Below are 110,342 nucleotides of genomic sequence, written 5' to 3'. Positions count from 1 at the left end.
TTACTTTTGCATTGTCAAAATAGCAGGATGGGTCATAAGGTCAATGACAAGCACCTCTGATATGCAATTGCTACATTTGACGGATGCCTTACCTCGCATCTCCAAAAAATAATCCTTAATTTTTATGTGTTTGTTCAACCGTGGGACATTAATTTTTTAGGGTATCCAAAGGCAAGAAAATGCCATGGCTGTGTGCAAATTGGCCCAGGTGAGTCTCGTCATCTCTTTGTCCTTGATGAGTCGGCATTTTTGATATTGTATCATAATCAATGCCTCATACAACAGTTTTACTACTATCAATTGTTGACTACAATAATCCTCCTACTACCAGATTAAACTGTCACCAATTCACTGTATCACAGGTTCTTAATGGCCTTCATTTCCATACAAATACGCCGTGTTATACTGTCAGTCTCGTCTCCAAGGCATGAGAGTGCACTGTCTATAGATATGAAAGTCCTTTACTAGTGATCTTGTTGATGCCAGTGTTAGATATAGAATCTCTTAAGAACAGCTCAAACCGCTTTTCATGTCCAGAGAATCGCCACTAAGCGGATTCTATCATTCACCTATCTTGATGCTGATTGGCTCAAAATATTTTAGCCTTGACTTTACTCTGATTTTCTACCCAGTCATATTCCGCCATTCAGTTCTCGTTAATTTTTCACGGCTTTCATTATTATATATATAATATTATATAAATTATATATATAATGTAATATACATTATATATGTAATGTAATATACAAGTATGCGACTTGTTCATGGACATGTACATGCTCTTGCCTATCTAGTAATTGCAAAAGGTTAGAGAGGATTTTTAATGCTCTAAAGGTTAAAATTGTGGCCCATAATTTAGAAAAATATTGTTTCTACTTTGCAGATTTTGCTACGGTGTTAATTGGATTTGCTACGGCTTTTGATTGGATTTGTTTTTTCGTGCATTAATTTTTCAGAGTACTTTTTAGAGTGATTTTGAGTTCACTGCTCAGAAATTTCACTCTGTACCGTTCATTGTTATCCACTTTGATATGGCTTTAAGTCGTAGTTGAAAATGGTAGGATGTTTTTATTTAAGTTGCCTGAAAGGTATACCCTTCAAGTTGCTCATATATTTTGTTGTCAAGGCTGACTTAACAAGTCTTTGCAATACAACTGATTGTCTTAACATTCTACTGTGGAGGGGTTTTAATTAAAACAAGAATCTGATGAGGTTTCTACCTACACCCAATTGAAAGGAATAGAGACCCGATGCCGATTGTAGTCATAGCAATAGGATACAAGGTATCTAAAATGGTTGCACTTTGTTTCTCAAAATCTAGCACTTGACCAAATAAAAACTTTCCTGATAGGCATTTCGTAAAACAAATGGAGGTCTTCTATGTTCAGTGTAGGTTTTTATTCATATAGCTGGCTTTGTTAAAAATTAGCAATAAAGACTTCAAATTATTATTATTGCAAACCCAGAAAACAAGGACAAGTTTTGTTGGTATTGCGCCTTTAAAGTATTTGTTTGGGTGTCTCCAATGTTTATATTCTGCACATTTTAGATGTGTACATATCTGGAGGGATAGGGAATGACAACTCCACATGTTTCAGGGACATGTGGAAGTACAATATCCCTACTCGGAGTTGGTCTAAACTCCCCTATTCTCTTTCAGAGAAAACCTACTTTCATGCAATGACCGCATCTCCAGTGAGTCTTCTTTTTTTTAGTTTTGGCTCTCTCTTGGAACTGATTTGAATTTGTGTTTTATTAGATGCTTTTAGTGACTACTTCATTTTTTTCACATTTCTCTGTGTACACATGTATTAAGATCAGTTTTATGTGTTGTTAATAAGTTCAAATCTGTTCACCGTCTAAGGATTTAAAATCCTACAAATAACTCTAAAGTACCACTTGAATCAAATCAACTCACTTTAAAGTATCACTCGAATCAGTCGACTCTCTCTCTTAAGTACCATTCGAATCATATCAACCCACCCTAAAATACCACTCGAATCATATCAACCCACTCTAAAGCACTAATCGATTCATATCATTTCACTATGAAGTACCACTCAAAAGATCAACTCACTCTGAAGTACTAGTCAAACATTGTATATGGTATACTATCACTTAGCATTTGAAAAGCAAATGTATCCTCAATTCATCCTCTGCACGCAGGATAAGTGTAGAGGACCTCGTACTCTATCCATGATGTATTTGGTGGTGAACCCTGCAGGCCAGGCAATAAATGCTTACAATCACCTAAGCAGTAAAATGCATTATTCGGTAGAGGTGGAACGAGACATCTTGAGTCTTGACCTGTCTTGTCTCGTATTTGTCTCGTCTCGACCTAACTATTGCTAAACTCGAGACAGGACATAGAACTAAAGCGCTTGCGCACGGCTGTTAAAACATGGCTTTCGCGGTAACAACAACTCCATATATTGTAATGGATTGCGGACAACTGTCTTTAAACTTATACTAGGTCCATTACTACCTGTTGTTATTGATTATGTTGGCCGCCGAGTCTAATCATGTAGTCCAGAAAACAGCCCTGTTAATATATTGTAGTCCGGTTCTGTGTCCTAAAAACAGATACCGGGTCGAATCCAATTACCCTCCGGATAATCTGATTTAATAAATAAGACTGTTGCGGGTAAAATATCTGTATTTTATCGTATCGTGTCTAAACACCATTTGCCCTTCATAAAATTCGGGCCTCTTTTGTATACTACCAATTGCGGGTAAAACCTGCCCGTACACGAAGAAACGAACTAAAGGCCGTGTCGACCATAGTTCGTGTTCGGGTAACAATGACATTATCATTAGTTCAATATAAGAATATATACAGTAATTCATATAATTTCATGAGTACAATTTAAATATAAATCACATACTGCAGTTAATACACAAACAAACTTAAAACAAATATACATGTACAAAGCAATATGTTTATAATAATTAGTATCAATCAAGCTCAAAATTCTTAGAAATATATAACTTCGCTATTTTAGAACTGTTTGTGTCACTTTTGTTTACAAAAAATACATGCATGTCGCAATTAAAATGTTGTATTTAAATCGTTTACACCAGGAGAAAATTCAATTTATAAAGAGGTTTATCAATTTTATATATTTAGTACGCTAGTCCTTGTGTAGTAAAATCATCACCAAATGCATATTATTTTACTGTCTCGAGTCTCGAATTTTTACAAGACAGTGTCTCGAGTCTCGTCTCGAACTTAAAAAACCTGTCTCGTTCCACCTCTATTATTCGGTGTAGATTGGAGAAGATGTCAGCTGTGGTTGTACTATTACAGGATGGGTCCACAATATACTCCTTTGGAGGAGTCAAGGGTATGGAGGCACGCGGCTCTAGTGAAGAAAGGCTGAGAAATTTGTCACAGGTAGTTTTTTAACATCTTTATAACAGAACTAGTGTTGATATTCAACTGATGTCGATATTTGAGGGTTTGGATTAGGCACTTATTTCATATGTCAAAATAGCGCTTGCCAAGTTTTTCCAAATCATCTAGTAGGATTTGTTTGCTCGTGTTTCTTTTTTCATGCTTCTAGCCATTTGCTGCGCGTGTTTAGTTATCGTCAGCCAATCGTGACATCAACAGAGGCTATCTTTGCGGTGATGTCTTGGTGAGATAGCAAAGATTTTGGGTCATTGTTTTAATGCAAAATTGTAAGAGTAGGATTCCATTAATATTGCTTGCTATTAACCTATGTAGCAATTTACTGATATAGTTGGCTGGAATTTAACAGACAAGTTAAGTAATGCTCCATCTGGAACAATCCGGTTCATTTGTCCATATATCTGGGAGTTGTTTTCTTTCCGTGACAAAATGTGTTTGAAGTTATCTTCTCATTTAGTTATGAATTTCATGTATGTACATGCACATCAGTAATAAACCTAAAAGCAGCCAGATGCCCAGACATAGTTCCTAGTATGCGGTAGACCTGTACAGGAGACAGCAGGTCGATATTTTAAGCGCTGATTTTTGTTCAAAGGTTTTTTATTTTTGTAATCAAATTATTGTGATGTAAAATAATAGGTTAACAACAAGATATGCGGCAGTTTTTTTACGTATAATTCTCAAAACTCAGGTTATCTCAATTATTAGGCTTTTGTTCGATGATTTTGTAGAATATTTTTAAGATATCCAATTATTTGTTGTAGCAATCATACCTGTACTTGTGTATGCATAGTTATTGCCTCTTGAGATATACCATGTGCCGCTGCCAGTCAATATGAGTAATATTGTATCTTTATTGTGATAGTAATATTAGAGATAGCCAAGTTTAGTATTACTTAAATGTTCGTGTGATTTTTTATAAACTTCTTTTTTACTAAGAAATCTCACCTTGTCATTGTATGTCAGTGTATTTTCACATGTTTTGGCCAATTTCATCCGAAATTCTATGCCTTCCACCAGGTCGCTAAAAATATTTGGTTTCGAAGTTCCGTTTGGTTTCCAAGAAACAGCCTCTATCTGATTGATCAGCTATCTGATTGATCAGCTATTTTATTGATCAGCTATCTGATTGATCAGCTATCTGGTTGATCAGCTATCTGATTGATCAGCTATCTGATTGAACATATAAGAAATCTCAGGCATTGCCCAGCTTAATGCTTGGATATTCTGAAGGAGCAGCAGATGCATAGCCTCAAATTTTCATTATGCTAGAAATGTGAAACAACCCGTATTTTCGGTTGTTGCTATAGATGCACAGTTATATGAAGTATTTCTTGTGATTGCATCGGCAGCAATCAATATGTGTAGTCGGCAGCATTTGAACATCGTTTAATGAGTAAAAGGAGGAAGATAAATCTAAAGCCCTTTTGAGAAATAAAATATTAAAAGTTTTTACTGAATAAAGCTTGGCAATTTTTTATGCCACACCTCCTCTAATTTCTCTCAACAGAGGTTGTCATGTATGTATATACTTATGAAATTCTGAGCTTGTAATTAGAATGTAATAGGTATAGGCAGTGGATAAAGTGCTATATAAAACATCGCTTTGCATGGGACTCGATCTCTTGACTTTCAGTTTGTAGCTGCGCTAATCGACGCGTTCTGGCATTGCGGAATAATCTTTACTATAATAGGAGTCGTTTTCCGTGATGTTAAAAAGTTCTCGCACAAGGTAAAAGTTGTAAAAGCAGACTGGCAGAGCTTGATGCGTTACTTCTGGCTTATTTCATGTGAAAAATCAGGGCTGCTCTAAGCAACTTTAGGGCTCAATGGGCAACTTTAGAGCTTTTGTTTGCCATATAACTGCCCTGCGGTCTGATCCATATAACTGCCCTGCGGTCTGATCCATATAACTGCCCTACGATCTGATTAGAAACTAGAATGTTCCGCCTTGTGCAATAAAGACAAATTCTTTCAATGAATAAGTTCATGGATTGTTGTCGTGAAAGCAGTGTAAATATTCGTGTTGAATGTCTACATGCATGCCATGCTATCTGATTGAGAATGAAAGAGATTCCAGGCAATGCCGCGCTTGCTGCTCGTATCATATCAAAATGTTATGACAGTATTTAGTTCATCGGCTCAATGTTTTCCCATCTACATTTATTTCACACATTCAATAGTTTTTTTGTGATTTTATCAGCCGCTTTCTATAGCATTGCTATACCAAACCACCCGCAGTCCTGTGAATACAAAGTGATGTCTGCTACTACCACTTCAGCTCTTGAAGCAGTTTTGTCGAGAACCGTGAGCCGTTGCCATTCATAATCAGGATCAAAAGACTAAATTTTTGGTAGCGCATAGAAACGGTGAAAATATCGAATCCAAGTTGCTATGATAGAAAACTAGCTAAGAGGTATTGAACCGCAATGCTTAGCATTTGTGATCACAGCAGCTCTATTTCCTTCATACGGTCATTTAAATATCTTTATTATAATATGAGTTGTGTCTGTCCATCTGTCTGTCCATCTGTCTGTCCATCTGTTTGCCCATCTGTCTGTCCATCTGTCTGTCCGGAGCCACATTGAGAGCATTAGGAGAAGTATTGCTCTGCACAGGAGTAGAACTTAGATATTCAGATTCCCAGCCAAGCTCCCTACCAACTGCACCACTCAACCATTATTACACATTTAAGAATAATTGTGCACATAGTTATTATACCTGATGATCTCTTACAACTCACAGGACTGCCAGTGTACTAACATACATGTAATATATATATTATATATATATATTATATACATGTATATATATGTATAATGAAAGACTTGTGCCCTGTAGGAATTTTTTAAATAGGGCCTCAGCAAGGACTCTTTTGGTTTGCCCAGCCTTATGAAAACGGTAATTAGTAATTGGAGTACTGTCAGCCAATCACCTAAGAGTAAAAACGAAATGGAGGCATCCAATCCAGCGACTTCTGGACAAATCTTAATGAATGACAGAGCACCGTTCTGTATTTACTCAGCGGTACGATCATACAGGAAGAAGAAACTCTGTTTATCACAACGGCTGGTTTTTGTAACACACCAGCATGTGAGGGCTGTCGATGTAGCCCAGTGCATAAAATTGGCCCACACTAGCCAAATGGTGGCTCGCTCCAGGAATGCTCCTAAAAAACTGTCACATGGCACGCTCGGTGGCTCACACGAATCGGACCACACCCTCATCTAGCTGATCATATAACAACATATGTGTGACCTCATTTTTCATTTAGACATCTAAAGGAATGCTTTTTCATATTTCATAGAATTTTTTATGTCAATTTCAGCTAAGGCTGTCTGTCCGGTCCCTGGCTGATCTCTCTTGGGAAAGGCTGGCTGAAACGAGACCCAAGATTCGGGAATGTTCACGGGACGACTTGGCTAAGCTAGGTGTACCTGCGCCGTACATTGACTCAATTGACCGGTCTCCTGCTGTCGAAACTGAACAGACCCTTCACGCTGCCTCAGCCAGTTAGATTTTATGTGTGCCAGTGTTCCATCATCCATCCATCTTGCTAATGTATATTTATTACTCTCACGTACAGTAGTCAATTTTTCTCGCTATCACCGCTGAAGAATGTTAATCATGGTTTTGTGTTCAATTTTTACAATTGGACAAGTGTCAAGATTCAATCAGTAGGGATCATTTAGTCTCTTAAGTGTTGGAGTTATGCGTCCTTTCACTCGTCTAAGTTTTCACAGGTTGAAGTATAAATAAAAAGTAGTAGTCAAATTAACAGTTTGTTGCAGTGCAGAGTCCAAAGGTTTATAATGAATATCAGCTGAAATCAAGGAATTATGTATATTAATAAAAGTGAATGTAAACTGAATAATGAGACAATTCAAATCTTTTTCGTTTGGAATTGATCATGTTGAGGATAATATGTGGGACATTTGATGTCACATCCTGTAAACCTTGACAAGGGACACTTCTAGAAAGTTTTTTATTATCCTTACTGAATCTGTGTTATAGCAAAAAGATGTATTTAATTTCTATGAAGATCCCTGTGAAGATAACTCTGAATTACCTGACATTGTCACAAGTCTAATCAGCTCAATGTTACAGTCATCACCTCAAGTTACAGTTGTTCCCTAAAATTACTGCTAATTGGTTTTCTGATTATTACAATAAAATAAATACCTACTATGTATTAAATATATTTTGCATTAGTATCTCTTAAGTTTCCATATTAAATGCTTAAAAATACTCATATGTTTGTGTATTAAAATTCATAGAATAAAATACCGATCTGACAAATTTTTTTTTGAATTATTTTTCTTTGCTGCATTTTTTATGATCACTATATGTTTGACTGTATCTAATTTCTCTGTTCATCTATATTTCCGATAAAAATAAATTTCAATGGCAACTCATATCGGTTGTTACTTAATCGAGCCATCATAGTCAGCTTCCTTTAGGGTTATTGACAATGCATAAGACTTATGTCATAATGAATAGTCAATTCTTTTCAGTAGCATCAGTGCAGAGATGTATCGAACTAGTGTTTATGTGCTACTTGAACCAAAACAATTTCACCATGGTTGACCAATAAAATTAAATGGAATGTTTGGAACTGCAATATTTTTATACAAATGTCATTTTTATATTTATTTTAGCCTAACAGAGTTTGATTAGTTACTATAGGTTGAAATCTTTATCGCTCACAAGCGAGCTTTGCTGTACCTTAAGCTATGACTATGATGCACATAGACAAGTGATGACTATTCATTTTTCCAAAAGGTGCTCTGTTGAGATGGTTATTACACATCTGATTTAGGAGCTATGTAGCAAAGGTGCTATTTAGCGAAGGGGCTATTTAGCCAAGGAGCTATGTAGCCAAGGAACTATGCAGCAAAGGAGCTATATAGAAAGTTCGCAACCAAAACCTGTGCAGCTATAACTGCTAACTGTGCACCTTTGAAATCAGTTGTTGAATTTCTATAAATCTCATAACCAATCAACAGCACAGTTTCTGTAGGAAGGAAAATTGATGAAAAAAATTTCAATTCATGTTATAAATTCTACAATATTATACAGTATGTGTTATTACCTCATTGTGGTGCCGATAAAAAAATAAAGAGGCACTTTAAACGTTGAATAGGTAGACATTTAACACAGTCCAGTGTAGAAGTAGAGAGCACAAAATAGATCAGTAGAAGTACTTATATCACCTGTTAAAGCCTCCTCAGGTTGGCTTATTAAGGATATAACACTGGTGTTTCCCAAAGTGGAGCTGTGGACTCTAAATGATGGTTGTACGAGCTGCAAGCAGACAGATATTACGTTTATAGGTTCTTATAAAATTAGTTACAAACTTTACATTAAAAAAATGAGCTGTAGAAATTTTGACTATCTCAGACTTGCTCCGAGACAACCGTTGTTCACATTACTCATCACACATTGTACAAATAACTTTTTTTAGTCTAAAATACTAGATGCTGATAGTTTCTATGTATACTGGTAAACCAAATATAGCCGAGTTTGTCAACAGTTTTTGGTGACAGTCTTTTAGCCTACCCTGCTTCCCCTACTCGCTATGGATTAGTAATTATGACTATCAGCTCTTCTGCGAAACCTTGATTGGCAGAGATGGGCTGGTAAAGAAATATATTCAAACTGTTCATCTTAGTACTACAGTAGACTATTATTTGTCACAGAGCTGTTGAATGTTTAGTATTAAGGCTGTATCAGGCAGCTCTTGAGCTAACTTGTGAAAAAAAGTAATTTGTCAAGCATTTAAACTTCTTCATTTACCTGTTCCCCACACCCAAAAGTTTTTTATTCACATATATGATTGTCGATGACCTTACATGGTGCAAACAATGCCTCAAATATCAACAGTGGTGTCATCTTTAATAAAGCTAACATTTCACTCCAGACTCATTTAATAACGCAAAGAAGATAACTCCTTTCACTTACTGTACTTTTTTAATGGATAGTCATAATGGACTTCTGCCAAGATAATTCTTGGGGAACTAGTTTGCTAACCACTCTGTTGGCTGATCAGTAAGGGTGGAAAAGCCTTTGGCAAATGGCAACCTTCCTATGCAAGTGCGAGCAGGTGCTTGCAGGAGTGTATCCAGTTGCTGCAGGTGCTAGCTTAAGTTCAAAGGTATCATCGCGAGCCAATTTGAGTATAAACAAACAGAAAAAGACGGTTTCTATGTAACAGTTTTTTAAAATAATCTCTGTTTGATTCACAGAGCCAAGCAGGTGTTACGCTCGTCTTTTTTCTGAAACCGCATATTTTGGTTTGAAAAGCCTTGCCAGTGTTTTTAATGGTATAATCAGGCATGAGGACTCCCAGCTATCAAGGCCTTGTTTACAATGATTTCTAGTTGCGTAATTCTTGTTAGTGGTTTGCATAACCTGGTTTTTCATTGCTAAACAGATGCGTAGCATTTTACCATTTTCTCTTGATGCCTCTCCCTAGAATAATATATCAAACTTTTGCTAGATGCACAGTTGCACACTTACTGTTTAGTGAAAGAGGCTAAAAAACATGTAGTTATCTTCTCTATCTAACATTTCCTAAAATCAGTAGCTGTTCATTATTCATGCTTGATGATGCAGTTTTCTAATTTTTACTACTATAAGGAGTTTTGCACATTCTGCTGCTCTTCCACTTTTCTTTTACATTTACCAAAATACAGAGAGGTAACTTCTGTAATAAGTGTAACTTTTTATATTTCTCTTCAATTTTCCTCAGCCGAGCTCTGTTTTCAATTTCCATTTCTTTTCCGATTTCTTCAGGCAAGAGCTGATTGAGTAAATGGCATGAAGTAATGGTAGTGATGTCATGGCTTTTTGATGTACTTGTCAAACATGTCACCAATTCTCCAGAAGTAATATATTTTTGAGATTGAATATTCAAGTCTTTTAAAACAGTTGTGGACTCTGCAACTAGAGAATTTAACTAATAATCATTTACTGCTGTCATATAATGCTTCCAGAGTAAATCCAATTTATATTCACTTTTCTTTAGTTTTTTTACTCAAAATGCACTCGCACAATCGTCAACTCTCTTATTTATGAATGTGACCAACTTCTATTTTAGATTCGTCTGCTGTATAATCAACATTACTACATACCGAGATGCGATAAACACAAGTTAATAGGCATCTTTAATTTCAACACCTTCCCGGCTCATCAAAGCAGCATTGTTCAACTTTCTTTGAACTTAGATTAATTTTTCTGCAATTTGATTCCTGAGGTCGACATCTCCGAGTGATCTTTTGTACTCGGTGCAAAAATTCCATTACCATAAGAAGGCAATCAGTCGGAGAGTCCATCTCTTACTCATCCCGCAACTAAAGCTAACATCTGTTGTATTTCGTTATGTAACATCGTTCGACGTTATGCAAAATAGCCACCATCTCTTCACGCTTGGGAAGACAAAATAATCACTTCCACAGTGACCAGGGTTACTCTTTATGCTGGTTTATTTCAACAATTTCATTCAAAAATAGTCAGTAATATCATTGTGCGGAGGCATTGCAACGGGTTAGTGTGCTTCAACAAACAGCGGCAAGAATGTTCTAGAACAAAACAACCTGTCTACAATCTATGTACAAATATCGGGCAGCAATTCTTTGGTATGAGAAATTATATAAAAAGATTCTTCCCTCACAGGAAGCAGTGATTAGATGCACGACAACACGCAGTTTGCGTCTGACAAAAAATACATTATTTACATTAAAAAAAATTAGCTTATTCTTTTTGCATAGAAAAATAAATATACTCATTATAATATAAAATATTACAATTCTGTAACAAAAAATATGGAATGCTAACCAAGAAGATGTAGTACGTTTACAAGCAATAGATAGTCGAAATAAAGATATCCCTCTAAAATGTGTTTAAACAAATTCCTTGCAGTCTCTACTTTCTATGAGTAAAGAGTTCAAATTCTTCTTGACACGAAGGATAGAGAGACGAGCTGTGGGCGAGTTGCTCCAGCACTCTTTTATCAGCTTGCTTATGGAGCGAAATATCTGTAAACAAATTAGCGTGGCATAAACAACACTGACCTTGAAGCATTACCATAATCCCTAGCAAAATCTTTTTAAAATCTGGATCAAAAAGCAAAGCTGGGTTAGCAAGATCGGCTCAATATGAGGGAGAGCTGGGGAGAATCTGTGAAAATTCTTAAACTCCGAGTAACCCTCTTTGTTTAGTAGTTTCATTTAGGAATACTGACAGCTTTGATAAGGTGCTACTACGACACATGGCTAGTCAATGATTGGCTTATGGTTCAAGCTTGTCATATTTGGCACTAGAATTATTATAATCGTGCTTATTTATATATCTATATACTTCAAGTACTGCGATATGAGCTGTGACACGGAGCCAGAAGGGCTTATCATCATATAGTAAGGTGTGCCAGGCAGACTACACAGCTTGCTTGTAAGGCAACTAACAGCAAGTGCTCTAGTTCTGGGATAGCTCGTGTCCATCCGTAACAATTATACTTATTCCAAACTGGCTGGGTGGTAATTTACCTTGTCATTATTCCAGTGGCATGGTATAGGAGGTCTCTTCTTTTGGGCTACAACCACCTGCCTCATCTCTTCAAAGGTTGGGTCATTAGGAACTACTCCTCCATACGGCATCTGGTACTTTTCTGCTTGGCCTGTTCAAAGAGCAAGCTGTTAAGCTTTTGCAGTTGTATTTGCCACAAAGATGCAAGTGTTCAGTGTTAGGTCACATGACTTTAGACTTTTCAAGTCATTTTCTACTATAAATAATATTCAGAATAGATTTGAACCATTTACACTAATAGTACACGTATTGAGTATATACATCAGCCACAGCAAAAGTTGCCAAAAATCATGATCGCTGAGGTAAGACGATTTCTCACCTAGCTCAAAATAAGAAGGCATGTTGTTTACCAAATTTTGTGCAGTTAAGAACCATATAAAAACATCTTAACTCTGACTGCTCATTGTTTTTTTGATAAAAGAGGGAACTGCTTGTGTATGTAACAAATGGATTAGTAGAAGGGAGCCTCCTATTAGTTACAATAGGAGGCTCCGTGCAATATTTTCTCTCACCAAGTTATGAAAACAACTGAACCACAACGAGTTTTTGGGCTTACACTAATGGAATCCTGTAACAGTTAACTATTGAAAAAACAAAAGCAATATGAAATATTGAACAAAAGAAACCACACATATTTGTTTATCATGGTCCAAAGGAGAGTCGCCACCCATTAAGGCACTTTTTCAGTTTATTCTTGACAATTTGAGTCATACAAACACAACTCCTGCATATACTTCTAGGATATGCAAATAACAGGTCAGAACCATCTTGCTAGCTAGCCTTTTTAATTAATGAATATGCCTGATCGGTCTTAGCACTTTCAAAGAATTTTTCTTTCTTCATCACCTACCATCTACCCATTGGCTTGACAGTAATATGACATGATATGAAAATTAGAGCTTTGCGATATGGTGAGTTAATTGTGTGGTAGTAATTTTTAAGGTAGAAAATATGAAAATCGCTAGAGTCATATGCAATTTGAGTCATCGCTAGAGTTTTAGTTCCAGTCGGACTGGAACTAAAAGTCACGGGCTTTTTAGTCATATAATAGGCTCCTTCCATGGCCTTTTAAACACAAGGGTATTCATGAAATACATGTTTTTAATTCTTATGAACACGAAATAATTTCTTTTTAAGTTGAAATATAAAAAAAATATCAACAAAAATTTACAAGTTTTTTTACATAGTAATAATATCGCGATATATCATGAATCATCTATTTTCAATATCGAATCGTCTGGTGATTTTCGTAGATCGTGAAACTCAAATGAAAATTTCAATGCTTACCATCCTTGATGGCGCACTGTGCGGTCTCCCAAATAACCAGGCTGAAGGAATAAATGTCTGCCCTTTTGTAGGCTTCAAAATCATCATGATTCATAGTCTCGTCGAGGAGCTCAGGGGCCATGTACCTCTTCGTGCCCACCTGAAATCAAATGTCATTTTATATAAGTATCACCGCCATCACTGCATTACACCGCTGCTTTATGTAATGCTAACAATGTGTAGTAGTATTTTCAATGACGTGTTGTGACACGTTCTATTAAAACTATTCCTTTCCTAGACCAGTGCAAAACTTATAAATAGAAGCAATAGTCAGAGCCAAACCACTGATATTATAATATTTAATCAGTCATTGTAAATATTTGTTAGCAAGAGTAAACCTCTTGTGAATCAGATACAGTTAATATGTTCGCTATGACCTTGGAATGACCGTGTCATTATTAAAGGCATGGTTTAATCAGCCAATGAGATCTCTGAATGACTGGGTGTTTGAAGTACAGTGTAGATGGTACTAACCATAGTGTTTGTAGAGCTGGACTGGAGGACATTCTCTTGCGATTTGTGCATCATAGAGAGTCCAAGGTCAGCTATACAGCAGGAACCATCCTCTTTCACCAGAATGTTTTTGCTCTAGAATGTTCCGTAGAATGCTTAGTACAACTACTACATAAAGTTGAACTTGAACATTTTAAATTGTCAACAATAATGCTTAAAACAGCATTGTATTTTTATGTTCTCATAAAATTGGCCTGAAAAGGTTGCATTAAATATATTTTGAGCTACGAAAAATTTAAATACAAGAGGAGATAACTTTGCTCTTTCCATCTTGTTTTAAAGCTAAGTTTACACAAAGTTTTTGCATATTTTATCAGAAAATATCAGTAATTTTCTATCATTTGCAATTGTTTTTGAAAATTGAGGTGATCTGACTGACAGGATGTTTCAAGATTAAAATCGAAAAACTTGATTGCGGTTCAAATGCTCAAAAAAAAAAATGCGCGAAATGGCATCACTAGTTGTTACCATTGCTATAGTTGTTATTGGCTATCGCCTTCAAGTTGCAGCGTTCCGCGTTTCTATTCTGTCGGTCTTTTTGCAACTATAGATGTCATAATCGCACCTTCACATGATCTGAGTGTTTTAATCGCGATGAAGTTTTGCAGACTTTAATCTAAAAACATCCTGGTTGTCAGATTACCTCAAACATCAAAAACAATCTCAAATGATAGAAAAAATACTGATACTTTCTGATAAAATCTACAAAAGTTTTGTGTAAATTCACTTTCAATATTTTAATGTTTGAAGTAAACAAGTGCTTAATAATTCTTCCCATCAGACTCAAGTGGGCTGTGCCACAATTTTTTCTGATTAGATAAGACAGCTGTGATTTCTCTCTAATCCTATCACGACAGACGTGGTCAGTACTAGGAGATTATCAGATGAGAAAAACCACTAAATTTCGTCAACTAATTCAAAGGCAACTTTTGACATTCAAAAAGCAAGTTCCAAACAAAAAACATTCAAAACTGAAATGAACACATATTGATATAAAGAACTTCTAAAAACCAACCTTGATGTCCCTGTGCGCGATAGCTGGCTTAGCTTGAGTTCCAAAGATCTCTGTGTGGAGGTGTACAAGCCCCGATGCGGCTGAATATAGCATAAGTAGACACTGTGAAGGGGTTATTACGTTGTACGGCTCGTTCAAGAAGTCGTAGAGAGAGCCGTCCTTGTGGTAATGGCATATGAGCCTATAAAGTCCAAAAACTCATTAATCATGTGAGATAAGGCGTTCTGTGACCAGAAAGTCCATTGTTATGACCAGTTGACGCCAACTTGTAAAAAGACACATCATTTAAATATTCATGCATGAACATGAGCAAATATTGGCAGCATGGTTTAATACAAAAAACATGGTAATTAAACAATAAATTAACATTACACAAAAAAATTACATGCATGGCCATGTTTGAACCCACAAAAATGTGTTAATCATCGGGTTCATTTCTTTGTAAGTTTACTAAAAACCGAAAATTTATTTGGCAAAACAAGAGTAGAAAGGGTTGTCACCTCTTACAAGATTATAGTTTAACTCTTTGGTGCACAGCTATTAAATTTATGTTTCGTCTTGTGGCGGTAAAACATGCCACTTATAACATAACTTTTCAGAGTTTGATTCAGCCTTGTTTCCATGAACAGCTTTACAAGTATGTATATAGAAGGCTGGTATTTGATAACTTTACTATAGATAATAACACTAGAGCTATAACACACGCGAAGGAAAATGTCAAGGCAATATAAAGAGCATGCGCAACGATCTTACAAACGCCAGTTTGTCAAACGCAGTTTGACAAACTGACGTTTTTTTAAATAACAAAATTAACGAAACAAAATGGTGAGTTTATTCAATAACCACCAAAGTGCTTTGAGTTCTAATTTGAACTCAAGTTGAAAGAATTTATGAACTGCATCTTCTGGTGGTTGACCGCACAGTACCGTGAAGCACTATTAAAATGTGCTGCCATAAAATACTTTTACTTTACATGAAACAGCATATTAAATATTGTTTATCGCTATGGTTACTACACGCGTTCGAGCGTCAGCGTTATAAAAAACAAACCAGCAATTCAGCGAACAGCTTACCAGAACTGTGTGACAGAGTCTGAAGAGATCATATCAGAAGCTATGAATCCCAATATGTTTTCGTGGCGGAGAAGAAGGGTTGTGTAAATTTCGTTCTCCCACGCCCAGCTATTCACGTCTTTTGATAGGAATATTTTGACAGCTACTGGACTGCTCTGGTACAGGCCTTTGTACACCTTACCATATTTCCCTGTGCCTGCAAAATGCCATATTAAAATAATATATTATTTTTGCTGAGCATGAGCAAGTTCACCAAACTGAGGATAACGTCAATGCGAGAGGCTTTGCTTTTTGTAACAGGATTAAAAAGGAGGTATAAGATTGAATGTTTCATCACAACTGGAAGGAAAGAACTGATCAGTGATGGATGGTTTTTCAGTACAGCCACTAAGGAGATTCATTAACATCGGTTGCGTTGCTCCTGGCAGATGTCAGCAGGTGTTATCTAATCAATTGCCTAACTTATGTGACAGTCTAATAGACATTAGTGCATTTTAGAAACAAAACAATACAAATTGTTTTGCATATTCCATAACTCATTGTGTCGTAACAATAATGTTAACCTGACAGGTTGCAGAATCAAACCGATGGCTGTACCAATCACTTGCAAAACCTTTAAGCTTTAAAAACAGTGAAAAAACACAGACAATCATTTGGAAAATGTCAATTTTAATTATGGCACTTTTTTTCATATAAACACACTTTATGAACATATAAACACACTTTATGAACATATAAACACACTTTATGAACATATAAACACACTTTATGAACATATAAACACACTTTATGAACATATAAACACAAAACTTCACATTTCCATTCGCTGGAAAATGTGAAGCTTTTTTTAACAATGTTTCAACGATTCTAAAAATCCTCGAGCATGGCCTTTTTTAAGATTATATGAAACATAAAGCTTGTACGTGTTTATTGATGTGAATACCTTGTCCTGTTCTGACAGAGTATTAAAACTGAGTCTCAGCAGACGACACCTACATGTAAGTTAGTTGTAACTTGGAAGTCTAAGTTACCACTAGAATGAAAAAACACGGAATCAAATCATACCCTGAACACGGGCAACTTTCAGTTTGAAAATGAATAAGAGTTCAGATATTCATGCTGTCAAATTGCTCAACCTTTGCTTAAGGGTATTAAACTGACACGAATTTGTTAGCCAGGGTTCTATGAAGGTCGGTGCCAGTCACAGTGCAACTTAATAAAACCTAGTTTCTAAAGGCTAATCTTTATTTTATTGCTATCACGATGAGAGACGCGATACAACCGTCCCTTTCCTTATATTAAGCTGTAAAATATTGTTATTAATCATACCGGACATGACCACAACTTTCTCTAAAGCGACACGAAAATCCGTGTTCATAAATGACAATAAAGAAAGTAAAATACAATTTATTTGTAATTTGATCTATGCAGAAAGGTTTCAAACTATCATCTTGTTCGCGTCATCATTAATGACAAGTTTTTGGAATGTTTAGAAACTTCCGGAAAGCGAGTAAGAAGCAGCCATGTGTCACGCCGTGAGGTAAATGCTCAGTGAGCTGGCTGACCCAATAATAAGCGTCGGTGCTGCCGCGGGGCCAGTGCATAATGAATGATTGAGACTAATAGAGGCAAAGAACTGGCGACATCGTGACTTAAGCAAACGCGCAGGGAAAAAGAGAACAAAGCGGCGGGTGTAAAATGTGTAATAATCAAATTGCTCGCGCATAGAAGAGAGGTGAGTAGCGATTGGCAAGCCATTCAGTCGAGAGTATAAGCTAATTGTTATCACTAAGTGTTTGTACTGGCTGCCCCTCGAGCATGCTTTATCTCCCCTCTCCGCCTCTTCAGACCAGCCGAATAATGATTCAGCCACTCTTTCCATCTCTAAGTAATTTCTCAAACTTTAATCAAATTAAATCTAAACTAAGACTCGTAAATTTTCAAGAAATTTCTTTAAATGCCCATTTGAACGCACGTGAGGGCCTCAAACCTGTTTTCTTATTTTGCCGCCCAATGCATTAGTTTACATTCAATGTTTCATGTTGACACAGCTTGGGTTAAATGGTTTGTTTTTACAATCTTAAACAAATACATACCAATCTGATCGAGGAGTGTGACACTCTTAGCGATGGTTCTTTGTACTAACATTGGCATACCAGATCCACTTCCACTAGTTGGGTCAGGCAACTAAAAACAACAAACAACATTCATTAAAACAGCAAACACTTAACCTGCCAGTGTTTACTCGCTCTCTTCACTAATAAGGAATGAAAATATGAACAAAATTGTTAAAACAATTTTAGAATTTGAGTAGATCCTCAGACAAAGTTAGACAAAAGAAAACTAATGAATGATGAATCATGAATCATGACTCAGATTCCGATGCATATTTACTGATCCAGACATGGAGCCTATACTTGGCTCTGTGATTCCTTTGAAATAGAATGTGGCAGCCAACCTACAGACTTTTACACCCTGAATACTTCAGTATGGATATATTTCAGTGCTATTTCAATGAATAGATTTGGTACAAGTGAAGAAAGATGGTTGTGACATTAGAGTCAACCAATTATGGCGGTGGAAATGACGTCAGACGAGATTCAGTTCATATTTACACTTATATAAAGATTCATTTTAATGTTTTCAGTGCCAAACTCTGTTTTTTAAACCACAAACTATTAATAAACAATAAATCAAATAATAAGTTTTTGTTTCTACTGGAAGGAGTTTACATGAAATGTATGAATGTGATTCATATCTTTCATAGTTCGCCATAGCTTGAAAACATAAATTGTTATGTACAAATCATGCACTATATCGGGTTTTTCGTAAGACAATGAACAGAAACAATAAGCAGCAATAATTTGATTTTTATTTGATTGTTACAAATTTTTCATTTGTTACAACGAGTTAAATGTCAAACTATCATTTTTCTCCACTTTTCCTTCACTCCTTTTTAAAGGTTAATAAATGTCGTTAATGCTGTGTTTGGGCACAAAATGTTGTAAAACTATTCGATGGAAATGCTTCATGTCAGCATTCATAATGATAATCTAACATCCGCTATGAAACCTTCTTATAGAAACTCGTACGCAGCACCACGATTAACTTTTTAAACATTCCAAATTAAAATGCTCACATTTCTATTGTCACATGTTTGTATATTAAATAAACGTCACAAATATTCTGAGCATATACTTAAAACCAAGCGGAGCACTTGAAATAGCAAAACTTGTCGTTTAAATCCATTACTGAGTGGATTTGTAGAAATTCAAGATGGCAGCTAATGAAGATTATATATGTAAGTGAAATTCAATTTTTAACAACTTTATGTGACAGACTTTCATTGAGAAGTGAGTAGTCTACATACAAACTTTCAAAAGATTCTGTGCAGCTGTTTGAAAATATATGCATGAGGATTGTGCAGACACAAACATACAGACTCACAGACTTCTCATGTTATATCTACTGGTACAGATATCAGGCAGTCCAAATGCTTTGAGAGATCATCACGTGTAATAGCTAAATGGATAATTATTCTGTGATGAAGTAAGGATATCGAGTGGCATTATGCCACTATGATAGTGGTAGTACTCTTGGCTTGAAATCAGATACCTGGGTTCAATTCCCATGCAGTGCAATTGTTTTTTTTACACTCTTAGCGTGGCTTCGGAAAAATGAACGGACACGGCTCTTATTATAGAAAAGAACCATAGATGTGTAAAGTCTAAAGCTACTGCGGTAACCCCCAGAACTTGGCTATAACTCGGGCTAAATCACTCTTGTCTATAGCAGCTCTTTTAAAATAGGTCATAAAGGGTTAAGAAAGGTCTATTGAGCATGTGTTCCTAAGTTTTTATTATGTAAGGCAGCATAAATTACCTCAATGCTACAGTCATCTGTGAGAGGCTGGGCTGAGAGGTTGTCACCAAGATCGTTGCGCACCCTCTTTTTCTCCTTCCGTTTCTCTTGCGAAGATGTGAATCTTTTGTAGATGAAAAGGATGGTGAGGAGAAGGAGGAGAATACAGAGCACGGAGGGGACAACTAGAAATACAGCTGGGTGGATGTAAGAAACTCCTTCTGTTTCTGAAATAGAATACATCGTGATACATCTATTGGATATTGCTTAGATGTAACATTTGTACCTTGCGTCTATGTTATGTCAGTACTTTAAGTATATTTGAGAAAGAGTATCATGGAGCCTTTTTCAATTTGCTTTACAGTGAGGCCTTCATTGTTTGCTCATGGTAAAAGGAAATCCATATTGGGCATTGAGTAGTTACAGAGGAAACTGCACCGCCGTATTGTTGTACTACATGCTACTTGGTGTAGCAAAATGTTAACAAAGGATAACAGGCTTGGCAGCTATTATTACAACATACAGCTTGTATTCTCTCAGTATATCAACTCAATCTAAAATATATATTTTAGATCCCACTGATGTTATTCGGAGCTTACATGAAAATATACGTAAGTTTTTACAAGAGAGTTAGTACGAAAGGGTTACTAAAGTATGCAGTCTAAATATTTATGCTTTGAATTTTGTGACAAGTAGAAGAAGTTTGTGTACATGAATATATGTAGATATGCAGATATAGCCAAAACTATTTTAAATAGAATGTGTACCATAAATATTAATAATAACAATATGAAAACTTGAGTTATAAAATAATTTAAACAGCTGTTTTCTATTAGCAAAATTTAACTAGGAAATAAATGTTGGATGACAGCGGAAACTGAGACTGGCATCGAGAAAGGAAATGTGTTGTTATACTTCTTGTACCAGCTTTTTTAGTTTTCATGTTTGAATTTTGTTTAAATTTTTGCAGATGTCAATTTGGTCAAAACTAGGCAATAACTTTGGTATCAGCTGCCTATAATAGCCCTATTGTTCTACCATATTTGTATATCTACTGACATGATAAACCTTTTGGCTCTCAGCCTCGCATGAATCATTGTTTCAGAGTTGATCTGACTCGATGCTGTTTGTATTTGTCGAAATAAACTATAATGTTCCCCACCTGCGAATTGGGATTATACGAAATTGTAATTAAGAAAATCTGGCAGAAATAAAAATACTTCTAAACATCTGGTTCTGATGGATGATTAATTCTAGAGCAATCTATATATCATTTACCAAGTACGAATTCCTATGAGCATCTTCAGAGCACCTGCACAGGGTGTCTGACCAAGTGTCTTGTAGGAAAACGCGATTCACTTTTAATTGATAGCATCACTATAAAACAGAGCGGAACACTTAGGTTATGATGGATTGTTATGATGGCATGAGGCATGTTATCCTAATTACACTACACTCTACAGTCTCATAAATTTGTGCAAATTACCGTTTTAGGTAGCTACAATTTTGGCAAGACACGACAGTAAGTTGCCTGGTAGAAGTCGCGGGTGAGTGGAAACAGGTTAAAAGGCCAATGCGATCAATACAAGACGTTTCTTTGATTGTCAGTCATTCTATTGTCAGCAATTAGCAAAAGCTATTACAAAGAGCATTCAAATTATAGGGACATCCAACAAATGACCCCAAGTGTCAATATAGAATTAGACTGAGAATCTCGCATTGCTATCGCTATTATTTTTGTTCAGTCAAATTCCCATCCTGGCGACTTTGTGTGGTCCGGTCGAATAATGGGATATATTGAGTGACTATGAGAATGTTTTGATTACCTCCAATGTGATAATAGCTCAAAGCATCTTGACAAATATTTATTATATTACCTAAAGGTATTGTTATATAATACACGCATGTATCTATTTAACGACAGCGCATTCCTCACGACGGCTTAGATTGTTTGCTGACGCTACTCGTATTTGTACAGACGTATAACATTATCATTATTGTGTTTATTATGATATGTATCTGTTTGTACATCGTGTGTGGCAAGGTGCACCGACGTTGTGCCGTGCTTTCATATAAGATCAACAAAACTATACTTCATCAAATTATAAAAAAATTTTTTAATTTTAGGTTTAAAAATTGAACAGCCTTATTGTGATTTACACAGTTCGCAATGTTCACTAGTTTTAGCACAAAACTGGTTTAAAGCTCAATGTTTTGGAAGATTTTGAATACTGCTATGCCGCAAAAGCACAGATCTAATTTTTTCAGTTTATTTTTTGTTTCGAGTAAACTGTTTCGATAAAATTCAGACAGTTTACTGCAAAAATTATAAAAGAAATCAGACTCACGAGATTGTATAATGGTTATGTCTGTGCTTGGAAGTCGTGGTGCCGGAACGTCATTGCACATATCACCGCTGCAGCAGATTGTCCGTATGGTGTTTTGAGTAGACTTTCCTTCCCGGCCACCTTCGCAGTACGCTAACTGCATGAAGTTTTCTGAGTGATTGAGACAGCTGTAGGTAGTGTATTCGCCCGATTCGTCTTTGAATGTCAAGGCCGTGCACTGAAAGTGTAGGAAATAATTTGCAGATAGTAAAATATGTAGAATATTTCGATCACATAGAATGATTTTTTCTTCAAAAAAGCGCATGCAGGGACAACTCCTTTTGGTAGATGAATTTGTAGCATAATCATGGATAAATACGATCAGCTCTACAAATTGGTTTGACATACAAAATAAAACTTGATTCGACATACAAACTAAGTCGAGCATACGATGCCCAAGATTTCTTGAAACATTAAAGTTTTGTAAATAAAGAATGCAAAAATGTTGGTAGACTTTTAAAAATCAAATTTATAAATAATAAGAGAAAATAAATTACATTAATTTATATTATATTTGGTGTAAGTTAGAGTAAGCATATCTCCATCATGCATTCCACCCTTGAACTTATTCATTGCTGAGTCAACACTTACATGTATGTTCGTGTGTCTTGGGATACAGTAATAATAAAACCCTCTTTCTATAGATTATTAAATTATAGATTAGTACTTCAGTTTTAACATATGATTTTAGATTTAGTATTTCACAATCCTGTATAATGTATTTGTATTAATGCTATATGCAGTTACTTGAAATATTTGTTATTGTTTTCTGGAACGAATTAAACAAATTATAATACATGTTTATAAAAATATTTGCTCCAACGTGCAGTGATTTTAACATACAAAGCCAATAATGGAATGGTTTAACTTCACATCGACGGGGCGTGATTATATAGGCCTGTAGTTTTTTATCTGCAGTCGTACAGATTGGCCCAAGATCAATAGCTTCTCATTGCAGCTGCTGACCTTTTTTTCTGAGTATGCGCTGACATCTATTTGCTGAAATTCTTGAAATGGGCTTATTTAGCATTTTTGCATGCAGTTTAAGATTAGCTTTCTCTGTCGTGACTGAGTGGCGGCAGGACACAAAGGTGCATATTACATTAATGGCCTGATCACGCTGCCCATGGTTGCTAAGTTAGAAAATGTCATTCAGGTGACACTACTAAAGAGTTAATCTTGCCAAGGTTTTTTTCACAATCCCGTATTTGAAGTTCATTGTTTGAAAATAGTTCCGACACTCCCTGCATATTGGCAAAACTAACTTGCAACAATTTTTTCATTTCATTCAATAAAAAACAATCATTTCTGGAAACTCTCTCAAATATAGAGTGTGTGTATCATTTGCAGAGTTAGTCGATGAGATGAGAAAGATATGTTGGCACCTTGAACAGAACAAGGTGGGCCTAGAGCTGATGCTGTTGCCTCCCTTTTAACTTACCACATCGGTTTGTATATGTTTTGTGTTTAAAGTTGCGTTTACGCCAGGACGATTTACCGGAGTTGCTTCCACGCCGACAAAGTCTGTTTGGTATAAAACGAAAAACGGTTGGAAAAGCAGCTTTTTCCCAGTTGCCAACACGAGATTAGTAAAATGCTACATACTATTGTTGTCCATTTTTAACAGCCATCTTTGACGGAGTACAATATAGACTTGACCAATAATATCTCGCAATGTTCATAACATTGTAAATACAAGCATATGGAATAGATATCGATGTTGTATTTCATTGGCTAAAAATGACGCATTTTGTACAGTCGAAGTTCAATTGGTTTGTTATAAAGTATTTGCAAAAAACGTTTTTCAAATCTTAAACAGATTGGAAGCTATTCTAATTCTGACTCTCTCAGCGGAAACACCTGACAAATCGTCCTGGTGTAAGAGCACCTTTATAATTAGAAGCTGCGAGTGGGTCTATTTTTAGAGCTAATTTAACTAAAACGGCTACTCTATACGATGCATACGGCATAAGCTAGTTAAAATATTCAATCAGATCCATTTGTGTTTCTTCTGACAATTCAAACAGGTAGGTGCAACCTGCTGGTATATCCGTTAGTACTGGGCTGCCCTGGACTCTGCAAGGGAGGGGCAAAACACACTCAATCTGTCAAGTTTTCAGCTCACCATGTAGTCAGAGGTGCAAGTGCTCGCCTCCCCGGGGCAGTTGGTGCACACGCAGTTGAAGGTTTCTCTAGCAGATGGAGTAATGCTACTACTCGTTGATTGTCGACCTAAAAATCTTCCATCGTCTGAGTTGATATCGTTTGCCCTCAGCTCGGCCAAGTCTACAAAAAGCAAAAAAGTTGAACCATAAACTTAATCGAGAATCATGAAAAAGGTTTGTCATAGTTGATGGGTTCAACAATAAATTGTTTTTGGATTTATGCCCCCTGCTATTAGTGAGAGAGCTACAGCCAGGAATTGCTGTGCTTTTTGTCAAAATGTATTTAATCTTTACAAATTATGTAGACAAAACACATAATTGGTTTTGGCATAAGTCATGCCAAGATCAAAGTGTAGAATCTGTTCCATCACCCTGTTTTTAAAGGAAGTCAAGTTGAACGTGAAAGTAGTGGAACTGCTACACGCGAATCTAAATTTTTTCAAAGCCTGCTTGATAAGTAAAATTGTAGTATGTTTGTCTGTTTATTTTAGCCCTTTCACTTTTGTTTATAAAACTGCCATATCTTATAAAAATTACTTCAGGAGCTAAGCCTAATATTTGTCTAAATTTTACCTCACAGGTAAAACTCGCATGTTAAGGCTACCACAAGCAGAGGTTCTGTTGTACCACGTTCAGTTTATGCTATAACTACCTCCTTGGCTGTAAGTTGAATTCATAAAACTAGTTACCTAATGCAAGAATAAGAATGATTAATGAAACACCAAAGACAATGACGGATGATTAATACAATACCCGGCACCTTTGGATAGGGCTCGCTAGATGCATCCATGTTTGTTTCAATCGTTACTAGAAGATAAAAAATTGAAAAAAATACAGATGGTCCTAGAATGAATAAATAAACCACCAAAAAATGTTTTGAATCGGATTTCGAATTTCGTTGATAAACAAAACAAAATAATTTTCGTTATTTACAAACAAGTTATCTGAGAACAGTTGAAGATGAACTTGCAGAAAATTTTAAGATATTTTATCAGAAAATATCAGTATTTTTAACATTTGCGATTGTTTTTTATGCTTGAGGTGATCTGACTGCCAGTATGTTTCAAGATTAAAATCGATCAAACTTGATCGCGGGTCAAACACTCAGATCAAGCAAAAGTGCGATTGACAAATTATGTGATTATATACATGTATTTGCAAAGAGACCAACAGAATAGAGACGCGTAACGCTCCAACTTGAACACAATAGCCGATATCACCTGTCACAGCGATAACAACTAGTGATGTCATTTCGCACGCATTTCTTGTCTGAGCTTTTTAATCGCGATGAAGTTTTGTTGATTTTAATCTTGAAACATCAAAAACAATCTCAGATGATAGAAAAATATCGATACTTTTTGATGAAGTCTACTAAGAATTTCTGTAGTTGATCTTTAAGAGTCCAAACAGCTAAGTTCCGGAATATTCTTTTATTTAAATACTCTCGCACACCTGGAGGGGGTATTATAAGGCTGTTTCTCGAGTGCCTTCTCCGAGCTCACTCCGCATTTCAGAGCTCATTATAGACGCTTAGTGGCAGACCACACGGCGTTATGTAATTCTTTAGGCTGTTTCCATTCCAACGCTTGCGAACAACTTCAATCAGATCTGAAGAGGTTGCAAGTGTGTACACAATTTATTTTCTTTGCTGTTGTATTATCTAGACGGCGACTAACTAATTTTAGAAATTAAAATTTACCTTTAATAGTTATGCAAAATCGTCAGAGAAGAATGGTTGCAAATTAGGTGTCATTTTTGCTGCAGCTCTCGATACCTGACTGAACCGTAGCCAGTTGGCTAAACTTGTACAACGCGAAATCCACCATTTTACCTCAGTTTTTCTAAAAATTTGAGCACCTTTACTTCATATTACTAGTTTAGTGTTTTTATGCAGTTAACAAAATATCTAACAAATGCATAATTACTTTGGAGTGGTTCGTAACTTTACAGTTCTGAAACCAAAATTGTTGCGAGAATATCAAAAACTTTTGACCTTAAAAACTGTTTGATTATTGTTGAAGTCTCTTGCAGAGATCAAACCAATAGGCAATTCCTCTGCTAGCAGTAGAAATAAACTAAATGGGTATGCTACTACTGCAAGCGATATAAACTTGAAATTCCTGAAGCTGTTGATACGTAGTCAGACACTAACTTTGGAGCGATGAGCGGATGGCGCCTCTTAGCTAATGCATTGCTCATATTTTATCCCTCACTTGTCTTATTAAACTGGTAATCCTGCTTGGCACTGCAGTCAGTCGATACTGCGGTCAGAGGTCATACAGGCGATTTACTCCGGCACTCGATAACACAATAACAACAAGGTGTTTGTTTGTTAGTTTGTTATGGAATTAGCCTTGCTCTTACCTCTGCCTAAATCCGAAGAAATATCCGATCTCAGTCGACGGCCCTCGCCCAATATGGCTGGTGCTTGCGTAGTCGCAGGCTGCATCATTCGAAAAGATTTCCTCTCCATATTCTCTTGAGTCTTCTTTAACCTTTTTCGCTCACGTTTCTGTTTTTTATCTTGTCTCTCCTTTTTGCTGAAAGGAGAATTGCATTGTTAAGAGCTGCAGAATACAATAATTGATGTCTAGAGTAAAAATAGCTTTGGCACCTAGTTCTTTTTTTTAGTTGAACATTAGTTCTAGGGCTAGATCATATCAGTAAATAGGTATTTCTGATGGTTTCAACATAGCTGAGTGGAAAGAATAAATAAACGCAAGGCAGTTTAAATGTTCCAGTCTAATTTTCATAAAACATTACAATTTGAGATATACTCATCCACTCTGGTGATTTGTAACATATATGAGAGATAAGTATGTCTCCACATTCAACGATCAGCAAGCTAGATTACCAGAGCTGATATACCAACATCCAAACCATGTCAAATTTATGTGACTCGTTTTATATGCATAAAATCTCTTCAACTATTATACATATATGTATGTTCTTTTGCGTAAACAATCATACTGAAATACATAATAATGTTTTAGAGTTGAACATGTGACTCCGACTACACGATGTAGGTATATCCCGTGTGGCTAAAAAAGGAAATATCAGCAGAACATGTCAGCTAAAATGCACCATCCAGTTTATACTAAGGATATGCTCGCCTTTTGCCTCAGTTTGTATGCCTTGGAACAATGTGCGCAGTTTGTATGCCTTGGAACAATGTGCGCAGTTTGTGTGTCTTGTAAAAATGTGCGCGTCACCATTAGATAAGCTCTCTTCCTGCTAATGTGCTCTTACATATTATCTTATAATTAATGTCTTATTATTTGTTATATCTTATTAGATATTACAATATCTTAATTAGATATATTATATTAATATAGGCTTTGCTTCCATTGAACACCATCTGATATTACGCAGCCGTAAATTACTATTTTTACACACTTTGGTTTTAAGAACAAACTTTTACAAATTTTTGTCGATATTAAATGAAAGTATCGGTAGTTTTCTACAATTTGTGATTCTTGTTGTTGTTTGAGGTCATCTGACTGCCAAGATGTTTCAAGTTTGGAATTGACCAAACTGGATCAGAGTTAAAACGCTTAAAGAAATACGTGCGAAATCATGTCATTAGCTGTAATTGTTGCTATAGTTGATATCAGCTATTGTAATCAAGTTGAAACACTATGCATCTCTATACGTGTCTCTATTCTGTCTGTCTCTGCAGCTATAGACATCATAATCACACTTTCAATTGATCTGAGCATTTTAACTGCGATTTATTGATTTTAATCTTGAAACATCCTAAAAATCGGAACGAAAAATCGATCGCAAATGAGAAAAAATACTGATGCTTTCAAATAAAGTCTACAAAGATTTTGTGTAAGTTTATCAGAGAAAAATTCCGCCAAGCGTAGCCAAACAGGTTAGCCAGCTTTGCCAGGTCAGCCAGCTATCACACATAAACCCTTTTACTTTTAGTGTGGGCCCTAAATTTCCTTACAACAGCAAATGGAAATAGCAAATTAATTATTTCCTGTTCATAATTAATTACTACTGAGCCAAAATACTCAGCAGTTTAGTAGCACTACTAATCACAAATGTTTAGCCACTGTGCAATGATGCTTTCCTATTGGTCAATTAGTCTTCAATCAAATGACCGCACGTACAGTGAGTGGTAAATGTGATTTCTGTTTTAGACAATTCAGAAGGTTCTGGTCTGTTAAATATCTCACATAAAGACAAGCTGGCCGTGTTTTATTTCTTTAAATTTTTTGCTATATAATTTGATTTCAACAGTATTGTCCTATTGTCCACCCGAGCAACCGCCTGCCCGCATATACCGTGTCTAACTATCTTACGTAATTGGCTAAAAGCAGGCGAATACAATCGTTTACAACCTGGAATAGCTATTGACAGCAGTTGAATTTGTGTGAATTTAGCACTGAGAGCGAGGGAGTTAATTGCTTGCTCTAGACGGCCAATAAATCATCTTTGACTAGCTACACGGTAATTCGAAAAAACTTTCCTTGCCTCCAGTAGTCACTTCTCTATTTGAATATTCAATGAGGTTATTTCCATTCCAATTAATTGCTTTTCACAAGTCCGAGTTGAATCTCTTCACCAACAATACACAGAATGTCTTTCGACTGTCCAACTTTGTGTGAAGTACGTTAGACCAACTGATGAAGTCGCTAATCGTATTCAATGGAGCCCTAGAGCAAGTATGACTCTTTTAGCCTTTGACACTATTGTAAACGCTGGTCTCATTTCAATACGTCGTTCTGTTTGTATTACTTGAATGATTTATATCCAATTTAGGCTCTTTAACCAAACGCAGAGTCTTTATTCGCCTAACTATAACTTTACAAAAAAACTTAGAGTGAAAGACGCCGACCGAATCGCCTGTTTATACAAGTAGGGTAGCTTATTTTCACTAAACAAAGAGAATGCCATTCACACACCACAGAGTTCAGTCAAGTAGAAGTATCAATAGAAGTAGCAATAGAAGTATCAAAATTGTTTCTAAAATTCTTAACCCCTTAAAAAAATATTATGTTAAGCCAAGGTGAAAACCTTTGATACAGCGTAGCATTCCGTGAATGCTTGCTATCGACCAACGTATACCGCTACAGGATTGTAATGTGATTTGCTGGCAAGAATAGACGACGGATAATCCATTTTATCCATCCATCATTTTTAGGAAAATCTATGGATTTATACATAATACTCTCGGGCATGATGATTATACGCTATCTCCTTGAGATATCTGTCACAGCAAGCACTTGCCATGACTGCCATCTGTATATTGACACGTTAGTCTTATATGTTCTCTCCTAATAATAAATACAAGAATATACAGAAATTTCTTACACAAGCTCTAGAGATCAAGAATGGTGAGCCAATGAATTAAGTGTCGCTGACAGCACCTTGGCAGTGTCTCATGTCCATAAAAATAGCAAGTTGAACGACTACGCGTACCAAGTAAACGAAATTAAGATTTTGTGTTTGAGAAACAACATCGACAATTTCTAAAAATAAAGATAAAGTTTCATCAGCTTTCCGTGTCATAACAAGAATATAATCAGTGAAAACAGAGTTGTTACAATTGCATAGAAAGCTGGAGCATACTGGAGATGATACAAAAACTGTTGCAAAATGCTAGTCATAGCATCAGCATTGCAAAAACGCATCGTACAGCATGCGAGAAACATGAGTGAGCGTCATTTTTTGTCCTTGACATTAATAGACATGTCTTTTTGCTAACGGTTGGTATATAAATTCTTTAGTATTCATTTTTGATAATTTTGTTTAGTAAGCAAATTTTATTCATCATGGCGTTACGTTATATTATCTTAGACCAACTGTGTTTCCGTTTTCATATAAGTTGAGCTACTATTTTTCAGTTCCAGTTTTAAAATAAGAACTCTGGCAATCAGGCAACCAATGTACCTGTGAATACTTAACTCTTCTCCACTAGGGTCAGCTGCAGCGCCATTGCTCACAAATTTGGTCATAAACTTAGTAAATATTTCTCCAGTGTGCTGCAGCCTTTAATGTACATGCACACATTCATAGAGTTACCATATACATAAATGGATTGTCTATCATAGAGTAAACTCGTGAGTGTTTCAGTAAAGGTAGTCAATACCTTTCAACTAGTTTTTGTTTGTGCTTCTGGCATTATTATCTACCCATCATTGGCCTCAACAGCTCGCAGACTCCGGTAGCACCTGGCGGCAGGAGCTGTTAATCGGCGAACATAAACAATGCCAGGCAATTCTTCTTCCGTCGGACTTATTATTCAAGAAACCAACTTGTACTTCAGCACGTAATTCTTCTTAAAACCAAATAGGAGAATAAATTACCATTAAAAGTGAGAGAGAGAAATACCTCCTCACTGACAGTCCTGTCACCTGAAGCTGCTCGAATCACCACGCAACGAGAATCGGTGTGTAGCTGGCAAACTAACCAAAGCAAAGAATGTTGGCGCAGAATCTATATTATCATGTTTAACTGAGCAACAGGTGTTCCTTGTCTCTTTATCTATATTTTAACACTCTGTAATTACAACTAGAGACAACATTGTGCTGATAAGCGCTCCCTCGCCGAAAAACAGCGCTGCAGCAACTCTTTAGTAGTACTTACCTTTTTCTTTTCTGTAAGATCTCTTCCTCCGTCAGCAAAAAATCATCCTCACTCTCTTTTGGCATCGTAAAGATATTTGACGGCAAAAACCTTCTCAGCCAACAGCAGCTAAAGAAATGATGAAGAAAGATCCACTCATTCAAAGTTATACCTTGTGACGGCAATGTCAAACTTGTTCTGGCAGCTGCCTCCAATAAACTCTGTGTTCTAATCCAACAGTTTTATGAGATTCAAAGCTAATCCGTGGCAAGAGAGAGGTATGGATTCGCAGGTGCTAAGCTGTTGGCATGCCTTATCAATGAACTTTGGCTCAACACCACCTAATCCTTCGACTCATGTGCGGTCTATAATAATACTATAGCCATGATAACCGTATTGGAAGGCGAGTCATAATCCGCAACTATAACTCCTAGTACAGTCAACACCTTTTAGATGCAGCAATACATGAAGACATTGTTTATATACCATATCGCTGCATGGGTTAGGATTTTAACAAATATATATTCTACACTATGTGTGGCTTCCTTAAATCTAATTTTTTTTAATAATAGCAACTTTTATTATTAAAACTTAGGCATATCTAAATTCAAACATTAGAAAAGTTAAAAATTACTTTATATGGATGAGGTACCTATATCAAGTTTATGGATTAAGTAATGACACGCTAGGTATGCGCTTGCTAACTTACCTATGACAGAAATATTTTTCTCTCTTAGAGCACTTCATTTTAGCTCTTACCAGATACTTACCTGTGATTGGTTGGCCCTTAAACATTTTAATGAAAAATTGCAAGTAACATCGAATTTTGTTATACAGTTGATAGAATATACATCTGTACTATATATAACCTTAACATTTCGTTAACAAATTATGTTTTGAGATATTGTAGAAGGGTTGTGTCCTCCTGTGTTAAATTTAGCAATCTGACAGTTTTCCAGTTTGCAAAATTAGTCATCCTTATAGTTTTTACTAAATGATTAAATTTAAAATGGTATTTTGAAAAGTTTCAACTGAAATATCAAAGTGGTTTAAATTTAAAACGGCAACAAAAAGCAATTTAATAACTTTATGCCAAAATAATTTTAATTGGTAATCTGTTTGCAGCCCTGTAAGTCAGCATTATTCTGTAAACATGTCAGCGCTGATCAGTAAGCAAGTTTAGGCTAAGCAATGGTCTATTAGACAACTCTCTTGTGCAAAAGGTAGATCAACCTCCAAGTCTACGTCAAGTTGAAGTGATTTACGGCAACCAATAGCAGATCAACTCAACTTGTCAGCAACTACATTTTTATGATTTATCTGTATCGCCATACAGCAGCGTTTGCTTATAAGTGTTTTCATTGGTCTCTAAGCAAAGATTACTAGCCCATGCACCTAACCTTGTTTATCATTTATAGTTTTCTGCTAAATTCTTTAGCCAAAAGCAATTCAGTGCTCATTATAAACCATTTTTATACAAATATGAGAATTCCTTGCCAACTTTTGACATAAATTTTAGTCCTAATTCTAATCTCCTTACCTTCTAATCTTCCTGTGTGAAAGTATGATAAATTATCAAGTAGTCAGTTTAATAAAGGTGTCAACTGTAGCAGGGCGCGCACTATCATACTCGACTTAACAACACCTGTGCTGGCGGATACATGACCAATGTTTTTTCGTGTGCATTGTTAAACTTTCGGTATTGAATTTCGCAAGACAAAAGCCTTTGAGACACGCAGCTGGTGCGTATTGACTGCTGGAATAGGTGACCAGCTGTAGGTATCAAGACGGTACCGCTGTACAGAACCTGCCAACATGTAACCACCTATACAAACAATTAGACTATTTGAGGATATAAAAGGAGTCAAATACATAAACATTTTTCATCATAGCGTGAAACGGTATTTAAGTACTTGTATTATGGGGCTCATTGTTCAAGGAACTAGCTGCTCAAAATTGAATTAATATATTGCACTCTTTTAACCGTTGCTTACAATGTGGTCTTTCTATGTCTTTTCTTGACAAAAAAATAATTAGATTTTGGAAGAACTAGTATTTGGTCATCTTTTCATTACTGGAGGTACTGTTCTTGCTTATTGCACTTAAAATCCTAAAACTCTTTGACCTTTCCAATTAAAGATGGAATGACAAGGAATTAAACTGCTTTTTTGGTAACAAATTGTATTTCTCTCCCTAATTTGTTAGCCTGTGTTCTGAATTTCTCAGCCTTAGAGTAAGAGCTTCCTAAGGCATGTAGGATACACCCCCAATTGGAATGCTAACCTCACCAAGAGTAATACCAAGGAACATTCTCCAAAACTAGTGTAATTACCGATTTAACCACATAATGTCCAAGCTAATCAGGTGTGTTAGCGCCTAGGAGTACAGAAAAATGTGATTTTACCGCAAGGTCAGTAAAAATCAATGCTGTTACCTCATCTTATCGGCAGCTACAAGCTTCTGTTATTGCTAGAGGGAGTTTGATCACAATAGACTTGGCTGATAAACACTATGCCCTTGCAAAAACAGTGGTGGATGAGTAGCTTTGGTTTGGTTTGAAAAAACTTTTATTAACCTCTGTACCTGCAATTTAGCAGTTTGCCACCGTTGGACCAGCTTATTTTCATGGAATCTTGTCTACTTTTTTGTTTGCCAAATATTAGATGATACTTGAAGCTTTATGGCTGGTGAACTTATGAGGAAGGAGAATGGTCGGAGAGGGGAAAAGGTGGGTAGGGGGTGATGGGTGGGGTAGGGTAGAAGAAGGGGGGAATGTTTTGGGAGAGAAGTATAAGAAGGGGAAGGATGAGAGAAGCTCGGGAAAAGGACGGGAGTGGGGAGATCGTCCGGGTAGAAGAGAGGTTGAGCACAGATGATGCCCTTAAAGGGAAGGGAGGGGTAAGGGAAAGGAGAAGGGAGGACAAGGGAAGACCGACAGAAGGTAGGTTTGCAATAGATGGGGTTTTTCAAATGACACCTTAAATGTTTTGCTAATAGAAATCGAGTTTACCACTATTATGGCAGCATTTCACTGGTGGATTTTCCAGCTGCTGTTTCGTGAAATATATTGAATTGTTGCTAATGCAGTTATTATCATAGTTTTTCTTTTTAAACTAATATAAAAGTGTAACAATAAACTAAATGTTAAATGCATTTTGCATACAGACTTGTACAATGTTTTACATTGACAGCTACTAAATGTGTTGTTAGCCTAGCTTAAAGGTTGACTTGCAACAAAATTCACATTACAGTTATTTGGTATCAAAAGATTCGCCATGTTTTACTCTGTTGTGTGGTAGGTGCCAAATATGTGGAAATGTGATTAAAAGCTCTTAAAAGCTCAAAAACAAAAAGCCGCCGTAGATTGGAATCTCTTGATTTCGATGACGTATCCGCGCTGTATGGTTATTGTCTTGTCACGTGATGTTCTCGCGTGAATTGAAAGGCCAATAAAAAGCTCAATATCAAACTTATCGTAGCAATAGTTTATGATAATCACTTCGGGTTTTACCTAAGACCCCGTATCAAATATAGATGCTCGCTACTTTACAGTTTCAGCTTGGCCATTCCGTTCGACTATTCATGTCTGAGTTGCGATCATAAAAAATGTCAAATTCTGAAGAGTTAAGACCCTGGCGTTTCGAGCCTGACGCTCTATCTGAAGAAGATCCTCAACAGAATCAAACCTCCCAGCAAGTAAGCACCGCCACTAGCCAGCTCTTATGTGCCAAGCTAGCTAGTAGTAATAGTTTTAGCTTGAGAGTGATAGAACGAATATTATTATATATGATTTTAATGATGATAATTATCGCTTCAATATTGCGAAAAAATAATTACAGATTTTTCTCGAATGACAACATTAACAATTTTAATATTTAAATCTAGTGCTGCACTGATATACTGTTGGATAACATCGACCTGATGTATTAGCTATGGTTGCATAGACATATCTGTTCATTTCTTTAGGAGCTATTACCACCGGCTACAGAGTGGTGTGCCTGTGAGCGTTGTCAAGACATGCCATCTCTTCCTGAATGTTTGTGCTGCCATTATGCTGAGTTTGCGCATTGTCTCCTTGACCGAGGGGAGCATGAATGCCTGCGTATGCATCCTGGTGTAAACGAATTTGTGGCGTCTGCACCCCTTGAGTTGAGGTGGAATAATTACCTGCGATATCATAGTGAGTTGGATATTCATTTAATGCCAACAACACTAAGGCTATGCTAATGTGTCAAGCATTATCTACAATTCTTGTGTTACACATTTAATGCATCAGTTGAACACACATATTCTGAACTCGTGGAACACAAGGAGAATTGTTATATTTGGCTTGTACACTTACTACAGTAGAGAGTGTATTAGTTTTATGATTTTATTATATAAAGATCGAGATTATTTTGATGATCAGCAATTATTGTTTTTCAATAGTTGTTTTGGTAGATAATCTATTCCCATTTGGAGAGCCATCGCCAAATGCTTGGAAAAGGTTGTGTGCATACCGCAATCTTGTGTTTTGGTTTATGCCGCAAATCTTGTTTGCAAGTCTGCAAACTCTTCTTCACCATCCGTTGGTGGGAAAAGAGCCCAAATCTTAGACACCAAGCATGCAGGTAGAGGCCGTCGCTCACGGCGACAAATTTGCGGCATAAGCCAAAACACAAGCTTGCAGTATGCACACAACCTTTGTAACAACATCCGTTGTAATGGACCTCACTCTCAGGCCGTGGGGAATTAGATCGGACTGGCATCGCTTGAAGCCTTCCAGCTCCATGGTGTTAGAGCTGGTGGTCTCTGTTGACTGCAAAGTAAAGAAAGTTACGACCAACAATTACTTTCACATTATTTGAATGAACTATTTAGCTAGATGAGCAACTTCATGTTTATGTATTGATAACTACTAAAAAATTTGGGTTTTTGTCAGGCTGTGAAGTAAAAACTGTCAAAGTTTTACCTTGACAAGATGGCTGCTGACTATTAAACCACAGCTCTGATCCATCATAGTGTAGGCTCTGTATAGTGCGCAATGCCCCGGACTATCGCATCTACCGTCACCTGCCAAATCAAGCTCCCAATCGATTGCTGCCATCAATCCCTCGTTATGCAGGGTGTACTGCTCAGCAATACACTGTAAAATATTGTAAAACTTCATTATACAAGATTAATTTGTATCATTATCATTAGTCTAAGAATGTAGAATCCTCTTCCCCCTTTTTGTGCTATATTATGATGAAGAATCAGAATTTTGAATTATAATATATTTTGCTTGAAGGATGACATATGTTCATTTCAAGAAAAAAATTGTTTCTAAATGTTGTTATTCAATTAGTGTGCCAAGCTTTTACTCACATTTTCCAAGTTTATGAGTAAATATTAACACTCACACCATGTAAGTATTCTCTTTGTTGGTAGAGGCAAACGCTGTGGCTTGGTATTGCGATGTTCAGGAGCGACAGAAAACGGAGGTTCTGCATAAGGCATCCGCCAGAAAAGAGTGATGCAGCTGCCAGCAGGGGGTTGATGACGTGAGCTCTGTTCACCCTGGCAGTTGTTTCCCAAGTGTACGATCGGTGACAGGAGGCACATGTAACCTTGAACTCTACCCATCCGCCTTCTCGCACCATCGTGAATGAGCAGGGGAGGGCGCAGGTGTGACAGTGAAATAGTCGCTGGAGTGCTGTCACACTTACTATTATTTTCTCCTCTTTGAAGGAGGATTCGGGTCTGAAATCACAACACAATAGTTGACTTGCAATAAGATTTGTACAACATCATTTCCTGTTATTATATCATATTTGCTTGATCAGAAAAAGAATAAATATATAGCCATGCAATCATGACACAGATTTTACAAAACCCTATCAGAATCCATGATATTGTAAACATAAAATGTGAGTAATAACTCTATGGATATTTTTTATATTTTGTCAAGTTTGGTTTAGTTCAGCTCTATCTTACATGTAATTGGAGAGCGTTTGACGCTGGCCAACATAGCGCTCAAACTCTTCCCAGTCTTCAGTGGTTGGCACAAACTCTTCATCATCTAATACTAATAATAATCAAATAATAATATTAATATGCTATTAACGATGATACCAGAAAATGACAATAACTATTTTATATAACATATCTATAAGTGAGTGGGGGTTAAGAAATTTGGCGAAATTAATCGTGAAACAACATTATTTTATCAATTATATATTAATATATTACGTTTTACAGATAGATATGCAGTATGAATTAGTTTTGTTATTATAATAAGAATAATACACGTAATTAAAAAGATAAAATACTAATAATATAATATTACAATTAAATGACATTAATATTGTTATATTAAATATAGATTAATACAGTACTATTAGGAGAATACTAGAAAATAACCCGAGTTACAACTACTAATACAAGTAGTTCATAAAATAAATTACTCACGTGCTTTGGTGATATGTGGAGTATTCAAACAGGTTAGAAAACATGTCGTCTTTGAACTGGCGAAAACAAAGGTAAGAGTAAGCAGGCGAATAAATAAAGTTTGTCACATCCAGCTTCACCCAGTTGCTCCACGCCCGGTGAAGGTCTGGTCTTTTCTCAGCTCTTGGCCAAAAAAAAGGTGCTTCTCAGCTTGGCAGCTGCACAAACACTATGTGGCGCGTTAGTCATGATGACGAATTGAAATAAACAAGTTTAATATGAGAAAGCGTGTTTGCTATTTGCGATAGATCAAACTTGAACTGAAACTAACATTATCTGATCATGTGACTTACAATTCCCGCTATATGGCGCGAAAAATTTCTACAGCATTTTTCAACCATCATAGCGGACCAAAAGGCTCATCATTTTTATCAGAGGATGATACGCAATCGTTCAAGCTAAGCTTAAAAAATTAAACATATTTTTATGCTACGTTTTGAGATATCAGTGCTCAAAGTTGCAGCATTACGATGCCGATAAAATAGACGCGTAAGAACAATAGACATGGTTTTTATCGCAAGCGTGAAGTATATTTGTGAAAATAGTTCGACGAATAAGGATGCATGAAAGTGTAAACATAAACTATCTCGCACACATTTTAGCCGTTTTAGCACACATACGTCACATTTTAGCCGTTTTGGAAAACGAATCCAAACTAGGGCGGTCTCGTGGGGCTGCGATTTTCTGTTCGTTTTTAGCTTTTACGAGCTTTTAATCACATTCCCACATATTTGGCACCTACAACACAATAGAGTAAGACATGGCGAATCTTTTGATACCAAATAACTGTAATGTGAATTTTGTTGCAAGTCAACCTTTAAACATAATTGCTTAGCTAGAGCCAAGGGAGGCAAATCCAAATTTGGAAGAATAAATTTCAGAACATGAAAAAGGTGCTCCTTACCAACCAAAAATGATAAACCATCAAGATTTTCTGTCAAGTCTTACAAGCAAGTTGAAGATAAAAACACGTGAATGGCTACAGCAAAATTGACTTCCAATCTGTCATCAATTAGCAAAATGTGTTACTACAAAAACTACTAAGAATGGGTCGGCTCAAAATAACACCCATACACTGTTTATCAATCCTATAAAGAGCACTCCTGATGACATAACCCATAATGATAATCTGTCTACAGTTTATGAGCCAAGCGGTTCGTGATTGGACTCTTCCGGTCTCCTCACAGCCACACTGGTTATATATGATTCATAGTCGACCATAGGCAACATCATAAATCATAGACAATGGCATGAGCTCTTGTGCATGCTATATAGTTTGTGTATCAGTATTGTGTATGTCTATGGAATTCATGTATGTTTATGGAGAACTCTACATATTTTCATGAGATGGTGAAGGAAAGATATTTGCATAAATATTAGAATGGTTAGTCTTTGTCACTGACAACACTTATTGAACCTTCTAAATATTATAAATATTAACCTAAACCCAATTTTTTTTAGTAGATGTTATCAGAAAGTATCAGTACTTTTCTATCATTTGTGATTGTTTTTGATGTTTGAGGTGATCTGATTTGATGTTTCCAGTAATCATAGGGATAAATATGATGTCTGATACACAGGCTAAGTGTATTAGTATCTAATTCGGGGGGGGGGGGGGTGTCCGAGGTTTATGTTTAAGCAAATACGCTATATATATTTATAGGGAACAGATAAATAATCTTTGCTGTGATTGGAACCGTGTTTGTCCGTCTCTCCAAAGCCACCTTTGGAGATTGGGAAAAAAGAATGCATTGCATGGGATTTGAGCCCATGATTGTGAGAATCACCGTTCACTACGCTACCAGCCACACTGATCATTCACTTTAAAACATTTTAAAATTATCCTTCATGTCTTTATTTTTTATGCTCTATTGGCACACCTGACGATCTCTCTACTAGCACTAGTACTAGCACTAGCGGTAATAACTTCTGCTATTTGGCCGATTTAGAGACAGTGCCAAACCTTACCTGCGATTCTTTCAAAAATGAGAAGAGATACTCACTTTTTGCAAGTAAGGTTAAGTTAAGGTCAAATAGGTTAGCATGTGAATTCATTTTTCAACTTCCAGCTGAAAATAGAATTGTACATCAATATGAAAACCCGGTGATACTCGCATCTAAATGAGAGAGCTTATATTTTAATCGTAGTTCCTCTAATGAGTTGAAGTAAAGATACGAATGTGTTTTATATAAAATCTATTCTAATATTATAATATTAGAAGAAATATATGCTAACCATTTATACGCTACAGTAATGTTTTAATATTACGGTAGCATGTAAATGGTTTTTCTTAAAAATTCATACAAAGGTTATTATTTCGGTTGTTAGCAAGCACAATTTAAATAGTAAATAATTGTCCTTGACTAAAACAATAATTGCTTATCGCCTAGTTAAAATTAATTTTAATAGATGGTTGAATTTAGACATTAATCCTTACCGTTAATCCTTGGGGCGTGGCATTTCCTTTGCCATATAACTAACCATGAGTTAGTCTGTTTAACTCACTCAATAATTCCTGATTTCTGTCTTTGCTGTTGTTTTTCTCTTTTGGCTTATAATGAAAAACACCATCTTGTTGCTGAATACTAATGCCAATAGAAGGTTATACATATATATCTGTCATTGTGACTACTATTCATAGTTCCCTCAGGAATATTTACTGTTGGAGGATTGGTTTAAGACAAGAAAAGAAGTAATGAAAGTCCAAAACATCTCAACCGAATTGCTTCTTCTACGCTCAATACAGATGGAGTTTGTTATAAATGGTTTAAATAACTACCTACTATAATCTTAGAAATCTTTTACCAGTTTTTTTGTAGCTCAGTCAAAGTAACATTTCATAGCAGGTAAACCTGCGACCATTCTTCATTAGTAAATTGCACACAGTATAGACATACTATTGCTACTGATTTAATAACGATGAACTTGCAAAATATTTTAGTAGATTTTATTAGAAAGTATCCATGTTTTTCTATAATTTGCGATTATTTTGATGTTCGAGGTGATCTGAGATAAAAAGACCTGAGATTAAAAGATTAAAATCAACAAAACTTTAATGCGATTAAAACGCTCAGAAGAAAAATATATGTAAAATGATGTCACTAGTTGTTATTGTTGCTGTAGTTGATATCGGCCATTGCGCTGAAGTTGCAGCGTTATGGGCCTCTATACTGTCGGACCGTTTGCAAATATTGATGTTGTAATCGCACTTTTGCTTGATCTGAGTTTTTTTAACCACGATCAAGTCTTCTCGATTTTAATCTTAAAATGTCCTGGCAGTCAGATCACATAAAACATCAAAAAGAAATCTCAAACGATAGAAAATACTGATACCTTCTGTTAAAATCTATTATAACTTTGTAAAAGTTCATCCTTATCACTAAAATGGAAAACTAATATTCTATCACTGAAAAGGAAGCCGGAATGTTCTATAAATGAGATTCAGAGGCAGATAACAAATATTTATGTTTGTCAAGTTTCTCTATGCAAACAGTGCAACTAGCACTAATTTAGTTTATGGGAAACTGTTGATTGCGGATTTGGCATTGAAATTTGTCACATTTCACTGAAGTTAGTGGCACTATGGTTAATTGAACAAAATTAAACAAATGTTCTGTTAAATCGTTTGAATCTTTACACAAAAAATAGTGTTATCTGTGACTCTTGTTTACGTCCAGGTAGATGTCTGTATACAGAGAGGCGAAGCGTGGACAACAAAGAGGTGTTACGCAACGTAGGATATTACATTAGACCCTAATACAGACTATCTTGCCTTTATTCTGTAATAACATTATAATGTTCCTAATATGAATTTTTATTACTGATGAGGAAACCACAAGGCGATGATATCAATCACGGAAGGCACTCTGTATTTACATGTTATACGGCCATAATGGCTGTAATCATCGGTCATCAGTGTCGGTACGGGCCATAATGCATGTAACTGTTTGTTGGCCTGCAGAGATAAGATGCTTTGTCTAACAAACAATATTTTTTTAGTTCTCACCCATTTTAAACTGGTTTAATGAGCTCTAACATGGGAGATTGATCACTGGCTGTGTGAGACATGGAACACAGTCGTACAGCCATACCTTGACATGCGATCGTATGTCGGGGTTTGAATGTACTACCATTACTTACTGTAGGGTTTGACTGTACTACCAGCACTTACTGTAGGGTTTGAATGTACTACCAGCACTTACTGTAGGGTTTGAATGTACTACCAGCACTTACTGTAGAGTTTGACTGCACTACCAGCACTTACTGTAGAGTTTGACTGTACTACCATTACTTACTGTAGGGTTTGACTGTACTACCATGATCGTAAAGGCTGCACAAGATTGGCATGTATTTATTTATCTCCAACAAAAGCTCTGTAGCATGTGATTCGATTATTTTCAGTATTGGCAAATACAGTTCAATATGGAATAATCGATATTCGTGTTTGGTATATCGACTTCTGTGTAAAAACTTTAAATAGGTATTGTTATACTTGTGTTCTAATTAATTACTATATCTGCAGAGAGCTAGCATGTAGGTCTGGTGGTAGGAATAATTATATTTTATCAAACACAGAGCAGCACTTATGTATATATTGGTGGTGCTATCACAGGAAGTATATATTAATGATAAGGTGACATCATGGAGTAGTAAACAATGAACCACTTGCCTAAGGAAGATATGCTGACAAGATAAATAAACAGCACATAGATTGATTCAGTGCTATTGACAACACTACAGGTATAAGTAAGCGTACTAACAATAATTATATAACTACATGTACTATAAAAAGCTTACAAACCTAAAATTATTCAGCATTTCGTAGCATTGTCAGGGAGGGGGTAGGTTTAGTGGCGCTTGTTTTTAAAAGAATAATAATTATGGCAAACAACTCACATTCAGTATAAACTTTCTGTTACTAAAATGTACAATTCACTATCCCAACTCCTTCGCAATACTATTAGATTATCAACTTTTAAAACACTTCTGTTCAACTCACTAAATAGTTCCTGATTTCTATCTTCTCATTTTTCTTTTGGCATGTAACGAGAAATATCACGGTTGTTGATGATAGCTGGTGCCAATAAAAACTTATACATATATACATGGAAACATTTCAAAGAATTGACATAACTAAACAGGTTAAAATTTCATTTTTTGCAAGAGTTTATTTTCTGGCTAGACTGCTGCCAGAGTCATGGACACTCCGCTGACAAAAAGATTCAGTCATGTTACATTAGTTTGCCTCATTTCCTTTTTTTTCTACGAAATAAGTTCATCGTTTAGCTACATCTAAATTGTTTTATAAAATCCTCTATAAACCTCTAAGGAATGAGATTAGATCCCTGCATTCTCAGGGTTTCATGCGAATTACGATATAATAAAACATTAATATTAATTAAAAGACTAAATGAATTCCTGAGACGCTGATGTGTGTCATATCTCTAGACTTCTACATAAGTAAGTATATACATAGTTTATTGTACAAATGTATTGTAGCATATTTCCTTGGTAAGAAAATTGTAATTACTACGTTTACTTCTTTTTATGTCGCCGTCAGATTTAATTTTCCTAAGTTTCCAAACTTTGTTAGTTAAACAGTGTACAATTATAGACGGAAGAGTGAAATATACTGAAATATTTAAGGTGGTGCAACTTCCTGACACGGAACAACATAATTCGCCGACAGGCGTGAATTATCTTCATTTGAAGGAAGGGTGAGAGAAAACTGTTGGACTGTTAAAAACAGTGCTATAAAAAGCTATAATAAATAAAAAACTATTTCTGTAGCTATAAACAGCTACAGAAATATAAAGCTGTAGCTTTCATAGCTATGATAAGCTATAGCTTTATATAGTCATAGAAAACTGTAGCTGTAACCACTAAAGTGTTTTACAGCTATGAAAAGCTTTTACCTAACCATAATTACGAAGAAATTTTGATTTTTATAGCTATATAAATCTATAGATTTATACAACCATAAACAGTTTTAGCTTCTCATAGGTACAGTTTTCCATAGTTATAAGATGCAATAGCTACAAAAAGCTACCTTCAAAGTCATCAGGTATGAAGTGTAATATCAAACGGGTATCACAAGAGTTAAGAACTGGAGCATGTCCCTAAATGGGACATTACGTGATAAGGTTTTGTCGAGCTATATCTTATTCATGACTATGAGAGTGTGATGCTATTTTTACCTACTTATAAAATATCAAGAAAGATCAGATGCCTCATTCAAATTCAATTTAACAATTTCAAGGGTTGTCATTTGAAAATCCTTATACAGATGAAGTACGAGACATTTGAGATTGGAAAAAAAACATTAAATTTGTTGGCTCTGGCAAAACATTTACAATCAATTAAAATGGTTATTGAAAACATCAAACGATATTATTGTTGTGCTCCTACAAGATAAACAAGGCTTTAGTAGATATTTCAAACTTTAAAAAGTCTGATATCAGTCAAAATTAATGAAACTAATTACTGTTGCGCAATCAAAAAGTTATATTAAAATGGTTTATGCTGTACAGTTATGAAAGCGCAGCATGTGAGTTTGTACAATTATGAAAGCGCAGCATGTGAGTTTGTACAATTATGAAAGCGCAGCATGTGAGTTTGTAGAGTTATGAAAGAGCAGCATGTGAGTTCACATTAGCTACTTCTTTAGGCAGGCTCTCAGTTCTTGGTGCAAGTTTTATTTCTGATCACATGTTATTAAATGCTCATGGCCATTGCACATACTCGCTCAACAAAAAGTGATGAAATTATGCAGTTTTTATTAATCACTCAGCAACTAAATTTTATAATGCTGATTGATGACTAGATGGTGGGATATGCAACTCTTTAGCAATAGAGGAAAGAAACTGAGTAAGAAACTCATAGCACCCTTGTTTCTGTGTAGAGGAGTGTGTTTATGGTTAAGGGGATGACTAGAGAGGCAGAGGCTCTTTTCACATTACCTTAGACACACCAGCATTCCGCAGTCATACCTGTGCTGGGTAGATATGGCTGAAAGAGTTACTTTAGGTGTCTTCCCTATTTTGATTAGTCATAAAAATGGCTAATGTACATAATTTTAATATCTTTTTAAATGGCAAACAGCAATAGAATTAGCCAATAAGAAACGAACAATAAAACTAATGTAAATCATAGATTGATTCTGATGGTCTAATGCTTGGCAGGCCAGAGCAGGTGATTTCTAGTCAACATTCTAGACTTAAAGCTGTTGCCATTGGAAAGCAAGTGCCCATCACAGTGGTACGCAAGTCGGTGAAAGATTTTGGGCTATGTAAGCTAACAGAACATTTCCTTTTAAATAAAGAGCTGTCGAATTCATCATGCAGTTAGAACTCCACAAACCTATCTCTCAATAGCGTGTTTACATTTGGTGGGAAGCTTGGAATTAGAATTCCATGAACTGGATTCTCATCAAACAATTCCCACCTGCGATAGTTTTTGAAGATGTCAGCAGAAGTTTCAATTAAAGATCACCTGCTGTGACATGCCAAATCAGGATCATGATGGCTCACTAGACTATATGCATCAATCTATGATTTTACTTTGGTTTTATGAATAGAGTACAGACTATATCGACATGTTCATGAATTATTTTTCCTCACACGTGGCCATGACAATATTCCAAATACAACAGCTACAATCTATAGGTACTTGTTGTTGTCTATTTTATAGAACACAGTCTAAAGGAGATGTTACTACTTTGATCTATGTATTTTACAATTTGTGCTACACTATATATAGCCTACATTCTTAATCAACAACCTGGCCAAGGAGGCTATCTAGAGTGGTTCAGGTGACGAGTCGCGGTCACCAGAAAATGGTACAAACTGAATCCCTCAGTCATATGTAATGACAGTGTGAGATTTATCACATTGAAATACGCAAATGCTGTCAGTCGGCATCTTTCCTATCTCATGAGCTCTTTTATTAAAATAAATAATGCAACTTCTTAATTTTGGTTATTAATCATAAGGGCGATACTTTTGTCAATTCTGACAGGTTGTAGCTGTACAGGTGTATATAAGCAATATAATAGTATTGATGTATATGAAGACAATATATACTAGTGTATATATTGATGACAATATAACAATACATGTTGCATGTACTTTTGCTGAGCGTTTTAACTGCAATCAAGTTTTGTCGATTTTAATCTTGAAACATTCTGGTAGTCAGTTCACCTCAAACATTATGAACAATCGCAAATTATAGGAAAAGACTGATACATTCTGACACAAAGTATTAAAATCTTTGGAGAAGTTCATCTTCACAAGCAGCCATTAGAAGCCAGGTCATGTGATCAAGTATTTGTTAGTTTGTATTTCTTGCGAGTGGCTTTGTTTGCCAGTGTTCAATTAGAGTCAACACTTGAAGTAGCTAACCCAAGAAAGTTTGCCATTTCACACTGTCAATTAAGAGTGATAAACCTTGCTATCTGACGATGGCAAACACTGAGGTGTTTTCTATGATCTAGGCAAATATTGTTCATTAAGGTGATAAGATAGCAGAGACATGGCATTTGCATGACTAGTGATGCAGGCTAAAGATAATATATTATTCGAACACCTGGGTGCTGGAAGTCTTACCAGGCTATGACCATCTGGTGGTTGAAATCATGCTGAGAAAGTGGAATTTCAAATATGCAATCCACAGTAACAGCTGCTGCAGAGAAATCAAAATAGGCAGAGGCTCATCAACCGAGATTGACTAACATGACATAATCGCAAACTTAAAAAGTTCAGGGAGCTTTACCAAACATTACTGATTAATTCAGCCCATAGTCATTAGATTTTAGTTGCTTTACTTTAAACCGTGTTTCACTCTAAACGGAGTTACAAAACTTGCTTCGAAAAATGAAAAACTTAATATTGTCCTGCATGCTTTTTACTGAGTGCAGCAAATTTCAATCCAAATCTGTCAGATTAACTTGACGGCTATTTTTACTTTTCACGCATGCTAGCGACAGTTTTTTGCTGTTTCCACGGCAGTTTATATCATTATAAATTATTCTATCATACGCTTGTCTTGAGAAAATCAGGCATAGCCTTTCTTCAATGTCGAAGCAATCTGGTCTCATATTTTGCTGTACCTCCTCCTAAAGTCACTAAAATTACTTTGTGGTTTTTTCAATTTCTATACGCTCTTTTCACCAAACTAGTTGCTGCCAGCTGCCAGGAACAACAACAGTGATGTTGTGCATATAGTATATCAGCAACACATTCATGTGTACTGTATTTATGTATGAATAGTTCAAGTGAACACAACTTCCACAAAGACAACATGAAGCAACCAGCTTATAGTTCTTTTATAAATAGAAAATAACAAATTTTTTGTGCAATCATTAGTTGCTTGTCTGTTGAGATAGTTCAAAGAAAAGTATCAGTAATGTTCAGTTGTTTTACGAATTGTCGAATTAAACAAACAACATACACTAGATGCAACATATTATATAATGTTGCTAAAATAGCAATGCGTTTTTGTAGCGTTAATGTACTTGTAACTATAAAAATACTGGTGAAAATATTGTAATGATCAGAATTATCTTACTAATGCAAACAACCATAATAGGTAGCAACTCCAAATTTTCGTACATTTGTTCAATTGTCTTTTGTACACAGTTCTATAAAACATTGTGTGATATGTAATATGCAAATCAGACTTTTGCAATTTTTGGAAGACTTCAGGTAATAAGAAAATCAAAGACCACAGTTGGCAGCGTAGTATGTATGACCATAGTTAAACTTTTTGCTATTATGAAAAACTGTTGGACGTCACATTCAATTAAATCAATATGTTTTTTTAATGGAAAGAAACCCATGTTAGCCTAAGTTTCATAAACAAAGACTTTTCCAGGGCTACGCAGGATCCTATATTGCAAAACAATGTCACTGTCCATAAGCTTTACATGTAAACTAAGTAAACAAAAGTTTGTTGGCTGTTTCATGAACCTTTGCACAAAACCTATCACTCACATCTATAAGCCATACTGTAATAATGATCAGACAACTCCTAATAAAAGCTTTCTATAAGCAAGCTGGTAGTTCTGACTACTGACCAGTTATGTAGCATTACACTGCTATATAACTGCATTTACTCATATCTGCATCATAAAGCAATTTCTCATTGAAGGAAACACCTAAGTATTTGGCTGTCATGAGAGAGAGAGGAAGGGTGAGAGAGAGAGAAAGAGAGACGGTGAGAGGGAGAGAGGGAGAGAAAGAGAGGGTGAGAGAGAGATAGAAAGAGAGAGGTTGAGAGGGAGAGAAAGAGGGTGAGAGAGAAAGAGAGAGAAAGAGAGGGAAAGAGAGAGAAAGAGAGAGAAAGAGAGAGAAAGAGAGAGAAAGAGAGAGAAAGAGAGAGAAAGAGAGAGAAAGAGAGAGAAAGAGAGAGAAAGAGAGAGAGAATGAGAGAGAATGAGAGAGAAAGGGGGAGAAAGGGAGAGAAAGGGAGAGAGGGAAGAGGGGGAGAGGCGGGGAAGAGGGGTAGAAAGAAAGAAGGGAGAGAGGGAGAGAGGAGGAGAAGGAGGGAGAAGAATGGAGGAGAGGAGGGAAAGGGGGAGAGAAGGGAAAGGAGGTCGAAGGAGGAAGATAGGGAGAGAAAGATAAAGAGAAAAGAGAGGTGCCAAGACATTAACAAACAAATGACACTCAAAAAAATCTATAGGTTGGGCAGTACTTGCAGCATAGGAGCTTGGCAAATCCAGTTTGTTATCTAAAACTTCATCACCGAATGCCTAGCAGAAGATACAGCGCCCATATCTGATTGGATGATAACAATAGAACTGCCACTCTGAGAAAAATGGTGTGTTACCATTGTAAGTGCATATGTTCCTCCTATGACAAAACCTGATGAGAACAAAAAGGAATTGTATAGTGACTTAAGAGATACTATTAAAAGTGTTTCCATTACTAAAAAGATTACATGTTGATTACTGCTGGAGACATGAATGCTAGAGTGGAGGTAGGGTTAGAAGATTAGTCTGGTGTCTTTGAGAGCACAAGGTACAGGCGAATGCAACTCAAAGGGTCAACTTCTGTTGAGTTTTTACTCAGAATACAAGCTGGTAATCACAAACACTGTTTTTAGGCATAAGGAACATCACCGCATTACCTGGATGCATCCATGGTTGAACCTTTGGCACCTCTTAGACTACATCTTTACCAAACGATCAGATCTGAATGATGTCCTTGACACCAGAGTCAATAGAGGTGCTGATTATGCGGCAGATCATAACATAGTCCGCGCAAAGCTTATATTTAGCGTGAGACTCCAAAGGCAGAACAGGAAAGCCTCCGTCCAAATTAAATATGAAAGACGGTGAAATGGAGGCTGATTGTAATTAACTCAGATTGAATTGAATACTAGACTGCTAGTAACTGAGCTGAGTAGAGTTATGCTATCATACACAAGCCACAACTATAAACAATCTTAGTTGCCTTGCGTGCATGGAAGAAAGTGGAAAGAAAAGGTGTTTTATGTGACAAAACTGCTGATCTATCATCAGGTAGACAACTCCAACATTTATGCTACAATTCTCTAAGTATTTAAAACAGACATATGGGTCATAGTGAAAGAAATTATTTCTTGACAACTACTTACGCTGTTATGTAATGGATTTTTCAATATATGAAAAAAATCTGATACATGTAAAACTAGACAATCCATCTAAATGTGGATTGTCTGGTTTTACATGTTTTAAAATTAACTGATGCATAAATTTCTTGATTCTGCATCTATTCCAATACACTTAAGTTAGACAACACCAACGCATGCCAAATCATTAGACATTGCTTATGCTCAAAACACTTTATGAGCAGCCTATCGCTAGAAATTATTTTATAAACAAGTACACCTAACTCTATCTCTAGAATATTTTTTCAAATTGCTCTCTATTTCATTTATTTAGAAAATGCAAAATATTCTGCTGCAGACCTGAACTATCAGTTGGAATGTTCTTCTTGGAGTTGCCTACTCTTGTAACAAAATTTGACTCATGATTTGACAATTTCATTGACTAATGCAATACTCTCACTAGTTTTTTCTGACTGATTTTCAACATTAGTGAAGGCATTGCATATTCGTGCTGTCAGTGATCAGAGCTCATGCTGCCACAAAAAATAAGGCTTTTCTAGTATGACTGTCTTCCGCACATGTTTCGTTATGTACAAATCATGTGAGTAATGTGCCTTGAAGACGTTGAAACTCAGGTGTGAGTTGTTTTCTAGTAATCACAATATTGACAACTTTTATTTAGAGTCAAGGTCTAAATTTTAGCTGTTACATATTTTTGTTGCAAGCGAAGTGGACTGATATTACTTCTAATTTTAAAGTTCTCTTGGCTTTCAGAGAAAGAATGTGCAATTCTAAAATGACTGGCTAAATTGATCACAGATATCTCCACGGCTTGCTAGGAGTAAATAACCATGTCTACAGACAGTGAGAACAACGGGTATTTCTAGGTCAATGCAGCAGATAAATATTATAGCTGTTTGCTAGTGCAACTGGTTAGCCTGCTGATGCAAACGACTTAGTGGCTCTCAATTGAACAGAGTTATTGCTGGTGCGATACAATCTGCAATGAAACCCAGGCTGAGTGTTTGTGTCTGAAATCCTGGTGCTCTTTGTATGTAGGTAAGAAAAGGGAGTAGGCCGATTGCTTTTTAGCTTGCACTGCCGGTGTCTTATCTAGAGCTCGACATCAACTTAAATAGAGGGTTGGTGGGGCTTAAGTACTATATAGTAGTTGTACACACTTTAAACGACACAAAAAATCCCTCTAAAAAGTGAGAAAAATGAATAACTTTATGCAAAACATACATAGGCTGACACAGCTGAGTCTGTAGGTACACAGTAATTCTATACACAAAACATATACTGTATAGGTAATATGTACGTATAGGTTAATATATGGATGAGTAGGTCTATACATACAAATAGAATTTTTTATAACAGTATATTAGTGTAGTCAGATGACTGCAATGTATAATAATTTACTGAGAGCAGCTATGGCTAGTGGTTTAGAACGCTTGACCTGCAAACCGCAATTTGGGATTCATATCCCAAAGAAAGGTCACTTCCAACCTGAATTTGATCTCCGGGATTGAGCATGTCTCTGGTTGTTGAGGTTCTCTTTCCACTAGATTCAGACATGTTCAACCAAAATCACAGAGTCCTTTTTGTGTGCAATAATTCTCTTCAAAACTCACTCTGATAAGCCAGCAACAATTTATCAAACTGTAAGCCAATCAAATATCCTTTCTTGCAATAAAACCTGTGAAAAAATAAATATACATACTAGCACATTAGAACGCTCTTAAAAAGTGTGTGAGCTGATCAAGAAACTTTTAAAACGACAAATTGTGCTTCTCAAGTTTATACAGATAAATTATATAATTATTTATTGAAAAATACATCAGATGAACGTGCCATCTCCCATTTTAAGTAGGAGTTGCATTGTCACAATTAATATTTCCTTCTTAGCGAATCAGATTTGCAGCTTTTTTAGTTAATAGACTGAAGTTATTTATACGATAAAAGCATCGTTACTTTGCTTTTAGGTTTACAAGTTTCTAATCGTTCTGATGCTTGCGAGTTTTCTAGATTTTCACCCTTTTTCAGAATACAGTATTAATGTGAAACCTCCCGACATTAGCCCGTGCTACCGCAAAATTAAAGACACCTAGTCTTTGTAATCGTCGTTGTAATCGTATTGGTTGTTGTAATTCTCTACTCTCGTTGGAAAAGTTCCTCGATTCGTTGGTAGGTAAGACAAAGTTATGCTGAGGATTTGGTCAAATATTCGTTTTATTATCAATAATCTACCGTTTAGTCGCCATACTCTGCGTTAGTCTTTAAAGTAGAGTCAATAGGTTAGAAATATATTTTTCTAAAGTTCATAACATCTGATTGCTGCATGTGTAAGCGTTGTAATATTTTATTAAATACATAGGCCTATGTTATGTATACTTTTTATTACATCGTTTAAGCTATTATAGTGCATTGAGAAATAACCACACTAGTTGCCACGCGTTGTAGCATTGTCCGTGGAAAGATCGCGCAAATAATTGGACGGTCAATTTAGTTGAAAAAGAAATATGAGCAGACATAAAAAATTTCTTATCATAAAATTGTTAATTCTCCTAGTTTCTTTTTAAAACGTTGGATTTTTAGTTTCATCATTGTAAATTAATGCTATGAATGTTGTTTGAAATTCGATTTAGATACTCCGTTTCAGCAACTTCAACATGAACGTCATTAAAAGGAATTAATAAATCAATAAAGCTTGTTTGAGAGAAAATAGGCGATTATCACATTATTTGCTACGTTATTTTACATCAAATTAATATTTGATTGATATTACATCAGACTTGCTAAAGGAAACGTGTTGCAAGTTGCAATTGGGCTTAAGACATGCTAGTTACAGATTATTAGACCTATTAACTATAATGTTGACTGCTATTCAAAGCAGTTTGCATTAGTAGTATTGTGATAACCAATATTGTTTGGTTGGTTTTAGGTTTTATCTGCTTACCAGCTTTGAAAAGTATCAGGCGGCACAGGACTTCATCATATCACCATGAGCATGCAAAATGTAAGTAAGCCGCTGTTTAATCAGACTTCATTGAATTTTGATGTGATAGTTGTAAAAAAAAGTGATTATTTATAACAATGTTGATAAATTGATGTTGGTAAATGCTACAATATTTTAGAGATGTTTTCAAGGATTTAAAAAATGACTCGGTTCAATTCAATTCTAATTAACATATTCCCAATTCTTTTGTATCATAGCATCATAGGTCGTGTAAAAAATGATTCAATTCACAATTCTCCCCAAAGCACCACAATTCAATTCTCAGTTGTTTAGCTATCCTAACTTCAATGAATTGAGTAAATTCTCCCAAATAGATAAAAAATCAATTCCCTAGATCAATTTTTACTAAAGATTGGCTTATGACAATATATCAGAATAACAATAAACCACAATCACTAAGCTACATGCATTAGCTCAGTCTCCTGACTGTTTGTATAGCAAATATCAACTCCTTCACTACAGATTTTGTCACTACAGGTTTTGTTGCTTGTTCGGATGAAATTAAGTCATGCCAAATATTTTTGGCTGGCATACACTTGGTATTTTGGTTGCAAAAACTAGTTTTTTCCCTAGAACTTTAATTTGAAGTTTTTTAGAATCAGAAAACAAAGTTTGTTCAAGAATCAATGCATTTGAGAAACAAAAGGAATTTTATATATTGTTGTAATTTAGTGAAACCGGCAAAATAAAAACGCTATCTTTTTTGCGGGTTGACCGTTGAAACGCAGACACACTCTTATATGAAAATATAATTGTCAGAAATATCTCAAGTCCCGTGTTGAAGAATTTTACTAGCGGACATACGTTTAGGTCGCTGTTTACAATTTTTCTTTTCATCTTTCTTAAACCGGAGGTAAAAGAAATTGAAAACTGATTTTGTACTGGGATATATGAGTAAAGGAAAAACTAACTGGTTTGTTTTTTTGGCAAAATGATAACCCAACATCCTAAATTTATTGTGGCAGTTTTAGGTAGATCTGTTAATTCTGTAATTCATGATCAATGTTTTTTGTATAGGCACTAATGTGAGTCATTAAGGGCATTAGTACATATACAAAAACATTGAAAACATATTAAGTCATTATAAAATCTTTCTGTAGAGAAAGTGCTAGGGCAAGTATTCATAAAGAAAAAACAATAAATACAATCATGACAATATATCTAAGCATAAAAATATGCAGATCTTTTTGGATGACTAGTGCGAAGGCAAACTACATAGCTATACTATATTAGTATATATTATCAACAAATAAAATGTATGCAGCAATATCGAGTTAGGGTGAAAATGTGTGCCACTGGCAACATTGGACTACACTGACAACTTTGCTTGAGCGCGCATCAAATAAAATATTGGTTTACTCCAGATCTTGCTGCCTGTTATGGTTTTTCCTTCAACGCAGTGATAATCATAGAGGTAGTAATAATAAAGGGAAGCATTGGTGCATTTTGACTCGAGTCGTTTTGCCTATTCAAAATAAAGAATAGAATCAGTTCATTTATTCTGACAGCGGAGAGCCAATTCAATTCTTACTGGTTGGATGAACTGATCCAATTCGCCAGTAAGTGGATGATACTAGAGAATCAATTCTATTCAGTTGTGATTGAGCCTTAAGGCTTACTCGAGCAAGCATGTTTACTCGAGTGCCCATCTCCGTAATATACCGTAAAACCTCAAATTGAATGCCACCTTTATTTGAATGCCACCTCTATTTGACCACCACTATTTAGGGGAAGGGTTGAAAAATAGAGCACCACGGCGTTCAAATAGAAGTTTTATGGTATATTGTCACATATGTTTCTATCCTAACTACTTCCTGTTAAAGAGATTATCATGTTGTTAGCTTAAAACCATCATTTTTCTTGTTAATTGATCATTAGTTTGTTGTGGGAGTTACCGGTTAAAATTGTGTGCTGATGACTTCTTTACAGAAAGCTGAAGAGATTAAGTTGGAGCAATCTCTTGACAGTATGATTCAGCAAGTGAATGAAATCAAAGCGTCCATCAATCAGTTCCTCTACAAACTCGACCATGAGCATGAAACATTGAGCTGGCCCAGTGTACTTGACAGTTTTGCACTCCTCTCTAGTCAAATCAACTCGTTCCACAAAATGCTAGCCTCAGACCGCCTCGCTCCGCTCAAGAACTATGTATTTGTTCCTATACAGCTAAATCCTGACAGAGATGTTGCCTTAGAGGTAACAGTTTTTAAAAAGTTTGATGTCTCTCAAGCTATATGTACTATAATCGATAGGCTTTTGGTTACTATGTCAGATTGTTTGCTGATGCCTTTTGTAGGGCACACTTACTTATCACTGCCCATGTTATATCTGATTGGTTCATCATCTATAGAAGCAAGTAAAGCTATTCAGACAGCAGCGTTGGTAAAAGTAGGCTCGCTATCTTAGCAAAATTTGTTTACTTGTTGCTCAGCTTTTTGCGATAACCTAAAATATTGTTCATCAACTATTAGAGATGTTTACTCAATATGATGTCTCTGAATATTAGAATATTATTGTCTCTGTAACAACCAAATCTTAAATTCATCAAATCAGCTCACAGACTTGAAGCTTTATTAGCAGAACTTTGTGATATGCCGATTTACTTGGTAGGTGGCGACTTTGAAGGTAGATTTGAAAATCGCCACCATTTAAAGAGCGATCGCAGATAGTATAAATAGTACAGTATAATCGTGTAATGGCGATTTATCACACACCTGATAATTTTCAGAGTGAGCGATGCCGAAACTAAAATGCACCGGCCTTCTAGTCTTATAATAAGCTCATTGCATGGCCTTCCACCCACACAGGCATTCATGAAATATTTCTGATTATTATGAACACCAAAGAGTTTCTATTTAAGTTAAATATACAAAAAAATATTAATACAAATTTAAGTTTTTTATATATTGATAATATCACGATATATCGGGAATCGTCTATAAATAGATGGTTTGCGATATATGTCGATTTGATATTGCAAATTTGCAATATCAAATCGTCTTTTGATTTCTGGAAATCGCTAAGCTCTACTCATCAGTAAGGCTTTACTTATCAGTAAAGCTTTCAGGTTTGGAATCATTTACTACCAGCTTGCTGTATAATCTACTCTACAATAGTAGTCATGATACAGACCTGCTCTCCAATAGTAGCCCTGATACAGACCTATTCTCCAATAGTAGCCCTGATACAGATACGCAACAGCTTTATTCTGATTGTTTTTATTGCGCATGCTGAGCCCATTTGTTACTAACAACAAGGCGTCGCAACTTCTAATTTATGCTAGCATGCTGCTATTCAAGTACTAGTAGAGTTAGTTCTTTTGTTGATTCTCTGTTATTTTGTTTGCGTATTTCTTCATGATAAATCTGTGATGACTTCATTTTCTAGAAACTGACGGAAAACCGAATGAGTGCTTTTAACCACGAAGTTGTACCGGATTATCTCAGAACCAAACAGGAAATTGATGTGGAACAAAAAATAAAATCTGTGTCAGACAAAACATCTATTCTGACAACAGACGCTACAACAAAGCAGATAAACGCTCTAAACAAGAGTACGTCCTCCCTCTGCACACACATACAGAGTAAAAGGGATGACCATCGCAGTGAAGAAGGTAGGTACTGTATAGATATCCTGCCTGTTAAGATTTTATCTACAACTAGCTGAATGTCCGGCGTTGCACGGGTATTAAAACAGCTTATAAACAGTGGCAGATTATGTAGTTGCTTGCAACTTGCCATTAGCCTGGCACATTGCCAATGGCTAATTTGAGTAAGCTCATATCCGTATTGCTAAACTTAGTAATAAGAGCCGTGAGAGCAAGCTTTAGTGACATTACTTAACCCTTTTGCAGGCATAACGACATTATTGTCGTTTTGCGATACTGACGATAATGGGCAGAGCGACGATTATGTCGCCACTAGAACGTTCTTTTATAAATTGATTTCCGGTTGGCTTAGTGCCTTTTTTTGTTCAGTTTTTTTTACCAATAGTAAACTACAATAGATTGGTCTCTGTTAGCAAACAAAAGATAAGCCATTTTGAGAGAAAAAATGATCATTTTTGCAATACTAAGCGAACAAAAATCCAAAAAACAAATAGAAACGTCTTTAAATAAAATTGGGAATTTTGTTTGTAGCTTGTTTCTGCTTTTGTTTCTGCTTTCTGAATGTTTTCCCAGAGTGCAACAACTTTCTTTTACTGCCGTGGCGTCCTCCAAAGGCTATAGGCAAAGGCAAAGCTATAGAGCAACAATAATAAGCGCATGGTGTCAAGACTGCGGTGTAGGCCTCTGCAAAGGCAAATGCTTCTAAAAGTACCATAGCTAGAGAAACAGTTGTATGAAGAATTAACTTGAAACAGGTTTATTTGTATTTACCTGTATCATAAAAACATACACGTTTACAATATCATAAATAAGAGTATCAATGGTTTTTTTAAATTGATTTTTGAAAAATTAACTTGCCCAGGGGTCTTAAATAGCCCAAAAAACTCGCCTGTGAAAGGGTTAACGCTGAACACTATGCGGTGTTTACCCGAGATAACGACTCCTATCGCCTAATGAATTAATTTCATCTCGCGTAGCTTAATTGGTTAGATTATCGCCTGTTGAATGGGAGGTTCCAAGATCGAATCTAGCACAAAGCTGATCTTTCATTCCGAGAATTTGATAGCTATAACTGGACAGACCGAATGACAGGCTTTGAGATTTATATATATCGACTAGTACCCTGGTAGTCCTGAATGTCGTAAGAGATTGGCGTGTGTAATAACTACACGCATAATTACTCCATGATGTAGCAGGGTGATTGAGGGGTGTAGCAGTAGTGCGATTAACTCTGAGCCTGACTATATGGGTTCGATTTCTGTGCTAGGCAATATTTTTTCCTAACTCTTCAAGTGTGGCTTCAGATAGACACGGCCCTTATTATAGTAAATGTTGTTTAATTGTATATAAACTGCAAGCATATTTAGGTTGAAGTCGGCAGCTCATTATTGACGTCTCACACTCTCAACAGCTTGCTGGTTATTTAAAGCATTAAAGATGGTCGACTAGAAACATCCTGGACTATAATGTTGTTCCATTTAAAATGTCATCAGTTGATTGTTTAACCATATCTTACTCTTTTTCAATATTAGTTTCTATCCCGTGTTAAAGACTAACATAGAATACATTTTTTTCATATTTATTGGTGGGGTTAACAAAAAATAAACTCAGATATTTAGGATATGTTGTATCTTTCAATATCAAACGTGAGGGAAATAATAAAGTCCCACAATTTGCCATCAATAACCAATCAGAGCTACAGGTCCCTCGTAGCCTTATAGAGCAGTATTACTAGAGCATTCACAGAACTCTGAGATATAATAATAAATGGTTGAGTGAGTGAGGAGCAGATAACTTCTAGAAATCTTATAAATTACTATTAGTAATTGTTGACACAGCGCAGTCAAACCTCTGCATACAGGATTTAGTTCTGGAACCTGCTTCAAAAGTTAAGTCCATCGCATGTTGAGTCAAGTTCTTTCATCAGAGTACACTATAATTCATTTATTCGTTCCACAGTCCAAAAACCTAAAACAGTTCCTTAGTAAATACTACGGGTAATTATGTAATCAATAGCACTACAATAATCAATAGCAATAATCAATAGCACTACAATAATCAATAGCACTACAATAATCAATAACACTACAATAATCAATAGCACTACAATAATCAATAGCACTACAATAATCAATAGCACTACAATAATCAATAGCACTACAATAATCAATAGCACTACAATAATCAATAACACTACAATAATCAATAGCACTACAATAATCAATAGCACTACAATAATCAATAGCACTACAATAATCAATAGCACTACAATAATCAATAGCACTACAATAATCAATTATTAAGAGGTGTAGAAAATGAAAGAATAAAGAAGTGATTTCAGATTTTTTGTGTCATGTTATATTTGCTTTCAAACTCATCCCTTTCATTTGCTACACTGCTGGGTTCGAGAAAAATTGAACATCACATGCTGGAGATATCTTTTGGTCTCTAGATTGACATATTTGATGGAATTTTGCAGCGTACATTTGTATGTCAAGGCACCTATTAGTAAAGTTTTGAAATCATGAGTTTTTTTTAAGTTGTAATTTGTTCAGAGTTGTAATTTTAAAGTCGTAAAACAGCTTCTGTTTGATTCTGTGTTATAGTGTAGGTAGTTATCAAGTTTGGACAACAGTATATATTATGTCTACAGTCTGTAACATCGTTAATACCCAATGATCTCTTGTCTATGTCTTCTCTTTGTCAGGCCAGAGAAGGATTCCAGAGTCATACTCCAAGCAGGATACAAAAGCCTTAGTGGCAGCAACAGCTCATGGCAAGGGTCTGGTTGACCCGAGGCCCTCCATGCCGGTAGTAGCGCAACACCAGACTATGCGTAATGAATTACCGCCGCACCACAATCTCATGCAGCGAGGTACTATACTCCTTTCCCTTGCCTTATTTGTGTCGACAGACCTCTTCTTTCTTTTCACATGTTCAATTAAAGTAATTGGAAATCTGCAGGTTTTTATTTTAAGAAAATAGTGAAATTTATGGTATGACTGTCATTTGCAGATTTTCTTTTCAAATTTGACGACAAACTGACCCTGAGTTACCATGCATTATTGCTATATTAAAAGTCTATTAAATTGTACTGATGTACATGATGGGATCCTGTCAAATATAAATCATTCAGATGTATTTGTTACACCAAACTGCTTGAAGGAGATTCTCATCATAGCAAGTGTTTTAGTGTTTTGGCCTGAGTAATAGATCCAATTACAAAGATTCAGGCTATATGTATATGGAACTCTGGCCCACTTGCAGTTACCCCTTGGCAGTATCATGGTCTGACATTCATACAGCCAACAGTGACTGTACTTAGAACTAAATCAATATTTTAGTAGTGTAGACAACTCCTATGCCAGCATTTTTACAATAATAATTTTTTCAATGAAAATACCAGTCGAGTTCAAATATTTAAAATCATTTCTTATCGAGATGGTGATATTGGAAGATCATCAGCTCAGCTAAGTCACACAGCGGCACATAATAACACATAGCGGGTGTTTGTGCAGCGAAACATTATGATCAGGAGTTGTCTGCTATTTAATGTGTCCAAGGCTGCTCTTAGATACAATTGACTGACTTATCGTGTTTAGTGATCTAGTCACTATATTCATGCAGTGTATTATTTTAGAATGAAAAGTAATGGCTGCTGATTTGACCTCTAAGATATGTGTGATATTAACAAGTCTCAGTTCTCTAACTTAAACAGAAAATTCTATTTATTTATGAAAAAGAATCTGAATTAGTCTTGTTCTTAAATTCTGCTAAAAATTTCACGAAGTCAACATATTCACATCATATTTTTCGTCAAAAGCCAGTTTTTGCCGCAAGATATTCCAGATCTACCAACTCTAACACTTATTTCTGTCCAGCTATTAGACTTGGTGCTAGATGAATGGTCTAACTGTCACGCCTACCTCGCTACCACCAATCAAGGTAGACTGAGGGGACAGAAGAAGGAGGGTTGAGCCAACCATTGGCATGAGCCAATGGTTGTTCCTAATCTTTATTACTTTTAGCAATCTGAACACTTTTGTGGAAATTTTATTGCTATATTTGGTTTTATTGTATGCTGTAGCGCCAGTTCCTACCATAAATATGGGAGGACCATCCCGAAGCTCTCAGATGAGACCAAATGTTCGAATGCAGCCATATCCGTATCGGTGAATAACAACACAGACTTCCACCAATATTCTTTCACTTGGGCCTTCACTACTTCCATTGTATATAATTTACAGCCGTGTTCACTCCTAAATATCTTATTGCTAAGCTAACACCGATATCTGACATATTGCTCCTGTGAAATAAAAGACTCTTATTTGTAGTCTTAGTGTCTGTTCTGACAGCATGTATGAAATAGACATCTAGGCTGTTGCTCTCTGATCACCCACTAATGGTGATAATTGCCTTAGATTTTACTTGTCCTGTCATTTTGCTACCACTAGTACTCAGACAGTCTAGCATGCTGTGAGAGGTCGTCAAATGTGCTGATAAAGCATAGAGATTAACTATCTCCACAATTATTCTGACTGTCAGAAGGCAATCAATGAGCGCAGGTGTTATAGTGCTGATCTACCATTTTTGATAGTGTGAGTTTGAATCCTGCTTGCAGCAATTTTTTTCTAATTTCAAACTTGGCTTCAGACAGTTAGACATGGCTCTTGTTATAGGAAAGAATGATTTGGTGGTAAGTTTTTCACTTATTGTTCTCATGTGTCTCTTGGTCTGCTGTCGCTATACGCTCTGTCATGCTGGTGGACAGCATTGTTGTTACTAGATATGATGGGTAACCATGCACTGTATACACATTCATTGGGCAAGTTCAGTTGATCATATCTGCCATTTTAGCTTCTTGACCATCAATTTGTGAAATCCCCAGGTTTTTCTGTCTTTCAGCTGCTCAAATTATCTCTGTTTCTGGCTCTCAGTCTGCCAAATGGTCTTCACTTGCTTCTCACCAGACAGTTAATTCTTGTTTTTTTACTGTTAGTCAAGTCATCTTCACTCTGTGACTGTACGCTGGCTAGACAGTTCAAACTCTATTTATGGCTCATAAACATTGCATTGTAGCTTTATGCAAGCAGTAAAACATGTTAAATATCTTTGCAGACATCACTAAGTTTAAAATGCCCAAATAAGGTGCTAGACTAGATTTGCGTTCACCCATATCCCATAGATTCCTTCTGCTGCACATTTTCCTTGTCAGTAAATATAATTTTATTTTCCACACATAACAATATCATTTTTTAACCTTTAATTCACATATTACCCGAGCATCTTCAAAAATTTGTGCCAAAGCTTAAATAATCTCCAGTATTTTTGTTTCATTTCAAATTGTTCTCTAGCATTATGTCATTGTGTATGTGCTGTGCATCCTGAATGGAATTCAGGAAGGATAGTAGCTGTTTGCAAACAAGTGTATTAATTACTTGTATTAATAAAACACTAGTAAATGAGTCACCCTTTAAAAGGTACTCATGCTTTATTGTTTATCGAGCCTTGACCATTGAGCACCCACTATGGAGTTATCTTACCTTTTATCCATGGGCGGTAACACCTCAAAAAATGATGCAAAACAGCTCAGATTAGGTCTGTTACATAATAGTGTATGCAACTACCATAGACATGTGATGTGTATAGTTTATAGTGCATAGTTGCACAAGATGCTTTTTTTACATCTCACTTTTACTAGTTTAGAGTTGGGTTTATTTTTTAGTTTTTTATTTAGGTTGCAGACTTTCCTAAAGGTAAGTTAGGGTTGAGCACATATCACACATATCTGCATATTGAATATATCGGGCGTTTGCTAAAGTTTTAAAAGCCTTTAGTTTGCCTCTGATAGGCATAACCTGCTCATACTAAAAGTATAAGCGCACCACTCAAGGTAGAAACATCTATTCACATTGCCAGTGTCAATTTTAAAGCATATTATAGAGGAGATAAACCTGTAAGTGAATAATTGCTTTGATAAGGAAATGGAACAAGTGGTATTAAATTTCTTTTCTAGCCCACTCTGCTGCTCGCAAAGCTGTCTTTATAAATTGTTGTTAACAGACAGCTGTGCTGCTATGTAAGACGACAATGATTGTATCAACTACTGTTTGGTTAACACTTAAATTTCTTTTATCATATGCGTTTTTCTTTTACCATGGGAGTTGTCTTCTCTATACATAAGGTTAACAAATTTTGTTGACATCAAGTTGCTTCACCACAGTACAGATTTTCACCAGTATGGACTGTTTAGAATTTGCTATTTCAAAGGTTTACTGCAAGATGGCCCCTCGCAGTACATCACTGGTAACTGTGACTGAGAACTCTCTTTACATCACTCGTAACTGTGACTGAGAACTTTCTTTACATCACTGGTAACTGTGACTGAGAACTCTCTTTACATCACTGGTAACTGTGACTGAGAGCTCTCTTTACATCACTGGTAACTCAGACTGAGAACTCTCTTTACATCACTCGTAACTGTGACTGAGAACTTTCTTTACATCACTGGTAACTGTGACTGAGAACTCTCTTTATATTACTGGTAACTCAGACTGAGAACTCTCTTTACATCACTGGTAATTGGGACTGAGAACCTTTTTTAAATGACCAGTAACTGTGACTGAGAACTCCCTTTACATCACTGGTAACTGTGGCTGAGAATTCTCTTTATATCACTGGTAACTGTGACTGAGAACTCTCTTAGAATCAAGTGCTGATGCAAATGTCTCAGTAAATCAGTGCGTAATATTTGTGGGAGTTTATTCATTGACAAGATGACAACACTGAGGTATTGAGGAGCCATACTATCACTCCCAACTAAATGTCACCATCATTCTAGTACCATATTTTCTAATTGTTAATGGAAGGTACGGGGTATGGATTAAAGGATAAATACCTCAATATTTGGCTGCAACATAGAGAATAGATTAATGAAGTTTTCTAGGTGGGCTGCTCACCAGGATGTTCAGCTTAAAGTAACTTTAAGTTTGTCAAAGTTTGATGAAGTGATGTTATCTTTCGACAGCTAGTTTTATTTAACGAACTCAAAATCTAGTTTAATACCAGCTATCTTAGCTATGATGATAGCCTCAATACTTATCTATTATGGTTCAGTCCAGACCAGAGCATTGCAGAGAACTAAGTTGTACAATGCTTGCATCAGATTTTGATATTTGAAGCAGTTTTAGCATTATTAAAATACGTAATCTTCATTTTATACATATATCTTGCTTGTCTAGTTCTGTTTGAAGTGTGTTCATATCTTAAATAAGGTTAGAGGCAAAATGGAAGTATAATATTGTATGGTATGAATGACCGAAATCATTGGTTAGATTAAAACCAAAGCCCTCATAGACACCCAAAGTTGCTATTGTGTGGCCTGATTAGCAAAAATCTTTACTAGTGAGTCCCCAAGGCTATCAAACTACCACCATCTTCAGCCTCTTGTTGGCTGAAGTCATTTCATACAGGGATATCAGGGTCAGCGCCACCTCATACAGGGATATTAGGGTCAGCGCCCCCTCATACAGGGATATCAGGGTCAGCGCCGAGTGATTTCTGTCGTTTATCTATAGAACCAGTTCCTTTGATGTCTAAATTTCTAATGGTTTTGCTAAAATTTCGTCACGCTATCAACAAACCAATTAAATTTAAATTTGATTTGTAATTGCTAAATGCTCTGTTAGCGTGGATAAAGACTTCACCAGCTCGCCTTGTACAAGATGGACTCGAAATCTTCGACTAGTAAGGAGAGTGTGACAAGAACGGACGATTTTAGCGAAAGTTCAAAAAAGTCACCAGAAAGAAAAGTAGCGCCATCTTTTGCTGGTCTGATAGCTTCTCAACGGTGCGCAAGAAGGTTGCACAAACAGGTGGGCTGTTATGTTGTCTTCTCTTTAAAAGTTTTGTACTAAAACAAAATATTAATGATGATAGCATTGATTCACGAACATGTTTTATTTCTGCTACTAACTCCTCATTTAGCCTGAGCACCTTATTAGGAATTTAAACCATTTATAATCGGTAACTATGTTTTATGCATTCAAACCTGTTATGGCTTGCTTCATTGCGTCTAGTTCATGCTGCTGCCTAGCAACATATAAACAGATGCTACTGTACAAAGCTTGCTGTTTGATCACTTTAATTAGCTTCTAAATTATTCATAAAGTTGCTGGTATTTTTAACTCCCTTACTTTTATCAAATTGAGATGTTCTCAGACACCAGCAACTCCTCAAGAACCTAATAATATACATACATCTTCTTTACTAGATAAGCCACCCACTCCTTTTCTTCTACAGTGGTCAGAGTTATTATTTTGTGGCATCACATTTATCTGTTCAACATATCAGCTGAATTTTGATTTCCTGTTGAGGCCGCGCCCTTTGACAGCGGATGCCGTATAATTAAACATTAAATTAATCGCTATTGATTGTTTGTCTGTTAAATATTGAACTATTCCTGAATGTCTGCATGTTCCATGAAGAGTGAGGTTTGTATCAGGAAACTCATTTGATGATATAATCCTGCGTAGCAAACTATCTCTACTTAGCGTTGCCCATTACCTTACACGTAGCAGACCCTAAATGCTGGAAGGGTTATGGAAACAACGCGAAAGCGGAACCTGAAAAGCCAAGCCTTAAGCTTGCTAGTTGCTAGACGACAAAATTTAGCATACAGGGTGCAATATTTGAATGTTTTGAATGCATATTTGGTTTTTTAATTTGGTATAACTTTTTTGCGAATTCAATGAATTGAAACAATCTTTTGTTTTGTCACACTCTTCTCTTTTTTTGGAGGAACAATTATACGAAATGCACTTATGTCATATGACAAAATCTCTTTATTACACGAAGTGATGAAGTTGTCTGTCTGACTCAAGAAATGAAATCATGACTCTTATTCAGTCTAATGACAAGTTATGTCATAAATATTTTACTACATATAACAGCTCGCAGTCTTCACAGAGGAGCAGCGCTGCCATGGGTTACAGATTATGCATGTTAATTACACTCTGTAATAGTTCTTACTCTATGTGTGTGTTGTAGTATCATTGGTATATGTTTGTGACAGCTGTGACAAGTGTGGCAGGTGCCTGTAGCTTCTGTCAGTCAGTTTTATTTATTAAGAAATGCACGTATTCACCAATTAGTTTCAGTTCTTTGTTGTTGAAGTTCTCCTTACTTTAAAGTATTGGCAAGTTTTACCATGATAGTTTTTATGTTCAGATAGTTTCTCATTTATCGGTTTTCTAATAAATCTATAATAATCTTTTATAGATTATGCTAATATTAAAAGGTTTGACAGTTTTATAAAAATAAACTATACGCTTTTTAAAAATTTCTAACTATAACTACTCACACAATAAAATCTTGCTAAATTTCCAATGCTTGTATGGATACAAACTTTTATTAAAAGAAAAATTTAATTAATACATTTGTAAAAAGAACACTATTGTTTTTTTCTCCTAAATATGCATGCCAGGATTTGAGCAAACCCTGTAAAGTTTACATTCACAATGCGTAGCAACGACTGCAACCGATTTCAAGTTTTCTCCTTTGGTTGACGAACAATCAAAGCCACTCAAATAACTGACTGTGTTTTCAGCTGATTGAGAAAAAGAGCCAGTTTAGTCCAGCTGTTGAACCAACCTATCGTCTACTGCCTGACGAGTTCTTTGACACACGAAAGACATTTGCTGAAGTAAAAGGTCTTGTGGAGCGCGCAGTGGCTAACCTACGATGTTTCGATCCCACTGTTGGTCCTCGGGCTACAAAAGTTTTATCTGAGCAGATCAGCAAGCGCATCCATGACACGGGAGTTGGTCGTTATAAGCTGATAGTGACAGTTATGATAGGAGAGGTCAAAGGTCAAGGACTGAAGATGGTTAGCAAGTGTCTGTGGAATAAGCAGTCTGACACATATGTCAGTTTTTGCACTGAGAATAGCCAAGTGTACTGCCTTGTAAATGTCTATGCTGTGTATAAAGACTAGAAGTCGGTTCCTTTCGGAGCCTGTGATACAGCAAGCATGGCCGATACTTGAAACAAATGCTTTCTACAATTAATTTTTGAGTACATCTATGTAGCGAAACTGAGTTTAATTTGTGTTTCTTTAATGAGCAGAGATATTTTTGTTACATGTGAATCACACGAGTCGTTTGTTTTTGTGCACAAATATTTTGTCCTTGAGAAACTTGTCACTTGAGAAAAAACTAGATTGATATTTATATGTGAACAAGCTGAAAAAACAAAAATTATTTTAGCTTTGAGTTCACCAACCAGAGCTAGTGAACCTAAAGCCACTTTAAATGTAATTGGACTGGTAAATATATTTTATTAATTTAACATATTTTGGCAATATTGTTATGCACCTATCGGCTTACTGAATATATAGTATCACATTTAAAAATAAGTATTTTTAAAATAAGCTATTTTTATATATTTTTAAATAATTTTATAATAATTTATAATATAAAATATAAGAAGCAGTTTGCTGTTAATCGATGACTACAAATTTGTTTCAAGCAGATGTGAATCTGCTCTCATCAGGGTATAACTTCAGATGAGATCAGATCTCTATTTAATTTATGGCAGATGTTAGAATGCTGCCTGTTGTCTATGATGGTGTACAATATGTCTATGATGGTGTACAATATGTCTATGATACTGTATAATATGTCTATGATACTGTACAATATGTCTATGACACTGTACAATATGTCTATCTTGTTGTACAACATGTCTATGATGGTGTACAATATGTCTATGACACTGTACAGTATGTCTATGATACTGTACAATATGTCTATGATACTGTATAATATGTCTATGATGGTGTACAATATGTCTATGATACTGTATAAGAGGTCTATGATATTGTACAATATGTCTATGATACTGTAAAATATGTCTATGATGGTGTACAATATGTCTATGATACTGTACAATATGTCTATGATACTGTACAATATGTCTATGATACTGTATAATATGTCTATGATGGTGTACAATATGTCTATGATACTGCATAATATGTCTATGATACTGTACAAGATGTCTATGACACTGTACAATATGTCTATGATACTGTATAATATGTCTATGATGGTGTACAATATGTCTATGATACTGTATAAGAGGTCTATGATATTGTACAATATGTCTATGACACTGTACAATATGTCTATGATACTGTACAATATGTCTATGATACTGTATAATATGTCTATGATGGTGTACAATATGTCTATGATACTGCATAATATGTCTATGATACTGTACAAGATGTCTATGACACTGTACAATATGTCTATGATACTGTATAATATGTCTATGATACTGTACAATATGTCTATGATACTGTACAATATGTCTATCTTGGTGAACAATATGTCTATGATGGTGTATAATATGTCTATGATACTGTACAATATGTCTATGATACTGTATAATATGTCTATGATGGTGTACAATGTATCTATGACACAGTACAAGATGTCGATGATGCAGTACAATATGTCTATGATACTGTATAAGATGTCTATGATATTATACAGGATATCTATGGCGCTGTATAATATGTCTATGATGCTGTATAAGATGTCTATGATGCTGTATAAGATGTCTATGATGCTGTACAAGATGTCTATGACGCTGTATAAGATGTCTATGATGCTGTATAAGATGTCTATGATGCTTTACAAGATGTCTATGACGCTGTGTAAGATGTCTATGATACTGTACAAGATATGCTCTGCTAGAAGTCATCTTTACATAAGTTGTTGCCATTGCTTTGTTTACTCACATGGTCATTGGAAGAATTCAATTTTCAAGTTATGCTTGACAGCATCCTCACATGCCACTTAATCATGTTTGCTGCCAGCAAACATTCTCATTTTACACGTTTATATATTTGCCGATGCCTGGAAATAAGCTGCCCTGAAAGGGCTTGCTTGCACAGCATGCCAAGGAGACGCTTGCTCTGCAACATGATTTACCTTATTAGATTCGCTAGTTTTAGTTAGTACTTATTTTAGAAAGAGCATCAGCAACCTCTACAGCTTTGTACAAATTGGTATTTCTACCCCTTATCTTCGTCTTATTCAGTTCAACTGTTAACTCTTTGATAAACACACCGTTCTTAAATGGCCTTCTATCCATACATATCATCACCAACTGTGGTTTCTTTTCTTTCATCCTATCAGCTAGGTAAATGCCGGGTTTTGTTTCCAGCAGTTCCGCTAAGTCTACTGATCAACGGCACATCATGTTGATATTTCAGGCCCGCATACCGAGAATTACATCGTCTATTTGGGAAAAGATGGCTGCTAATATTCTTGGTTGCTTTTTGATTCTGCACAGGTACCTTAGGTGGGTAGACATAAAAAGTGTTGAAACATTACCTATCATGGAAAGACATGCACGATCAATAGGGTGTTCATTTAGTACAGGGCGTATCTATAAACATAGAGCTATCCTACACTCGCCGCCTTTAGTAACGACTCTATAATTGATGACCCACTAACCAGCCTAATAAACTATTTTACCATTCACTGCAGCAGTTTGTTATAAAGTAACTGTTTATCTCCTAACCTACAAAAATTTTTTTTATAAAGGTATCAGGCCTTGCCTTTTGGAGGGTTATGACTTTAGGCCCACATCTTTTGGCGACACCTTTCTATGCATGCGCTCATCCTCATCCACTGTCAAGGTAACCAACCTAACTAGGTTATCATGTGCCCTATTATAATCCCTCTAATAAAATGAGTGGTTCACCATTGAAAACCCAAAGCTTCACATGAACTCAATAGCCTACCCACAACCCCCTATGTGTTAGGAGTTGGAAACATCCTTCATGAATTATAGTGTTCATTAGGTTAGCTAAGTAAACCTGTATGGCAGCACATGAACCATTCAGACTAGTGTGAATTTCTACTGTGATTGAAAGTTTTCATGCGCCTATTATAAAAAAATCCAGCTTTTTCACAGTTTGTTTTTATTGTCGCCTGGTTTGTAAAGAGAGCCTTGGCTAGCTTGTTTTAATTCGTCTTAACTACTTATACCATTCTTCAAAAAATGTAGCTGGGAGCACAGGCAATCTGAAATAAATGCTGACTCCAGATATCTGTAAACCTCTGCTACACACAGAATATGCAATAAACTGAATTCTTTTGTAATCCAAATCTAAAAAGCACAAGCTAATAATATCATACTATAATCTGCTGGAACTGTAGCTGAAATCACAATGCTTCTGCCAACTAGTGCAGTTCTATTAAAGAGACAAGCGACTTTCAGCTTTGTGCCTTTCAGATGAATAGCTGGGTTCATCAGTAACTGTTTGATAGTTCTCTTTAGCCAGGAAACAGAGAGTGTGCTACTATGGCTGAGAGAAGAGGTTTGGCGTCGCAAAGAAACTGTTCTTATCATTGAAGTTTAAATGCTTTAGAGCTGTTGTCCTCATCTGAAAACAGATGCTGCCAGCTGTCTAACACCAGGTACATTTTGTTCTGATATAGTAATCACAAAGCCGCATGCAATTCAAGTACTGTACATTCACTGATAATGGAAGTTCTCTCCTGCTAATACATGACAGACATGTTTGTTTGTAACAAGGTTTCAATATCGTAATGTGATAACATTCCGTAGCTAATATCATAGACTATATGGCAGCCGTACGGCAGCGTTGTCAGATTGTGAAAGAAGTTTTCCTTAAACTGCTTATCTTATAGATTGCAGGTAAACAAACATTCAAGAATTGCTTTGGCAAACAGCCAAGTCTGTCCAAGCTGTCCAATAAAAAAGAGAAGAAACAGTCCTGCATTCTATAAAGCATCGTCAACCGTGAGCAAGTATTGCTGATTGTTGTCTATAAATGCTCTGCATAAGCTGACGGTTAAAAAAGAAAGAACAGTCCTATATCATATAAAACATCGGCAGCAGTCAGCAAGTATTGCTAATATTGTTTAGTCCAAACCAGTTTGCTTAAAAACAAACGGATATGTAGTCGAACTAAATTTCCAGCAAACATTGCTGCATAGTGTTCTTTTGTCATTGCCACTTCCTGTAAAAAGACGGCTCTTTCATGGCCGATGGCTAGCCGTGAGTGCTGCCTTGACTTTGATGCCAGGCAGTGTTTGTTGATGAATACTATGCTGCCTTCCATAGTTACCTTCTATTGTTAAGAGTGTTAGGTTACACATCATAGATAAGGCATGGAACAGGCTGTCATTATTATGCAGGCTGCGCTACTGTTTGTTTAGGTAATGATATGGGTTTGAATCAATCTTTTCAAGTGCAACATCACGCTTAAATGAAGATGTTTGCTATCGTTGCGTCTCTAAACGCCGATTGTTCTTCTTCGGTAGTGGAAGACTATAGTCAGCAGTCGTATGAGAACAGGTAGGCTACTTTCACATTGTATTGTGCTGAGGTTACATAATGATACTCAGATATAGTATTTAGTCTCACACAGAATAGAACCAATATATTATTATAGTATATAAAGTAAATAGTTTATTATAGTATATAAAGTCACTTATATTTTACTAAAAAAGTTGTTCATATTTGAACAGTGAAGGTAAGCAGATCAGTGCATAAGGACATGCAGACATTATTGCGGTATCGAATCATTAAGAAAATCTAGAGCAGTAAAAAAGGCAAATTCTGTTCACACTACGTAAATGTTTTTAAGTTTGTCCAACATAATCTGACTATTTGGAACCAGGTAATCTAACATCTATTTTCATCTATGGGTCTATGTCTATTGCTACCCATGTGATCTATGTCTATTTTGAACCCCAGCATCTGTTCATTTAAAGCCTCGTAATTTCTGCTTATTTTAAACCCTATATTCCATGTCTATTGTGATCCATGTAATCTAAGTCTATTGTGATCCATGTGATCTAAGTCTATTGTGAACCATGTGATCTATGTCTATTGTGATCCATGTGATCTAAGTATAGAGACTTATGCCGATCTCTAGTGTGACAATTATAAAGGGTGCTGGAGAGGTTGAGGTTCACTGATCTCTTTATTTATAACTGATGACCGTGAAGCCTATTAGAAAATGAATAACCATGCTTAAAATATGTATAAAAAATCAGAACAAAATACAAGTTAAAGAAACAAACAAAGCAATTAATGATATAATAGGCTTCGAGTAAATTGCATAATTGTTACACACCTTCGTGCTGTCTGTGCACCCTCTAACACTTCTATCTCTGATGTTAAAGTTGCTGTAATAAGCAAACTGGGTGGCAGAGCCACAAAACTTCTACTGAATAATAGTAAAACGCTCAACTGTCTCTAATGTATGAGCTAGCATGGTGACACCAGAAACTAAACTGATGTGACAGAAATTGCAACTAGAACTCGACTGGATAAAATAGCAGGTAATGAGAAAAAGAGTAAAATAATTGGTGCAAGTTTACCGCCACTCTTACGTCAATCGTTCGCCAATGCTCGCCAAGCCAAGCGCCAAACCCGAACAATAAGCATCAAGTGGACCACCCGGAGAGCAAGAAAATAGCTGAACGCCGACTTGTCATCTCTAAGTGATTTTTGGTAGCTCATAACATTCCATTAGTATTGCTCACTGGACAGTAGAACCAATGAAGGGTTAATTTCTCTACACTAAGTCTATTGTGAACCATGTGATCTATGTCTCTCGTGAACCTAATAACCTACGAATATTCTGAGACACCCATATACTCTGTCTAGGTGAACATAGTGCTTATGATAGCATTTATTTCCCGTGTTCTTATAACGCTGTCTATGACAATCTGTGCACCAGCCTGGCTTTAGCGGGTTCATGAGAATTTATCATTGACCGCTGGTTGCTGTAAATGCTAAAGATAGCTGTGGCAATTATATCCAAATGAATTAACTACATCCGGCATCTTCATTGTTGGTTCTGGTATTTTAAAGACCAGGTAAATGCATCCGTTTAGTTGGTGTTTAAAAAATTGCTTGGCTGAATGTTTCATGTTGTGCTCGACCCATTTTAAGTTATCGAATATATCGTAACTAAATGAAAAACTTTGTAACATGGAATCAGAACAAAATATTTGACCCCATTTAAACATTTTTAATGGAGTTTCACTTCTGTTTGCCTTGATGAAAAGTTACCAAGTTTCTATGTTGGCCAAGGACTACTTGTCAGGATTTTACTATTTGATGTTGGTGGATCCATGAATATTCTAGTTTTTTTTAAATTGAAGTTGTCTTTACTACCAAAGACTTCATAACTACCTCACTTACGTGAGAAGTCTTTGAAGGTCAAATGGGTGTCAAAGTAAAAAAGTATTGTATGTTAACTGTTGAATCATATGTTGACTGTCAGCGAAAGGCGAGCTCTTTGAATTTACTTTCTTACAAAAGATAGCAAAAATAGTTACTGTATAAAGTTGACAAACTTGTTTTCTCACATGTTTCATGTTATTGTTACTGATGGCCACTGATATGTGATTGTCTGTACTTTATTTACCCTCATATGAACATTGTCTCCAAATATCATGCAAGTGTCACATTATGATGCATTGAATGTCACCTGCAGCCTGTGTTTCATTAATATATAACCCAACTTATTTTAACTCTTATTATGAGTAGTTCTCTAAATTAGTTTGACACCACCTACTCAATGAATAGTATATACTTTAGGAGGAAACAACTCCAAGTATAGATTACACTCCAGTGTTTTCTCGGCCGATTCATTATAAGATTTGAAAACAAAACTGCTGCCTTAAGAAAATTCAGACTGCTGCCATCTTTACTGAGGTAAAAGACGAATAGCAGAGCTTTTGATAGCTGTAGATATACTTCAAAGGGAAATGGAGTTGTCTCCTTTTGCTCTAGCCTTGAGGATCTTAAACTCTGTTACAGGTACTATCATCATGTCTAAGACGGAGCTCGAGAGTAGAATGTTGAAATTAAACCTTGCACCGCCAGTGATGAAACCAAAGGAAGCAAGAACTCGCCCAAGCAGAAATACCAAGCTGGCAGCATCAAAAGTGACAGGCAAAGCTAATGGCAGTGTCAAAACCTCACGGTAATGCTCATTCCTCAACATGTTTCCATGTTAAGATAAATGACGACAATAATAAAATAAATAATCTTTCCATAATTTTCAGCAACGCAAATAAACAGCCTTTTGAGCTCTATGTAATAAAAAATATCATTGACTGACATCAGTAAAGCTGACTTTTATTATTTTATCAAAATCAGTAATAAAATTTAATGACATCGTAATCTACCCTTCTTAAATTGATTTAAATATTTTGTAATTTTTGAACCTTGCAAGCATCCTCCAACCTTGCATTAGATTAGTGTTTGATTGTCACAAATCGTTATTTCTTATCAGACTGCAGCTAGGAAATAGAAACTTGTGACTCCGACATTCACCTTGTCTGAGACAAACACTAGACTTTTTTAACTTGAAGACTTAGACTCTAATAAAAAAGAAAATCAATAGAAATACCTTTCAGAAACAAGAGTGCTCTTCCTCTTTCACAGACAGACTGTAATATAGGCATACAGGCAGCACATACGGGTCAGAGAATCAGTTAGCACTGCACTAAGCAGCGAAAGTTTCACACGATATGTATATGCTTTTCACCGCTGTCGAGTGCAGCTTGTCATGAAGCATCTGCATGTGTTCACTGTTGACCAAGAATAAACATAATGCCATTAAAGATTATAACACCATAAACTAAGAGATTATATGCATAGAATTTTTGGGACTGACACCACCTGCTGAACACGACAGCTCTCATATGCTCGAACGTGGATAGCGCTATTAACAAATGTGATACAAAGCAGGTTTTATTGACCGAAGATGGATGATATCGGCAACGTCTACACACTTTACAAAAACTGTTCCAGGGCAAACTACTCAACAAGTAGAAGTAATTTGTTGTGGAATAATTTATATTTTTTTAGAGCAAGTCCATAACAAATACCATGTTTTGTTATTATCGTTATGTAGCGATCTAATTAACCAATTAAAAAACTAGATGTTATGGGCACATCATCACCGCTGCGTCATTTTCCATTTGTTGAGGTATAACACAGCCTAATATGCGTCGCAAAAACAAACCTTACTACGGAAGTAACTAAATATGTTTTATCATTCTATTTAAACTCTATGAAAGGCATCGCTAAAAGATTTAAATCTGCTGTATGTCTCTGTATATCAAGGCGACCACTATTATGTCACTACTGCAGCAGAGCCAAGGTCAGCAAAGTTGGTTTGGTTTTGTAGCAGTCAATTTATTAATTTTGTACTATAAATGTATATATGAAGTATTGCTTAGCCAACATATATAGTTGTCAACATTTCAGTATCACATGTTGCAAGATGCAGACCACGGAAAAGATATCTATAATTGGTTTTGGCACAAATGAAATCATGAAGAAGCTATCTCTATATTGAGTGAGAAGTCTTGTCACCTTCAGTAACTAGCCCTCATTTGAGGTGTGAAATATTGAAGTCTCCATGGTTTTAACCATTTGTCATCCTCCTTCACATTGGCTGCTGACAAGATAGATGCTTTAAACATACTGAAAGTTTTATTGTACTATGTATTAACCTTCTGTTTGGTTTAGGAATTAATAATAAGCATGATACTAAGATTAATGATGAGAATAATAGAGAGAATAGTAATAAGGATGATGAAAGTAATAAGAATAGTGATGAGGACAATACTGAGAATAGATGGAGCGTATGCGTATGCATCTAGTTGGAAGGACAAATAAGTAATAGTGAAGGAATATCTCTGGTCGGCAGACTTCTTGGGTTTATAAGCCTGACTACATATTAACATTAATATAGGATCCGGTCAACACTTAGGAAAGAGAATTGAACAAGAACAACCAGCTATCAACATTTTTGTAAAGGTTGTGGTAGCCACTTTGCATTTTAGGAGATAAAATGAAAATTGGTGTGCATATGTATTAATTATGATATTTGGGTGTTGCAGCGGCAAAACAACAGCACGAAAGAGCTCACAAACATCAGTTAAATCTGACCCAAAGACAGCGGGTCCCTCCATCTTCAGCATTCTTATCACCAGACAGCTTGCCAGGAACTACGTCAAAAGGTTTCGTCAAGGAAGACAGCAGCAGATGATAGATCGTCCAATTCCGCCGACCTACCAACTGGAGCCAAAAGCTCGCTTTGATCCATTGTTAGTGAAACCACTAATAAAGAAGGTAGTTGATGCCCGTATGAGGACCTTTCGTTATCAGCAAACGACTGCTGCCCTTCTGTCTAAGATCTTAGCAACAGAATGTAAAGACGCTGCCAAAACTTTGGACTACTCTCGATACAAGCTAGTTTGTCAAGTATTTATAGGAGAGAAGAAGGATCAGTCAGCATCCATCAGCAGTCAGTGTGCTTGGGATACCAACTTTGATAATGTAGTAACGTACAATTGGCAGAGTGCCAATGTCTATTGCATTGTTACTATGCATGGAATTTATCAACAGTAACGGAGAATGATAGATGCTGCGAGGTCACAGAAGCTTACTTGTGTTATTGATATGCTAGTGTTACTATTGCATGGCAACACTGCGTGTTTCATAACAACAGAAGAAATGTACATATACATGTTTATTGATTTGTATTTATAATTAAAAATATATTCTTTCTGAGAAAGACAGTTGCACTTGTATAAGGAGTAGCTTAAAAATGGACAGTATTACATAATATAAACTGATAAATAATATTTAAATATATACAATCTATATACACCACAAGAATGGTAAGTCAACAAAAATTAATAAGGCACTCATAATGCCAGTCATGAATGAGATAGATTTGTTAGTTTAAAATTCATCAGCACTCTAACAATAGAATTAATCATCTAACATAATGTGAACATAACATTGCTAATGAAGGAATGCACTCGGTTATTGGGAGTTTTCTGCCCTAGTTTACAAAGCAGACAACTCATAGCTAAACAATGCTGCCCGGCCAGCTGACCATATTGAGGGTGATTTTAGCACCTTGTGATGTAGATGACTTGTTGAGTAGGGAGACAACCTCTGTATGTGACAAATCATGCGTTGGTATACCATTTATAGATGTGATAACATCACCTCGCCTACAAAATAAAATTAACAAATCATATAGCCTTTGTAAAGATACTGCTAATATGCATGGAGCTAGGGCATTCGCCATATAAACAAGAAAAATCATAAGAGAATTCAATGGCTTACGCTTCAATTTATGAATTGGTTTTAACAAAGCGCCATAGCATAATGCGATACATTTTAAGTCTGTTAAATATGGCTGCCTGGTGAAAATGATATTCCACACATTGGTTTTATTGGCTGGAAGCCAAGAAACTCAGAATTGAACCCCAGCCTCCTCTCTCCGCAGATGCAGCGCTCTAAACCACTAGGCCACGACTGTTCCAATTAAAAGTAGCAAACAGGAGAACTTACTAAACTCCCAGCCAAGACTTGCGCTCACACTACCTGGAGCGATGAACACAAGGCTTGGCTATGAAGTCTTCATCGAGAAAACTTTACGTAGCAGCCATTTATTTACCTGATGTTCTGTTTATCGGCTGATGATCCCCTTCGCACAGATTTAATAAAAATAGGCTGGTCACCATGATTACTACTTTTTCCTCCCGAAATTGAAAATCCCAGGCTACCATTCTCCCTTGAAAGTTTAGCTTCATGTTCCAGCCAGCAGTTCCTGTATAAGACATCAATTGGTTACAACTAAAGGACTGTACATAGATGTTTCCGGACTGTCCAAAATTTATCTCTCCGAGTCTAAAAGTTATATATGCACCAAATTTGCCCTAACAAGTTCAAATATGTTGTAGACTAAAAAGGAGAGCTAGCAACCCCCAGTTTATTTGTCACTGCGTAAAAGCGGGCTCTACACAAAAACTCATCTATTTTCGAACCTATAAAAATAAACTTTCATATCTCGCTGCACTACTATCCGAGTTACTCTGCAGCATTTGCAGCATTCTAAAAACCTATATTTACTTTCCAACGTAATGGATGTGTCTGACCTGGTCTGATACAACAGGTCTATGTTGAAATACACGACACAATGTGAAATGTTTGTAATTCAAACGTTATAGAGTGAACCTCTGGAAGTACTGCAGCACTTGAAAGAGAAGACAACTCTATTTAGGGCACACGCTAATGGATTAAAACAAGGACCGACGCTAACCTAGGAAGGTCAAGCCAGTACATCCAGCTTGGAAGGAAATTGTCTTTATCCTCAGCTGTCTCTGATGTGTCTAGTAGCTTTAGTTCCACCTTTTTATGACTAGCCTTAGATTTTAAGATTCGAACTGCATCATTGTGGTTGAGACCCATTATTTTAGCTCCATTGACTGACAGTAGTATGTCTCCTTTCTGCAATAAAATTGTTATTCAAAGTCTTCCTGAATATTCTAAATATTCTTTATACACTCACTTTCCTTGCGTTAATTGTCTCCCCTTTACTTAATGGTCGCTGATGGTCAGGTTAAAAAAGTTTCTCACATTTAGAGCATTTAATGTTTTACAATAGATTGCTTGCATGTCAATAGCAGCCAAGTAAAAACAGCTTACAACGTTTGGAGACATAACAGCAGCAAAGTCTAGATGTGTCTAAAAATACCCAGGGGTAGACAACTCTGCATTAGATCCTAGTATGTACATGTATGTATAACTTTTCATTGATAATTGGTAGTCATCAACAAAATGATTTCATTACAACATATAACATGTTGGGCTACAATTGCTGCAATTCTAAATAGCAGAAATCAGCATAACTTAAAAATCATGAATTTTTTAATATTAATATAATTATGATGAAAATAAAAAATAACACACCTAGTTTAAGAATTGAAAAAAAAAGGAATTTCTAAATTTTAAATATATAAATTATTGCATAGACGTAAATATCAAGCCAGCAGTATTTGAACATGTTATCCAACATGAAAAAGGCAAATCTTAAGTCAATTGGAATGTAAATAAAAAAATAAATGTTTACTACTTCATAAAAGTTTACAAAAACCTCGTGTTACATTTTCGAGATGAATGCATTGACTTTGTGAGAGTGAATAAGTGAAAGAGATGGGCTCACCTTCACACCACTTCTATCGGCTGGGCCCCCTGAGATAGTGTTCATCACATAGAGAGGCGTATCCCCTCGCTGACTGCCCAGTCCTCCGGCCACACTAATTCCAAGACTCTCACCTCGTGACTGTAACAGCAAAACAGAACATGCTAACTGATAGATATGGCTGAGGTCAGACTAGATTAGACTGGAATCAAACGTTTATGAGTTCCGCGGAGAGCCAGCCATGGATGCGAATATTATGACATCATAATGATAAAGCGTGCATATTTTAGAGATTTAAACACCAATTACCAGTGACATTGGAATGTCATGCATAAGCTATTATGCTTAGAGACGTTCCTAATAACCTAGCATGTTGCCACAAAGGTTTATCGTATAATATGGCATGATCTTACAAGTTTATTATGAATACCATGCTGCATCGCCAGAGCACTATATAATATAGTACAGTGTTATAATAAGCCACAACAACTAAAAAGACTCTTGCCTAGTCAACTAAAATTGAAGAATAAATGCTAATAATAATGTTATTATATTTCATAGCTGCTAACATTATATGGGTATAGAAACTCTTTCTAGCCTTAGCGCACCATCTTTTGTCACGGGGCTATCCTTAGTGTCCCGATCCTTTGCATGGCACTAGACTTAGCGCTTAGTGTTCTTATCCTTCCTATAGCCTGAGTACCAATACCATGTTAAACTCCAACTCACCTTTGATACTACTATTGTTTTCTCTGTATTGCTGTTGTTATTGACGTCATCGTGGAGAAGGGGGTGCGAAGCGCTGAGCTTGTCACTCAGAGAGGTGGTTTTCTCTTTTTCATTGCATTGTGGCTGATTGCACTGACTTATTATATCTGGCGTCTGGGGCCTCGTCCTGCGTGATATCACAAACTGAATCTTGCCATGGGCGGCCTAAAAGTATTCAAGCGTCATTATCATACATGTCTACTGCTATACATTTGTCTATTGCTATACATATGTCTATTGCTATAAATCTAGATATACATGGACATGAAGGAGAAAGCGTGACAATATAAACTGCATCAAAGAGGTTATATGCATTGAATTGTGCATTCATGTGAGTAACGATGAGATGTAACAAGTGAGGCGAGGCAGCTTTCTCGATATCTGAGTCATGAAGCAGCATTGCACAGATGAGCCACCACAGAATAACAGTCAACTGTTGGAAAAATCTGCGTGTTCACAGATACGAATATACATTAACACCTACAAATATTATGTTAACAACTATGACTATGTGTTAACATCTATTAATACATGTTAACACTTGCAAATATTATGTTAATACCTTTAAATCTATGTTAACATATACAGATATATGAGAACATCTATGTTTACCTACATATGTTATCACCTATGAGTATAAGTTAACACATATGAATACATACTAGCATCTATAGATATGTGTTACCATCTATGGATATGTGTTAACATCTCTGTGGATAGATGTTAATGCCTACGAATATTATGTTAACACTAATGAAACTAGTTAAACTTTGATATCTGTCCAAACAACGGAGAGGATAACTCCTTAGAAAAGGATGATAACGCTTGTGACAGCCTGAGGTGAGAGAAAAAACTGTGACATGCCACCCACTTCCTTACCACAGAAATCTGACAATAGAACAAGGTTGCTTCTAACAAGTCATAATTTTTAACAGAAAACTTAAGGATGCATGTTGATGCTACAAAATACCTCTCACAGAATGCTGCCATCTTTTTGTGTACAAAAAAAATTAATTTTTTATAAGCGTCTATTACAAATATACTTTGCTCTCTGAACTGTGAAAGCAATCATCACAGGCAGATGCCATACGTATGTGATTTGGGGAGATGAAGGAATCAACGTAGGTATAAGGATAGACTGATAGAGCCAATGTGAGATAAGAGACAAATTGGAATACTGTCACAAGGGATAAACATGTTGTGAGACGTGAACGGAGCCAGTGACCACCGTTACTCACAACTAATCTGAAAATTTTATAAATATTCTAATTTTACAATTCAATGTGAGATGATGAAATCATTTTGCACCAGATTAACAGATTATCAGGTTAACAGATTAACAAAACAACTACTTATTTAAAGATAAATTTACACAAAATCTTTGTAGATTTTATCAGAAAGTATCGGTATTTTTTGTAATTTGCAATAGTTTTTTGTTTGAGGTGATCTGACTGCCAGGATGTTTCAAGATTAAAATCGACAGAACTTGATCATGATTAAAACGCTCTGATCATGCGAAGGTGTGATTATGAGATCTATAATTGCAAAGATACTGACAGAATTACAGTTACAGTTACAGGTTAAGTTACAGCGTAATTCTGCAACTTGAACGCAATAGTCGATATTAACTATCACAACGATAACAACAAGTGAAGTCATTTTGCACGTAATTTTCGTCGGGGCGTTTTTGCCGCGATGAAGTTTTGTCGATTTTGTTCTGGGAGCACACTGGGAGTCAGATCATCTCATACTTTTAAAACAAATAATAGAAAAATACTGATACTTTCTGATGAACTCTATTAAAATCTTGTGTAAGTTTATCTTTAAAACATGAAAATCTATCCGGTGGTGATTGTCTCCTTACAGATTGAAAAATAGATAAAAAGCTCTCTATCCTAATAACTCATCAATAGGCTACGGCTACAGGACGTGGACCTACCCGCTTACTTGAAAATTCAAAACAGTCGTGGGAATGGCCTCAATGATTACTCAATTAGCAGACGAGATTTTGCCCACCAATTATGCAATCGCTAAGTCTCTTGAAACGAGTGCTGTATAAACAGTTATGGTAATAGATGAATCGACCCTCAGCTATAGTAGCACCAGGTCATGGTTAGACGTAGACTGACATGAAGGTGAACTAACTGAAACCACCCAGTCAGGTGCTGCTACCCTAAATCTATAAAGCTCATAGCGACGGCAATGTTACGCGTGCCAAATATATTAGCACTGCAGATAGCCTGGTTCCTACATCAATAGATGTAGTAGCACATGCCCAGTTCTCATGCAGTCAATATTTGGCAACAAATACTTCCTATTTTAGATTAGATGCCATATTAATGCTAATTTGAGGCGTTTCCTTGCATAACTAAAATGTATTAAATTATAATTAGGTTTGAACTTTCAGATTTGAAATTTTTGGCTTTCAATTCCAAAACAAGCTTTAGAGATTATCTACACATAATCTGATAAATGAATTTTAAAAATTCTGCAAGTGCACACAACATTATTGGGTGTGAACATCAAAAATGTTTTTGGAGACCAATAAAATGAAACAAACCCATTAATGGCGTCCACAGAATACACGAGCTATACACAGTGACTATACACAACTTACTTCATGTTTTCCCATATTACAAGCAAGTATATTCTCAGACTTTTAAATTAAAGAAAAACAATATTGCTCGGTTTGGCGCTTGCAGAGGTAATGAATATTTAACATGGGTTGGCCGTACCTGGCCAGCTTGACGGACTTGAAATCATTCGACTATGAGGTAACGCAGCCACCACCCCATCTAAACTGATTCCATTAATTGCTTTTCCTGTAATCTCACTAGTATATGGAAAAGACCAGTGTTTGTCTGCTCATTAGTATTCATGCAAGCTAAACACATCTCCGCGCAGCCACGCCATGGTACGAAACCATTAACTCCTTTCACCTGGGGGTGACAGATGCGAACTTTACAGCAATTGATGGTCAGGAAGAGGAAAAAATAATCGCATTTACAATTGCTGCCGGCTACCCACCTGGATATGATTGGCAGCGTGCTCTTGACTTAGAATAGAAAGGTCATCCGAGTTGACCTCCAGGATTCGGTCATCAATTCGGAGTTGTCCATCGAGACTCGCTACGCTGCACGGAATCAAGTCTTTTATATATACTCCTGGCACATTCCTAAAAACAGCAAGATTTTGTTTGAACTATACAGACAGCGGTATAGAGACAGCGGTATCACCTCACCATGTCACCCTAAGCTCTATAAGAGGTGCTCGGCCTTACAGGGTTTGACAGAACGGCAGTTTTTCTGATTTATTCAAGAGAAAATGAGAAATATAATCCGCAATAAATCAATCTAATAGAGTTGTTGGGTTTTTGCAAAGAGGCAAAGACAGTATGAAGCAGCTAATAAAATAGCTTCCCATCTAAATGGAGCGTCTGGTAACCACAGCGTTATATGGTCTCATCTTCTCAACTTCCAGACTGCCCACAGCTGATCGCTAGGCCATCTCTGAACATTCAGCTGAAAGTACTCAGTTCTCAGTACATCTGCTTTCCAATGACGGATGTTTAGTCGTGAAGATTCGTTATGAAAAATTTCACGAACACAATTTTAGGTTGAAAAAAGTAGCATGAAAAACTCAGACGTTGGTGTAAACACCCTGTCATGATACGTTGATGTGAGGAAATTGCATTATTCAGTTGAGCAAAAAGTTGGGAAACTGCGATCAGCTTGCAATCTACCTGCGATATACCTGCACATAAGCAAATGTTTAAAGACCCGCCACTTCAACACAATCTTTACTATAATAAGAGCCGTGTCCATCTATCCGAATCCATACTTAGAGGTTAAGAAAAAATAATGCTTTCAACGTATTTAAACACATAACTTACAGCTTGGTGAACTGATACTCTATCACACGTCCCAATCGACTACGTTTCCACAATTCAGAATAATTACGCACTTAGTTATTACACTTGAAAATCTCTCTCGTCTGACTCGCCAGCGACTGCCTCGACTAGTTTCATATAACGATAGAAGCCAAAGACAAGTTTAGCATGATGTCATACTATCTGGAGAATGACTCAAACTGCCAGTAAATTGATAAATAATGTAATGATTCGGCCTTGAGCTTTCAGCAACAGAAAGTTTGCTTTGCAGACGACCTGCTTCTCCCTTCACGCTAGTTTCACATGTAAACTGCCACTGACCTAGTTTCACATGTAAACTGCCTCTGACCTAGTTTCACATGTAAACTGCCTCTGACCGTGTGACACCAAACGCCCTCGCATGCATTCACAGTTACGCCTCGTTTAGCCATGTCACAAACATATCAACAGATCTGATGTCACAAAGCGCCTCCTGATGTCACAGAGCGCCTCCTGCCCCAACATATCTCAACAAATTCTGCACTGAGTGCTTGGAATGATTCGACCCATGAACTGACAGAAATAGATGCGTAGAATATAAATACATCATCATAACTCAATAAGTTTGGGGTGAGTGTCTTATCTCCAGTCATCATTCACCCAGCACAGACCTAAAACTATTCCCTCTTAGCTGACACAGTTGTCTTTGGCCAGCTATAGAGCTACAGGTTTCAGTCGGTTGTGTAGGACAAATAATTGTCATTCCGAGAACAGAAAGCGTACATTCCTACCTCTTCCCAACGAGTTTTATTCCTAATTGCCTTCCAGGAGATTTGACGAGAGTTATTTTCATAATATCTTCCTTTTCTATTGGTCGATTTCTAGCTGAACTGTCTCTGTAGATGGTCATTTTCACAACAGGAAGTGTCTGATTGAAGGCTTTTCGTGCCTGAAAATGTGTCGCTTGTGTCAAGTCCACTCCATTCACCTGATTGAAAAATGATAACTTTATATCCATAATAGAATACTAACGATCTAAAAATATGTTAAATACTCCTTTTGCTGTCATTCTAGCTGAGTAATATACCTTTATATAGACGGGCTAACGGAATCCATCGAATAACAACTTTTCCATTGTGTAAACATGTACAAATTGCCAATTGTAGATTTAATCATACTGTGGTACGTACTCGTACGTCACAAGAATAACAAGTTTAGAGTGAATCACTTTTCTTGGCAGGAATGGAGTGGCCAATGGCTAAATTAGAGATACAAAAAACAAACCTCTAGTATTTGGTCTCCAGGACGTAGGCGATCGTCTCTGTCAATGAGTCCATTTGGAAATATTTCTTGAATACTCACAGACAACTAAAAATATAATTGGTTTGACTTCTGTGATTATGCAAAAAATAGTTGTCTAGAGGTGGTAAACCTACGCATCAACTTCATTCATAAAAAAACACGATTTTCCATGGCAGTTATATGCGATAGCTGAACAGTGCCAAATCAATTCATCAAAAGGGAATATGAAACGCATGCGCTTTTATTGACCTCTGATGCAAAGAAAAAGGGCATTCACCAATTTTTTTTTAAATTTAGCAATTATCCATGAAGCTAAAGCCAGAATGTTCTCCGGTAATGTTTCAATAGAGTAGGCATTGCCAATGCCACTTCATATTGTCATCAACGAGAGAGGACAATGCCACAAGTGTCAAGACAGCGTCTAACCGAGTCAGCAATTATCTAATAGAGAAGAAAGCGTTCATATCCAAGCTTCAGATGAGGAGAGAAGCCAAAAATCAATCAACAGACCTTCCCAATACTAACTGACTTATTGATTTCACACATTGCCATCTCGACACCAGCCCCGAACAATGGGCTTTTAATATAGAGAATAATAGAGCTGAGACCAAACCAACGCCGCGGTGACAAACGTTTCTAATCGATACAGAAAAGCAGCTGTCTGCTGCCCTTGCCATCTTATGAACATCATCAATCACAGCTCCCTTCGAATACCCTAAACTTCTCAAGGACTGTAGGTCAAATTTATCAAGACCTGAGAAATTAGCGGTTCATTATGGCACTAGGGAATACGATCATAAAGTTATACATTATTTAATATAATCTTAAAGTTATGCATTATTTAATATAATCATAGAGTTATGCATTACTTAGTATAATCATTGAGATGTATATGTACCAACTGTGGGAATGTTAACATTTCTCATATAAATTGATGACCTCGTTGCAGCCGACATACTCATTTTTCATTTGTGTACTCGTGCCCGTCAGGAGACTTCAAAACTCAACTCATGTAATCATTACGATCACGTCTAGAGTTCCCTAAGAAACTCCTGAGGAGAGATAATACTTGACTACCGACACAGGAGATATCATGTTGTATGTTAAATGCTAACGATAAAATAATCTCTTGGTGTCATATAATGTTTCGGTCGGTCACGATTCGATGCACAAGTTGGTCTTTTCCGAAAAGCACATTTATTCAAATCCTGCAGTTAAAGGACATGTCATATCCCAACAGCTGATAAAGGTTTTACAGTATAGGCAGCGGAGAAATGAAAGTTGTCACAGAAAGCAGCGAAAGATGACGAGCAAGAGCTGATGACCCTCTATGGAATGCAGTAAATATGCAGATAAAGAAAGAAAGATTTGATATGGCAATAGTAATAACTTGTATAAACAAAGATTTCAAACAGATATCGGAAGTCTGATGCCGCGTAACATTTTGGACCGTATTTAACATTCCCTAGCGAGTTCAACTATCGCTATATTGCCTCCCTTTTACTGTTCAGCCCTTTTCACAGCTCATTAAAATAAAGAAAACTTACAAGATAAAAATAGATTTGGTTCCAAGGTCTGCCAGAAAATTCCTATTAGCAAACTACCTCAAGGTAAACTAACAATATACTTTCCAGTGCATGAGCGAGTGAAATTACTTGGAGTTGAATGCGAAATGAGCTGAATAAATAGTGGTATGATGTTCGATTACTCACCAGCGGTGTGTCACAACCTCCCACAATGCTCAGCCCGAGGTCACATGACCCTCTGAGTATGGATATTCTCGTCACCTGTCCTTCTTCTATAGGAGCTGAAAGGTCGCTATCTATAAAAATTATGAAAGGAATCGATGGTAAATACAATAGTTCTTTCTATCCGACCAACTGGTTGGATCATTACCTGAGAAGTTCCTTTAAAGACACTGAAACATGCAGAAGGAAGATATAATCCTATCGAATATGGAAGGCGTATGGACAGTGTGTGCAAGCCTGCTACTTATGCATTGAATTGTGGTTATTTCAAGAGAGCAGAGATGGTCAGACGAAGGGATTGCGCGAGCTTTGCTGGTCAGCTGATTTTGAGTTTTTGTTGCCAGGCAACAAGCTCACCATTTGGCGGCAGAACTTTGTAAATAAGCCGCAAGTGGGCGACGGCTGGGACTTGGCACTCGGTTTATTTATTGATTCTTAAAACAGTTTAAAAACCCGGATTAAACAATCAGACGCATGATTTCTTCAGGCCCCTCATTTCAAAAGCGCGTGCACATCAAAAAAGCATTTCATCACCGACATTGGAGAAGCAACTGAAGAATGGTACGGAAAAGCCTTAGAATACACTATACAGTGTGATAGACTGGGTTCCAATGTCGACCTTGCAACCGTTTGTTACCGTGCCGTAAGCTTGCTTGTTTTTGTTTTGAAGAATTCTGGCACAGCTCGAATGTTAAAGATAAAATTTCAATTTCTCGGTTTGAATACGCGCATTGTTGTCCTCCGTATGTATGTATTGATAAATAGATCTTTACCAAATAGGTTTACAGGTCAAAGTCTGAGAAAAGCACGCACTAATCAACCAAAATGTGTCATAACGCGCTTATACATCTTCACGTCGATAGCTCGTGAATGCCCTAGCTCGGTGCACGTGCTGCTGAGTGGGTGACCTGATAAGAAAGTTTTTGGATCGCACGGGAATGGGTAGCTCGCAGCAAATACAGTAGAAATGTAGAGTACGTCTGAGACCTTCAATTTTCAAGTCAGTTTAGCGAATACTTACATGACGTTTTCCATTAGTGATCACAACTGAAAAAGCAGGTCTCTCGTCGTGAAAAGAATAAAGCTATCAGACGTGAATTTATTGCCATTAAAACTAGCCTGAACGTATCGAGAGAGCCATGGCGTAGCTAAAAATAGCTGCGCCATGGCTTTCTTAATTGTGTGCTTTCTACGCAGCATTGGTACTACACTGAGGAGGGGTCGGTAGGGAGTTAACAGGTTTTTGACAAATTAGAAAAATCTTATGTGACCGGATGTTTCGCAGTTAATTTTGGACCAAAATGCCTTCACTTGTATTCTATTCAAGTAAAGTGAAACCACTAGTTTTGACAAATTCTTTCAATGTTCGTAGACACTGATTCCAAATGAAAAATAACAAGCTGGTGTTCACCAAATGACCTTGACACTTGCAGAACCAGAGTGAAGGTGACTTTTTCTCATTCATTTTGTATTGAGCCTGAAGACTGATGCATATAAAGATATGCATAGAAACATCTTTTCTTGTTACTTGGAATGTTCAAAAAGGCTATTTTTATTTTTTCTATTGCTATTCTGTGACACCATTATAACCTATTACATCCACCATCATATGTTTCAGTTTATCAACTTTCAGTTACTACAACCTTCAATTCGCTATCCCGACTCCTCCGCAATACTAAAAGATTACCAACTTTTAAAACAAGTCTTTTCAACTTGGTAATTCTTCATTTTTGTCTTTTAGCTTGAAACGAGAAACAAAATTTCGTAGATGATTACCATAGCCAATAAAACTTGCTGCCAATGCATATAGTTAACACACATACATGACAGCACTTTTCACCTGTACACATTCTTTTGCTGACTAGATCACTAAGAGAGGACACAATCCTTTCAATTTTTGCTCTCACCTTTGTCATCGGCGTGTTCGCACTCCCATAAATGGCTCTCCATTGCACTCCTCGGTCCCTGAAATTTGCAACCCTGCTTGTATCTGTGACAGCGTACCACAGCTCCCTTACACCTGCAGTAAAACAACAAAGTTGAGCTAGAGACAACTTGTGAAAAAATTCTGCCGCTTGAAAAGAGCTGTCTAGTTCCTTAACATGAAAAATTTTTAACGAACTGAAAGTTGAAGCCTTTTTAAAAATTTGCATTGATTGAATATCGGTTATTGATTGAATATCGGTTATATGAATTCACATGTGGACAGCCATCTGCATGTAACATATGATTAAAGTGTTGTGTCATTTGGGTCTAGACTCAAGGAGATAAAAATGCATGAGATTATGAGATTTCCTCAAAAGGACGAAATATTACTTCAATGTTTAACTATTTATAGATATAAAAATATTAATCTAAAATCTCTGCCGCTTAGCTGGAGTGGCAAGGAAATATTACTCCTCGATACGATAATAAGCTATATCTTGTCAGAAGACATTACGTTTGCTCTTGATAAATGGGAAAATAAATCAACCTCCACCTGTCCGCCTTGATCTAAGCAGTCAAAAGAAGGAAAGACGAACCGAAGACACTCTGCACTGAACCTCTCAATTCAAACAGATAGTGGAATATTTTAGCTGTTGCAAGCGCTGAGCTTATTTACAATGATTCATAAAAAATAATGGAGTTTGTGTGCAGTAGTTAAGAATTCCAAAAGCGTGTGCTTTAGTACTCATCTCCCTCACCCCATATTCCTTTATTCAGAATCAAATTCCATTGTTTACCAGATGAGAGGTTTGCAATTCAATTTCATCTAGCTCTAAGCAGCCATCGATTGTATGGCTCTATAATAACAATCAGCTGACCTGTAGACAAGATGGGCTTCCAGTTCACACCTAGCAAGTACTTCCTCGCAGTAGTCGACATTGGGACAGACGACCTGCAGCTTGTCTAATAACCTACAAAAGAAAAATAGTCTAGAGAAAAGAGATGATGCCTCAGCTCAACTAAATCAGAGTTCAAGTCCTGATATCTGCCAAGATCTATCGTTAACAAATGAAAATAGAATGAAAAGTCCTTCAATAACAAGGTTGCTTGTCTGATGTACTGCCTTGAGTACAAACGGACAGCTTTAAAATACATTTTGAAATATTCTCGTTTGTTGTTTTGCAAAAGTTCAGCTTTATGAAGCGAGATTAGAGGGACATTAGGCTAATCCCTGAAGAAGCCCACCTTCTGATAATAACTGGAGCCGGTTGGAGATCATTGGGGGCAAGAGGATTTCTGTCGTTCGGGCACATGTTCTGTAGGTTAAGGTAGTTCTTTATGCACCTCGCGCAAAATGTATGTCCGCATTTAGTATCCACAGGATCGACCAATGGTTGCAGACATATCTCACATGTTAAATCATCATCTATAGGCTGATGATAGTCATAAAGATGGCTGTCCGTAGGGCTGTGAAATTGTCCGCAGCCTTTACAGAGTCGTGCTATCGGTCTGTCAGAAAAACTCATCATCCGAAGTTCCTTCTACAAAATAAACAAGTTTGATTTATTGACAACCTGAATACAAAGTTCAATTCACTACCATGATCTTGCCATCAATCGCTGAACATTGCCAACTGCAGCAGTTGATCCCCTTGAATCAGTTCTGAGGATGACCCTAGGTTTTGCTTGGTGTCTCTTACTAAAATTACATACAAGTACAGTTTTGATCAAATGTCTCTCTGCTTCTATCCTTAAAAAAACCACTTATAGCTATCGCTGAGACTATAAAGAGAATAAAAAAGGTAAAAATATGAACAGCTACAGTCGCCTTGACAATCAAAGAAATGCGCAAATGCCGAACTATACAATAGCCAAGTAAATCTCTACAAGAGAGGAACGTTTCGCAACTGTCCACTATGAAGCAAACACGCAAACAATATCTTGCGAACATCAAACGACATACTTCTAAGACATCGACCGATGATCAGAAGAATTAAATGTCATGCTCGATAATTGCTCGTGATCTGGTCCCGAGAGAAAACTTACAAGAGCAACTACTGGCATCTCACTAATTATACAAAACAATCGATAAGAATTAAATTTATTGAGTCTACATTAGGCAGCAGCGTGAAAGAAACCCACCGGTGATATCCTAAATGTGTTCATCCAGCTCTGATCGTAACGCTCCCACAAGAGGGAGAGAGTCGATTCATACATGCTCATCTTTGCTCGACCAAATGGTTAGCAAAGCAAAGACAGAAATTGGTGTCTTTAGCTGTGAACGTCTTAACATAAAATGATAGCATTGAGCAGTATTCCATGCTATCTCTACGCTTGACTGCATGCTCCGGTTTATACTGCCTTATACGTATCAGAGGGTCAATCTTGAGTTAAATTCCTGCGTTAAGCTATAATGTGCCTTGAATTGAATCATATTTCCATTTAAACCAAATAATATGTGGCAAAAATGTTATCCAAACGATATAAGACGTGAGAAAGACGTTATCTAAGCAACGTAATATGTAACAAAAGTGTTATCTAAACAATATACTATATATAACTAAAATGTCATCCAAACAAAATAATATGTAGCAAAAATATCCAAACAACATAATATATAGACATGTCAACTATTCTCAAAGTTCTCCTACCTTAGCGCAGCCGTTACCAAACAGAAGTGAAATAGAGTGAAGAATGAATTCGGAACACAAAGGATGTCGACTTGAGACATATTAACGGTTTCAGTGATGAATTGTAATTACATAAATTAGCAGATATTTACAGCGCATCGCTGCTTCCTTTCAAAATTCATCTGCGTTTAGAAAGAGAGCAGATGTCTTGAGCTAGAATTAGCCAATTGAACTCTAAAGAAATATACCTAAGAGGATTTAGTTAGGTTACCTTTGGTCCTTCATGACAAAAGAACAACCTCCCGTTTCAAGCTCCTGCCCACTCGTAAAAACTTACAGTATGTAGCTTACGTAACTGAGTAGAATCTTTGTGGCTTACTAGTCGGTGCTGACCATAAAATATGTGATAAAAATAATACATGAACACAATGCGCCGATTTACTTTAGCAAACAAATTCTAACAAAGCCGTGAAATGCCATTACGTGATTGCAATAACATTCAACGATCATTGCAAGATCGCTGCCGGTGTTGGCCTTTCAGAGCTGATTGTTTAACGCTGCAATGCTTATCCAAGTAATTAAAATAACAGACTGGAGATTAGGTCTATACAAGAGAAAGCCCGGATAATTAGAATGTATCAGGTTGGAGGGGCAAAGAAAACAGTGATAATTGAATCAAATTAGGATAATTTTACTGAGTCCAACTTTGTTTGATGCGAGCTCTCGTCTTAAAAACAAACGCTAATTGTTGTCCATAGAAAGAAGCCGAGATAGCTCCATGTACAATTCAAAAAGCACACAATAAACAAACTTGGCGTCTCTGGCTTGTCTCGCACATACATTTAGTTCCACAAAAATTATTAACAGTGTGTTGATTATGCAATGCAGATTGCACAATCTATAGATTGGACAATCTATAGTACAGATGTCTGTGTGTTACCTAACAACTGCATCACAGACAAGCAAATTCTACTTATAATTTGGTGCTTTCAAGGTTTGACACAGAAGACATGATTAAAACTGTGTGACATCCATCAACAGGTGCTGGTTTGACACTTGACACTCAACACTCTATTAGTGGCTATAAATGACTGAGACTCGTGCATCTCCAGTAACACAGTACTCACTTGATTTGCGCAGGAGGTTATGGTTTTGGAGAGAATACGAACTAGCTATGAGCACCTCTATGATTCCTTAATGCAAAAATATCTTTCCTAGGAGTAATTAATCCTTTGCAGTTACGGATCACACGGAGCACAAGCTTTTTAACTTGGTGATGATTGTTATACTGAGCACTTTTCTGGTACACAGTTTAAATCATGGCCGAGCACACTGACTATTTACCGTTATAGATTCACAAGGCTGTAAACTCCTTTTTCTACCGTTTATAGTTTTATGTTTTTGCGCACTAAATTATATTTTGTTAAAATAAACTAGTCACAGCCGGTAAAAATGATAATGAAACAAGAAAAACATGCAGTCTTTACTGCCAACAGGATATTATTTACAATGGTTGAAATTTCGGAATATTACCAATTTTATGGGCTAAAGAATAAACAACGGGAAAATTTCCACCGAAGATTAAAATCTTCAAACAGGTATTTGTGTTGCGTTCGAATTTACTTCATAACATGAAATTACAGTGACTGGCTAGAAATGATTTACTGCGAGGAAAATAACTGATTGCACCACGGGCACGTGATGACTGGTTACGGTTGCTATGTGAATACGCTGAATCACACCCTAATCCTTCACACTGGAACTCATCAAAGAAACTAATCAGCGACTCCATCAACAATAACATGTATAACTCTGCCAGCCTGTGCAAGCGGCTGAAAACAGTAGAGTTTAGCTCACACCTCATTGGTCGAGCTGCCCCAGTTCTATAGTAATGCGTGTGACAAGCCAATCAGGTTGTAGAACAACCAAAACTTGTCTTTTCTACATTATTATTATACTTGCTGTCAAGTTTGAAAGGATGTGGAGAGCAGCGGTGATATGGCCAATATATCTGGGATCAGAAACCTATCGTTTGTCGTATAAATTACATTTTTTATCATTTTCCTATCTATTCCTTTACATTGATAACACAAAGAACATTTTAGATAAGCAATCTACACATATATTTTTCAAAGTTGGTGTGTGTGTATCTGTTGTCGTTGCATATGCACATCTATAGGTATTAAAATCTTGGAATGAAAAATCTGTACCCCAGAAGATTTGATCCCGGACACTCCCTTTCACCAGTTCGACGCCTTACCATTTCAGCCACACGAGATTGATAGATTCACTAAGCGATATATGTCGCTATACAAGAGCAAATACGCTACCGCTCTCCGTTACTACGCAGCGTGATAGCGTGACGTCACGGAAAATGATATTTATTAGTAAGCTTACTCAAATTATCCATTGGCATTGTGCCAGGCTAATAGCAAGTGGTAGGCAACTCTCATTCCCTCTCATTGTTTATAAGCTGACTTTTGATAGCCGGGCAACGCCGGGTAGCACAGCAAGTATAGTTTAGGAATATAGTGAGATTATACATTGCCGTGTCTGATAAGAAAAGAAATACTTGAACGACAAAGAGACAAAAGTCTACAAAATTATCCCTTTTTTGATAAGTTTTTTCATCAAAAACATAAAATATAACTCAAAATTTTGTTTGCTTTTATTTGTCATAGTTGTCATGTGTCCTTTTAATCAACTCATAGTATGTTAGACATCAGGGTCAAAGTTACGAATATATTACAAGTGTGGAGCACAGTCTAGAATACTCAACTAGCATATTTTAATCAATCTAAAACACCTGCTATAGCATTTCAGACAATGCTGTGCAATCGTGAACCAGGCCTTAAACCAGTCTAAAAAAAGGAAGACATAAACAGGACAAACTCAAAGCGTGATGCGAAGTACAGATAATGATTCGAACAAAGGGACTCACAAACTGAAGAGGGATACTGGCTAGCGATTGAAAGCACCTGTAGAACATGACAATAGCAGCATCTGTCAAATGCTATTGTCATACCTATAGTAGACTACTGTGATAGAGAACAGGCAGTCTGTACCCAATGTTGACTCATCCTCTCGCATACAGATATGTTACCACAACTCCAAAATTTAGCCAACCAGTTAAATGTTATCATTGCTTACTCAAATTTTTTATTATTTATTAAAACAAATAATGTAAGTGAGATATTTTTGAAATTGCCTTCTATTGTCAAAGATGTACCAAAATGCCTACATCTTAGGCTACGTACTGCGGATGATTGATACAGAAACGTTAATACTTTTGTGAAAAGCAATTATCAAGATTTAAGCTTGAAACATCTTTGCACAATAACCCTCCTCAAAAATATATCGAATATGTGCAAGTCATGCTTTACAAACTCATTCGTAAATAAGGAAAGACAACTCTTAGACTTTTGAGAGGAGAGCCTTCTCAGCGAAATATTGTTAATCACTAATGTACAAATTTATGTTGCACGCACTTTCCCTTTATCTAGACTCTGAATTAAATTGATTGCATTTCGTGTGTTTTGACTTGCTTATAAAGATAAGAATGGCATTATGTAAGGTAAGAATGTTTTGATAAAACTCCACAGAACTTTTTGATAAATTCCGTAGCAATCTTAGTTATACAATCAAAACAAAATACAGAATGATTGCAAAATCAGAGCTTTCAGAAATTGGATGCAAGTAAAACAAAATAAGCCTTTATAATGTGTTGACGCCCCAGAACGTGCTAAGAATTATAAGCTAACAAAAAATCTCTGTTCCACAGGGAGTTTCTTTAAACAGCGAAGTGAAAGCTAATCAGTCTGTGGTGATAGCCATGCCTTAAAATTCTGCTGCTATGTAGCCTTCTGGTGCCTGCAGTGTTAATGAGAGTTACATTACTGTTTGCGGAGAGCAAAAGAATGCTGGTCTTTATAAATAGCTTTAAACCAAACTAGATAACTCCCATCAACCAAAACTATGAAAAACTCTGCCACAAGGTGTTTCCTTTACCAATAAGGTAGAAGAATAATAATAAGACTGCAAATGTACAATTGATGCTGCCGATAGAAGGAATCCACCATTTTCCCAACTCAATCTTTACATCAACCTACCTTTTCTCATAAACAACGTAGAGTAATATTCAATGATATGCACGCTTGACTTGAAAATCTTTTTTTTTAAACTGCCATGAATTCATTCATGATTCATGCATGCAAAATTTGGAGGAAGAACAGAAAGCATATTTCACGAGGTAACCAATTGACTGTCTGTGCGGAGCAGGTAGGTTGAAGATATTGTGATGAAGCATAGAAATGGTATTGTATAGAACAGCATGCAAACAGAACAGATGGTGTAGATGAAAAATATCGCATCCTGCAGATCGCTGTCATATACAAAGGTATGGTTGTGTAAGGTATGTGTAATACTAACATACGTAGGAAAATATCAATCATACCGGAGCCGAGAGGATGACGATATGAGGCAGAGGACGAGACTCACCTGATGATGTTTGTTCCAACAATAATACAGAGGCACTCTTCCCCTCAGCACGAGATCTCACAGCCCGGAGCAGGCCAGCTAATGAATGCACCGAACAATGCGTGCGAAATCATAACAGAAGCTTCCTGTGCAAGGCGCAGCTGCCCATCTGCGGCAGACTAACAAACTGTCAGCATTGGTCAACCGAGCATGTGTTCTTAACAATTTAAAGATACAATCAGTCAATAGCGCACAAGAGAGAGCATACAATGCGACCCCATCAGCCAATACAAAAGTCAATAAAAAGATATCAGGGAAAGCAGTAGTTATACCAGAATTGAGCTTTGTTTGGCAATAAGATAGGTGTAGGGGAGGGCAGACAAAGGACAGTATTGTATAATTGAGATACGCTGTTCAAACATAAACATCATAATCGCGAATCCCTCGATGAACAATGAGGTTCTCTCAGCCGGCATTTGCAGCTCTCTAAACACCTCTTATATTCAGAGCATGTGAGCTTGTTTCAAAACATTTGCATTCCCTCGCAAATCAGTGTCAATACTCGCACCCGCCTTAGATTCTCACGTAGTGAAAGTGATGGGAATAATGCATCATGTGATACTAACTGAGATTTGTAGTTAGCCTGTGATTTTAACTAAGTGTTTGGGATGTCTGAGTTTGGAGCATAAGAGCACCACAACATAGGCAGATATAGGGAATACTAACACTATAACATACATTGTATGTAGATATTTTAATAATTTTTCTTATGGTTATGGCTTGCAACTAAGTTTTACCTGTTTTACGTTAAACATAGACACCTTCTGGATAAATTTTCAACAGAGATTTGTAGTTAGCCTGTGGTGTTAATTAAGTGCTTGGGGGTCAAGTTTAGAGCGTGGGAATGACATAATGTAGACTGATATAGGGCATAGTAACATATGTTGATATGTTTATAATTTTTCTTATAGTTCTGGCTAGCAACCGATTTTTAGCTATATCACTTTGAATGTACACACCCACTATTTGTCGCTCCGGTTTTACCAAACACAGTCGCACAAACATGAATTTATGAATAGGTGTAGGTCCACCCGTTCTGTTGTGCGTATTTGTAAAAGTTTAACATTTCTTGTGAGGAAAGCATCTATTAAAGTAAAATCTCAAATTGAATTAGCTTTGACTGTTCTGTGTTTAAACTCTGTTTCTTAGAGTATGCTCGAGGAAAAAAATTGAAATATTTTCCACGCAGCACTCTTTACTAACCTATGCCCAGCTAGCTAATAGTTACTTGGTAACATAGATAAAAGATGATAGCTTCACATTAGAATATTTCTAAATAATACGTGATATGTCGCTAACACAGTTAACCAATTAAAATTTCAGATGGTGCATGTTTATAACAATATAATCAATAAAAGTTATATTGAAACTAATTAAACTAAAAGAATACAGGTGGCTGGAGAGAACAACTCTCAATTAGCACAAATTAGCAAGAGAAGACAACTTTAAAAGGAATTGTAAACCAAGCAGCAGTTTTTCGCCGCAATCTCATCAACAAATTTAACCAATTTGCTATGGAGTCATTTAAGTATAATAATGATACAAAACACATATAAATATACCTAAATATGTTATCAGGTCTTTGAAAAGTGTAGACAATATCCTAAAACTTACCCATCTGATTGGATAATACATAACTAGACAGATTAATTTGGCCTAAAATGCAAAGTATTCATTTGTCTACTGCTATTATAATAAAAATAGTGTTTCAAATGCATTATATTACAGATTATAAACACTTAGGTCACGTTGCTGAAAGGTTTTAGACCTCAAATATACTTTAATTGGGTCGCAGGTAATTGAGCCACAACCGCTTTTATAGCAAACTATATTGTTACTAGCTGACATTATAGCCTGCAGTCCTTAAATTGGTAGCATGTAAAAACTATAACTGAAAATATAGCCCAGAAAATATATTGTGCTTAACTTTAACCTGAGGCTATATAACAATGGCTACTGAGTGCACTGTTGAGTTGAATGCAAAGTGTGAAATTTTAAGAATTTTTCACGTGTGATTGATGAAACGTAAAGATAAAAATTGACTATAACTAATTCTTCTTTCTCACTGCTTGTTTTTTACTGTTAAAATGTTTATTTGTACCAAATTAATAGAATAAGATGAATATAGATAACTTTATTTTATAAAGCTACAAATGCATGCAGCTGATAACTACCCTAGGACACTTATATTTCGCTAGTATTTAGTTTCGTGAGTAGCACACAGAGTAAAATTTCGCTGCAACTTAATTTCGTGGCTCTGATGAGTGCGAAAATATGTGGTGTGAAAATAAATACAGTGGAAAAAACATTACATTCCTCAGGTCCAGTTCACTAATAAGAAAAAAATTCAATTTGGGAATAGTTCGTATTTGTAAACCACAGGTTGAAATGTGTGGGTGAGATCGACAATTCAATTTGATCACTTGCTGCCATTTGTTTCTTAGACTATCAATGACGTCTAGGTCCCTCCCGCCATGACTTTCACACTCGAATCCCAAGAAGAAGAAAATAGATAGGTAACAACCAACTTCACAACCAAAACTGTATAACCCTTACGCTGCCATAAACGCATTTATGCGTTTTCTAGGGGCTACTGACATAAACGCATTTTCTGACTTTCTCAGCAATTGTCTGGTAACCTGATTTTATTATTTGTTGACCACATAACCCACGGTCTTTAAGTGTTTTATGAAATTGACTGTGTTGTCCGAAGATTTCTCTATAAAATCAGCCTAAAACAACGAAGCAATTTTAAACTTTTGTTTGATAATTTGTAATCTAAAAACGAACATTTTTCTGCGAGTTCATTAACTACCCCGCGCGAGTCATAAAACAGGTAATTAGTTGTTGATGACATAATAGCCAGTTTAGATTTTTGTGATTATACAGATAATTAAAGTAGAACTTGAAAAATACTGCATACATATCATGAAGCAATATCGGCAATTTCGGTAAAATGGCTGACACTAGGCCGGTAACGAATTTATACATGATTGGCAGTGAAAGAGATAATGTGGTTGGACCTGATGAGGGTTGATATTGTTTTTGGATGGTAATAAAATTCATCACTGCAATAATTATTCTTCAATTTTACGACTTCACCTACCAGACTTTCATCCTCATCAGTTACAAATTCGGTGACTAAACTGATATTGCTCTGCCATGCTGCTCAGTTGGTGTATTAGCTATAATGAGTTTACCAGAAATTTCCCATTTATCCTAACCACAGACGAAAGTTGCCTGCATTTCTAATATTACGATTTTATTGTGAATATCAATGAACAAAGCTATTTAACTTCGCGTTTTCGCTCGTTCGTTATGATAGTTTAGTTTCGCTCATTAAATTTTCGCGAGAGGATTACACCGCGAAAACGCGAAAGTTAGATGCCGCGAATACATAAGTGTCCTAGGGTACTATATAGTTAATGTAACTAACGTAAACAAACGAATCGTTGCCGTTGCAAATATGTCATTAATGAGTATGTGTTTTACAATAGTTTAGCCCATGAACTAAAAAAAGTGTTTGGTATAAAAACCATCTTTATTTTAAAACGTATGGCTTTCAATAGTCTTTTTTGATTACATAGAAATAGCAACAATTTAAAACAAGGACAGGCAATGATTATGTTAGTTGTGAATACATGGAATACACAGAGCCGCAACAATAGGAACAACTCCGTTTCCACGTCTCAAGAAAGTCTAATTAAAAATTAATAAAAACAATCTAAACAACCATCTATCACCAACTTTCGTACAACTCCTTTTAACAGATTTACCAACAGTGTCTGTGTATCATAGCTTATACAGTGTATTCCTTTCACATTGAATCTCAACCTGCACCATACTACTTTACTCAGCAGTCTAAACTCTCTTTATCTCCTCTCAACTTGTGGCCTGGTCTCATACCAGATATATGTGGCCAGAGACAGGTCTCATACCAGATATATGTGGCCAGAGACAGGTCTCATACCAGATATATGTGGCCAGAGACAGGTCTCATACCAGATATATGTGGCCTGGTCTCATACCAGATATATGTGGCCAGAGACAGGTCTCATACCAGATATATGTGGCCAGAGACAGGTCTCATACTGGATGTATGTGGCCAGAGACAGGTCTCATACCAGATATATGTGGCTATAGACAGGTCTCATACTAGATATAGGTGGCCATAGACATGTCTCATACCAGATATATGTGGCTATAGACAGGTCTCATACCAGATATATGTGGCCATAGACAGGTCTCATACCAGATATATGTGGCCAGAGACAGGTCTCATACTGGATATATGTGGCCAGAGACAGGTCTCATACCAGATATACGTGGCTATAGACAGGTCTCATACCAGATATATGTGGCCATAGACATGTCTCATACCAGATATATGTGGCTATAGACAGGTCTCATACCAGATATATGTGGCCATAGACATGTCTCATACCAGTTATATGTGGCTATAGACAGGTCTCATACCAGATATATGTGGCCATAGACAGGTCTCATACAACATATATGTGGCCATAGACAGGTCTCATACCAGATATATGTGGCCATAGACAGGTCTCATACCGGATATATGTGGCCATAGACAGGTCTTATACCAGATATATGTGGCCATAGGCAGGTCTCATACCAGATATATGTGGCTATAGACATGTTTCATACCAGATATATGTGGCCATAGGCAGGTCCCATACCAGATATGTGTGGCCATAGACAGGTCTAATACCAGATATCTGAGGCCTGGGCCAGCCCTCCTGTTTATCTTATGGAGATAAGATGTATTGCTAAATTTAGACCGGCACTAAAACAGTATCTGTTGGATAGTTTGGAAGTCAACCCTGGAGCTTGCTTGCTGACTCTCAGGCCCAGCACCTTGATTAGCAATGCTATTACGCATTGGGGCCTGCATCACTACTTTCATGGCTGATAATTGATAATATATTTACATGTACTTTTTTTCTTCGCTTCATTATACAGTGTAACTAATTTTCAGATTGTTTGCGATCGGTATGAACAAAACCAAACTTCTATCACAAATAAACCTCTCTGGAGTATTAGCCTGTGTCTCAAAAATACGCCACTAATACCATAATTCCTCATAGCACAACTCCAAAACAAAGAGATAATCCTCCAGAACTAGCTTATCTGTCTGCAGGCTACTGAAGCGTATCAAACGACCCTCGACCTCAAGGCTATTAATGTCAAATACGATTATAACAATTGAATTAACTGGATGAAATTGCAAGTCAAGTCAGAAGAAGGACCGCAAGAGATAACTCTAGCCGAAGCAGCAGGCTGCCGCAACAACAAACAATGTAATCAGGCATAATTAGAGGTGGATATTGTGGCTTTCTGTAACAAAATACACAAAGCTCTGCCAATTTCAATCATTTTAATCGACATTTTATTGCTAGAGAACAATACTTATGATAGAAGCACGAAAGCAACAGCAGAGAGCTAATAGACATCTTCGAACTGTGTTTATAGGTATGCTCAAACAAAGTTGCATTTAAATTTTTGCGAGCTTTCATGACATTTCATACTGGGATATGGGTTTATGAACGTGATCAGTGTGTAAAATTATAATTCCCCAAATCGAACGAGCAAGGAAATGACATCGCCGAAGTTCAACAGAGAAGCATAGAGAAGACAAGTACTTATAACAAAACTTGGGAAAAGCTGAATGATGCAAAACATTTGACTGAGAATTGGTACATCTTGTAGGTTTTGCGTTCAACTATTAGTCTGCAACAAAATAATATAAATGATGATAAATCCATTGGTTCATGCAAGATAGCACCACCAGTCTTTGAACAGTGTACTTCTAGGTTATCTCTACATTGCACATACAGTATAAAAAAAACTTATTCAATGCTTCTCTAGCTATCAGATCAACTCACCAAAATGCATCCAGGGGTGAAAATTACCATGCAGCAATCCTCTGATCCCTGTACAATGTGAAGTGAAAATCCACTTACTAGAAGAGGCGTGTGAAGTGAGAGCCCGTGTGAAGGTGAGAGAGGAAATGAGGTAAGTATAAATTATAGACAAGCTCAGACAAGAAGGCCTCGGCACAATGGAATGATATTGCTTGGTCCCACCACAGGTTATTAAACAATCAAGCTTCGTGTCTCTACACGAAGAAACACTTGGCCTAACATGCCAGACAATCCTATGACAGTTCTACTAGAAGAAAATAATGACTCATCGCGTAAGGAGCCGCTCCTTGAAAAGACAGTAGGTGACAAAAGTGAAAGCTGGAATTAAATCGAAAACTCTGATGCAATAATGGATGAAGTTTTATATTGCAAAACTTTCAGTGTGTGACATAACAACGAGGGGAAAACAAGCTATGATGATGCAACAAATTGCCAAAAAGAAATAAATTATAAATTCAACAATTGTGTGATTATCATGGGTGCATACCAGAGTGCACAACTCCCAGCAGGCTGGGGCGGTCAAAGTAGGAAAGCAGGTAAGTTATAGTTAGGTTTTTGTTAAAAGCTGGAATAAACTGCATGTTTTTGTCAGTGCATCAGACATTCTGTAACAAAGGATAATCAACTTGAGTGATCTGTGAATGAATTTAGTTAAATTATGGATGCAGGGTCTGTTGGCAGACCGTGAGAGTCTTTACCCGGCTTGTTAATAGCCTGCAGAAGGCCTTCACCTAGATGTGGCAAGGCATGCCATGAGGGTACCAGCAGACACTGACAAACTCTGCCAGTTTTTTTTTCATTTAAATCTTTGGTTGACATGTGATCAGATGCTATACTCATTAAATCTAGACCATCATTGCACTTTAACAGATACAACACTATATAGAACATCTTTTGCAAAATAATGTATAAAAGCAATTGCCAATTGTTCTCTCAACCTTCACTGTCATTTTAATAATGTCAACTTCTGTGAAACTCATCAAGATACTGATGTCCTCTAGTAAGCGACAGGCCGTCCAAAGCCATAATTATCTGTAATGATATGATGCCTCATTATTTGTATCAGATGCTCGGTGTCACCCTGGGATAATTGCAGATCAGCGGTGCTTGGAGCAGCGAGTATGCAGCCGAAAGGAAGCGAGTGACACTCAAACCACTCCTAAGTCATCAACTGTCAGCATTCCTTTTAACCACATCAATAAGATGTAATCATGACTTATCTACTGAATCAAATGCTTTCCATGAAGTTGGTTTGGCAATACCGAAGAGTTTCATTTCCGCTCATACATCACACTAACATTATGCAAATCTAGTGAAATCACCGTGTTTACTCCACAAGTGTCTTCCGCAGCAAATCAAATGGTGCATTGTACCAGGGTTGCCGTTGGCAACAGTATAACAAGATGAGTAATTTGAGAGATAGTGGGTTGAGATAAGCGTGATATTCAGGAAAACTGGAACGTGAATTAAGTAAAGAGATTTCCTAAATCTAGTTGAGGAAATATTAGTTGTGAGTTATAAAAAAGTCACGGGCCTGCTATATAGCTAAAACTGTGGCCTGCTTGCTATACAAGTATAATCCATGCAGCTACCTGCTGTATAGCTATTATAGGTCACCTACTATATATCTATATAAACTACCCACCATATAGCTAGGGTAGGTCACTCGTTATGGAGCTATGGTAGATCAATTGTTGTACAGTTATGATCAGTTGCTTGCTATAATTATAGCTATGATAAACTAATTTTTATATAGCTGAAAACAACCTTCATATGCTATACACGGTCCCTTTTTAAAAAAAAAACATTCGGCTTGGAAGAAGTTACCAGATTTATTCAAGTTAATCTTTTGAAAATAAAAACATAATAACATGAGAACTGGTAGCAAATATTAAAATAGTTTTGTTATACCGGTACGAATTAAAAAATCACCAAAAACTAAAATAAAGCAAAAGATTAGGTGGTTAATTCTCACGGCCACAATAGAACATGGTAGAGTCTGCTGTTGGAAGTCATTAAAGTATACACATGATTTATGCTGTATTTCTATAGCACTGGTTGATAGAATAAACCAGGTCATTGAAAAGGGGATGGGTGAGGAGTTCATTCTGACCTTTTGGAGGAAAGGCCAACACAATGCCTAATAGAGATATTTGCATAAGCAGTAGCATTGCTGGCTATATAATGAGCTTTTAACCTGCTTGGAAATGCCAACTTTCCATGGAACCTGTCAGCACTGTCATCATTGTGTAATTAGTTCATGTAAGAGACTAAAAGTACGTAAAGCATTTGAGTGGCAGCATGGACAGTAGTAAAAAGGAATGTTGTTTGACCGATAGCTACTACAACAGATGTCTTCTAATGGAAAAGGCAGCGGTCTATCTGCTGACTAGGGCATGAATGTAGATAAATAAAAACGCACAGAGATCGATATCTAGAGCTATAATTACTATAGCTTGGAGAAGGCACTGGCAGCTGGCCTAACATTGAGCTGTCTATGACAGGAGCCTACATCAAATAAAAGCCCAGGGCTATCACGTTGCAACCTAGTAAATATCTCATAAACATCAGGATGAGTGTACACATTCATGAAATCCATAGAATATATATATGTAGGATGTAGAATGCCATGGTACACCATAGAACATGATGGAACACCTTGGAACACAAGAAAACACCGCAAAACATATCTATGCAGATCTGTTCTGCGGTGTTCTATTCACGGATATCATAGAATACCATGGAACACCATAGAACATCTTGTAGGATTATAGATCACTATAGAACACGATAGAACGCCGTAGAAGAGATCTATACAGGATGTAGATGAGTGACATGATCTCGATTACAGATCATATAATCTGTCAACGCTGAGCAACATTATACAATAGTATATAAAATATACCAATTGACAGTATTTGCCAGAATTCAAAGAAAGCTGGTACATTCTAGAATGACAAAACTAGAGACAAAATAATAATTCAGCAAGACAAGGGAGACAAGTCAAGATTGTGACTCGAGGTTGTCTAAGGACATGCAATGAAGCTTAATATATTACACAAAGCATTCAATATACACACATAGATGACCAGTAATGGATTGGTGGCCAGTGAACTATGAGACAGGGTGCTGATTATTGATCAGTTCCTTTGATTATTGATATAGCTATTCACATCCAAACATTTCAACCCATGCATCTCATTGCCTGCGCTGTAAGGTCAGCCAGCATAACAGCTGTTTGCTGTTATTAAACCTTAAACTGCGCAGTACGCTGGGTTATCGACTCAGCAATAATGGAAAGTCACGTTACTCCCAAAGTAAACATTGTTTTATTATTCTAGCTGCTCTAGCATTCACTAGCACATATGATCTCCATCCACAAGTTTTAGTATCCCTGTTTCCATTGTGCGGACGATGCAGGTTTAGAATTGCGTGCGCGTGGAGACACCATGTGATAAGTGTTTCAATAGACATTCACATGTTGCAGATGTTGCGCTTTGTTAAAAAAAAGGAATTCTATGCCTGAGGTCATAGCGGTGCACTCCTGTCTCACTGAGCATAACGAGTTCAAAATTGGAATGACTAAAGTGTAGAAAATGTTTAAAATGGAATAGCTGATGCGGCATCTTTTTGCGTATCATTGGCAAAAGCCGTTTCCATCTTTTGCAAGCGTGAAACAATCGATAAAAATTTAGGAGTAACAAAAATCTTTAGACTTGCAGATTTATGCTATTTCCATCTTGGGGTGACCCATAGAAACAGTGCATATGCTATCCCTGAAAGGCGTGCTCATCTTCCAAGCACTAATACTACGAGGCCCACAGGAAGCAACTAACATATCTAGTATATAGGCGTTTTTAAATTCCTATTAGAGAATGGGTATGCGTTAAACTATCAACATGCATGTGGCTTTCAAAGATATGTAATCAACACGATAATTACATCAATGACCACAAATGAATACAATAAAATATGTTTTTTGCTTATACTAAACACATTCGTTGTAAGGCAAAGGTTTCGTTATCTCAGCTTGAGAACATTATAATATTCTTAAAGATGCCAGATCATGGCTTTTGCTGATGCATTGTCAGGGATGCGCTTACCCGCTGTCGATGGAGATTACATGATTTGGTTATCATGCACTCAGAAAACGCAAAAAAATACCATATTTCTCTTAAAGTTGCGTGCAGTAGGCGATTGGGATGGGAACATTCCAGAATCCATGCCCCAGCGAGTACTACTTAATTTCTCTCTTCTCTTTTGTACATGCAGGTTTCACCTACTTTGTGCAAGAGCATGCTAACAATGCATAGCGAGCATTGATCAAACCTTATGAGGTGAGGGAACATCAAACAAGCAGATATTTGATTTAGAGAGATCTAAAGATGCTAATTAAATTCATCTGCTAATGTCAAGGGTTATCTAGCCGGAGCTCTCAGATTATGAGATGTGAAACAAGGGATTTACTTACCCATTGGCCGTGGGTCATTATTCCACCTGCATGAAAGGGGCCATCCGTCTCTTCCAACGCGTTATCCATTGTTAACTTTTTCTAATTCAAATATCAACGGCTTTCGAGAGAAAATTTACTATCTCTTGTCCAGGACAGCTAAAATAAACAAGAATTTATTGCCCTTGCGATTATGTCTCTCATAATGTAAACAGCTGACAGGAGCTTTAAAGAAACAAAGGAAACTGTTAGAAAGTAAAGACACTTATACGATTCTGTTAACGGACAAACGAGTCGGGTTACCCTTGAGCAGTGAGTGCAATTTTTATACGACCTTCGAGTCACGCTCTGGGCTGTTGGATTCACACTTTGAATGTTTAGAGAGGAGATAAACTATACACAAATCTGATCAACAGAAGGTCGATAGAAAAGACGATTGATGAAAATACAGCCATGGACTGACATTGCACCAGCAAAGATCGGCAAAACTTGTATTAACCCAAATAGACCAACTCAATATGAAAGGTAGATCCTGCTGAGAAAATATTGCTCATGGACAAAAGACACGCTGTAAAAGATAGTCACAATTATGGCAAAAAGTTACAGTAACTTTGCAAAGCAATAACCTGGCCGACAATATGCAGATGCATGAGCCTGCGTCATCTATTGTTGCTACCAACTTTGACACACTGTACGCGGTTATTATTTCGAAGTTCATCACCGTGCAGAATGAGATGTTATTGGTTGGGTAAAAAATATTCTGGACAAACTGACGAGGGTGATAAGTTCATTGCTTTTACCAAAATTGATTCTAAAGGAAATCGATTGAACAATATAATTTGCAACTGAGACTAGCACTTGTGACAAATTGTCTTCATAAACAGGAATATCTTGATATACAGTATGATTAACCTAATCAACTATGTCACAGCGGTCTTTAACACCCACCACATTGACACTGTAAACCATAAACTCAAAGAATCACTACATTTCTATGCTCTGAATATATCATTCGTGGGAGTCGTTATTCCTTGAAAGAAATAAGTGAAGCTGGTATTCCAAACCTTCAGGGAATCCAATTTCATACACTGTAGCTGGTTGTAATGCTGAGGATAAGGTGGGTACACAAACTTATGGTTTATATGATTGCTTATTATTATAAATTAGCAAATATTATAGATTAGCAAATATTATAAATAAGCAAATATTATAGATGAGTAAATATTATAGATTAGCAAACATTTACCAATTATTTGCTGGTTACTTATGTTTAGTAGAGATGATTTCTTTGTAGTTTAGGCTTCATTTAAACTTACATGAATTTGATTTCTCATTATAAAAACAGGGATGAATGGCGGAAGTACAAATTTTACCACGCAGTCATGAACACCAACCGGATAATGCTGATAGCACTTGAAATATAATAAGTATTTATCGAAGGATCATTTATGAGGTCCATCCTTGGACGAGCAAATGTTATAAAAAGCTAACCTCGCAATGGTTAAGTTTTGACAGATTTGTTTTCATGCATCCAATGAGTTAGACAAAGAGTTTTTGAAACATAGAAATGGGATAGTTTACTAGAAGTTCTTCAAATGTATGAATTATCCTAGATCAGGCTCATTTTAAAATACCACATGTGAGCGAGAGAGGACAATTCTAAATGATATATTTCCAAAAAAGTGAACGTGCAATATTTTGTTTTGCGACTCTTGCTTAACAAAATATTATTTTGTTACTTTGTTTTCATACGCCTTCGCTAAGACCTGTCTCGTTAGGGTTCTTCTACTAATTCTCACCTATTAGTAGCAACAAGTTTCAATCAGTTTCTCAGGCTATCTCATCTGGCTGATAAATTTTCCTTACGGCGGCGCAAGCAATTAACGAGCCTCTATGTTATGAGACGATTACTTGCAGCTGTAACAATTCACTGTTTTTAAGTATGCAAGGAGTTTGCTGTTGCTTTTACACCCTAGAAGGTATGCATTACAGAAAATAGATAGAACTTTATTGTACAACTCAGGCTCCTCATATACCCAACAGTGATGTCACTTCCTTGATGCTAAACTAAAAGGAAAAATATTGTTATCACTACAAATTTAGAGTGAAAGATCAATTTTGGCTAGCAGCAGAAGTTCATGACAACAGCAATTTGGCAAATACTATGTATACTCTGTCACAGTGGTACGTCTAGTAGTGCTTTTGGTAAAGTTTGAGAAATATCACACCTTTCACATCCTTCATTAGGTTCTTGAATGTGTAATTTGGGTGATAAGAAAAGAACTGATTAAAAGTTTATCAGCCTGATTCTAAAGAAGGCAAAGAAGGAAATCATAGCTAAAAACAGCCTACTTTTAATCACAGAAGCAAATGCTAGCAATTATTTCTGCTTGCCTTTTACTTACTTCTTCCTCTCCTCAGCTGTTATAGATGACTGACATCGTATGTTACGTCCTTCTCTGTTTTCTGACTAGGTTGGAATTCCTTTCGATTCCCCACTGGTGATTTGGTCGACCCAAACGCCTACTCAATTAGTCAAATACAAGTAACTTATAGCGAGTGTGTCGATAGAAAGCAGTTAATCAATCGACTACAATGGAGCCGTTGACATGCCATACATAAGAAATCACCAACGCTTTAAAATATGACTCACCTTCTAGATTTGTTGATTGGTGGAATTGAGCTTTCAAAATATTCATCGACCCAATAGCAGCATAGGTCAAACGGTAATCTCCGCCTACATAACTAATATTGCGGGACGCAAGCTACGGGTCATCGAACCTAAGTAATGAGGCTCGGTATAACAACAATTCCAAATAGTCATGGAATATGCTGCAGGGATTTCGCACTAGCAGAATGACATACATGTATGTCTGTAAAGGCCATATAATGAACCACTTGATAAGTATTCCAGTAGTTCTTACGGAAAGATTATCAGGAATGTTTAATTAGCTAAAGAGAAAAACATATAGAAGGTTTTTACTTAACTTGGCAAGTAAATATATTAAAATAAATGAATGGAGGTAGCACTTGGCAGTTCTCTAAAGTAGGGACAGCAGAAAGTAGATTTTGAAGATGTTGAGTAAGAGAGCCTTTGGACCTAGACTGGCCATGCGGTTGTCATCAATGTAGAAACTCGTGAAACCATGCGTAGCTTAACCTAAAAAATAAGAACAAGACTAAGGGTTCAAGCTGATTTTGACTTGCATAAAAAGGTGATATATTTGCACAGTGGTCACTCTTTCTTCTAAATGACCAATCATTAGACTTGCTTTGATGACAACAGCTATTTAGATTGTAATTTCCACATTTCCAAGTAAAAACTTGCAGAAAAAAGGCTACCATAATTGTATATTTTACTTGCTACAATTAGTAACGTCATGTGATATAGATTCACTCGGCAGCGACAACGAGGTTTAACTTTCACCGCTTTTAGTGTTGTCTTGGCAGAAGGTTTGAAAATTTATTACTTAAAAGCATAAAATGGCTACTTTCGATGTAATAATGTTCGCAATAAAAAACGCATTGCACTTTAAATCAGTGGAAAATAGGCTTTTGTAGATTGATGTTGAAATATTTAAGCTCTGAGCTGAAATGTTACTTTACTGTCTAGAAGAGCAGAAATAGCCTATCAACTAGTTGCTTACAAAGTAAGACATGTAGAGGCTGTTAGTATTCCACAATTTACACCAACAGTATTTAAACAGCATGAAATTACGTTTTTTGTCCATCTTTGATGGCTCAAACCTGTTTATATAAGTCCGTGCTGGTTCCGCATAGATATATATAGCTCTAAACATCATACAGTAACATAAGTTCATATAGCTATAAACATCATTTAGTAACATAGGTTCATACAGCTATAAACATCATATAGTAACATAAGTTCATATAGCTATAAACATCATATAGTAACATAAGTTCATATAGCTATAAACATCATATAGTAACATAAGTTCATATAGCTATAAACATCATATAGTAACATAAGTTCATATAGCTATAAACATCATTTAGTAACATAAGTTCATATAGCTATAAACATCATCTAGTAACATAGGTTCATATAGCTATAAACATCATACAGTAACATAAGTTCATATAGCTATAAACATCATATAGTAACATAAGTTCATATAGCTATAAACATCATATAGTAACATAAGTTCATATAGCTATAAACATCATATAGTAACATAAGTTCATATAGCTATAAACATCATATAGTAACATAGGTTCATATAGCTATAAACATCATTTAGTAACATAAGTTCATATAGCTATAAACATCATCTAGTAACATAGGTTCATATAGCTATAAACATCATATAGTAACATAAGTTCATATAGCTATAAACATCATATAGTAACATAAGTTCATATAGCTATAAACATCATACAGTAACATAAGTTCATATAGCTATAAACATCATTTAGTAACATAAGTTCATATAGCTGTAAACATCATACAGTTACATAAGTTCATATAGCTATAAACATCATATAGTAACATAAGTTCATATAGCTGTAAACATCATACAGTAACATAAGTTCATATAGCTATAAACATCATATAGTAACATAAGTTCATATAGCTATAAACATCATTTAGTAACATAAGTTCATATAGCTATAAACATCATATAGTAACATAAGTTCATATAGCTATAAACATCATATAGTAACATAAGTTCATATAGCTATAAACATCATATAGCAACATAAGTTCATACAGCTATAAACATCATATAGTAACATAAGTTCATATAGCTATAAACATCATTTAGTAACATAAGTTCATACAGCTATAAACATCATATAGCAACATAAGTTCATATAGCTATAAACATCATATAGTTACATAAGTGCATATAGCTATAAGCATCATATAGTAACATAAGTTCATATAGCTATAAACATCATATAGTAACATAAGTTCATATAGCTATAAACATCATATAGTAACATAAGTTCATATAGCTATAAACATCATATAGTTACATAAGTGCATATAGCTATAAACATCATATAGTAACATAAGTTCATACAGCTGTAAACATCATATAGTTACATAAGTTCATATAGCTATAAACATCATATAGTTACATAAGTGCATATAGCTATAAGCATCATATAGTAACATAAGTTCATATAGCTATAAACATCATATAGTAACATAAGTTCATATAGCTATAAACATCATATAGTAACATAAGTTCATATAGCTATAAACATCATATAGTTACATAAGTGCATATAGCTATAAACATCATATAGTAACATAAGTTCATACAGCTATAAACATCATATAGTTACATAAGTGCATATAGCTATAAACATCATATAGTAACATAAGTTCATATAGCTATAAACATCATACAGTAACATAAGTTCATATAGCTATAAACATCATATAGTAACATAAGTTCATATAGCTATAAACATCATATAGTAACATAAGTTCATATAGCTATAAACATCATATAGTAACATA

General features: G+C 36.2%; 6 protein-coding genes across 6 annotated transcripts in view; 4 read left to right on the top strand and 2 right to left on the bottom strand.

Annotated features, from left to right (window-relative positions):
• The window catches only part of LOC137393736 (kelch domain-containing protein 10-like), a 21,340-nt gene extending 13,513 nt beyond the window's left edge, over window positions 1-7,827 (top strand). The window contains exons 8-11 of the mRNA XM_068080417.1: window positions 161-208; window positions 1,550-1,695; window positions 3,308-3,394; window positions 6,741-7,827. Coding sequence (XP_067936518.1) covers window positions 161-208; window positions 1,550-1,695; window positions 3,308-3,394; window positions 6,741-6,929 — 470 coding nt within the window. The 3' untranslated portion in view covers window positions 6,930-7,827. The remainder of the gene's footprint in view (window positions 1-160; window positions 209-1,549; window positions 1,696-3,307; window positions 3,395-6,740) is intronic.
• A 3,057-nt stretch (window positions 7,828-10,884) lies between these two features.
• Window positions 10,885-31,249, bottom strand: LOC137395230 (activin receptor type-1-like). Its single transcript, XM_068082077.1, has 12 exons — window positions 30,936-31,249; window positions 26,700-26,875; window positions 24,296-24,456; window positions 22,132-22,348; window positions 19,805-20,010; window positions 18,019-18,109; window positions 15,923-16,118; window positions 14,850-15,030; window positions 13,796-13,909; window positions 13,283-13,421; window positions 11,956-12,086; window positions 10,885-11,448 (listed from the first exon to the last, which is right to left on the bottom strand). The coding sequence occupies exons 1-12, from the start codon at window positions 30,998-31,000 to the stop codon at window positions 11,314-11,316; spliced, it is 1,812 nt and encodes a 603-aa protein (XP_067938178.1). The 5' UTR covers window positions 31,001-31,249; the 3' UTR covers window positions 10,885-11,313.
• A 19,860-nt stretch (window positions 31,250-51,109) lies between these two features.
• On the top strand, window positions 51,110-60,930 carry LOC137393629 (mediator of RNA polymerase II transcription subunit 8-A-like). The gene is made up of 6 exons (XM_068080266.1): window positions 51,110-51,163; window positions 51,917-51,991; window positions 53,921-54,187; window positions 55,379-55,604; window positions 58,306-58,473; window positions 59,686-60,930. The coding sequence occupies exons 2-6, from the start codon at window positions 51,977-51,979 to the stop codon at window positions 59,772-59,774; spliced, it is 765 nt and encodes a 254-aa protein (XP_067936367.1). The 5' UTR covers window positions 51,110-51,163; window positions 51,917-51,976; the 3' UTR covers window positions 59,775-60,930.
• A 2,392-nt stretch (window positions 60,931-63,322) lies between these two features.
• Window positions 63,323-65,592, top strand: LOC137394403 (dynein light chain Tctex-type protein 2B-like). The gene is made up of 2 exons (XM_068081119.1): window positions 63,323-63,472; window positions 65,206-65,592. Exons 1-2 carry the CDS (start codon window positions 63,323-63,325, stop codon window positions 65,590-65,592), a joined length of 537 nt encoding a protein of 178 aa, XP_067937220.1.
• Window positions 65,593-72,481: 6,889 nt separating this feature from the next.
• On the top strand, window positions 72,482-75,097 carry LOC137392795 (dynein light chain Tctex-type protein 2B-like). The gene is made up of 2 exons (XM_068079125.1): window positions 72,482-72,645; window positions 74,576-75,097. Exons 1-2 carry the CDS (start codon window positions 72,491-72,493, stop codon window positions 75,084-75,086), a joined length of 666 nt encoding a protein of 221 aa, XP_067935226.1. The 5' UTR covers window positions 72,482-72,490; the 3' UTR covers window positions 75,087-75,097.
• A 97-nt stretch (window positions 75,098-75,194) lies between these two features.
• LOC137392794 (ligand of Numb protein X 2-like) lies at window positions 75,195-89,570 on the bottom strand. The gene is made up of 13 exons (XM_068079124.1): window positions 89,430-89,570; window positions 88,534-88,829; window positions 88,167-88,259; window positions 87,270-87,382; window positions 85,327-85,436; window positions 83,597-83,680; window positions 83,104-83,300; window positions 81,472-81,619; window positions 78,406-78,609; window positions 77,698-77,817; window positions 76,795-76,982; window positions 76,150-76,302; window positions 75,195-75,700 (listed from the first exon to the last, which is right to left on the bottom strand). The coding sequence occupies exons 1-13, from the start codon at window positions 89,508-89,510 to the stop codon at window positions 75,553-75,555; spliced, it is 1,935 nt and encodes a 644-aa protein (XP_067935225.1). The 5' UTR covers window positions 89,511-89,570; the 3' UTR covers window positions 75,195-75,552.
• Between the last annotated feature and the right edge of the window lie 20,772 nt (window positions 89,571-110,342).

This window comes from Watersipora subatra, chromosome 4, assembly GCF_963576615.1.
Source record: "Watersipora subatra chromosome 4, tzWatSuba1.1, whole genome shotgun sequence".
In the NCBI taxonomy this organism is placed as follows: Eukaryota; Metazoa; Bryozoa; class Gymnolaemata; order Cheilostomatida; family Watersiporidae; genus Watersipora; species Watersipora subatra.
Note: the sequence above shows the minus strand (reverse complement) of the source record. Positions and strands in the feature narration are given on the sequence as shown.

Bases quoted from the DNA above. Each gene is read 5' to 3' on its own strand.
- LOC137395230 (XM_068082077.1), bottom strand. From the start codon at position 31,000: ATGCCAAAAGAGAGTGAGGATGATTTTTTGCTGACGGAGGAAGAGATC. The intron at 20,011-22,131 runs GTGAGTCTGATT...ATTCTATTTCAG, and splicing joins CATAACCATTATACAATCTC to AAACAGAAGGAGTTTCTTAC. The intron at 15,031-15,922 runs GTAAGCTGTTCG...TGGACTTTATAG, and splicing joins GACTCTGTCACACAGTTCTG to GCTCATATGCCATTACCACA.
- LOC137393629 (XM_068080266.1), top strand. The intron at 54,188-55,378 runs GTAACAGTTTTT...TTCATTTTCTAG, and splicing joins ACAGAGATGTTGCCTTAGAG to AAACTGACGGAAAACCGAAT. The intron at 58,474-59,685 runs GTACTATACTCC...TGTATGCTGTAG, and splicing joins CCACAATCTCATGCAGCGAG to CGCCAGTTCCTACCATAAAT.
- LOC137394403 (XM_068081119.1), top strand. From the start codon at position 63,323: ATGGACTCGAAATCTTCGACTAGTAAGGAGAGTGTGACAAGAACGGAC. The intron at 63,473-65,205 runs GTGGGCTGTTAT...CTGTGTTTTCAG, and splicing joins CAAGAAGGTTGCACAAACAG to CTGATTGAGAAAAAGAGCCA.
- LOC137392795 (XM_068079125.1), top strand. From the start codon at position 72,491: ATGTCTAAGACGGAGCTCGAGAGTAGAATGTTGAAATTAAACCTTGCA. The intron at 72,646-74,575 runs GTAATGCTCATT...TGGGTGTTGCAG, and splicing joins GGCAGTGTCAAAACCTCACG to CGGCAAAACAACAGCACGAA.
- LOC137392794 (XM_068079124.1), bottom strand. From the start codon at position 89,510: ATGAGCATGTATGAATCGACTCTCTCCCTCTTGTGGGAGCGTTACGAT. The intron at 88,260-88,533 runs GTGGGCTTCTTC...TTTCTTTTGTAG, and splicing joins GCTCCAGTTATTATCAGAAG to GTTATTAGACAAGCTGCAGG. The intron at 83,681-85,326 runs GTGAGTAATCGA...TTATATTTTTAG, and splicing joins GAGGTTGTGACACACCGCTG to TTGTCTGTGAGTATTCAAGA.